The sequence below is a fragment of the Callorhinus ursinus genome, unplaced genomic scaffold, assembly GCF_003265705.2.
Source record: "Callorhinus ursinus isolate GAN/ISIS: 27379988/994484 unplaced genomic scaffold, GSC_fseal_2.0 scaffold19, whole genome shotgun sequence".
NCBI classification, from domain to species: domain Eukaryota; kingdom Metazoa; phylum Chordata; class Mammalia; order Carnivora; family Otariidae; genus Callorhinus; species Callorhinus ursinus.
Genome location: NW_027397081.1, coordinates 8,351,230 through 8,487,303, shown reverse-complemented (window position 1 = coordinate 8,487,303; position 136,074 = coordinate 8,351,230). Strand labels below are relative to the sequence as shown.

The window sequence follows — 136,074 nt, the reverse complement described above, 5'->3', positions numbered from 1 at the left end:
AGAAAGAAAGAAAGAAAGAAAGAAAGAAAGAAAGAAAGAAAGAAAGAGAAAGAAAGAAAGAAAGAAAGAAAGAAAGAAAGAAAGAAAGAAAGAAAGAAAGAAAGAAAGAAAGAAAGGAAGAAGGAAAGAAGGAAAGAAAGAAAGAAAGAGAGAAAGACAGACTGGTGAGGTTGTGATTGGGATTGCCTAAATTTGTAGATCAATTTGCAGATAATTGGCATCTTAAAACATTGCATATTCCAATCCATGCACATGGTATATCTCTCCATATATTTAAATCTCTTAAAATTTTTCTAAGTAAGGTTCTGTAGTTTTCAGGGTGCAAGTCCTATATATGTTTTTAAAATTTATTCTTAAGTATTTCATGTTTTTTATGTTATCATAAAATAAATTATATTTTAAAATTTCATTCTCTAATTACTAGTATATACAAATACAATTAATATTTGTGGATCGACCTTATATCCTACAGTTTTGCTAAACTAATTTATTGGTTATAGTAGCTATTTTTTTCTTATAGGTTTCTTAGGAGCTTCTATATAGATATTCATGTCTGAACAGAGTTTTTACTTCTTTCTCTCCAGTGTGTTTGGATTATTTCTTTATTTTGCATTGGTTAGGACCTCAGTAAATGTTGAATAGAAGTGGTGAGAGGCAACACACTTACCTTATTCCCAATCTTAGGGGCGCCTGGGTGGCTCAGTCATTAAGCGTCTGTCTTTGGCTCAGGTCATGATCCCAGGGTCCTGGGATGGAGCCCTGCAGCATCGGGCTCCCTGCTCGGCAGGAAGCCTGCTTCTCCCTCTCCCACTCCCCCTGCTTGTGTTCCTTCTCTCGCTGTGTCTCTCTCTGTCAGACCTTATTCCCAATCTTAGAAACCATTCAGTATTTACTATTATGTATGATATTAGTTGTAGGTTTTTAATGGATGCCCTTTGATTGAGGAAAGATTGAGGAAAGATTGAAGAAATACCTTTTCATTTCTAGTTTTCTGAGTTTTAAAAAAATCACAACAGTGCTGAATTTGTCATATGACTTTTTTTGATCCTTCTGTCAATATGGTGAATTACATGGATAGGTTTCTTTGAAATTTAAATTAACCTTGTATCCTTGGAATAAATCTCACTAGACCACAATGTAACATTTTTTTAGTAAAAGTTTTCATCTTTATATATATTTTTAAAGATTTTATTTATTCATTTGACAGAGAGAGAGATAGTGAGAGCAGGAACACAAGCAGGGGGAGTGGGAGAGGGAGAAGCAGACTCCCCGCCGAGTAGGGAGTCCGATGCGGGGCTCGATTCCAGGACCCTGGGATCATGACCTAAGCAGAAGGCAGATGCCCAACAACTGAGCCACCCAAGCGCCCCAAATTTTCATTTATATTTGTGAGGGCTATTGGCCTGTTATTTTCATGCACTGTATTTATCAGGTTTTGATATCAAGTTATGCTAACCTCACATGAATTGGGAAGTGTTTTCTTTCCATAATCTATTATAGTTTGTGTAAGATTGTTGTTCATTGTTTCCTGAAATGTTTGATACAACTTACCAGTGAAATTACCTGGGCCTATAGCTTTCTTTGTGGGAATGTTTTTTATGCCATATTTAATTATGGTTTCTCAACCCTGGCACTATTGACATTCTTGACTAGATAATTCTTCATTGTGGGAGGCTGTTTGATGCTTTACAGGATGGTTAGGGCCAAACCTGCCATCTATCCATTAGATGCTAATAGCTCTCCCTCACCTAGTTGTGACACCAAAAATGTCTCTAGATATTGCCAAATATCCCCTAGGGAATAAAATCACTCCTTGGTTGAGAATTATATTTGATCTATATTTTAAAGATATATCCTAAGGTCATTGAGTTTTCTTTTAATCCCTTTTAAATATATGTATTTAAATCTATAAACTTCCCTTTAACACTACCTTAGCTGTGTTTTGCAAATTTTTATATATTGCATTTTCATACAATTAAATTAGGGATATTTTCTAATTCTCCTTGTGATTTCTTCTTTGACCCATCGGTATGTGGATATGTTTTGTTTGCTTTCCATGTATTTTGGCATTTTCCAGATATCATAATATTACTGGTTTGCAATTTAATCCTATTGTGAGAGAATATATTCTGTAAGATTGCAATCTTTTCAAATGTATTAAGACTTGTTTTATGGACCATCATTTGGTCTTTCTTGGTGAACATACCATGTCCTCTTGGGAAAAAAATCAAATTCTGTAATTGTTGGATGTAGTATTCAATACATGTTAATTCAGTCAAGGTGGCTGATAGTATTGTTTAGGTCTTCTATGTATTTACTGGCTATTTTTGTCTAGTTATTCTATAAGTTGCTGAAAGAGGGGGTGTTGAAATCTCTATGACCGTGAGTTTATTCATTTCTCTATTTAGTCCTGTTGACTTTTGCTTTGTGTATTTTGAATTTCTGTTATTAGGCACGTACACATTTATAGTTGTCATGCCTTCTTTATAAATAGATTCTTTTATCATTATAAAATATCCCTCTTTGTCTCTGGTCATACTGTTTGTTTTGAAGTCTACTTTATTTGATGTTAATATAGCCACTTCAGCCTCCTTGTGCTTACTGTTTGCTCAGTATTGCTGTTCCTTTGTAAGTAGAAATAATACTATAATATTTTATATTTATACGGCATTATTTATGAACGGATTCAGTTTCTACGTTCTCCTTTGACCTCCACGGCAATCTTTCAGGAAAATGATGCTCTTATCTGCATTTTACTGAAATGAAAGTGAGTCTGCAGGAATTAAGTGACTTTCCCAAGAGCACAGTGTTAGTGAGTAGAAACACAGCCTGGCTCCTGTCTTGCTCCAATGCCTGGCTCTTGACCACTATGATATGTTTTTCTTCGTAGATGAAGTGGAAGAAGGATTGGAGGAATCCAGTGTGGCATGCCAAGCGATAAGTGAGGGCAAATGTAGGATGCCTATATGGAGAAAGTTGTCCATTTTCTAACATCTAAAGACGTGGATGCTCACAGTTCCTCTCCAAGGCTCCAGGTTGACTCTAAAGAAAAAGTTTTTGGTTATAAAGGCTGTGAGACATTGTCACCATAGGGTGAATGGCATCATTAAGATCTCTGAGCCTCAGAGGGGGGTGGGGCTGTGAGCATCGCTGTCACATGATGCATTTGAGGAGCATTTGCTATGTGTTTCCATTTTGTTATATGTAGTACAGTTTGGCCTGGAGATAGAGGGATGGATCAGATGCTCTCTGCTCGGCCACCTGCCCTAAGATTCCATGACTCCTTCTTATGGAAGCCATAGGAAAAGCTGAGGTCTCAAGCTGCCACTCATATGGGGGAGACTGACCTTCTCTGAAGGAGCCTTTCCTTGCTTCTCACCTGGCAGTCTAAGCCACAGGTGGCCAAGCTGTTGGTCCTCCTGGGGCTTGTCTGCTCCAGCTGGACCCAGGAGCTCAGCTATGCAAATACCAATCACGAGCTTGAATTTGTGCCGACCTCACCTTTTGCTTCGAAATCTCCAATGCCCACATGCCTACCCGAAGGAAATCTGTCTACGGAATTTGGACAATTGTTTGTTTGGTGGTTGTTTGTCTTTTGGGACAAGTGGTAAATTTTATAACTCATAAACATAAGCTTGTGATTTTATTAAATATTCCTAGCTTTACAGTGATTTCTGTAACAAAAAATGCACTTTGCCTTTGTTTGCCTCCCAGTCCACTTCACTCTGATCACTTGCTGTTCTTAAAATAAACTGTAGACCTTTCTGCTTCTGTGTCCTTGACATGCCCTTTCTCTCCTGTTAACTTGCCTCCAATGCCCAGTTCCAAAACCCCCTTCTCTGAGAACCCCCCACCACCTCGTCAGTCAGAGTAAATGACTCTGAGCCCCTTGTAGGAATCCTCCCACCTTCAGTGAGCCCCAAGGATCCCCTGGAGGAAAAGCATTCCCCTTCAAGAGGTACGGGAAGGCAGAGTTTGGGCTTCAATGCAGCAACAGGGCAAACCCGCAAACCCACTGGATGAGTTGTGTGCCGGTTACACCCGTCTTGAGTGGTTCCCCCTCTGCTTATCAGCTTGTCAAGTCCTGGGAAACTCTGCATTGATCAGTGGTGTCTCTTTTCAACCTGGAGCTGGATGGAAAGGGTTAAGCAGTTAGGCAAGTCCCCTGTGGCTTGGTCATTTCTGGAGAATCCTGGCACAAGTCATTTGCATAATGCAGACTTACCTCCTGGGTGATGCGGGTGTGCTGCAATCCCAATGCAAACGATCTCGGCTGTATTAACGTCCGAGGCTTAGGGGGCTGATTGGACCATTGCTGACAGCCCTGGTAGGAGATCACTCTCGCCCTTTCCAGCCCCGGGGACATTAAGTACAGATGGAACTTCCTATGTCGGGTGTGAGATTGGTGCTGGTGGCGACTCTCACCTCCTCCTCACCACATGGGGTTAGGGGTTGGTCAGGAGTTTGGGGCAGAGAGAGCTGGGGGGCTCTTCGGTCTAGCCCCATGACTCCTCCATTTGTGGGCTTCATCCTGGCCACACAGATGCTCAAGGTCATCTTCTCCCCTGGTCCCACAAGGCTTGTTGTTCATTAATAAACACTCGCACAGTGCTTACTATGTTCTAGGCTCTGCTCTAAGTACTTCACGGGTATTAACTCATTTCATACGACAGTGACCGCCGCAGTCCTGCTCTGGAGTTTGTGGCTGGCTGAAAGCATGGCTATGAGGTCGGACGGATCTAGTTTCAAATCCTGATTCTATCACTTAGTAGCCATGTGACCAAGGGCAAGTTGCTTGGTGCCTCTCTGCCCCAGCTTCTCCATCTATAAAATGGGTTCTCAAAGGATTGCCGTGAAGATTAGATGAGATAACATAACTCACAGCACTTAGCCTGGGGCCTGGTGTCTTGAGGGATCGGTGGCACTGAGAATGAGAAAGGAAACCTGATCTCTCAGAGACCCCTTTCTGTGGCCCGTGGGATCGCCCAAACACTCTCCTCCGAACAGAGGACCATCTTCAGTGTTCTAGGGACATGTGTCCCCTCTCTCTCGCTGAACTCTGAACTCCATCCTTAGGCGATCTGCTGCCTGTGGAGGGTGGAATGGAGTGTGGGACGGCAGTGAATCAGAGCTCCTACCGGAAGAGTCTCTCAGGATGCTGAGTGAACTGAAAACTCAGTCCTGTCATTTGTGCTTCTGATCAGATTCACTTCTGGGCTGGGGGGTGGGGTGGTTGAGGGGGAGAGAGAACCCTCTGGCTCACCCCTGCAGAGCAGAGCCCCTGCTTGGGGGAGTTACAAGAGCCCACCCTCCTTATCTGTAGGGAGCTCTGCCATCAGAAGCCTCCTTATGAGGGAGAGCCTAATGACTTCTGTCAACAAGGAGACCTAGGGCATAGGATCACCCTCTCCCCATCTCCTGGGGGAATCATTGTATGCTAATCTTGCCCCTTCAGCGGGCTGGGTAGGGGAGAGACAGGGGTCCTAAGCAGGGGCCTGGGATGTTCCTAGGGAAGACAACGACAAAGAGGCCTGGGTCCTGGATGGCACAACCTTTGCCCCCTCAAAACTGCACTTCACACCAGTCCTTCCTTTGGGTCTGGCGCTCTTAGCCTCCCTCAGACCCAGCAGGCCCCTGGCCCCTGGGTGGGGAGGGCCTGGATGGTCAGCAGCCTCAGGTACAGGGGACAGGGATCCTGCATGCCAGGCCCTTCACACCCCATCCCCCAAGGTCACCTGCCAGGAGAAAGTTAATGAGTGATTTATTAAGTCCCGCAGGTGGCATTCCTGCTATTCACCTCCCAAACCCAGATAGCTGAAGGAGACTTTTATTTAGGGTTTAACAGTCAGAAAACTGATTTTGCCAAGGAGTATGCATTTGGATTTTATGTATTTTAGAGCAGTTTCTTTGCAGAGATGACTCATGAAAGACTTCTTGGTGTGTAGCATGGGAGGTAAATTCCGCCCTGCGCAGCTCCTTGGGGACCAGGTCTCCACTGAATCAAGATAAGGCAGGTAGACTATTACTAATATTTAATCAGGGCACACAGGATTCGGCTCTGTAAAGCAACACTAAGGACCTGTGTTTGTAAACTCTGGCTAAGTGCCAAGGAGAGTCCCTCCCTTACTTTAAGGGCAAGATTACGGAGTTGTTTTACCCAAAGTCAGTCACTGCAATTGACATGGAGATGTTGTGCTGTGTAGCAACCCCTTCCCCGGAGGACTCCATCCTTAACGGTGTGTATCTGTGCTGGGCTGGGCTGGACAGAGCTTGGGGCTCTAGCCCTTCCTTTCTGTGAAAGGTCCCTCCCATCCTCCTAATTGGACCTCCCCCCTCCGCCCCCTGCCCCCACCATTATTAGCCTGGTCTGCTCTGTCCACCTTCCCTGCTCAGCCAGCCTCTGGGCAGGGTCAACTGAGTGGCCTTACAGGAGGCATTTCTCCTCCTTTCTATCTCCAAATGACTTATTCTAGGGATTTGGGTCTCCCTGGGGGGACCTCCTGCCCTGAGAGCTGAGGGGCTCAGCCATGCCAGGGATGGGACTGTCGATGAGTCCTGGGTCCCGGGACCTGCTTCCATAAACATCCTCTGATCCCAGCAGACAAAAGCTATCAGTCCCGTTCTCCATCCAACTCCCCTGTTGGCTATCACTTGCCCTTCTGTGTCTTCACTCCTGGTGCGTGCGTGCGTGTGTGTGTGTGTGTGTGTGTGTGTGTGTGTGTGTGTGTATTGGGGAGGGGGTTGCAGCATGAGCTCTCCAGAGCTCCCTGATAGAAATCCTGCAGTTGTGTTGGGATATCCACGACTCCCCAGCAGATCTCTGCCAGCTCCGTGGCATAAATCACAATTCCTCACAGGTCTTTAGGAACAACATGAGCTGCCGATACTGATTGATCACATATGTTCTAGGCATAAAGTGCTCTTTCCATTGCCTCATATAATTACTCATCACTACATCTTCTGAGCTCAGTGCTATTATCAACGTCATTTTATAGATGAGGCTAACGAGACACAGAGAGATTAAGTCAACTTATCTAAGGTCACACGGCTATTTAGTGGCCAAGTCAGCATGGAGGCCAAAATTTGTCTGAGTCTACGCTGCATCCTTTAACACCATATGCTACTGTTCCTCTAATGTAACTAAATAAAACAACTGTATTTGCGATTTACTATAATTACACAAGTAGCTCACGAAATACATAATTCTTGTGAACAAATGAAAACTGCTCAGATGAGGCTGGAATCCCATTCAATCGACATCCCCTATATTTTGTCACTTTCCCCCACTCAAGTGGTAATTATTCTCAGTTTGGCTCATAAAATTTCAGGGCTTTTCCTAGCTCACATTCACGTAAGTATGTGCACAGAAATCACCAGCATTGCTGAGTACTAGTCAATACATGGAATTGTGCTCATAACCATCATTTTGGAAACTCCTTCACTTCACAATGCCTTGACCCTCTTTCCAGGTAAGAATAGCAGATTCATTCATTCCTGTCTGCCACTGCCTAGAATTTCCTATTATGGGTACACACCTTCGTTGTCTGGTTTCTGTGTTGTCTGCTTGTCATTCCACAGTTGGTGAACGTTTAAGTTGTTATTGAATTTCCGTCATTGTGATGTTTTTACCAACGTCGTCGGACATGGCTCCTTGTGTGCTTTTGTCGAGCGTTTTTCTACAGCAGACGAAGTAGAACTGCTGGGTGCCAGAGCATGCAAATTTAAAACTTTAGTAGATACTGACAAATGATTCTCCAAAGTGGTTGCACCAATAAATAACTTTTTAACAATCGTTATGCATCTGTTGGGGTCAAGTACCCTCTCTCCAGGAGGACAGTGCAAGAGAAAATGGGCTTTAGTGCAAGAGAGCACCCACAGGCAGCAGGCAGTGAGTGGTCTGCAATGTGGCTTTGCAGCCTGATAGCTGGGCAGAGAACAGCCCCTCTGAGTCTCAGTGTTCACATCTGCAAAATGGAGCCAACAATCTCACTAGCTCAGAGGGCTGTTGTGAGGATTAATTGAGATATATGAAAAGCTCATAGCATACGGCCATGTACATAGGAAGAATCGATGACAATGATCATTAGCTACATGGGAAGGAAATGATGACCAGAGGCACTCAGAGCTCTCTTTCCTGGAAAATCTTTAAGCATAGCAAGCTCACACCCGGACTGGACCCACACGCCATCTCCTGGAAGCAGAAGACTGGATGATAGGGTATGAATGAGCAGCCAATTCCAGAGCAGAGCTATAAGTCGCAAGCCATGACCTCAACCTTGACAGGTCAGCCGAGGAGAGGTGGAAGGCCATATAGCCTGTACATTCATCATCTTTTTATGCAAACTACACATTTACAAGAAATGCTCTTGTGCTTTTGAGCTGTCAACTTTTTGCCTTTGAAATATCTTGACTTTTTAACCCTAACTTCTTTCACATTTTGTATGGCAAATGTGCAGGATTCTAGGCCATCAGGGAATGCCAGTAAAGTAGTAATGCTTTCATTTGATGGGTTTCATTTTCCTATCAGCATGGCACAGTCTTGGCTCTGACCTTCACTTGATAGGAATGACTTTGAGAAAATGGTGCAACCGCTTTAAGTCCTTTGTAAAAATTGGATGACAAAAATGTCTATAAGAAAAGCTAGTGCTTATGGAGCACTTAAAATGTGCCAGATGTGGTGCTTATTAATCACCTTCTGTGTGTTATTGGCCTATTACCTAATTTAACGCTCACAATAAGTAGAAGTAGGTGGTGGTCCTGGAAGCAAATCTGGGTTGAAATCCACAAGCAGTGTAGCCTTGGGAAAGTGACCTAGTGTCTCTGTGACTCAGGAAGTTTTGTTGAGAAGGGTAATGGACTGATATACAAGACTCCAGAAACAGCCCATGGGATCTCGGTGTGAGAGCCCCTCCCCGCCAACCATGATGCCCCCACCAGGTATCACCCTGGTGGTTGGGCTGAAAGCCAGGGAGATAAAGGCCTTTGTGACAACCTAGGTAAATATAACCATGAGAGCAATAACTGACCCCAAGTGTCAGGGCTGGGCCAGCTCTCCTGAGGAGTGGCCTCTTGAGCTTGGTAGATGGTACCAGTGTTGGCAGTCCTCAGCTTGAGAGGAAGCAGAAGGGCTCATACATTCCAGAGGGAGGCAGGGTGGGGGCAGGATTTATTTTAAGGAATTGACTCACGTGATGAAGGGAGCTGGCAAATCCAAAATCTGCAGTGTGGGCCAGCAGGCTGAAGACCAGGGAAGGGCTGATGAGAGTGGAAACTGAGGCACAGAGGGGAGAAGTAACTTGCGCAAGGGCAAGTGGCAGTGAAAAGAGGAGGCAGAATTTGGACCCAAGGAAACTTTTCTTCAGAACCTATGCCCCTAACTGCTATTGTCTGTGGCCTTGGTACGATGAGGCTATTACTGTATCTGTTCCCCTGTTGAAGTTTTGAGAGTTTAAGAAAAGGTCTGTAATGTGCACAGTGGCTGGCAAAGAAGAGACACTCAATAGTTGCTAATTCTGTTCTCTTTGTTCTCTTCTGTCATTAAAAACGAGGCACATGGCCACAGACAGCCTGGTTGCTATTACCATTTGACCCCGATCCCTCCGTACCCAGGACTGGATTTCAAGCCAGAGGGGCACGTGCTGTGTGTGTGTTCATGAAGTCCGGTGGCTGGTGGCTGTGGGGGTGCTGGGCTGGCCCCCTGCATGCCTCTGTGTTGCCAAGCCAGACTAGGGCCAAGCCCTGGACAGGCCAGGAGCCTGGAGGGGTGGGGGGCTGACCTGGAAAGCCCAGGGCCCTGCAGCCAGCGGGCAGAGAGGGGTCGGGTGGCTCTGAGGGCCTTTCTGGGTCTGCCCTTTGTCCTGGACTGAGGCCTTGGCATGAACCCAGCCCATCTCTGCTGCCAGATCCCAAGCGCTGTCATGAGGATGGGGAACCAGTCAGACAATGATCCCCGAGGCCACCTCACCTGACCTTCTGCCCCAGTTATCGTTCCATCTGACTTACAACCCAGGAGGAAGCAATCGAGCTGCCAGGCTGCGGTATGTGCAGATGATGCTCCCACTCACGTCTGCAGGCTGCTGACACTGGCCCCTGTGGGGTAAGTGACCAAGTGCGAGGAGGTAAGCTTTGGGGCCAGCAGCCCTGAGTGCAAATCCTGACTCCATTTACTAACTAACTTCGTGACGCTGGTCAAATCACTTCTTTAAGACTCAGTTTCTTCATCTATAAAACGGGGGTAATATTACAGGCCTCTGAGCTGCTGATTGGTTCAGTTAAATGTGCTCCTATATGTCAAAGGTCTTGATCTAGAATAAGAGCTCTTTTCCTCTTGTCTCTCCTTGGAATCACTCCTTGTTTAATGAAGACGTTGGTCCTGCAGCTACCTTCTCTGACAATCTGCCGTCTTCCTTGAGCCTACAAGCATTGAGGAAGGTGCAGAGCCTCTTCAGCTGGCCCCGTGCTTGGAGCTTGGGCATAGAGTGACTGACAAAGCCAGGCCAGGGTCCCCGTCCAGCACTCTGGAGAGGGGAGGCCAGACTTGGCTGAGACCCAGACAGTGGTGACAGTCCCCCTGCAAGGAAAGCACCCCAAACCCGTTGGGGTGGATGAATTCTTGTGCATTTCAGTTCTATCTCCTGGGAACATGTCCTGGCTGGCTCTGATTGATTTATTTTGGCTTTCAAGTTAGAGCACACGAATTTCTGAATTTCAAAGCCCTCTAGCCAATATGCAAATGGTTTTAACTTGAGGTGTAACAGACAGGTGGAATTAACACCCCAAAGCCAGCAGTTCCTTGGCAGTTCCTGCCGTAAAGCTGATCACTAAAATGCAAGATTATTTTTTCCTGTAGAAATCGTTTGGGTCTCTTCCATCCTCTGGTCCTTTTAGGTGTTAAAGAGGAAAACAAAGAGAAAATTCTAAGTAGAAGGATATTTCCCCCCCTGCTTTTGGATGTGACACATTGTTTTCTGTGCGTGGGTTTAGCACGAGTAGGGTTGGGGTCTGTTGTTTGGATGACAGTTGGGTCGATCTTGGATCCGAGAAGAAGAGGCCAGGCAACTCTGGGGCTCCCCCCAGAACTCATTTTGGTCTTTCCGTTGGTCTCTTTTCCCTTTCATTCCTAGTGGGCTTTTTTGTGGGACGCTCTGGCCCAACAGAATAGGCCCTAAGTAATTTTAATTAAGATCATGGTTAAGAGCCTGAGCTGTAGAGTTGGACAGATGTGGATTCACATCCTGATTTTTCCCTCCTCACGTCCTCGTGACTCTGGGCACTTCATTTAAAACGTCCCTAACCTGCAGGTAACTCGGTTACCTGTAGAACGGAAATACGAAGAGCACCTGTTTCCTTTTGCCAGGATGAAATTCCCATCCCACAGTACAGCCGTACTTACAGGCTCTGTTCGATGTGTTACCAACAAACAGCAACCTTGGTGGGTCAGAGGGTGGGCACAGACGTAAGAGAAAGGTTGGTCTTGGTTGTCTTTTGTTCTGTTTTGTTTTGTTTGGCTCTCAGGCGATCTGGGAGCGACAAGACTACCCATGATCAGAGAAAGATGACAGATCCCAGCCAGTGTGTGGAGGAATGGTAAGGCGATGAGAGGAATGGAAATGCAGGGAAAAGTTCCCTGTGAAAAAGTGCCTCTCGTTTACTGAGAACTTACTATGTGCCAGAGCCCTGGGAGGTGAACGTGTTTACTCCTGTTTTATTCACAAAAGGGCACGGAGGCTCAGAGGCAAGAAATGACCCGTCCAAGGGCATACAGCCAGCAGTGGCTGGTTGGCATTGGAGTCTGTACCATGGAGGGTGGACTTGAGCTGACCTCAGAGGAAGGGTAGGGTTCAGAGAGGCGGAGGCTTGGTTTGCTGCCTTATGGGCTGTGGAAGTGTGCCTCACTAGGAAGCCTTTAAGAGTGCTGTCTAGGGCACGAGGAGGCCCCCTTGAGACCCACCGCTGGGCTTGTCATGCCTGGCAGGCTGTGGGCATCAGTGCCAACCAGTCCAGGCAGGTGGAGACCACAGATGACTTTTGCCTTGCCACAGCCCAGCGGTGAAACCTGACACATGCCCTGGGTGTGCAAGGTGCCAGGCATTTGCCTTCTTATCGGGCTGGGCACATTCCATGGCCAAGTGGCCACCTGGGTTGCCTCGATCAGGGTAGATCCACTTGGAGCTGTGTACACATTTGCATTGCTGCCCATCCTTCAAGTTTTGCATTTTTGAGAATTTGGCCTGGCTGCAGGGGGGTGTGGGCTGTGCTTGGGGTGATGCCCTGGTGGCTGCTTGCTCTTTAGCGCTGACCAGGCTTAGGGCATCCTGGGACAAGCCTGGTCCTGGTGTAAGGGGACCTGGATTTGAATCCTGCCCATCTTTCTTGGTTGTATGTCTTGGGCAGCTCACCTCAACTCTCTAGGCCTCTTCTTCCTTACCATAAAATGGGAATGATAAAAGTCATTCACATTTAGTTTCACTTTGAGTATCAAATATTATAGAGCCTGACCTAGCTTGCAAGGCGCTCCATAAAATTAATAATCACCATTTTCGATGGTTTCAGCTGCTTCTGGAATAGTGAGAGTTCTGAGCTCCAGAATAGTACTCAAAGAGGAGTGCACAGGAATGAGTACAAGAGTGTGTTGGGGGGCTTGATGCTATCCGTCTTGTTCACACTTGGAGGAACCCCAGCTCCAAATCCAGAGCTGCCTGAGGGAATGTGTGCCGAGTTTGAACAGGTGGAAATCCTGTGCTTCACCAGATTGCTCAGACAGGCTGTGTGATTGTGACGCAGCTTTGCCCTTGAGAGATCACCGCTGGGCTGACATGGGGCTTGAGGAGGGGATTAGCTCACACATAAGACCCAGCTGGGAACCATAGCAATCATCAAGTGCGGGCGCCAGCAGGTGAGTCTTGCCCGTCCTATCCAGGGCTTAGTGGAGAGAGAACACGGTATGTGTCGGACACCCTGCTTTTAACTGCAGCTTGCCACCGTGTGATCTTGGGCAAGTTCCTTCCCCTCTCTTTGACCCTTGCTCACGCTACGAGGCCTGCGTCCCTTGACCCCTCCTTTCCCCTTGGCATTTACAAGAGCCCTGTTAGGTTGGCATTATTACAATTATTATTATGGTAAGCAAACAAGCTCAGACCTCTTAAGGGACTCGCCCGAGATCACTTGTAGGAAACCCAGAGTGAGAACGAGGTGTCGTGCTGGGATCGAGCGTCCTGTGTTGCAAACCTCAGCCAGGACCCCTGGGACCCTCACGAAGACGTTCTGGGCCAGTGGAGACCCTGAGCCCGTCCTTTGGCTTCCTAATCACTGTGTTTTTCCAAACTGAATTCCTGTTCTCTGGTGATACCAGCTAGATATTTGCATAGTATATCTCTGAGAACAATCTCAGGCCAAAACTCTGACATTTTATGAGAAGCTGACTAATTATATGAGGCACCATTGGTCTGCTGCCATGGAGCAGAGAGGGTAGATTGACGATTTCAGAGGGTTGTAAAAATTCTCTGGACAGTTATTGCCAAAAAAGCTCTCAATGGACTGCATGGTGTTTTTATGGAGACATTTTTTGGGAGGGTGGGTCTGGCTTGAGGGAGAGTCTCTAAAGAATAGTCTTCATTGGCGTGGGGTTTTGACTTTGAACAGTTCAGCCTGAAATCAACTTTATTCTCAAACACCCCGGTTGACCAGCCTGTAGCTCCAAAGCCCTAATCAGGTGCACACAACACAGGGTTGGGTGGGAGAGGGGAAGGTAGTTCTGGTTCATTCGTGGTTCTCCTCTGAGTTTCAGAAAGTGGACTGACCCCTTCAACATAGTAGTCCAGTGGATCATACAAGAATTTCTATTTTTCTCCAGCAAATGTAGGAAAAAGTGTGGCTGGAGGAACTGTGGCTTCCGTAGATGCAACCCTAGCACTGTTTCTCCCTTTGGCCTTGCACTTGTCCCCAGAAGCACGTGGAAGCTGATGCGATGAGGTATGCCAGAGAGCAGGAAGGGCTGCCTAGTGGACTGCACTGGGCCAAGAGGGGCAGATTTCTGCAGTCAGGCCTCATGGAGGTCCGAGACCTCCGCTTAATCTTCCCTTGCCCAGCTGCCAGCCCGGGCAGTCCCTGCACCCCTCTGCAAGAGGACATCGGAGAGAGAGAGAGAGAGAGAGAGAGAGAGGCAGGGAACGGTGACATGAGTCAGGCCCAGAGCTGGAAACACTGGTTTGAATGGTCCTTTTGGAGACATCCAACGGGGGCTCAGGAGCTGGCTGACTCTTCGTTCCCAACCCTCCACCCCCGACGGGGGGTGCCATTCCCCTGAGCTTCACAGGCTGAAGTAGAAGGAATAGAGGACAAAAAGAATTTCTCAAAGCCTCCCTTTAAGGAAAAGTAGCCCATCAGAAGGTACAAAGTTCCAGTTATAAAAGAAATAAGTCCTGGGGATGCCATGCATAGCATGGCGAGTCTGGTTAACAATACGCCAGTGCATATTTGGAAAGTTGCCAAGAGAGTAAGTAGCTCTTAAAAGTTCTCACCCCAAGAAAAAAATTTCTTTGGTAACTCTGTGTGCTGTGGATATTAACTAGACTTAGTGTGGTGATCGTTTTGCAATGTATACAAACATTGAATCATTGCCTTGTACACCTGAAACGAATATATGTTATACATCAATTACACCTCAATAAAAAAAGAAATGCAGCAGCTCAGTCCCCACCTCAAACCTATTTAATCAACAATCAGTTTTAACAAGATTCCCCCTCAGGTGATTCATATGCTCATTAAAATTTAAGAAAAAAAGAAAAAGAAAGAAAAAAGTAAAGGTGACCCAGTCTGCCCTTCCCAGCGCAAGCTGCCAAAACACATCAAATCCCTTTGAGTGAGCCGCGGTCCCCCCAACCCGCGGTGTCGGGTCCCCTACTGCGCGGCCCCTCTTCCTTGCTCACGCAGTGGCCAGTCGGTTCCTTTCGCTGGGGGAGTCAGGGTGCAGTGGACGCTCAGCATCCCCATGCCCGTTCTTTCTGTTCAGTCCGTATTTGGGACCCGTTCTTGGATAGACTTCTTACTTTTTTTCTTCTTCCCGGCCCTTCCCTCATCCGTTCTCTTTCTCTCTCTCCTTTCCTTCCTTCGCCTTCCTCTGCCTCCTCAATTTCCTTTTTTTCTAGCTTCTCGGTCCCCAACTTTCCGCCTTTCTAGACAGTGATTGTGGTCCCTACCCCTGACAGTCTTGCCTCCTTAACAAAAGTGTGAGCTCCCCGAGGCTAGGGACCATGTCCCGAACTTGCACCCCATCTGGCATATGCAGAGCCTCTCAAGAAGTATGTGTCAGCCTCGTTCTCAGTGAGGCTGTGCCCTTCCTGGCCTGGGCGGGTGCTGCAGAGACGAAGGCAGGGGCGCCCCTTCCCGCCCCGCCCTGGGCTGCCCTCCTTGGCGGTGGTTCTAGCTCCCACTGGGACACTTTCCATGGCTGATGGTTGCTCGTCTCTGCCTGGATGGCTTGTCCTGTCTTCTACAGCCCGCTGCTCTCTCCGCAGCTGCTTCTCTCCACTGCACCCCCTTCCAGAAGCAAACGAGCGAGTCTAGAGCTCCCCTTGACTGCATTTATTTCCCGAATGGCAGCAAGAATTCTTCGTGGCTGCTGGAAAAACTAAACGAGTCGAGCCTTAAGTTTCTGATTCAGCCTGTCTGAAAAAATAACACAAACAAACAACGTAAAAAAATGAATCTGCTGAGCTCTATCCGTAAGATTTTATTCCACACAAACATCTATCATTAGCCACATGTTCAGGGCGAGATCTTGGCTTTTCGTCAGTATGGACTGTGACCACAATGCAAGAGATGCAGGAGGGCGAGGGCTCAAGAAGTCTCCACAAAAGAGCTTCGTTGAAGCCTCCAGGTTAAAGAGTTCACGCCAACGGTGCCCTTGGCACGAGCCAGGCACCGGGCTAGCTGTTCTGTGCGCATCCTCACTGAGTCCTCAAACAACTGTAGGAGGCAAGCAAGCATTCTTGTTATGCCCATTTTACACAGGAGAAGACTGAGGCTTAAGAAAGGGTAAGTAGTTTGGCGAAGCTTACGTGCCTCCGGATTCAAGCCTGGGATGACTCTGGTGGGTGGCTGGGCGATCCCATGCTCTTAGCCCCTTTATTATACTACCTCTGAAAGGAAAGACATAGTGTCAAAGTTTAGAAAGTTTTCCGGAAATTGGGCCCTGCAGTGAGACAATCCAGCTTGGAATGCACTCTCAGGCACATAGATCATCACAAGAGGATTATGAGGTCTGCCTTCATTTTATGTGTGTGGGTCCCTTAGCCCAGCCCTGTTCCCTTCTGCACACCATTACGGCTGTTTGTGTAGTGGCCACTGGGCAAACGAGCATCTGGGTCCCTTGCCATTCAGAGTGTGGTCAAGAAACCAGAAGGACCAGCATCACCCGGGAGCTCGTTAGAGACGTGGGAGCCCACGCCCCACCCCAGACCTGCCCGATCAGAGCCACCACTCTAATGACAGCCCTGGGTGACTTCTTGTGCACGTGGCGGGGTGACAAGTGCCCGGTCTTGGCTGGTGTGGCCTGAGTAGCTGGATTTTTCTCAAGAGCAGAGAGCAAAGATAACTGACTCACAATTCGGTCCATCCGCTTTTCTATAGGAATGTAACTTTTTGTTATTAAAGAATATTTCATCCATAATGATAGAACTGATAATGAGGACTCACTGGTAAGAACTGGCCAGTTAAAAACACCTCCTTCAAATGGTGAAGTTTAGCTGAAACCAAATACCTGGGCACACTCCAAGTACCTCATCCACTGAGCATCCCCTGTTTTCAGTCTTAGATTTCAGTTACTTCCCTGGAAAGGTCCTTGAGAAGAGCTCAATAAGCATTTAGCCACCTGCATGCACTCATTATGGGAAAGAACAAAGACAGCTAGCTCTTATTAAATACTTCTCCTTGAGTCTGTGGCACTTGTAATTCTATTATTATTATTATTTTTTTTTTGCTTGGCACTTCCATTATTGCATCTCTTCTGATTTATTTTATAGAAGAGAATTTCACACAGCGTTGTGAGGTTTTGTTGACAGGGCCTGTGTCTTAATCGCCTTTCCGCCCGTAGAATGCCTGGGGCAGCGTCTTATACACAGTAGCTGCACAATAAATGTCTTTGGAATGTGGAAGAGCAACTCCAGGCTCTTCCCAAGAATGCTTCCTAAAGGATTTTTCTTTAGGACATTTAAAATAACAGCTCCATGGCATCATTTGAAACAGAGCTATACCGGAGCAGTTTCCTCGTAGAGGCCACGGTAATCTGATCAAAGTCTCTGAGTTACTCTTCCATTCTGCACGATTCCCATTCAGCATTTTGTTGTCAGAGTCAATGATATCTTCATTCTGCTGAGGGACAATGCTGAACATTGATGAAGAGGGGTCAGCAGTGTGAACTCCCACTCAGGAGAATCCTGCTCTAGAAACATCTAGGACCTTCCCTAAGGGAATGAAGACATAAGCTATGGGATTAGACAGATTATGTTTGAATTATGGTCTTCTCACTTATTGACTTGGGCATTTGACTCAAACTCTGGATTTCAGTTTTCTTGTCTATAAAATGGAATAACAATACCCAGCCCATTGGTTGATGATGGGGGCCAATGTCAGGTAGGTGGTCTGGCAGATACAAAATAACTGGGGAGCTCCATCCATAGTGGTGACCCACTGATGTCAGAAGAAACATGATTTGCTCCTAAAGTGCAGAGAAAATATAAAAACCAGGTAGCCATGGAAGTCTTTCCCAAAGGATTGAATATGACTCTTCTTAGACATCTGTGCCCTTGATGATGCTCTCAGAATCCCCATTCCCTCCGAGACAGAATGGCCCTTGTGTCTGCGTCTTGGAGGATTTGGAAAGGTCTTGGAGGATCTGGTCATGCCGTGTCACCAGACTGCCTGGGATGATGCCTGGTGTGACCTCCTTGTGATCAAGAAAAATAGCTTTCCACCAGTTGTCCCCAGGACAAAAACCAGTTTTGAAGAGGTTTTCTGAATGAATAGGTTTTACTCCAATGATTTGTGTGCTTTGGTCACTAAATTGTAGCCCAGAGAGGTTAAGGTCCTTGTCCAACAGTACAGAGCAAATAAGGGGTGGTACCGGGAATCAAACCCAGGTCAGTCTGGCTCCAGGGCTCTGAAGTCTGCTTTGTGTGGAGACATTGGGGTCAATGTCTGGGAAGCTGGACTCCTACTCCTCCCCTTTGGGCTGCAGGAAGGGGATGCACCCTTCCCCCCACGGTGGAATGGGAGGGAAGACAGAGGCTCAGGCTCCACGTGGCCAACCAGATCGGAAGGTTCAGTTACATCCTGCGCAGATGGCCTCCTCCAGCTCATCATGGACTGGCTGAGAGACAGGCTACTCATGGATAGTCTGGCTCTTCAAACCCAGCTCCGAGGGGCAGCTTCTGGGACCGAAAAGCAGTCCCAGGGGCTCTCAGAGGAGACCCGGGGTCCAGAGCTCCAGGGTTGACATCTGCCATGCCCATCGCTGGAGACCCTTCAACCCTCCGACCCCTGCGGCTGCCCTGGGCTTGGACTCCAGTTCAAGCGCAAATGGAGTCCTGGCTGTGTTTGTTTCAGGGAAAGGGTGGTGTGCGGAAAGATTTACTGAGATGAGAAGGTGCTCAGGCTGAGAGGGCCCCACACCGGGGGCACGGGGGCTGTTTCCCATGCTCCCCCCGAATGTGCTGCCCTGGACATGGAGAGCGGTTTGAGGCTCACCATGTGGGGGCAGGCTGTGGGTGAAGGAGGAAACATCTCTGCCTTACTCAGGCCTAAAAGCATGTAAAATGAAGACACCAAATCCCGCAGAAAGTAGGCAAGCTCTCTTACCTGCCCGGCTCAGTGCCTCAAGTGGAGGTGAGAAGAGAGGGAGAGCATGGCGGGAGGTGATTTTAAATCTGGCTGTGTGTTCCCAAACATGCAAAGTCCCTTTGCAGCATGAAGAAAGCAGAAGGAACCACACAGAGAGAAAGTCAAGGAATTTCCACGTGATGCCAGTTCTGTGATCCCTCCAGGTCAGAATCCGTAAATAATAATAATGAACATGGGGGGATGTTTACTATTGTCCAAGACCCATGCTTTCGAGGAATTTTAAAACAATTGTCTTTCAATAACCTGATGAGGTTGGAAGAGCTACCAAAGGTTGTGTGTTGTGTTTGTCCCGTAAAGTGACCTCAAAAAGGAGGCACATGCCCCTTTATCCCTTGCTCCAACCCTTAGAGGATCAGCTCTTTTTCAGTAGCACATTGTTGACTTGTAACAAGCATATGTACAGTAAAGATCTTTGGACTGAGAAAGTTCACTGCCTTCCCTGCTGAAAGACGGCGGTGTCCTTGGACAAGTCACTTTGCTACTCTGGACTCAATTTCCTTGTCTGTAGGAATGCGGGTTTGACTGGACAAAACCACTGGTGCTCAACCCTGGCTATGCATTAAGATCTTCTGGGGCAGGGGAGTTTAAAAATATACTAATGCTTATTCATAGACACCTCCACACACCAACAACACATAAATGCATGCTTGTAAAAAAAAATGAGATCCATCGTCTAGTTAGCTTTGTACTAATGTCACCTTCCTGATTTTGATATTATACCATAGTTATTTGAGATGTCAGTCACCACTGAAGGAAGCTGGATAAAGGCTAGGCATTATTTTTGTAATTTCCTGTAATTTCAAAATAAAGAGTTAAAAAAAAAATCCTAATGCCCAGATCACCCCAGAGATTGTGATTCATTGGTGTGGGGCTTGGACGTCAGCATTTTTCCGACCTCCTCAGGTGACTGTAATATGCCTCCAGGGTTGAGAACGATGGAACTAGGTGATCTCTGGGTCCCTTTCCAGCCCTAAAATATTACCGGCCAAAATAATCTCAACCCCTATCGAAACTATTTAAATGTTCAACTTGTAGGAGTAATTTTTTTTAAAGTGTATTACTTGCTATGTAAAAAGTTTCTTTTATTTGTCCTAAAGTTACCCCTTATTTGAGGGACCCGAGCTCTTTCCTTTTTTACTTTCAAGCATCGCCCTCCTCTGGCTGTATCTTGGAGTGGCGTGGCTCCTGATGCCCTTCCCGGGATCCCTGCCCCGGGTGGGGCCACCAGCACTGGCTGTAGACCACTTCCGGTTTGCCCTGGACCACACGTCCCTTCAGACGGGTGCCACCAGCACTGCTCAGTTCTCAGCAGAGAAGGGCGAACGCTTCCCTCTAAAGTGCCTTCACTTTATTCTCCGTACTTCCGCCCAAAGCTCTGCTGGGAACCAGATGTTTCCGAACAGCTGGGGTTACCCATAGAGTTATAATGTGGCAGGGGGAATATTCAACGATGCAGAATGGGGCTGTGCTCTCACAGTCTGAAAAAAAAGGGCCCCCTAACCTGACCTCCCACAGGGAGCCCACTTGAGGATACTCCCCAATTCTTAGTCCTCCGATGGGTCCTCCTTTCAGAGAATGCCTCCTTCTTTTTACAACCACGGTGAAATTCTAGCTCCCCTTTAGGGTGACTGTCACGTTCCCACAAACTGATCTCTCCCTTGGAGTCATCGCTCCCCCTCATCAGGGCAATGTGAGGACTTGGGTAACCACAGCAATGCTCTGTTTGAAATCTGGCTTATTCAACCTAGAATTGCACAGTAGGGGTGGGAGGTGGTGGCTTCGGAGCTGGGACACCCCAAGTCCCGTCCTGACAGGTTAAGGGCAGATGTCTCCTCTTTCCTGCCGATTATCCAGATGAAAATGAATAGTGCTTTCTCTCTCTCTTTCTCTCTCTCTCTCTCTCTCTCACACACACACACACACACACATTTCCACATTTCCCAAGAACCAACAGCATGATCTCTAGCCATATTAAGCAAGAAAAACTATTTTCTGAGTGGATGCTGATTCCTGCCCTCAACGAGTTTGATGCTTTATTATTACGCAGAGCTGTGCCCTCAGGTTTCTTCATCGTCCAGCCCCTACATCTTGCCCAGAGACAAGAAATGGGGCCATTTAAGCTACCTTTTAAAGCACAAATTCACATGGCTCTGAATGGCCCACTCTCTGGCCACACTACAATCCAGCTCCCAAGACCTAGAGCCACCATGCAGACCAGTCTCGCGCAGGCAGGTCATCTCCACACCATCTGTAAGAGGCAGGGAGAAAGTCTAAGAGTCAATTACTTTTTTGAGCAGCCCTGCCAGGGGTTGTGCTACAGGTTACTTAGGGTTTGAGGATTTGGAAATGATGGTTAGTCCACATTTATTTTAATCTATATTATTCACAATTTTCATTGGCTTTGATTCCAGACTGAATAATGATTTCTTAAAAGATTTTATTTCTTTATTTGAGAGAGAGAGAGCACAAGCCGGGGGAGAGGCAGAGGGAGAAGCAGGCTCCCAAGGAGCAGGGAGCCTGATGCGGGGCTCGATCCCAGGACCCTGAGATCGTGACCTGAGCCGAAGGCAGACGCTTAACCAACTGATCCACCCAGGCATTCCTGAAGAATGATTTTTAAAAAAAGTTTTTTATCAAAAGGTAGCACCCCTCTTCCCTCCCTCCTTACCCCCACCCAAGTCCATCGCAGGTCCTTGCTCCCTGATGTCCACTTGTGGCTCAGGCCAGCAGCCAGGATGTCACCACTCTGGGCCATTGCTTGAGGTCATCATTTCTAGATGCTTACTACCTTCAACTTTGTCTCATCTCTCAGGCTCCAAGGGTTGACCCCCTAATTTAAATTTCCCAAGAATTTGAAAAATTAGTCCATGCCCATCGTAACTGAAGCTCTTCCAGTTTTAAATTTTTGAAATCACATTTTCTTTTACCCTTTGACTGCATTTTGAAGGTACTGAATCAGTCATGCGCATAGTAAGTGCTTAATTAATATTTTGTTTTTGGGGGATGCCCGGGTGGCTCAGTCGTTCGAGTGTCTGCCTTCGGCTCAGGTCATGATCTCAGGATCCTGGACTGAGTCCTGCATTGGGCTCCCTGCTCAGCGGGGAGCCTGCTTCTCCCTCTGCTTCTGCCGCTCCCCCTGCTTGTGCTCTCTCTCTCTCTCTCTGACAAATAAATACATAAAATTAAAAAAAATATTTTGTTTTATTAATCCAGTGGTTCTGAATAACAAAATTATTCATTCATTGAAACTCCCATTTATAATTTTATTAAATGCCTCTGAGGTTTGAGGAGATGGGTACAGATGTGCATGCAAAAGATCCAATTCCAAATAGATAATTCCTCCAGGTATAATGCATGGAAAGTATACTAACGGCTGCGGGACGTTCAAACCACCTGAGCTGGAGAACTCAGCCTGCTTACAGGGTGTGTCACCTTGGGCAGGTTATTCCAGCTCTCCAAGCTGCACTTTCATTGTTGATTAAAAAAAACAAAAAAACAAAAACAACAAGGACAGTAATAGTATCTCTCTTGTGTTGTTGTTTGAGGATTAAATGAGATAAATGCCCGCAGCCCTGGGCCATGGGAAGAGCTTAGTCCATATAAGCTGTTATTGTGCTGCTAGATCCTAGAGTAGAACGATTCAGACGTGGAATATGTGAGTGCTTTTCCCGGGTAGACAGAGGCACTTCTCTCTCAAAATCAACTTAGGTCCATTTAAAAAATGCAGGTGCCTGGCTCCTAGGGCTGACTTACTGAATCATGCTTTCTGACAGCGAGGCACAGGCGTCTGGATTGCCTGCAGCTTCCCGGCTGTATGCTGATGAGAGGCCCTCCAGCTTGTCCCAGTGCTGAGGGCAGATGTTCTCCCTGGGGCTGTAGGGCTCGGGAGCTGCTCTGTGAGAGCTGCAGCGCTTGAGACACCGGGTGCGCAGTGTTCATTTACTTCCTCGTGTGCGGGGCCACCCGTTGGCCCCAATATCTGGAAAGATCTTAAAGCATCGTGAACTCTCTTAGCCCGTGTGTCACATTCTTTTTTTGAATCTTTTTCCAAACTAGATTTAGGCAAACACTAAGGGACATAGGAAGCAAGAAGAAGAAGCAAGGAGCAAGCGCTCTGTTAGAGCTGCAAGAGATCTGATTTGGAAGGCAGAGGATAGAAGTGGAGAATGAAAAGAAAGAAAGAAAGAAAGAAAGAAAGAAGAATGGCAACAGGAAAAAGATATTTTTGTGTCAACCCCTGATCATCTCCGGCTTCTCTGCTCTTTGCCCCGTGGGGACAGCCGGGGTGGGGTGGGGCGCATGGCATGCAGGGGGCTTCCTTCTGGCCGTACAGGTATTTGTCCGTGACACGTCAGTTTCAATTTAGTTGGAAACTATTAAAAATTTAGTTTTATTGGCATCTCAGAAAGGCAGTGATTGTTCTATTTCCCTGGCACAGCTATTCCATGAGGCAGGTTGCAACTTGTTCTGTTTGCCCGAGCCTTAGTGGAGTCCCCAGGGAGGTGACAATTAGGCATGTCATTTTGAAAGCCTATCTGCTTCCGGATAGAACAAGGTTCACTGAGGTGGGTGGTTGGTCTGTCAGCTTCTCTCTCTCGGTCCCCAGAGTGGGGGCTTCAGCTCTTGTGCTTGGCACCTTCGTATCTGTGGACAATCGGCCCTTCTGGGGAGCTCTGACTAGCTGTGTGGGGGACACACCCGTGTTTGTAGGAGGAAGTCAGAGTTTAATGGGGGATGATTTCACAGGTTCCACAGAGCAGTCTTCCACAGACGATGGCTCAAACTTCTCACCACCAGGGAGTGAGTACAAAGCACAGCTCTGGTGTTCCTCAGACCCAAGCCTGGGTACTCACTGATTGGGCAACATCGGGCGGGTGACTTGACTTCTCTGAGTCTCAGACTCCTGATTTTGTCATCAACATTGTTGCGGAGGTTGAGTGAGAGGAAGGAGTGAGAAAACCCGAAAGGCAACTCTGGCGCACGGGGAGGGCTCGGAAAATGGTAGCCGTGGCCAGGACCAATGGTACCAGTATTTTTTTTTTTTTAAGATTTTATTTATTTATTTGAGAGAGAGAGAATGAGAGAGAGCACGAGAGAGAAGAGGGTCAGAGGGAGAAGCAGACTCCCCGCCGAGCAGGGAGCCCGATGCGGGACTCGATCCCGGGACTCCAGGATCATGACCTGAGCCGAAGGCAGTCGCTTAACCACCTGAGCCACCCAGGCGCCCCCAAATGGTACCAGTATTGCCACCATTGTGCAGAACGTTGGGACATGGAAAACGCCCCCCGGACAGAAGGATTCACTGCAGGGATTAGGTCCTGTGTTTTAATGCCCTCGACAAACAGGGTTGAACAGTATAGTCCGGCATAGGTAGCTTAAGTTAACTCCTCTTCCCCTGAAGGATGGTTGGGCTTGTTCAAATACATTAATCAGAGGCAGTAAACTCTGAAATTCAGTCATAAACAACACGGTCAATTGTCTCAACCAATTTGTAAAAAAACGAGTGATGCAATGCATGTTTAAGGACTGACGGCAGAAATTCAGAAATCTAAGGTAACAACGAATTCCAAACCTTGTGGTCCATCAACAGCATGGCAGCTCTCAAGAGAAAAAAAGATCAAGTATTTGCCCAGAAGGTTTACAAAACAACACTTTGGACGTGAAAAAGAATGATCTATGGGTTAATATTGCTGTAGGCAAGATGTGCCTTTTGGTCATACTAACATTTCGTTGACTAGTGTTAGATATGAGAAGCTAATGATTCATAAAATGTCTTTCTCTGATGTGGCTCCAAGATGCACACCCTCATTTGGAGGTGAGGCTGCTCCTCCTCATCAGCCATCAGAACTGTGTCTACCCTCCATCCCTATGGGAGCCAAGGCATCTTGCCGAATTAAAATAATTTAAAATTCATGGATAAATGAGATTAAACTATTGAAAAGTAATTGGTGATCTCCAGAATTAACTGGTGTTATTCAAAGCAATTGGAAACTATCATCAGAAAATTAAAAAAAAGCCAATGTTTAAAAATACAAAATTTATTAGTTAAAAAATTAGAATTTGTTCGTTACATAGAAAAGTAAAACAACTGAACAGTCCCTATAACAATTTTAACTGTGAGCATACAAAGTAGGAGTGGCACAATGACCAGGTCTGAAAGACTCCATATTAATGCCTAAGTGAGCATCAGAACATCGGAAATCCGACATGGGAACCGGGCTTTGTGATATTTTGTTAACAGGCTGCATATTTCGAGTTGTCATTTGGTGTGGCCGAAAGACAGAGATATCACGCCGTGTTCCAAATTAATGTAATTGCCATTAACTATAGCAGATGTCCCAGTCTGTTCCCCTCTTATAGAACTCGCTGGCTGTGGCCGCTGAGGGGGCCAAGTTCACATAGTCTGTGCCGGGATAGGAAAAATACTCTGCTGCTCTGAGGGTGTCCAAGTGTTCTGCCTCACACGATGCACAGTAGCAGACTGAGGTGCTGGCTGAGGAGAAGCAGTCGTACTGGGTGTACGAGGGCAAATGTGAGTAGGAGTCGTCTTCTGAGGGATAGCCACAGTTTCTGGTGTCCAGAGAAGGCGGAGAATTGTAATTCTCCGGAGCACACGAAGGTAGCTGAGCCAGCGGGTAACTGTAGTCTAAGGAACTCGACGGAGTGGAGGAATCCGAAGGCGATCCTGGGGTCTAGAGAAAACCGAGGAACAAAGAGCTTGATCATTTAGACAGGATTAAAAAAGCTGAGTAGAGAGGATTTATTAACTCAGAGTAAGAACATGAGGGCAGGACTACAACACAACAAAACACCCAGCCCAACCCAGGTCTGCAGAAGTAATTTTATTTGCTGACTGCATGATTTGACACTTTATCTTTGCCTTTTTCTTCCCCAACAATAAGTTGCCTTGCTTTACTGGCTTCCTTTGTTATAACCATATTTTAGAGGATGCTTTGTTCTTAAACCACAAAATCCCATTGTGCTTCAAGTCACCTGCACGCCAGATCTTGCTGTGGGCCACAATATAAGCAGCAGGTGGCACCTTGGATGTTCCTCCACACCTTAACCAGGGAGAACAAAGTGAACCGTACACAGGTACAACTGGCATCTTCAGTGAGCCGGTGTCTGGGAGACTCCAAGACATGCAACTACTCTTAAAGTCACCGAAGTCTCGTCCCAGAGGATAAAGGTACCTTCTGCTTCTTTCTGCTTTCTCTTAAGCAGGCCTACAATTATGACTGAGAAAGCCTTCTTTGGAAGCCAGAAGGGAGCTTGATAACTGGGGTCCGGTGTGCATATTCTCTGGAGTTAATTTCCTATACTCTGAAAATTTAGTCTGATACCCACATAGACTTTTTGACAAACCAAAAGAAAAATATGTACATTAAAAAAAAAACACACACACACAACTTCTTTTTACAGTTTAAAAAACTATATGAGTATCTAAAAAACATCGCAAACAACTGGTGTCTACTAATGGAAATCTTACTCCATTTTAAATGATACCATATTTGCAAACATGTGAGGGTCATCAAGAAGAGAGAATCCAAATTCTCTGAAGTATGAGGGCTTCTTCTTTACCAGCCATCTCAGACCCAAATGAGTTCTTGTGCCTACGCCAGACCCAAACAACTGGTTAGTGGGGCCAGTTCAGGGTCAAAATGAAACAAAAACCCCTTATCGTAATGACAGTTTGGTACTGTGTAGACGCAGCCTAACGCCATTTTCCAGAACTCAAAAATCCAAGGACCACTGTTTAAATCAATGATTTTCAATTCACAGCTGTCTTCACTCCAGTTTAAAAACATTAAATGAATATTGCCGGGAAACCTCTTTTTATTGCCACACGCCACTTTACTTGGGCGTAGCTGCCTTGGGAAATCATAATCACGTGTGTACCCAAAGGTTTGCCCCCCACGTGTGGTTACTCTGACCCCCACTGAGTTTTAAATGGCTCTCTGCTGTTTCCTGGATGACTTCCTGGTTGATAGTGTGTGTGTCATTTCTTAGGAGATGATGCAAACCCTCTTACAAAGCATTACTACCCCAGAGTAGGCAACAATCAGGTTTTGTAAAGAACTGAGAGAAATTACCAGGCTCTGGTTAAAGCAGAAAGGGGCAGCTTGGAAGCTGTCAGGGAAATAGTGTGGAGTGCTCTGCGTGGAATTGAGCGAAGGGTCCAGGTGTGTCTCTGTCTGAAGGTAGGAATCAAAGATCTGGTCGAGGCAGCTTGTATTTTCTTCACAAGAAACACAACTGGAAAATTCTTGGGGTTGAAAATAATTGGACATGGAAGAAACCGGTTCAGACTCAAAATACAGCCCTAGAAGAGAAGGGGAAAAAGACAGACTTTTTGTTTGTTTGTTTGTTTAAAAATTGCACTTACGACTTTGAATAGGATTCTGTATTCTGAATCTTTTACCATGTCTAGGGGAGAAGGGCGGCTTAAGCAGTTCTAGAAAAGTAAACAGGCAGGCAATTTGCGCGTTTTTTGTTGCCCTAGTGAATTCGAGTCCCAGTGGATCGAATCTGGTTAATAATGTGGAAAGTGGCTGTAAATACGGCCAGGGCACAAATAAAAGAATGACAATCCAACCTGTGTCCAACTATCACAGCCAAATAATGGCTCAAGGCTCTACTTTCTTGGACTATAAGGCATCAACATCCCATCTGCGGTTCAAGTAAACCTCGCCTCTCAGAAGTAACGTACAACACTATGTGAAGCTTCAGGAAAACTTCTGAGGCCATGGGAAACAAGTCTCTTGATTTAGGCTTATTGCTTTCCTAAACTTTTCATGCTTACTCAAGTAACTTAAATTTTGAGGAGGAATACAAAGAGCAACACAAATGATAAAAATAGAAACCAAGAATGTAAAGTGAATCAGTGGTACTTGCTATAAATTTCAAAAAGCAAAAATGTTTCCTTAGGAAACATGTTCACACGCTAATGGAATTAAAATAAATTGTTAGCTACCAACCAAGCGTAATTCTGAAAACACGACTCCTCTTCCATTTTATTATTAATAGGCTCAATTTCTGACTGCTAGCCTTAAATGCTCAGAGAAGACAGGTTTAGAGTATATCTATCAGAGGACAATAGAACACTGGATTTTTTGAAGTCTCAAGGTTCCTTAAGGTTAAATGGAAGAGCTACCATAAGCACAGTTTCCCTTGTATGTGAGCTCCGGAAACACCTAGCTACTGGCTGGCATAGGTAATAAGTTATTCGAATTGGGCTGAGAAAACTTGCAGTTGCTTGAGTGGCTCCCCGGGGAGAGAGAGAGGAAGGGGAGGGAAGCCCCTGTCGGTGGCTAGACACTAAATCAACAATAGCAAAGGCATTATTCGAGAACCCGAGGGCGTCCTATAGTCCATCTAACAGTACATTAAAAAGGAGAGCAAGTTTCTGAAAGCAATTCTGATCTGTTAGCCGAGTTTAGTGACTTGGCGATGAGGAACCGGAATAAATGTGAAGAACCAACTCTCGGGACAGAATAGGAAGCAGCAAATAGACGTCTCAGAGAAGAAGGCAAAAATGTGCCCTTGTTACCTTGCTGGGCTTGCATCTGGAGTCACTATGCCTGGTTCACTTTCTGATTGGTTGGATTCCAATTAAACGGTGGTGTCTATCTTAACCCCCGAATCAAGCACTGAGAGGCTTTCGAGGTGGACTTTTGAAAGAGGTTTTGAGGGAACAGTGACGCTGGTTGTACTGACCTGCAGAAGATGGTGGGACTGGGTCTGCAAGGCGGACGCCGTTGCCCCCAGGCAGCTGCCAAAGGAAGAACATGACCACAGAGCTCATGAACTCAAGTGCTTCCCGGGGAAAGCGAAGCCATTTTCACACGAACTTTGGTGCCTTCTGCTCTAAGGTAAGCCAGACTCTTTTCTTCTAAAAAAACGTGGCTGTCGTTACATACACCCAATGTTCTATTTTATTTAGATTCAGTTTTTATGTTTGCCTGGGTTTTTCCCCCCCAATATCAGATTTTTCCACTTAAATTTTAAACTTAAATTTAGATAAAAAATGAATGTAAACTATTTGTATATTACAGAGAAATGGAATAGTTTGGGAATACCCAGTAAACAGCTTTTCTATTAAACAATTTAATTTAAAATTAGTAAGAGCTAAACTTATTTAATCCCAACCCTCTGTGATTTAGTCTATCATTTTCTTCAAAATTTTGATATTCTCTTTGGCTGCTTAGCCTTAGGATTTGTTCTCCCAAAAGGACATAATTCCTAACTTTGCTAATTCTGGGTAGCTGAACATAGGCACACGTGCTTACTAGCTATGAAATATTACAACAGAAAATATCTTCTTAGAACTGCAGTCAGTGAGCTGAAGCCTCTACATTCTAGGTAACGCTCAGAAGTAGTTCGACTCTGTGTGAGTTGCTTTTTCCACTACTCTGTCTGAATACTTGAGATTTAGGGAAATTTATGAGATTATCCCTTTGAACTATTTAAAGTAAAGCAGACTGTATCTTCCAATTGAACTGATAATTGTACTGAGTAATTTCGGATTTTTTTTTTCAAGGTTTCAGATGGTGCCTTTAAAGTTTAAAGGGACCAGCACTGCTCTGTGATCCGTGCTGGGAAGCCAAGCTCGCCACACCTCTCTTGGATCACAGCCTACACTTCACTCCCATAAGCGCGCCGCGGGGGAGCGGGGGGGGGGGGGGGGGAGACTGCCCTGTCCACCGCTGCTGAAACAGGGCCGTGATGGTAAGTCTGAAAATGATCCATGCCGTAATGTCACGAACCAGGAAGCTGGAATCCTTCACCAGCTCTTTATGCAAATATTTGGCTGCAGCTTGAGCTGAAGGACTTGGAAGGAATGGGTTATTAAAAAATCTGCTTCATGGCAGAGCTCCCATTAACCCCGTTGCTCCCCGGGGAATGGTCTGTTTGTCTGCCTACCCACATTATCTCCCTCAGGTATGTTTACAGTCTCCTGCTCGATATTATCTCTAGTCATGGGTTTACTTTCTACTTCACTCCAAGAATACAAAGAAAGGCACCTTTCTCTTAGGTTTCAAAAGGGCACAAAAATCCACAATCTACAATTTATAAAAGCACATCAAGGCTGTTTTAAAAAAATAATGGTTAAAAAGGGTAAAGTAAATCTTTTCATAGATATGAACTCAAGTTTCCCTTTCTCCTAAAGGTAAAAGAATTGCGTGTACGTGTGTGTGTGTGTGTGTGTTGTGTGTGTGTGTAAGGCTGTTTGCAAACTGATCTGGCTGCAATAAGTTTTTTGATCAAATTTAAAAATCTGGCATGCACACATTTCTCCTGGCACTGTCTGTCACCTGACATTTGCCTCGATCTATAACTTCCATTCATGATTGCCTTCTTAAGATTTCAAATGGTGGGTACTACTCTGTATAACAAATTAAGATAAATACCTTCCTGCTTTGTATATTTGATAGAATTAACTCTCTCTTTGCCTTGAGGCTTCCCAGAGGCGTCCTTTGACCATTGAAGGAATTGGGAGATCATCTCTGCTAAACCAAAGGGTCTCTACCAAGAAGCAGGCATACACTGTCCCCTGACAGCCCCCATCCTTGCCTGCTAAGTATACCCTCACGGCTTTCCTAGAATTCCAGATCCTTCTGACGGTTCTGAGTGAGGGGCTTTACATCTGGCTCTCATGATTAAATCATCTGTGTGTTACTTCTCTGTGCCTGTGAGGGCTCGGGCTGATATAATCTTCCAGGAAGCCAAGAAGAGCAGGCCTTGCTCTTGCATGTCCCTGCGAGGTATTGGTTCAGAAGTACTGCTTTATTATTTCTTGGGGGTGTTGGTGGTGGGGGGTCAGAATTCAGAAAAACTTAGATAAATCACATAGCTCCAGCAAACGGATACTGGTCAGATACACAAGTGAAATGTTTTACCCTTTGCTTTCATTCTCGCAGTTAGCTAACGGGAACAGTGGCCGAATCAACCTGTAAGAGGCCAACAGCAATAAAATCATCGTGCCCAAATGGGACTTCTCCAGGTGCACTGAAGCAGAATTCTACCATGTACCAAAGCTCCTTAATGAAAGATTATACTTTCTTGGGAACATCCTGCTGATATTTTCCCCCCCATCGGAGGCATTTCCCAGTTCCCTTGTTCCTGGTTTTATTAATTTTATAACCATCTCTGAACTGAAAGAATTGACAGTTGAGATTACCAGACTTCTGCTCAGCACAGCTGGATCTGCAGAAGGATGAATTTAGGGAGCCAATAGGTGGGAATGTTTTTATTTTTTGTTTTTGTTGTTGTTGTTTTTTACATGAAGAGTAAGAAGACCTTAGTCCTGTTTTTAGCTCTGCCTTTAGTAAATGTAAGACTCTGAACTTCAGCTGGAATAGAAGCATGCAGATCCTGATCTATTTACCTCACTGGGTTGTTATAAGAACTAAATGAAATAATGAGTGTGTAAAAGTGCTGTCTTTTAACCACTGTGAAAACCCTCTGCAAATGGAAGGAAGCTTTATCGTGTTAGCTAAAATTCTGTACATGGCAGTACTAACTTCTCCAATGAATGTAAAATTTGTGCTGTACAAGTGGAATCACAGCAAGCTTACACCTGAACTTGAAACTCTGAGCAAACGGAGCCAATGGACATTACTGGGTAGCTGGCTTTCAATTCTTGGTTGTAATTTTATTTTAGTTGCTTTTCACAAATAATGATAATGACAGCTATCATTTATTGAGCACTTGCTAAATGGAAAGCACTCTTCTAAGTGCTTTATATGCCATAACTCATTTAACCCTCATAAAATCCTATTGTCTCCAGCTTAAAGATGCGGACACAGGTGATGAACCCGAGTAATTGCTCCAGGATCTGCACGTACCACAGAGGAGCTCAGATCTGAACCCAATCCACTGGTTCTAGAACCTGTGCTCATCTCTCCTATATCATTTGCCTCTTCCCACAAAGGCCCATTACAGGAAGTCGTGCATTGCACACAAATAGCACCAAGCTCAAAAACCATTGGGGGGAGGATGCCAATAAGCTGGAGACAGGACCAATCCTAACACTGGCAATATGGGCTCATCTGTCACATCCCACATCCACACGAGCAACCCACAAGCAATTGTATGATCAAGGGCTTTCAGCAATGAAATTACCCGCTGTTGGAGGAGAACCCCACCTAGTTTATTTGGTTCTGCTGCTGCCCTGAACACTCCTGGCAGTACTATCTGCTTTAGAAAGTATATAAAGTGGCAGGGTACCCTTATGACTGCCCACCTCACTTCCTGATAACTGGGAACTGCTTAGGCTTCATATGAAGGAGGTGGTTCTACACCCTGAGCTGTCTCTTCTGCAGTCACATGGCCCATTTCTGCTGGGAACTTTCTATGCCTGGTGATTGGCAGATAAATGACCTCAGAGGCTGGGCTTCATAAGAATGAGAAGCAGGGGGCATTTCCACAGAGATTCGCTCCTTGAAGGGCTCGCTAAAACGAAATGAGTTTCTGGGAGAGGTTTTCTTTGCACGTGTGAGGGCACACACATTGTCTTCTTACCAGAATAACAACCTGCTTACTTGCTGGTTGCTCCTCTCCCTGCACCAGGCCAACAAGCCCTTTATACTCAACTATGATGAGTGAGGGATGAGCTCCCCCCAAATCCTGAGCCCCACACATGCTCTAGCTGTCCTTTGTGGCTTCCTGTGGTGAGCTGGGAAGAAGCGGGGCACAAAAGTTATAAAGACAGCTGAGGATGGCCAGGTCTGGGGACGGAGACTGAGCTTAGTGTGGCCTCCTAGCCCTTTCCAGGTGCAGGGTTAGATGACACCCAAGGCAAGGTGGGGAGCAAGGGAAGGGTTGATGCTTACGGTTCCCCCTGAGGCTGCCTGGTGTGCCCTTCTCTGCTGCAGCAGCTCCTTCACCGTTATCTTCACCCGGACACCTTGATACACCTTCGGTTTCTCTGGGGAAAGGCAATCCGAGTCAGTGGTCAAGTGGGAAGTTTGGATGTCAGACTGGGATGTGGGGGGTCCTCATTATAGGCTATGAGGCTGGAAGCCAGGTTTCTAAGTTTGAAGAATGCGAAGAGGAACCCCAAATTTCTCCAACTTGAAAGGATGAGGAGAAGCTGGGCAGGTTTCAGGGCCCTAGTGGGAACAGAACTTATGGAAATCCGTGGGGCCACCCATCCCAGGCCGGGCCCTATCCCTAGACCAATAGCACACAGGTTTTTCGGCTCAGGAATGTGGAGAGCAGCCTAGGGACACTCACCACCTTGGCTAAATTAGGGGAACCCCGGGCTCTGGGCCCAGCCTTCCGCCTGGGAGAGGGTATTATGGGCCTGGACGGGGCCCAGGGCCAAAGCAGGGGTGCCTTCTCTGATCTGGAGCGGCTGACTTAGGCCACCCCACCGTGATGCTCCCACCCGTGTGGAAGCTCTGGGTCCTTATCTTCTCCAGCAGGCCAAGCTTGGCTTCTGGGGAGGCTCTAACCTCTACGTGCCCTTGGTCTGGAAGCCAGCCCCGGGACAAGCGGGGGCAGGGGTGGGGGGGGGTGTCGGAGAGCCCTGTCCTCCGGCCGCTGAGGTACTTGCCAGATCGACCACAGGAAAGGGACCAGTCCCAGGGCACACCCTCCCTCCCGAATTTTTCTTCTGTCCTGTCTCCCTCGCCCCTTTCTCCGCCTTTCCCGCTCTCCATCTTTCCCTCCTCCCTCCTTCGGCCCCCGCTCCTGCTCTCCCTTCTTCCCGTCGCTCCCCACCCCTTCCCTTTCTGGTGCGGGCGTCTCTCGGCGGCGCACGGAGCCTCGGGCCACGCCGAGCGGGGCTCCCGGCGACCGTGCAGCCGGCGGGGAGGCCGCCCTCGGGGCTGGCGGGGCCCGGCCGGACTGCCCGGCTCGCGGGGAGGCCGAGCGGCGCCCAGGGTCGGCGGGGCGGGAGTCCGGGCGCGCCGGGAGTGGGGCGGCCGCGGCCCCGGGCCGGCCCGGCGGAGCCGCCGTGAGTAGGTGAGACTCTGCGGGCTTGTTGGGCCACGCGGGGCCCGGCTGGGCGGGCGAGCTTTCGCGATCGGAGGTGGCCGCGGGAGCGCCGGCCACTCGCGCCCTGACCTCGACCCTGGAGGCAGCGCCGCGGCGATCGCGTGGGGAGGGGCCGGGCCCCGCGGCTCCCGGCGGCGGCCGCGCGGACTGCCGGGCGCCTGACTACAGTGCGGGGCCGCCAGCGCCGCGCCTGGCCACTGCGGTGACCGCAGCCGGACCGCAGGGAGCCCGCGCGCCGGGTCCGGGGAGCTAGGGGTCTCCCCGGAAAGGAGGCTGCGCTGTTCGCCGCCCAGACCCAGGGAACCCCGCGCCTGGCCCGCAAGGCCTGGGCTCTGCGCCCTCGCGGCGGTCCAGTCTCGCCCACCCGCGCTCCCCGAGCGGCTCGCAGCTCGGTGGGCAGCGGGTGCGGACCCGGGGCCGCAGAGGGGCTGCCACCGCCCACCCCTGTGCGGCGGGCGGCTCGCGCGGCTCGGGTCCCAGGCTCACCGTGAGCCTCTGGCTCCCCCCGTCGCCGCTTCTGGGCACGCAGAGCCCGCGCCGCGAAGTCCCAGGGTCACAGCCGTGGCCGAGTGGAAGGGCGGGTGGGAGATCGGGGTACGCGGACGTCCACAGCGGCCAAGCCGGCCTCTGGGCCTCTGCCCTGGGGAGTAGGCGCCGAGTGGGGAGCGGCCACAGCGTGGCCCGTGCCCTCGCGGGATCCCCGGCTCATACTTGCATGCCCTGACTTTTTGTGCCTCTCTGTTCTCTGCAGGCAAAGCTGTGGAAACACGCCGGGATCGCAAGGCCCGTGGCTCGCGTGACCCGACCCCAGGAGAAGCAGCCCAGTTACCCGACATGGTGGTCAGCAGCAGCTGGGGCGCTGGCTGGATGCTGAAGCTCCAGGGACTCGGCACCTCACAGGCCTCCTGTGCAGGGAGAGAAGCAGAGATGCAACATTTTTAAAGTTTCACAAAGCATCCAGCTGCACCCAGGTTCCTGGAGCAGGAGACAAACAGAATTAATGTTTTATACCTTCGGGTATAGGTTTGAGTTTTTTCCCCCTCATGCCAAGTATTTAAAACCTCTAGAAACCCATGATTTGACAATCAATGATTGCGCGATACTTTCAATTTGAATATTCAAAGGCTTAACAAAATGGACTATCTTCTGCAGAAATCCTGCACACAGGCACCCCACAGACAGTCCAAAGAAACAGGGAGTGAGACCCCTTTGGGTGCTGGGTCTTGCTTTTATTGTATTTTAAACATTTTGCCCACCTTTCCACAGACAGAGCAGGAGTCCTCAAAGATGCTCTGTATTTCTGCCTCAAAAGCAGCTCGGGGAGCCCCGAGTGACTTAGGGGGCCCTTCATGACCACCTGAGCCAGGCTGGCCCACCAGACTGATTCCTGTATCCCTAGTCTCCATTTTGAGGGAAAATCTCAGGTTTTGGGGATTGAGCATGGCAGCCAGTGGGTATGACCTAGCAGCGAGTCACTCTGGCCCAGGTTGCAGGCCGCAGGCCTGGCAGAGGCCTCAGCTCTGTGCCTCATCTCCTTCTGGCCACCAGCGGCTTCCTTGCCTTTGGTCAGCTCTCCGTCTGGGCCCCAGACACTGTGGTTTCAAGACAGAATGCCTGCCCATTAAGACCCTTTGCTCCTCCACCAGGAGCTGGGGATGTGTGTGGGGCCTCACCCCCCAAGATTTTCTGAGGCTGGTGTCTCTTGTACTGTGAAGTCCCTCTCCTCTCTCTCTGTCTTGAGGCATCCCTGCCCTTTTTACTGCAGGAGTATGTGTTGAGAAATGATGATTAGCTTGGTTCCTGCTCATTTTAGCTTAAAGGACACGGATTTGTGTTCAGGCTTTCACAATTTGGGAAATTCTTGATGCCAGGCTGCTAGGCTGGTGCAAGCCTGATCCCCTCCCAAACGATAGAACTGTGGTGGGTTATGTTCTCCACGCACTTTCCGGGCCTCTTCCATGTGATTTGGAAGCTCAGGGAAACAGGAGTGCTCCCGAGAGGAAGTGAGAGCCGGGCCAGATCCCCTTCTAGCCCCTGAGGGAAGAGGGTGGCCTCAGAAGACAGAGAAGCGGGATGGGGTTCCCTCTGTGAATAAGCCAAGACATTCCCAGGATGCCAGGCCAGGCAGTGGTTACGGGCCTCTGTTCCCTGAGTTCTCTGAAATGCCAAGAGTGGAGCTGAGCCCCATAGGCCACCAGAAAAATAATCTGAATTCCCTTGAGTGGGTCCATGGCAGGGTAGGACGTACCCAGATGGGGGCATGGGGGTCTCTGAGGTGACAAGGCACCAGAGTCTGGGATGGGGAGGAGCTGCTTGGCAGGGCATCTGGGCTGGGAGCAGTTGAGATGGCACCTGGCCCTGGAGGGCAGGACGGGGTGTGTTTGTCTCTAGCCCAGCTGGAATCTGTCAGCCTCTGCAGTGTCTTTCCACGGAGGCCTCTGAGCCTGTGTCCTGAGTTTCCCCGATGGGCGTCAGGCCTGAGCACCAGGCCTGTGAGGAGGGGAAGGACAGTGGGACTTCACAGAGCCCCTGTTTCCTCTCTCCCTGCCCTGGCCCCGTCTGGGCACCGCTCCTGCTGACGGAATGGTGAACAACACTGTGGGCGTAGGGAGGGTCTCTTGTCCTCGAAGCTTCGTCCAGTACTTCTTTTCTCTTGTGTCTTCCTCCTTTTGGTTTTCCACTTCTTTTTTGTTTGCTTTTAAAATCTTTCTTTTGGACTTTCTATTTGCTTTTTTCCAAGTTCCTTCCTTCCTTCCTTTCTTTTTTTATTTTTTTTTTCTTTTTCTCTCTTTTCTTTCTTTCTTTCTTTTTTCTTTTTTCTTTTTCTTTCTTTCCTTCCTTCCTTCCTTCCTTCCTTCCTTCCTTCCTTCCTTCCTTCCTTCCTTCCTTCCTCCCTTTCTTTCCTTTCCTTTCCTTTCCTTTCTTTCTTCCTCTCTCACTTCCTGTCACTGCCTTCTTCCATTTCTTGCCCGCATTGCTTCTTTCTCCCTGGCCCCCTGAGGGTGTCAGTTTCCCTCTCTTCTGGGGTGCTTTCTCATTTTCCCAGGCTTCCTCTCCTTGCTAACCTCTTCGTTTGCTGGGAGACGGACAGCGGTGCTAGGAGGCCACTGAGTTCCCTTGGTAACATCACTGAAGCTGAGGCTGATGTTTGGCTACATGGTATTTGCAGAAGCAGGAGGGGGACTGTGAGAGATGAGGTTCTTCGAAGTCACAAGGTCTGTAGAGACAGCAAAGAACTCTGTCCCTTCCTTGAGAAGCCTCTGCCTGAACCACGGCAGCAGTTCTGGGGACTTCTGTGTTGCCCCTGCTGTTGAGATGGATGTTCCAGGGCTGTCACTGGCCTGCAACTTCAGAAAACTGGATTTCCTCAGACCTCAGCCCCATTTTGAGAAATTACCCCAATATGAAGAAGTTTGGGTTCCTATAATTTGTTTCAATAATTGCAAAACCACAGCACAGGTATTTAAGGTACAGTCATCATGCTTGTGGTTGTGGGTGCAAAGGAGAGTCCTTTCTAAAAAGTCCCGTGAATCTTTCCTACAGATCTGCACATGTCATGAGGCCTGGAGCATCCAGGTCTACCCCGAGACCCCATAGAGTTGGACGGTCCTCACGGGAGACTTTTTTCTAAAAGGTGTCATTTACCGAGTGTTTATTGGATATCAGGCACTGTTTTGTACAGCCTCCTTTTTTCTAAAAGGTGTCATTTACTGAGTGTTTATTGGATATCAGGCATTGTATTGTACAGCCTCCCCGTCTCACAGACGAGGCTCAGAGAGGTAAGCAACATGCCCAAGATTCTTAAGCACATAAATGGCAGGATTGCGTCTCAAACTTTGGTAAATCTGATGCAAAAGCTCTTGCTCTTAACTATCAATGTTGTCTTCCTGATCCTTTATAACAGGGGCTTTCAAACTTTTCTGGCTTCAACCCACAATAATAAATCCATTTTACCTGTTCACAGACTATGTAACAACATTTACATGTTTATTTAACAAATTTCTCATGAAGCAAAGTACACCTATGTATATGAGGCATTCTGACATTTCCGCTCCTATCTTTTCCATCTCATTCTATTTGTGAAAAATGTATGCTGGTTGGGAGCCATGAAGACAATTTGCTGACCCACGAATGAGTTGTGACCAGCACTGGAAAAATTCTCTCTGTGAGACAGGCAAACACACTTGTCAACACTGTGCACGTGAAAGTATTTTGATGTGCTGTTTGTGCTCCTGTCAGGGTGTGTGAGGAGACCAGCATACTGACTTGAACATATTCTGTAAAGACTGGGGACACCAGAACCCCAAAGGGGAGACCGGCTGGAGGAGAAGGTGAGCTGCTCACTAAGTTAGTTACAGTTTGTGCTTCTCAGGCTAGGGACTCTTCCCTCCTGCTGAGGGCATTGTCCCCTCCAGGGTGTCTGCCCTGAAATCCTGATAATCATTCTGGTGGTTTAATAAAAGACTGGGAAAAAAAATGTTGTGAGCTTTCAACAGGCTTTAACAGGCTCACTTGCTTAAAAATATAGCACAGGGTCCTGATGTTTGGATGTTGAAAGGGACCTTTGTGGTGTTGAGAGAGACTTAGAGTCTTTTCCCAACATTCCTGCTGGTGGTCAGCCAGCCTCTGTCTCCCTCCACCACTTGGCTGAGCTCCTGGCCCATGGGGCCATGCGTGGAGGAAATGGGAGCTCTGTCTTTGTAAGGGAGCCCATTCCACCATTTAAATATAATGATCATCGATTGAGCCAAAATCCAATGAGATATTAATTGTGCACCAACTACGTACCGGCATGATATCAAGCACCAGGAACACAAAGATAAATAAATCCTGTTTTTTGCCATCAGCTGCATGTTAAATTACAGAGGGAGTGGGATACCTGTTCTCCCACTTCCATTCCACTGTTTCTCCACTATGGGTTTGTCTGGTTCATTCGCTGATTCATTCTTTTAACGGCATATACTGATCACCTACTCTGGCCAGGCCCAGTGCTGAGCCCGAAGAAGACATGCCCAGCCCTGCCCCCTGCCCCAGGGCATTTCTTTTTGAGGCTTATTATCTGTAGTTCCTCTAATTTTTCACATACTATAGTTTTTCAGGTCTCTGAGCCACTGAACTCAGAAACCCTCTAGTTTGTCACTGACCTTCTTAGAGTCCCTGAGTACCCAGAATAATGGGAATAGAATACATTTATTTTGAAAGTTTTAAATGGAATATTTAACTGAATTTTTTTGGCAGGTTTCCATATGCAAACGACACTGCAGAGCATTATATTTTTTCCCCCAAAGTAGGAGATTTCATGAATATGAAAAGAGTTTTGGTATAAGGAAAAAGGGGGAGTTTATTCCCTCCAAATTTGACTACAGCTCTAAAAATCTCTTTATTAATGCAAAGTTCCTTTGTCATTTTGACTTTGGGACACTGTTACCAAACCTTGTGGGAAATATCAAGTTCCAAAAACATGGCAGAAACCAGTCCTTCCTGGGCCCAGAGTGAATGTTTGGTCCATATGAAAATGATCAGGAAGACTCACAGATGGAGGTTGTTTAATGATTTGTGGTAACTCAGTCTCTTCCCATAAACCATATCCAAAGTTTTAACTTTTTCTCAAGAGGCTTCTTTAGGGAATAAGCATTTTATAATTTATCATTTAAGTAAGGAAAATGCTGTCAGATACTGCTTGAGAAGTTTACCTTTTACTTAAAACATTTTTATTATGCAATATTTGAGACGTACAAAAACATATAAAGATGACTGTGATAAAAGCCTATGAATATATTACCAAGGTTAAGAAAGAAGAAAAATTGAGTGATCTTTCATTTATGACTAAATTAATTTACTAAGCATTAAACTTTTGGATTATTCCACTCAAGATATTTCGTTAGGAAGAAGGTCCGTAGGGATATTTATCAGTTTTCCTAATGCAAAAAGCTAATTCTTTTTTTTAAAATTTTTTATTGTTATGTTAATCACCATACATTACATCATTAGTTTTGGATGTAGTGTTCCATGATTCATTGTTTGTGCATAACACCCAGTGCGCCACGCAGAACGTGCCCTTTTTAATACCCGTCACCAGGCTAACCCATCCCCCTACCCTCCTCCCCTCTAGAACCCTCAGTTTGTTTCTCAGAGTCCATCATCTCTCCCTCCGATTTCCCCCCCTTCATTCTTCCCCTCCTGCTATCTTCTTCTTCTTCTTTTTTTTTTTTTTAACATATATTGCATTATTTGTTTCAGAGGTGCAGATCTAAAAAGCTAATTCTTGAATATTATTTGTTTTGTCCACATTTTCTTCCCTTTGGAACTTGTAAAGATTTTTTACTGTCCACCTCTTTTGGCCTATAATATACCAACAATGAGAGTGCATATTGCAAACCCACACATCTTATTTATCAGAGGCTAAGAGGAGAGGACATTTCTGTATCAAAGATCAAAGATAACATGGTGTCATCATTTACAGATAATATTAGAAGATTTTCTTATTATTTATTTAGCCTGATCTTTAGGGATTCTTGTTCCATATCTATTTATCATATTTGTTTTAATCACACCAGAGATAACACCCAGCTTTGAACAACTTTTATTTATGAGATTTCCTAGCAACATATTATAGTACATGTAGATATTAAATGAATATATAAACATTTTTCTGTGCTAGGTCAAAGTTCAGTAGGATTCCTTCTTGGAGACATTTAAAAATACTAAGCCAATCATCTTAAATATATTACCCACTACTACTATCAAAATTTGCACAGACTATGGCTAATGTGAAATACTAAACACAGTAGGGTTTTCTTACACGTCAGTCTCAGAGAGATGTTGCCCCTAGAGTCAGGGTCTAAAGAGTTAATCATTTTTGTGGCATAATTTTAGTTCAATTTAACAAAGATTTTACTGAGCACCTATAACATGCTGGGCACTAAGCCCGATGCTGGAGACACACATCTGAGCCATTCGTGAGTCCTCGCTTGATGAGTTTGGTCAGAGACTCACTCTTTAGCTAGAGTGGATGATTTTGCATTTAGGCTCTCTAGGGTCAGTCCTTATTGAATATGGTCTGTAAAGGAACAGTGTAATGTTTTGAAAAGAAAGGAAACTTGAGACAGAACCCAAAGATAGAACCTAAAGAAAGTATGATTTTGGCGTGTGGTTGGTAGAATCACTATAATGTTAAGGTGATTTAAACCTTGGATCCATCAATAGTCATTTCAGCTTTTTAAGTGTTACCGATGTTTTATTTCTTGTGAATGTATTATTGAGATTTACATATTTAAAAAAGGAGCACAAAGATACGACTAATACTTATTTTTTAAAGATTTTATTTATTTTTGCTAGCGAGAGGGAGAGAGAGAGAGAGAGAAGTCGGGGTGGGAGGAGAGATCGTGAGAGCACAGGACAAGCGGGGGGAGGGGCAGAGGGAGAAGCAGACCCCCCGCCGAGCAGGGAGCCCGATGTGGGGCTCGATCCCAGGACCCTGGGATCACGACCTGAGCCGAAGGCAGACGCTTAACTGACTGAGCCACCCAGGTGCTCAACTAGTAATACATATATATGTATATGTGTGTGGGTACATCCCTACGTATGTACATGTGTATTTTCTACTGGGATTTGGAATTCTTTTCCCTTTGTGGAATTTCTGGTAGAGAATTCTAGTACTTTAGACTACTAGAGTATTTCCTCCCCTACCACAAAAATACCATTATATTCTATTATTAACCGAGGTGTAGCAAGTCACACTGCTCATTTAAGAGCCTTTATAAAACAAACGAGGTAAAGATGTGGTTTTCTTTCATTCTTTGGGGTTTGCATAACATTATAAGAGGAACACAAACACTCCCAACTACATGCTGTTAATGTCTGTTTCCAGTGATTTCAGGGAGGATTGTGTATACTGCAGTTTTCACAGGGGCACATTCACTTTCTGGTTCTTCTTGACAGTATTATCTAGCCAGCTTGCTTGGGTAATTTGAACTTGCCATCATCGTCTCTGCTTACCTTGAACCTTAAAGGACCTAAAGGAGATAGTGTTTTGAACCTGAGTTCTCTAATTTTCCCTGCTTTCCCCAGGAAAGTTATGAGCCTGAGGATAGCAGGTTTAAGGAAGGAAAGGGAAAGGAGGATGCGCATCTTTTTTTCTGATGCTGGCATTATGCATTATTATGACCAGATGCACTAAGTCCCCGGTGTGCAGAGGGACAGAGAGCATACTTGAGTGGGAGAGAAATAGGATTTATTTCCATGTCACAATTTTGTAGCTTGGTTTCACTTTGTGACAAAGTGTTGTCAATTCCCAGAACAATAAGCCTGAACCAAATTGAAATATATGTAATAATATAGAAACACATTGTCAAGCTAACTAGAATTCCTAAAAATCATCCCTACCGCTTGGAATTACTAACACCACTCCCCATGCCTCTGTCCCCTTTAGACCAGGTAGCTGAAATGGACACTAGATGCAGTGTGGGCCCGTGTATGTCTCCTTTCTTGTAAATCACTTTTGTGAAGCACGGTGAAAGGGCTTGGATGCTTTAAGAAGAATGTGGATTGCACTGCACTCCCTGCATTTACCTCTGTTCTGAGGTCTGGTTGCTGAGCTCTCCTTACCTGAGAGCCAGCACGTCCTTAGGTTGTGAGAAGATGAACATAATCCGTGAGAAGATAAGCACAAACTAAGGGAAATGAGCATGTCTAACATTTAGCATTATAACCAAACAGAAGTTAAAGCTATGTGGACACATATTGATGGTCTACACGCCAGTACTGTGTTGTATGCTACTTTGTAACAATGGTCAACAGCAGATGACTGGAATTATTTTGAAATGTATACAACCAATTTAGAAAAATGGCTTTTGGGACCCAGATCTCTTCTTTCGGATGCAGGGACCTGGATGACAGATGGCTCTGCCAAAGATCCCGGGACCGGGACTGAGGTCTCAAGTCTCACTGGACTTAAGAAAGAGCAGTTTTCTTGCCCACAGTGGAAGTTGCCCCTTTCCAGTGAAGAGCTAATACGGAGCGAAGTAAAGATCAGGCTGTGACAAGGTGTGGTGAGAGGGAGGAAGTAGGGCAGGGGGCCCGGGAGAGGCAGCCCAGCGTCTGGGGACCATCAGTTTACCTCCACTGGGGAGTGCTCTCCCAGGAGCCTCTGTATCCAAGCATTTCTGTGGGCACTCCACAAATTGGGAGTGTATTTGCTTCACCAGAAAATATCCATGAAGGCACAGGCAAGGAGGAGTATCAAATTAGTCACTTCTAAGTGTTAATTAATGTCCTTATTTGATCTTTCTGGGCTCCTACCTAGCTGAGGTAGAGCATGGGACACTCTAACAGAGGATGTGATGGAAGCTGTATTGAGTGGCTTTAGACAACCAGGTGGAAAATGAGAGCAATGGGCCCCCAGGAGATGGAAGGAAAAGGCATTGGGTCAAAAGGGACCAGACGGGTCAGGAAAATGTAACATGGGAACATAGAAAGGAAAGTGGCAGGAAAATAGTAGAGGGGGTGGGGTGGGACCTGTGGGCCTCGACTCATGCTCTGCAAAAGTCAAGGTCTGTGTGAGGCTTTTATGATAGGCTTGGCCTGGAGCCAGGCCCACTTCTTGGTGGGAGTTACTTTGTGAACTCAACTGGCAAAGGAAATCTATGCGGGATCAAACTTACATGAGACAGAGAGAGGCTTCAGATGTCAGTTTCTTCCTTTCTATGGTAAGAGCTGTACGTTTCGGACCAATGAGCCACCAGCCAGGTTTTCCTTCAAATGGGATGTGTTGTGTGTCATGCTGGTTGCATGACACCTGGCCATGTGTCCTTCTCCAAAGCCCCTGTACTTCTTGGTGTTTTGTAGTCTGTTGTTTCTTGCCAACAGCCCAGTTTTGCTCTCAGCATTTTCCTTATTTATTCTTATTTGATTATAGAACGCCCATTTTACTAATCCACTCTGATGACTGTAGGTTTTTCCATCAGAAACAATGTCTGGTTTGATTAAGGCTACCATGGATCAAAGAAAGTTTTGGGCCCACATTGGTTTTTGGATTAGACTCATTTTTGGACATCCTAGACTTTAGGGCAGAGTCAAAGCTATGTATTTATGAAGCCATAGTCTCCTGACCTCATCCTATTTTAAAGACATAAAGCATTTATATGTGGTGCTATATTTGTTACTGGGCTATATTTGAAATGGTTTACAAGTCACTAAGGAGAGAAACGTATATAATACTTTCCCCTTTTTAAAAAAATTTTTAAAAAAGACTATTTATTTATTTAGAAAGGGGGGTGGGGCAGAGGAAGAGGGAGAGAGAGAATCCCAAGCAGATTCTGCGCTGAGCACGGGGCTTGATTCCACAACCCCGAGATCATGACCTGAGCCAAAATCAAGTCGGATGCTCAAATGACTGAGCCCCCCCAGATGCCCCAGTACTTTCCTCTTTAAAAATCACATGGTATAAAATGAGTTTTGCTTTATGTGCCCTAATCTGTATTATATCCTATGCTTTCTCTCTTATTACAGAACACACTTAGTTCATAACTAAGAAAAACTGAACAGGGAAATCAGTATATTTCATGATCTGCACAAACTTTTTTAATGTAATTTAAGAAAAATATGAGCACTAAAAATATTTCAAAGATAACAGAAATTCAGAAATGTAATGGGTTACTAAAGTTCCGACAACACATGAGTCTCTGGTGTGTCACTACAATATAGTCCCTGATATCCTGAATTAACATCACGTTGTATTTCAGTGGGGTTGTGGGAGGGAGGAGTACAAGTAAATGCCACGGTCCATTTACAAAGGGTGGTGCGATGGCCTATTCTGCAAATCCAGGTCTGAATGAGCTGGAAACACCCTGAAAACAATCTGTCAAATACCGAACCCAGCTCAAAGAAAAGCACGGCAGGCATCCTGTGGTGCGCCCCTCAGTAAGCTCTGCGGCATTCATACGACCCCCACGCCATGCTCCCGTCTTCTTTGGTCCATGAAGAAGGGTCCTGAAGGCCAGCGGTGTCTGCCCCCTCACCTGGGGAGAGGGGCACCACCTTGTGTGGTAGGTCGTTGGACATCGTCATGAAAGGGGTGAAAGGATAAGGGGGTGGCGTGGGGTACCCCGACACGTGGTACAGATCCTCCAGTGCATGCAGTGAGTAGGACTGAGCCCCAGCCAGGGGGCCCCCCCAGCTCGAGCTCCTGTGCGGGGCGGTGCTCCCTGACTCCAGCTGGGAGAGGCAACCCGTGTTGGGTGGCAGGGTCTGCAGGGTGTCAGTGGGCACGGGGTCGGCCTGGCTGAGACCGTCGGGCGCCGTTTGCTCCCACGAGTCCCTCTGAGGAGAATGGAAAGGTGACTGGGGTTAGTCATCAGAGGATACTCTGATGTGGACAGATTTCCTCACCAGCACTGGCTGCCGGTGGACACAGCTTCGAGAGTGGACTCTGTGCCCTCCCTCTGCTGTTCCCTCTGCTGTGCCTCCTCACCAGGCACCTGTTCCCTCTGGTGTTTGACACTGGCAGTGAGAGTTTAAGTTCCTTTCTAACTCTAGCATTCAATTCCCTAGATATATTACAATCCCTTTCCCTAGAAAACAACATTAAATAAGTAAAATGAGGGAACAACAGAATGTTGTTCAATGCTGTACAAATGTACAGCATTTTACCATTTCCAATGTACCATGTCTTGCATTCCTTCTGAGCTTCACAATACACGGGGTCCTAAAATGCCCTGTCCACACTGGGGACGTCAGCTCCGGCTACTTCTGAAAGGAGCAGGTCTCTAAACTACATGATGGGCTTCTCCCCTCCCTGAGCCAAGAGGTAGGAGCTTCCAGGGGCTTGGAGCTGGGAAGATTTGGGTTCAGTCCCTGGCTGCGCCACTTACTACCTTCCTGACGCTGAGTACCTCACTTTGTTCATCTGTAAAATGGGGCTTTAACAAGTATATCCTGAGTTGTTGCAAGTGTTAAATGACCAAAGGCACACAGAAGTTCCTGGCTGGAGTAGTTACTCCATAATGTTAATTCCCACCCCCCTCTACGCCCCCATAGTCGAAAGTCCCATCTTTAGAGATTCATTCCTTTGTATTTGAAGGCTTTACAGTTTTCTGTAAGATGGGTGTTGTATTCTTCAGATCTTTATGAACTCACCTCTTTGTTAGGATGGAGGGAGAACAAGATTCTATAGGGTAGAAATATTGTGGGGAGGGGCGTTGTGGGGACTGGGAGGGAGGAAGGAGTGATGTGCCTGCTCTGACAGATTACAGCCTAGTCTGTGGGTATGGGACCTCAGTGCTCTTTCCTTGGGTGCCGGAGGAACCATCTGGCAAAATCAGCAGAGTACTAACAAAATGGATATAGACCCTGCCGTATAGTCGTCCCCTCCCAAGCCCCTGGACAGACCCTCTCGCGGTCAGAGTTGGCGTGGATCTTTGAGGGAGGCCCCCTTGGAGCGTGTCCTGGCGGAGCAGCCGCAGGGGTGCGCAGGGAGAGCCAGATCTGGCTTCCACCTGGTTGCCAGGTGCACAGACTCGCCAGATGCGTGCACGCCCAGACTTCACCTTGCTCCCTAACCGTGAACCACCTGCATACTCACAAGCACAAAGTGCGTCGTGGGGTCCCCAGGGAAAGGTGGTGGCAGGAGCGGCGGCAGGGGTGAGGCGCTGAGCAGAGAGCTGGTGCTGGGGGTCAGGCCCGGGGGCCGGTGGTCTCCATGGGGGTCTGGGAAGTAGGAATCCAGGAGGCCCGGGTGGCTCTGTCCTGCGGGGGCCTCGCAGGCAAAGGGCTTGGCCGCAGGGCCCGAGGTGCAGACGTCACTTGAGAACTGTTTAGTGTTGTGGAAGTCTGAGTCTGAGAGGAACGATCTTCTGACCCCATAGTAACCTGACATTACTGGTGAACCTGTTGCCAAAGGGAAAACAAATGGGCAAAACTGTCCCCATGGGAAGTCTGGGTGTATCTGTGGCAGCCGAGACTCTCCACGTGGGAAACGGTCTTTCTAACGCAGGCCGGATACCAAGGAAAATATTTAAATAGATAGGTCTTGAAAAGCATTAAATATTGCTGCATTGCCTCTTTTAACTGGTCCAGCCCAAATAACTAGTATGTTTAACCTTCACTCTGCCTTTGGAGATGAGTTCATTTGAGATGGTGCAGTAACTCTTCTCATTCACTCACTCAACATACATTATGCACTCTCTGTGTTCCAATTACTGCCCTAGGAAAAGTTTGGGCGTAAAGAGAAAAGAAAAGAAATCCCTCACCCATTTACATTCTAACAAATGAAGTGTCTTTGCCCCAGTGTCTGAGCTCTGTCTCCATATACATAGAACGGCTAACAACAGGCCGTTTCTGGGCATGGTATCTGAGATTCAGTATCTCTAGCCACAGTGATACTATAACCCCACCCCAAATCAGAGGCAGGTTGTATGCCTCTCCTATTTCTTTGTATACTGACCTTCTAACGTATGTTTCATACCTAGTAGGCATCAAGAAATGGCTCGCTTGCTTTGGGATGATAGAGCTACTGTGCCACCACGTCAGAGGACTACCAAAAAAAAAAAAATGTTTTCTGGCTTTCTCATGCTGCCCTCTTGTGTCCATGCAGAGTCCCTGACTCAGTTCACCTGGGCCCTGGGAGAGTTTGGGAAGAGAATACCTCGTACAGAAAGGTTCCCTTGGTGAAAACAGGGGGAAAAGCTGAAGCTAAGAAGAATCTCATTTAAGGCAAGGCCAGGGAAATTGTCCCATAAGGAAAGAGAGGTGTTTCCTACAGCCTTTCAGATCCAGTAGCTCAGCTGTAGCAGGAAACACATTATCATTTAGAACATGTTGAGGGACATAGACTCAAGCTCCGTAAAATGGATGGTTCAATTATTCCAGCTGGTGGTGGATGTGGTCCAATTAGCTAAGACCCACACTCTGTGAGGTCACGAAAAGGCTGAGCCGGGAGGAGGGCGCAGGCGCTTGTCTTTCATTACCTTCCGCCAACCAGAGTGCGCCACTTGCGGTCTCTGTCCCAGTCCACTCTGCTTACTTGTCCACAGGGACAGAAGCCCATTCTCCTTTGTTATTATGACACAGTCACACATTACTCCACCTACATGGCACTTTGGCCCTTGCCACATGGTGTAGCCCTTTCTATTAAGCTCACTACTCCCTCACCTGAGTTACAATCCTCTTTCTAATCCACCTGCCAACTCCATGGGGCAGAGCTTATGTCTTATACATTTGCTGTAAATCCCGTAGTATAATACTGTGTTCAACAATTACATGTAAATTTATTCATTCATTCAGAGGAAATCAGAACTCCCTGTAGAAACTTACAGCAAATTCTACTCACTCTACTTTCATCTTAAATTCTATAGCCCCAAACTTCTAATCTGCTCATGAATTTGAAAGCTGCGGTTAGGGGTTTCATCATAAGCATACTTCCATAGACGAAAAAAATGTGTGCAAGTGTAAATTAATACCAGTAGATAAAATTCTGTTTCATGCCATGAGTTATATCCACGGGAGTCATTAAGGCTGAGAATGAGGAATAGGTGAACAAGGCTTCCAGGATCTCATGTCTTCGCTTCCAATTTCCAAGTAAAAACAACCACCAAGGAAAAAAACCTGTGCTCTCTTATGCATATATTTTTCTCCTTAAGAAGGGGAAGGATAATTTGAGATAGTAAGAAAAGCTGCAAAAATGTCCTTCTATAGAAGGGAGCAGATGTAACCAGATTCCAGTGATAGTAAACATGATTGGAAAACACAACAAGACGTTCAGGTATGTGAGATCTCTTATTGCTGTCATTCCTCTTCTCGTCCAGCTCTGAAGCTTACTAAAATTATTGAGAAAGCCTAAGCCACTTCTGAGTTTGGGATCTGAAAGGAGTGTGTGTGTGTGTGTGTGTGTGTGTGTGTGCGCGCGCGCGTGCGCGTGCATGAGCACGTGCATGTGGATGGGAGTCCGCAACCCTATTACTAAGAATGAGAATGCCCCTTTCCCATCTCCACAGGAGGATTTAATGAGACATATGTATTGAAATGAAGACCAGATGCTTATCAAAGTGCCTGACCTATAGAGAGAACCCAATAAATGGTAGTTCCTCCATCTGCCCACCAGTCTCTCTCCTTCTGTTGTAAAGCAGGTGCATAATCTATCAGAATTTTAGACTTTTTAAAATTGTATCAAGGGCCTAATTGCTATTGTTTCTGCTCAGTAAGCTTCTCCTTGGCAAGGGATGGAAAGGCTGCCCTCAAGACAGAATGAACTCTGAGTTCAGGAATGACTGAATTAAGTGTGTCTTCACTGATTTTATATTTTAAAAAATACCTAGATTGAAAAAGTAAAATTTCTACAGTGCTGTAAGGCAGTTATAAAGAATGGAAGCCCCAGTGCCTGACTTGAATGCAAAAGGGAATTAATCAACTGCTCGTTGAACTCAAGTACTCACCTGGCATCTGAGCAAATGGAGACTGGGGGTTGCTGACACCGCTCTGGAAGGCAAAGATAGTGCAATGTTTTCTTTAGTTGCAAGTTTGAATTAAAAAAAAAAAGATTAGGGATACATTTTACAAGCTTTATTTTCTGATACTAAGAAACATTATTTGGGGGTTAAACTAGGAGGGCAACCAAGATTAAGAATTCAAGTATCAGGGGGTGCCTGATACTCGGTTGAGCATCCAACTCTTGATTTCCACTCAGGTCATGATCTCAGGCACTCATTGGGAGGGGGTTCTGCTGGAGATTCTCCCTCTCTGTCTGCCCCTCCCCTTGCTCGCATGCTTGATCTCTCTCTCTTTCAAATAAATAAAGAAATCTTTAAAAAAAATCAAGTATCAGAGAACCAAGTTGTATGAGAGATGAAAGAAACGAAAGTTAGATTCTGGTAAACATGCCAAAAAGCACAGGCTAGATGAAATGGAATAATCTGTCTTTTGTTTTGTATTGCTTGTGGTAATATCAAATATAGATCCAAGTGATTTATATACATACAGGACCTTTGGAGATATTACTAGTTACATTAAGATGAGGTCATACTGAATTGGGGTGGACTCTAAATCCAACATGACTGGTGTCCTTCTAAGAAGAGGAGAGAGACACACAGAGACACAGACGCAGAGGGGAGAAGGCTATGTGAAGACAGCGGCAGAAGTTTGAGTGATAGGACCTCAGGTTAGGAACCGCAACCACCGGCAGCTGGAAGAGGCAGGGAGGTATGCTCCCCTAGAGCCTTCAGAGGGAACCGGCCCTGCTGACACCTTGATTTTGGACTTCTAGTCTCCAGACAGTGAGACAATGCATTTCCATCACTTTAAGCGCCCCGCCCCCCATTTGTGGCACTTTGTTACTGTAGCCCTAGGAAACTAATATATTACTGACGATGAAGCAGACAATGCAGTGTAGTATGAGAAGTGACGTGGTCGGGGAAAGACCGAGTGAGGGGGGCACCTAAGCTGGTATTAGGGATGGGGTGGGGAACACATCCTTGTTGCCGAAGCTAACCTCTGGAGGAAGGGTATCCAGGTGTGCTGAGTCCTAAAATATACAATTGCAAATCCTGGCTCCCCCCTGCCTGGAACAAAGTTATTTAGGAAAAAATAGCTGTTGCAAAAGTTAAGAGTCCTGAACATCTAGTTCTTTGGATCTGAGCTCCTGTCCCTCGCAGCGCTATAGATTCTCAAAAGTTGGAAGAGATTTTATAGAGAGCCCCGTGCAACCACCCACTCAATGCCAAAATCCTGTCCATATTACTAACACTGGGTGCAGTTAGCCTCTAGGGCTGCAGAACCCAATACCCTCTCAGAAAGCCCATTTCTTCTCTGGGCACTTCTGACTGTCACAAAGCAGGCAGAAAAGAATCACTTTCTTCTTTCTCATCTTTTTGGTCCATACACAATAGGGTTTAACCCTTTTTCCATATATGGCCCTTCAAATATTTGAAGAGAACCCATTATTTCCCCAACTGTCTTCATCAGTTTGGGCTGCCATGCCAGATACTATAGACTGGGTGGTTTAAACAAGAAACATTTCTCCCGGTGCTGGAGGCGGAAGGGTGCCCGCAAGGTTGGGGTCTTGGGGACCCTCTGCCTGCTTTGCACATGGCTGGCTTCTCTCTGTCTTTATGTAGCAGAAAGAGAGATCATCTCTCTCATGTGTCTCTCCTATGAGGGCACTAATCTCATTCACAAAGGCTCTACCCTCACAACCAAATTAGCTCTCAAACACCAAATACCAAATACCATCCTGTTGGGGCTTAGGGCTTTAACATATAAATTCTGAGGGGACACAAACATTCAGTTCATAGCACCAAACTGGCATTTAATCTTCTCCAGGCAAAATATCCTCCAACCATGGGGCACCTGGGCGGCACAGTCGGTTAAGCGTCCAACTCTTGATCTCAGCTCAGGTGTTGATCTCAAGGTTGTGAGTTTAAGCTCCACACTGGGCTCCATGCTGGACGTGGAACCTACTTTTAAAAAAATCGGGGTGCCTGGGTGGCTCAGTTGCTTAAACGTCTGCCTTCGGTTCAGGTCATGATCCCAGGGTCCTGGGATCGAGCCCCACATCGGGATCCCTGCTCAGTGGGGATTCTGCCTCTCCCTATCCTGCCCCCCTGCTTGTGTTCCCTCTCTCGCTGTGTCTCTCTCTGTCAAATAAATAAATAAAATCTCAAAAAAAAAAAAATCCTCTAACCACTCAGAAGGAGCACAGGGTCTCTGAGTGAAGACTCTGGAACTAGAGTGTAAGTGTTTGAATCCCAGCTCTGTGATCTTGGGCACATGAGATTAATGATCTCCTATATGCCGAGTGCTTTGAATAGTTCCTGCCATAGAGCAAGCAGGAAATAAACGTTAGCTCTAATCACTCAGATGCATCTTTATGCCCCTTCAAATCTATGGCATATTCCTCTAAACTGTTCTGATTTATGTGTCTTGTTGTTTAGGAAGTTAACACTTTTAAGTGGCAGAAGGGAAGCCCCGGCAGGCAGGCTCAGAGGTGGGTGTAGATCAAGGTGCCCTACATCTTATATGGGAAGGAAAGGAGGTGATGATTAAATACAAAGCACTTGGGTTGGGGCACATTTCCCCATGTTGCCAGGGTCCATCTTCCCCAGCTCTGTCTGGCTGGGTGCCTACACCCTCTGGCTTCTGCCTGGGCAACCTTCCGTGTACATGCACAGTGTGTGAATGCTGCTGGGGGGGAGGGGGCGCACGTCCTGTTGCTCTTCTCCCCCCTGCTCTCCCTGCTGTGGCCGAGGCTGGGCCCGGCCGGAGGCTTCCGTGAGATGCTGGCACACGCCCCACCCCGTGGACAGAAGTATCAGCACCCTAGCCTCCCCTCGGCGCCCGCCAGCCTTACCTCTGTCGGCTGGAATGGTTCTGCTTCCACTCTTCCCCCAGGCCAGGAGAAAGCTCAGTCCATGCTGACCTGGTCCCTACAGCTTCCAGCATCTCTGCCGTGAAGGCTCTCCCCTGGTTCTCCTCTGCCACCAGCAGTCCCTGGATGGAATCTTCTTATTAATCCTGCTTCTTCTGCCCAGGCTTCCTTATCACTGTAGGACCGCCAGCGCTACACCTGCCCCTACTGAGCTCTACCACCCGAAGACCCCACAGTGGTTTCACAACTGGAAGTCTAGTTGATTTTGTCCACTATTTGATGAAAAGAAGCCTCTTGTGTTCATTTCTCCTACACAGTGTTGCCTTCTACCTGCAGTGGAAATTGCAACTCTGGTTTCATTGTTGATGGTTACCCATAACATTTTACCTTGCATATTTAACAAAGACTACAAACAATATCTGAAAACTCCTACTGACAAAATCCTTAGAACTCTCACTACATCTCTCCTAATCTACGTGAGTATTCTCTCGTATTTTAGCTTGTTCCTTTCTATTACATCTTCTCAAATTAGACATCATAATTGTCATCATTTTATTAAGTAAACCTGTATTAGATTTACTTATATGTTCACCATTTTCTTTGCTTACTTTGCTTCGAGACTTTTCTTTTTAGATTCATTTTCCATCTTCTTAAAGTAATCCTTCAGAAAATTCCTTTCCTGGAGGTGATGTTGGTGGTAAAATGTTTGTTTTCATTTATCTGAAAATATCATGTCTTTTTCTCTTGTACTTGAAAGATAATATTTTTAGGTTCACAATTGTAACCTTATAGTTATCCTCTCTCAGCATTTCAAAGATATCACCTCACTGTCTTTCGGCTTCCATGATTGCTGTTGACCCTGCAGTTATACTTTGGACAATTTTTCTTTCCTTTCTGCTTTTAAAAAAATTTATTATGGAAGTATAGTTGACACACAATGTTATTATTAGTTTCAGATGTACAACATGGTGATTTGTCAATTCTATACATTACTCAGTGCTCAACCGTGGTAAGTGTAGTCACCATCTGTCACCATACAACGTTACTACAATATTATTGACTATGTGTCCTGCACTGTACTTTTCATCCCTATGACATTTATTTTGTAACTGGAAGTTTGTACCTCTTAATCCCCTTCACCCATTTTACCCATCCTCCGCATGGCAACCACCAGTTTGTTCTCTGTACTTAAGAGTCTATTTGTTACTCACTTAGCATTATACCCTCTAGCTCCATCCATGTTGTTGCAAATGGCAAGATTTTATTCTCTTCTATGGCTGAGTAATAGTCCACTGTGTGTGTGTGTGTGTGTGTGTGTATATATATATATATATATATATATATACACACACAACATCTTCTTTATCCATTCATCTATTGAAGGACACTTGGGCTGCTTTCATAAGTTGGCTCTTGTAAATAATGCCGCCATAAACAGAGTAGTGCATATGTGTCTTTGAACTAGTGTTTTTGTATTCTCTGGGTAAATACCCATTCATGGAATTACTGGATCATAGCGTAGGTCTATTTTTAATTCTTTGAGGAACCTCCATACTGTCTTCCGCAATGGCTGCACCAGCTTGCATTCTTCCCACCAATGGTGCATGAGGGTTCCTTTCTCTCCACATCCTTGCCAATACGTGTTGTTTCTTATGTTTTTCATTGTAGCCATTCTGATAGGTGTGAGGTGGTATCTCATTGTGGTTTTGATTTACATTTCTCTGATGATGAACGATGTTGAGCATCTTTTCATGTGTCTATTGGCCATCAGTATATCTTCTTTGGAAAAAAAAATCTATTCAGTTCTTCTGCCCATTTTTAAAATCTCTGCTTTTAATTTTTTTAAAAGATTTTATTTATTCATTTGACCGAGAGAGAGAGAGCACAAGCAAGGGAAGCAGCAGGCAGAGGGAGAGGGAAAAGCAGGCTCCCTGCTCAGCAGGTAGCCAGATGCAGGGCTCGATCCCAGGACCCTGGGACCATGACTTGAGCTGAAGGCAGATAACCGACCGAGCCACCTAGGTGCCCCTAAATCTTTGCTTTTTAATATACTCCCTTTGTCTTCAAGTTTCTTCAAATTAACCTCATTTTACCTCTGGAAAATTTTCAACTGTCCTCTCTTTAAATGTTGCCTTGTCTGTATCATCCCCATTTTCTCCCTCTAGGACTCAGTTTAGATGTATGTTAAACCTTTTACCTTTATCCTCTATACCCCAAACCTCCCATTATTTTTCTCTATATCCATGACTCTCTGTTCTGTATTTTGCTATAAATTGCTATAGACTTCTTCAGATCTACATCCAGTCCACTAATTCACTTTACCAGTGATTTTAGTGATACCACTTTACCACAGATAAAGTGATACCACTTTACCACTAATTCACCACCAGTCCACTTCAACCGTAGTTAATTTGTTGTTTTACTAATACACTGCATTTTAAAAGTTATCAATGAATACATATTTTTTCATTTCTATAAATTCCATCTGATTTTTTAAAAATCTGCTTGGTAATTTTTGATAGTCTCTAGTTCACTGTTTTCTATTTATTGAGTTACTGTATATTTTGTATTTGGTAATTCTAATATCTAAAAGTTCTAGGAATTTAAATTTATTGTTTATTGTTTATGCTGACTCTCACTCATGGTGGTTTGCTTCCTTATGCATTTGGTGATCTTTGGTTAAAGCTTATATCTGGTTAACCTTAATCTGTAAAATCTGGGGTCCTAATTTGAGACTGCTTTCCTCCAGAAGATTTATGTTTGTATTTCTAGGGAGTCAGCTCCCTTCCAGGTTCCCCAGGTTAATCCTGGAGTCCCAAGTTCAGCTCCCCAAACTTGGCAACCATTCAAGGACCAGTTCATGCATAAAGCTGATTTGGACACCTGTTCTCAGGGGAACTTGCTTTTTGGTGTGATCACCTCATCATTCAATGGCTTAATTTCTGATCAAACTTTTCCCCAGCCTCCCATGCCAACACTCCTCCTCCCATATCCCTCCGCTTTGGAGATTTCCCTTACTTCCTGCCAGGTCAACATCTTATTAAAAGGTGTTTTATGCAGGACCCAGTTTTGTTTTGGGTGAGATCACCCCACCTCCAGACCATCTAGTCTGACCAAAACAATTGAATAGCTAAATATTGCAACTAGATGTAGATACCTTTCTATTTTTGCACAGCATAAAAGATTTTATTTTCCCATAATTTTCAAATTCTCTCAGAGATTTAAATTATAATAGAAGTAATTCATAAACCCATACCTGTCATTTCATAAGCAAACTGTTAACCACACACCCAAATGTGTTATACGTATTATCTTATTTAACCACAATCCCCAAAGATAGGTGATATTATTCTCATCTTAATGATGCGGGACTGAAGAACAAAGAAATAACCCATGTTACTTAACAGGTAGAACCAGTGGTGATGGTGGTGGGTGGGATCTAAGAAGGACCTGTGGAATTTCAGAGCCCATTTCTTAACTAAAGCACCATGCTGCCTCCCCAGCATTCTAATATCTCAGAAATAAAAAGAGGAAAATATCATACGAGGTTTAAAATTTTTTTTAGTATCCAAGAGACATAGGGACATCCAGAGAGGGCATGTAATTTTCCCAAAGCTCACAAAGAAGACTTAATGAGATTGATACTTTCCTGTCTGACGCATATATATATATATATACTTAGTCCTTCAGTGGATATACTATTTTGGGGGGGAGTCAGCTTTATTAAGGTACAATTTTCATATAATATAATTCCCAAATTTTAAACACACAATTTGATAACTTTTGACAAATTTTGACAGACTCCTGTGACCCACTACTATAATCATGACATAACAGATTTCCATCAAATTAATTATTTTATAGCTCTAATGAATGCTGCCCTCTCTATGGTGGCCTGGGGGAAATACTTAGGGGGGTAAATATAAAAGGCAGTGATAAGCGCCATCAGTTTGCCTCTCACAGAACAGAGAATTGAGTTCTAAAGGCCCTGGGGAAGGACTGGGGAGGACTTCACTGGACAGATTTCAGAGCTGGTGCTTATTCCTCCATCTCATTCTCAAATTTTATAGGTTAAGAAAGAACAGCCTAAAATATGAGTCTTCAGCATGTCACTAGTTGTTGCACATATGAAGGGAAAACTCACATTCCTTTCTACCTTGTTCAAAATATTGTGTTCACACAGTTGCCTCTTATCATATGAATCCTCCAGGAATAGTACTGAAATTGATATTGAAGAGCCCACAACTTTTGACCAAGCAAGATGGTATATAATTTTTATTTTGCATACTGCAAACAACAGGATCTTGCAATGCCAGGTAGCCAAATTCAGAGGTTTATATTTGAATGAAATTTGCCAGTCTGCAACTTCCTGCAGCTAACATCGCAGCCTCACAGCTGCCCCAAAAGCCCCTCCATGAAAATGAGTTAATTTGAACTAATGGGTCACTGAGGTAATAAAGTGATAAGATTAGGAGTTTCACCTTGAGTACATTTATCATCATTTTTATGACCCTATAATATTTTAGGTGCCAACCTAGTTAAAGAAATATATTGAAATGTACTAAGGAAAAGATCTCCGACTAGTGTAAGATTTTTCACACTGGTATATAATTTATTTTTAAATTCGAATGACATAGTTTAGAAAGCGTCTGTTTAATTTTTGCTACTTATGCTAAAATAATAATAATCATAGCCCCTTATGAATAGCTGGGCTCCCTTTTAAAGGAATTCATAGCACTTTATATATTTAATATCTCACTGTCATCACACCTATGGTTGAGAGACGGGTCAAGCTGGTGATACTATACTGAACATTCTAAAACCATGTTTGTTGGTTTGTTTTGGATTTATATATTTATTTATTGATTTGCGAGAGAGAGAGAGAGAGAGAGAGAGAGAATGAGCAGGAGGGAGAGAAAGAAAGAATCTGAAGCAGACTCCACGCTGAGTGCAGAGCCTGCTGCGGGGCTGGATCCCATGAGTGCGAGATCATGACCTGAGCCAAAACAAAGAGGCAGATGTTTAACCAACTGAAATACCCAGGCACTCCTAAACCCATGTTTTAAGATCTGAATTTAGACCCACCAGAAGTCATATGATTTTCTTCCAACTTTGAAATGAATGTAAAGTTAATGCTGGATGTAACACAGTGAGTCTTTAAATGGTTATCCATGTTAGGCTGGAATACCTTCCTCTTACAGAAGAAAATGGGCATAGAGAATCAGATGCCTTTGTTCACGTTAAAGCATGTAGCAGAAACAGGGGCATTCTGACTGGTGTGAAATCTTACACCGTGAGTGAACTATGCCAAACCCATTCTAATTTTATTCGTTTTGTAGTTTAAGGCAGGTTTTGATTTATGGGCCACTTATCTGAGCTACATAGCAATTTAACCATAAATAAGAAAAATAGTCCATGATGAATAGAAACTGCAGTTGGAAGCATCTATCTATCATGTGTCAGGTGCTTTGTATGAGGTTATCTTATTATAAACTAGATATTAAGATCTCAGGTTTACAAACAAGGAAACCAAGCATCAGAGAAGTTAAGTAATGTGCCCGAGATTGCCCATCTAGTAAATTCCAGAACTAGATTTAAACCCAGAGTCTCTGATTCCCAAATTTCTGCTCCATCAAGCTCTCAATGACGTAACAAGCAAGTTCTCTGCACCTACTCTTCCATCAAACCAGACATTTCCCGGGCACCTCTGATGCATGAGGCACTGTGCTGAGTGTTGCAAGTGTGAGACAAAATGCCACTCCAGAGCTTAGACTGGGATCCACTTAGGGAGACAAGCCATTTGTGGTAGATTAACTATGACCATAGTTGCTTTGCAGCCTCTCTCACCAAGAAGTGGAGTCTGTCCCTCTACCCCTTGTGTCTAGGATGGTTTTGTAACTTGCTCTAACAGAATGTAACAGAAATGATGTTGTGTGTACTTCAGAGTCTAGGCCTCAAGAAGATTTGCAGCATTCACCTTCTGCTGCTTGAAATACTGCCTTATGATCTTTTAAGGAAGTCAGTCTCAACTCCTGGAGGATGAGTGTGGAAGTGAATTCCAGTGCTCCTTCTGATGGCCAGTACCAACTGCCAGACATGTGACGGAGGCCATCTTGGACTCCCAGCATGGATGAACCTCGAGCTAAGGGCAACTGCATGACTGAGCCCCAGGGAAACCAGCAGAGGAACATCTAGCCAGCCCACAGAATTGTGAGAAATAATAGATAATAGTTATCACCTTCTAAGGTTAGGGTGGGTTCTGTCGCAACATGTAACTGATGCAGACATACCCAGGAGAAAGTCACTCATGGTGCAGAGCTCATGGATTACGGTGCAGGCTCGATCATATAATGTGGAGGTGGGGTGGAGGTGAATTGCTGCCTGGGGGGAAGGCGACTGAACACATTATACAGTGGGAGATATTGGAGTCCATGCACCTAGTTTCCAAGTGCATGGCCCATGCTCTATACACTCTGGAAGTCAGACAAGGGGGAAACTGAGGTACAGAGGATTTGAAATGGACACTGAAGGATGAGGGGAGGCAGACAGGAGAAAGGAGGCTCCCAGGTGCCAGGAATTTTGTGAGCCAAGCACAGAAGTGGGAAAGCACAACTCTCTTCGAGAAATAATGAGCAAGTTTGTTTGTCAGGAGCAAGAGTTTCACTTAGTTGATCACATAAAAATGTATTGCGTGCCTACTATGCATCAAGATTGTGGCGGTTTCCAGAAATAAAACGAGGAATAAGGCATGGGTTCTGTTCTTGGGGAGCACACAGTTTTATAGGGAAGAGAGTTGCATAACTGTATAAACAGGGGTAAGAGGACTGGCATTTCATGAGTACTTATTTGATGCCAGATTTCATGTCAGGCTCTTGGCGCCTGACACCTCTTGGTGCGTTTCATCCTTTTTATTAAGGATGTATGTTTATGTGCTTTATTTACTCTGCACTGTGCTAAATGAATATCATTGCATCCTCACTATTAACTAATGAAATAGATTGTTGTAAGTTATTATCTCCAGACTATAGATTGGGAAACTAATTAGACAGTATAAAGGACTTGTCCAAGGTCACAAAGCTAGTAAGTGACAGAGCCTGATTTAGTACAGGTAGGGGGTGGGGGTGAGTTGCTGCCTTCTTGGGGGAAGGCGGCTGAACACACTATATTGTGGGAGAGATCTGAGTCTGGTTTTGAAGGATGAGAGGAAATCAGGAAGCAGATAGGAGACTGGGCCATTATATTTGAGGAGAAAAGCAAAGGCTCGAATGTGCAGCCGGCATGTCCCCGACATGGAAATGTGTGCAGAAAGAGTGCAGACAGAAGGCTGAAGAGAAGCTGGAGGAGGATGTCGGAGCCAAGTTATAAAGGGTTTTTATGAGCCATGCTGAGGAGCTTAGACTTTGCCCAGTAGCAGGCAATGGTCTTTTAGAAGCTCCTTAGCCGTGTGGACATAGTGGTATTGGCATTCCAGCAAATTTAACCTGGTGCTGAAAATGGTGGGTCAGGAACGGATGATGGGTGAGTCTATGCGCTATTGCAACTGAACGGAGATCCAGGGATGAGGGGGTCTGATGGGCTCTCATAGGGGCGGAATGTCAGGATGTCAGCAGGTAACATTTATGTCAAACTGGATGTGGCTTTTAGAGACTGCCAAGGGCTGATACTCGCCATGTGAGTGCTGCTGAGGGCTCCTGGCCACCTGTCCAGTTGTACCAATTCCCGGGTCTCTTTCTGTCTTTTCTTCTTTATCACCAACTTCCCCGCTGATGCCTGTGGGTAAAGAGGGGGCTGGCACGTCTCCCTCAGACTGCACTATTTACAAAGAAAAACCCCCTACATTCTTAAGTGATTTAATAGTATAATGTATAGGTCCAATAAACATTTGTGAGGAAGGAACATTGACACATCTGTCCTTAAAAACATTTGCCTTTTGTCTACAAAGCCCTAGATCGCAGAGGATTTATCTCACAAAGAAATTGCTCATCTGGTTCTGTGCACTTTGTTTTTGTTATCACCAGCCTCCAGCAAAGTAGGTACTATGCAATTGATATAAAATGGAGACATAAAAGGGTTAAATAGTTTGCTTACAGCCTTCAAACGTATAGAGGTGAAACTGAAGACTTAAAGTCTTGTTTAGATTCTCTCGTGGGGGAAGGGAATTTACTAGAACATTATTTTATGCATGTTTGAATAGTGCGTGTAAATATTGAACATAGATTTTGATGTTCATTGACTTGTTAGTACAACAACATAATTTCTTTTTAATAAAATGTCATAGCAAAATTCTGTAAGATTGTATATGAACTCAGTGTCTTGACCCTGGGGACGTAGGACAAGGAGATGAGTAAGCAGGAGAGGTCAGCAGACGTCTACTTTTTACTCTATACCCTTTATTCTGTTTGAAATTTTACCATGCATTCTTTTGTAATTAAAACAGCTCCTTAATAAAAGTTACAAAAACAGAATTTAGGTCATATCTTTATGGTAAATCTCAAAAAAAAAAAGCAAAAACAAAAACTATGATTCCAAGTGTCTTATATTTCTGGTGTACGAACTATTTTATGTCCTTTGGAAAGCTAACACAGTTACAGAATTCCAACTTTCTGACAGTTTATTGACATTCTACCGTTAAAACTCTCCTGCTTGGCATAAAATGATGTCCAGGCTGTCTGTGAGAAAGTGATTTCTGTTGCCTAAGCTACAAAATGAAACACATTTCTTTTTACCCCTGGTGTGCCTTTGGAATGCTGTTTGTATTTATGCAGCTAAGTAAGAACAACAGGAGCCACCAGGCTGCTCGGTGATAGATGGTCCTGTACACTGTGGTTAGCACAGAATATGCAGAAGTTCAGCCCGGGCACATGGACTCTCCATGACTGTTTCACTGCAGAACCTGATGATTTTTGCAAGCTGCGGGAAAAATTCACCACCAGGAAATATTTTAGATTTTATGATATTAAAAAAAAATACAGAACCACTAGAACAGCGGAAAAAATAAGTTGCTTGCAAAAGGTTCGCCTTTATTATTATTATTATTAAAAAATTTCTTCAATTGTGAAAGAGCAGGTGGTTGGGTGGGGAATGTGAAAATCCCTGGCAATGTGGTTCAGTTCTATAAACAAGGCAGGAGAGTGGGCTAATTAAAGTCAGACAATGGGCTATTTTGAAAGGCATAGATAAAGCATTCATTCAAATGAATGCCAAGGACATAATATGTACCTCTGTATTCAAACATGGGCATTTTGAGTTGACAAGGCATTGCCTGCTCAGAAAATTTTTTTTTTTTAATTCTTTCTGGGCTCATAAAGGGGGTTAGCTGGCAACCTTAACAAGGAATATACAAAGCGCTGCAATATAAGAGGAGCAAAAGGTGTGGGGGAGACATTCCTGGGTAGACACTGATTATCTTGAAAATATTACAAATAAGTAGGATCCTTCTGCTGGCAATTCAGAAAAAAAGTAACAAGGGCAAGTGAGATGTACTTATTAAAGAAAAATAATAGTTTTCCTAAGAAGTTTAGCAATCAAAGACAAGAGGAACAGGTACTTCTAAAAAATAAGAAGAAATAAAACACTAGCAAAGCAGGAAGACACACACTGGGTCATCCGATGACCATTTGCTGTGTCCAGGCAACCAGGAAAATCTTACTAAAGCCAAGTTACATTGTAGGATGGGTTCAGTTTATGAGAGTTGACATAAAAAGTAATTTTTATAGTAAATTTTAAGAAATCGGAGAAGAGCATGGGTATTTCTTATAATAGTTGTACAGATATTTTTGCACTCATATGTCTTCAGAGTTTGGGACCACTGCCCAAATCTTATCCTTCTTCTAACCATGGATTCAATTTAACCTACAAGTGCTCTGTTCTTCAATTTGACAAGATAGTCACGGCTGCAATGGCTGGGATTTCTTCCCTGAAAAAGGAAGGCATGGCCAACTCCCTAAATTTAAAGCATGGATAATCAGTTTGCTCAAGAGCCTTCCTTCTTTTAGCCTCTTCATTATTGTAGCACCACCATTAGAATACCAAAGAGAAGTAACACAACCTATAAATTGTCCAACTTTCAGCAGGTTTTGGGGGGTATATCTTGATTAAAATTCGATCTTGATATCAGTAAAGTCTTCCATCTGTCTTTAGCATGGAATGCTAAAAATTGGCTTAGTGTCTAGGAAATGAGATCATTGGTGGTCCACCTCTCTTCATCTTTTCCCAACCTTTCATAAGAAGTTAAGAGCACAAGGCAGTTACTCTCCCTTTCCTTAGTGGCTGTTATATTTATCAGAAATATGCATATGAGTCTTTAGTGTGTGAAATTATGAGAGACTGCTGGACACTGTGGAGACTGGGAGAGCATCTAAGAGGTGGATCACCAGAGACAGCACGTCAACTGAGCTGGTAAACTCTGCTTTTTCCTGGGCTCAGGGATCTGTCTCTTCCAGCCCTTGAAAGGGAGCCAATATCCTCTTTGCCTTCTCAAGTGGGAGAAGTGACATTCTACAACCATTCCCAGGAGTGAGCCAGGCAGTTAGGTAATATTCAAAAAAGAAACCACACTTCATCAAAAGGCATAGCAGGAGAGTAAGTTATGGGCAAGAGGAAATGGTCAGCGAGAAGTGGGTTGGGTGGGGTAGGCCCCAGAGATCTCCGGGAGAGCAGCAGGTAGGTGACCTCACCTAACTGCAAGGTCAGTGTGGTATGCTATGACTCTGGTTCAGGAAATGTTTTCCTCTTTTTATAGAGAGGCCAGGTGCCATGGTGAGCCCAAGAGATCAGGGGTCCAGGAGTGGTGGGGAATGACAGAGAGGAACGACTGTCTGGAAGCAAGTTCTAGGACAGAGCTCGAGATAGGTTCTAGAAGGACATCAAGAACTTTTCATCTCTAGTTCTTTTGAGGATGTCTGGGTATCATAGAAGCAGAGGGTGCTGGTTCTAATTGAGACAGGGTGTGGCATCACCTAAACAATCTATGGAATCACTGCAGGGACAGGTGGGTTGAGAGGGAGCAAAAGTCATGACCGGGACCCAACATCATGCCTGGAATCTGAAGGGTGACAAGAGGACTGAGTGGAGGCCCTGAGACAAAGTGGTTATTCCAGAGCTAGTCCTTCCTTGGACCAGAGATGTAAATTAAGAAGGCAAAACAAAGGCGATCCCACAAACCTGGGTCAAATCTACACTCCAATGCTTTCTACCTGGTATTTATTTTCCTCATCCGAAAAATAGATATGAGTGCCACCCTCTCAAGAGAGTCTGTTGTGCTTCTTGTTGATAAATGGCATATATGGTAAAGTATATAAATGAAAATATTTGTTAAGTCCCTATTTCAGAGCCTAGCAGTAAACTATAACTGTTATTATTAAGAATTCTTATCTATCCCAGAGAGAACTGAGGTGACAGGAGGAGACCCAGGCTTCGAAGTCACCTCCTCGGTTCCACCCATACCAATCTTTGACTAGACATTGAAGTTAGTGTCAGAATATTTGCACTCCACACAATTGGTCTTGTGCTTTATGTGATTTTTTTGTTCCCCATTCCCCTCACAACCGCAATCTGCAAAGTTCTACTTGAACTAGAGGAAAGGCAATTTATCTTTATCAGAACAGAGAGGGGTTCAGCTTGGCCTTGGAACTTGGGGATAGTGTTGTCAGTGAGTGGGACATGTTCTGAGGTCAGGAAAACCTATCAAGCCAAATTGAATATTGAGATGGGAAGAACCTGACCCTCTACTTCTCATCACAAGGACACCGAGGCCCAGTGAGAAAAAAGGAGTTGCCTGTGATCTCTGAGAGCCAGAAGGAGGGGTTGAAACAGACTGAGGAAGGAGCCTTTTTCTTTTGGTGTAGAAGAGATGTCATGGATGTGTTTTTCAAAGCTTCAGAGAAATCAAAGAAATCTTGAGATGCTGTAACATACAGTTGCCAATTGCCTACTTTCTTAAATACTTCACGAGAAATCCAAATGCAAATCGCAGATATGGACATCACCACGTTTACACTCGGTGGTAACTGAAGTGTGCATGTGATTGGTACTGCAAACAGCAGCTGGATATATAACTAAACAAACCTCTAACTAGCAGTCTTGATAGAAAGGCAGACAGTTATTATGGATGGAGCTAGGCAATACACATCTGTCTCACAGTTAGAGTTTCGCCATCTCTCAATAAAGATCAAACACTTTCAATTACTCTAAGCCATAAATGCACTATATGGCACCCATTTACCTTCTGTTACTCCAAATTTTTCCATCAATATATACTATTGTCATACTTCTTTCTGTGTTTACAATGTTTTCCTTCCAGAAATAATTAGGAAATATTATTAACCAAGACACCCAGCTGACAATATGGCTTTATACTATGTGTTCTTGGCATGGAGATTTCAGCAGCTAATTTAAATGTAAGGATTTAGGAAAATACAGAAAGAGAAAATAATTGTAAGTCATTATGACTTGGAAAGCAAACAATCGAGGTTGATGTAAAAGAATCATGACAATGGAAACAGCTAACTTTTGTTCTGTACGTGTATATAATATTTATAAGTCAAGACTGAGATAATCTAAATATATTTCCCACTTGGGCTGTCTCGCCTTGACATTTTCTTCAGTTCAGACCTTCCAAAACAACCTAGAAATCTCCATGTATTTTCCTTCATGTTTATGTAGAATATTAATCTAAATGAAGTTTCCTGTCTATTTCCTTATTGTTCCTCACTTACAGAATTTTGATGAATGGGCAGCATAGCTATTAGTGTGCCCATAAACCAATAAAAGAAACTGAACAGCAGACCCTGATCCCAGGCTCATCGTTATCTCCTCCACACTGCCCTATAAGCCCCCATTCTGCTGATAATTTTTACTCCAGACTGATCTCCGTTTCCTACTTCTTAAGTTAAATTTTTCCCCCTCATGGCAGCTGTTGTGTACTCAGTGATTTTAAACGAATCTTTATGATAGCTTAAGAAAAACTTGATTAGAAAGCTCAAGAGCCTGCAAATCGTTCACTCATTTCAAAGCAAAATGAAAAATTGTGGCTATTAGCCTTACTGCTTCGTCTTATTAGCCCCTTTTTGTTCTATACCATAGATAACTGAGAGTTCACTGAATTTTGTGATGTTATTAGACTTTTTCAATGATTTGCTTCTATGAAACTCAACTGAAATTGTGTAATTGAAAAAAACACAAAAACCTACATCAAAAGTCTAATTATATATATTTTTTGGTACTAGATGTGGGTGAATGGCTCATAGTTTAAATATTCTGATAGAAGATTGAGTAGTGTAGTAAAGAATAACACAGAAAAAACTGTGAAAGAAAGAGAAAAACCATTATTTAAAACCAGATGTCCACAGTAATAGTGTGAAACCACAGGCTCACGGCTAGGATGTACAGAAGTGGTTTTAAGTCCAGTCTTTGGTGAAAATCTCTTTGGTGAAAATCTCTTTTGATTCCTACTGCAAAGATGTGAAAAACATTTCATGGTATCAAAAACAGATGTTCTTGAAGGAAACTGTGGTAAAGATGGATTAACACAGCCTGTGTCAACTTAACAAAGTGCTGTCACAAAGAGTAGAGCACCAATTTGGGCATCAATGGATACTTCCTAATGGATACTTATCCAGAGGGATGTACTTTTCATCATGTATGTGTATTAGCTTCCTAGGTCTGCTGTAACAAATTGCCACAACCTGGGTGGCTAAAAAAACTGAAATATCTATCTGTATGGTTCTGGGAGCCAGAAGCCCAAATCAGCGTGTTGGCAGGGCTGTGCTCTGTGTGGGACTCTAGGGGAGGATCTACCCTTTGTGTCCTTCAGCTTTCAGTGGCTGCCCGCATTCCTTGGCTTGTGTCTGTGTGACTCCAACCTCTGCCTCCCGACCACCCTGCCTCTTACTGTTTCGTGTGTCTTCTCCTCTCTGTGTGTGTGTGTGTGTGTGTGTGTGTGTCTTTCTCAAACCCTCTCTCATGAGGATGCATGTAATCGCATTCAGGGTAATGCAGGGCAGTATCTACTTGGATAATCTAGAATAGGTGCATCCTCTGAAGATCCTTAGCTGAATCACCTATTTTGCCATAGAAAGGAACATTCACAGGTTCCAAGGTTTTGATGTGGGATCTTTGGGGGGTCCCTCTCTTGGCCTAGCACACTCTATATGACAGAACTGTATGGTAGGGTCTCCAATCTCCTCTAGCTGGCCTCTCATTGGTTATTACCCATGCTGTCTGTGGCAAAGTTTGAATATGCCTAAGGATGGTTTCCCCATCTGAACTTATTCAAGACATTCAACTCACTGTTGCCTGGGGCACTGGCATGAGAAAGAGAAGGTAAGTTCAGTATTATCCATGCAATTAGAACCCCAGGTGCCCACCAGCAACGTGATTCTCCATGATTCCTGCACATCAGGTTGGCCTTGCAACAGGGACAGAAATAGGTCTTCCAAGGATTATGGTGTCTTTCTTGAGATATACAGATCTTCTAGAATAGTGGTTAACAGGTGGACAGTAAAATCATTTTATGGAGATACCTTAAGCCCAAATAACCATATTTTGGGAAAATATGCATTTAATCACCTAAATTTAACAGGGCATTGGAGTTGGATGAGAGTAAGACACTAGTGTTGAGATATCAGATAATATATGTGAACCCGTAGACAAGGCTAAGTTCATGCTGCCTATGCACTTGATGTCTGAGAAGAACTACCATAGTTAGGGCGGGTTTGTACCTTTCTTATCCTAGAAGTTCTTTCCATGTGATATATTTTCCTGTGTTTTGATTTTGTTTGCATGTGCTATGGTCTGAATGTCTGAATCCTTCCAAAATCCATGTTGAAATCCTAATGTCCAATATGATGTTATTAAGATGTAGGGCCTTTGGGAGGTGAGTAGGTCATGAGGGTAGAGCCCTCACGAGTGGTATTAGTGCCCTTATAAAAGAGGCCCCCAGAGAGCTCCTTAGGCCCTTCCTCCAAACGAGGGTACAATCAGAAGTCAGCAGTCTGCAACCCAGAAGAGGGTCCTCACCAGCATCTGGCCATGCTGGCCCCCAGAACTTGGACTTCCAGCTTCCAGAGCTGTGAGAGATAAATGCTTGCTGCTTATAAGCCACCCAGTCTGTGGTATTTCATTACAGCAGCCCAAATGGACTAAGACAGCGTGAATCAGAGATTGCTCTACCCCAGCCCACATAGATCTGTCCCTTTTAAAGGAATATTGAATTGGGAGCCAGAAGACCTACCACCTGCTAACTGTGCAACCTGAAAACCTTCACTTCCTGCCTCTTCTTCTTCTCAACCTTTCCATCTGTAAAATGGGAAACCGTGTAAATATCAATTTCACAGGATTAGTGTGTCCATCCAATGAGACAACACAGGAAATGCACTTTAAACTGTCTTTATGTAAATAGTATTGTGGTCTTCACATCACACGGCTGTGCTGCCTGGTCCTTGTTTTAGTCTAGAGCTTGGTTATGCAGCCTTGTATTTTTTAAATGTAGAAATCTTTTTCTTTTCCACCAGGTTATTTGGTGTTTAATGGCACAGATTATATATTATGTGTTTCTTGTCTCCACTTTCACTCTAACACTGTCAGTGTCACTGGGCCAACAGTAATAGCTCAACAAACTGTGATCTGGGTAGAGATGAGAACATTGGCCGTGTGAGCCTTGAACCCCTGCTCTTTGCTCTACAGTCAAGTTCTCAAACTCTGATGTGCAAAGGAATCACCCAAGGAGCAGGTTAAAAATTGACCATTCCCTGGCTCCAGTTCAAAATCTCTACGTTAATAGATACGGGACAGAGACCAGCAATCTGCACTTTAGAATAAAATCAAACAATATGGCTTATTATGAATTATGTTTATATTGTTACATCTCTGAAAGAGTGAAACATCAAAAAATAATGAAAACAGATTATGTGATAGTCATAGATCTTAAGCAAAAAATGTTAGGTAATTTTTCAAAGAAGAATACAGTTACATCCACCATTTGGAAATACTATGCTTTTTTGTCTTTTTCTGTAATTCTGTCTGGCATTGTGCCATATCATTGTATGTAGGTATTGATGATGATGCCAAGGGGTGAATTAGAGCCTCATTCACACTGGGCAGATACAGTATCTGTTCCTTGACTATGTCTTTAATCTGTGATTCCTGCCTTCCCCATTGACAGTATGACTGGAACGTCCATTAGATCTCACAATTCTGGCTGTAGCTGTGACCAATCCACATTACTTCCACAAAGCCATGGTTCATTTGGAATAGACTCTGAATTCCCTCTCTCAGGTGCCTGGGTGGCTCCGTCAGTTAAGCATATGCCTTGGGCTCAGATCATGATCTCAAGGTCCTGGGATCGAGTCCTGCATGGGGCTCCCTGCTCAGCGGGGAGTCTGCTTCACCTTCTCCCTCTGCCCCTCCCCCTCCCTGCTCATTCTCACTCTCAAATAAATAAAATCTTAAAAAGATAAAATTGAATCCCCCCTCCCCCCATCTTCCCTCCTTTCTCTCCCTCAAGAGACTAAATTGGTATGGATATTTGTAACGCACACCCCCATGACTCTGAGTGGACACTGAGAAACACTGCACTAGGAACAGATAAGGAGCCAATTACTCTGATTTTATTTTTATCAACTAAGCTCCATTTGCTGAACTAGAAGAGAGGAGGTGCTTTAAAATAAAGGAAGACAGAAGATGTGCAATAAAAGTTCTTGGATGGGAGGAAATAGAATCTGGAGTTGGTTCACTTGAAACATGTCCCAGCAGTTTGATCGAGGAGAGGTGCTGAATGCTGAGCCCACGTTCTGAGCAGCGCCCCCCCACCTCCCGCCGCCGCCAAGAACAAATGTCCGTGGTGCGCCAGCCCCGGTAAAGGTGCTGTACATGGTTCCCACATTTGCTCTTGTGTCCTGCACCCAGCAATGCACGAGGGACGCCTGACATTCATGTCGCTACATGTTACCAATAGACTAAGCGATCACAAACCCATCTTGGTTGCCAACTGCCACTCTCACTCTAGACTTGCTTTTGGAGATCTGGGTGCAAGGACTGAAACATTTTAAGCACAGGGTGGAGCTATTTATGAAGACACGGAGGGCAGATAGAAGACATCATCAACTGGGATGCTTCAATACGATTTTGCATGCTACAGAGAGGCGTTTTCTAAACCATCTCTACCAGATTTAGAATTAACATGTCGATGACCATTAACATCAGACCCGTGAAGTGAGACCTGGTGTCTAGAGAAGGGAGAAAGGAACAACTAACCTTAAAAGGGGACCTAGGCTTGCAAAGGCTTCAGAATGAATTAAATCGAGACTTACATTAAACCTTGAGTTACTTGTCTGCCGGGACCGTTTTTCAGCCAGTAGATCTTTGACCGTGTGCTTGACTCGCACGCCTTGATACACGCGTCTGCTGTAGTCTCCTGGGACTTAAGCAAATGGAAGCAAGGATCAAAGGTGGATGGAGTGATAGGTTAACCTCCCTGGGGGATGTATTCAAGGGCTGGTCATTGTGATGCTGTTTGCTCAATAGAATGACAGGCTTCTTGAATTTGAAGTGACTTCAATAGAAGTCACTTAGTCTTTTCTTTGATAGAAATTCATCCAAGCTCTGCTTACATGGAAAAAAAAAAAACCCCCACTATCCCACCTTCTACACAACAGCTCTTCAGAATGTCATCTTTTTTTGTACCCCAGTTTGTCAAGGTTTATTCCCGGAAGGCTTACAAATTATGCTTCAGTCGAAAGATCAGGAATCGGATGCACCTTGGAATAATGCTTCTTACTACCTGATGCAAACGTTAGATTTGCATGATTCAGTTTGAGGAGGGACAGCATTCCTGCCATATCATATTCCTACCTGATGTGGGTGAGCTGGTCAACCGGACCGCTTTAAGATTATGTTCCTAAGAAGAAAGCCATCTGTTTCTGTTCACTGCACAATTAAATTAAGCAGTTTTTATTATTGAAAATACTGGAGAGTATTTTTTCCCATTTTTCAACATGGAGAGTTGCTGCTTTGAAACTAGGCCAAGGATAAGGGAAGAGTCTAATGAATGTTTCTCATTCATTTAACAAATATTGAGCACTTACCGAACCTATTAGTATGCTTGGTAATTTACCTGTATTATTTCATTTGATCCATTTTACGAATGAAGAGACTGAGGTCTGGGGCTAACTAAATTATTTGCCAAAGTCTCGTAGCTGCCAATAAGCAATGGAGCTGGGATCCAGACTTAGGTTAGATCGTAGCTCTAACAACTGGGAACATTTGCTATTTTCACCGCGAGGAAACTAGAGATAACAGACTATAGAGAAAAATGTTTCCCCAAGGTTCCGAAATTGGCAACCCTGCTCCTTGGGATAGTGAGCTCCTTGTCACAGAGGACGGTCAAGCAACGACAGGAGAAACTTCTGTTTGGACAATTACAGAAGTATTCGAGCACTGAATCGTAGCCGAACTGCAGGAACTAGAAGATATTTTCTACCTCTGAAATCACTGTTCTGTAGTAGGTTGGGATAGTTTCAATTCATTTTAACTGAGCTGTTGCTGGCTTGCTTACTAGCGATTTCAGCTGGTATAGAATTCAGCATTGGTGCCCATGGCAGAAGGTACTCACATGTATATGCACGGGCATATCACTAAAAAAATTCTCTAATCTGGTGAAATTTGTGGATAGTCTGGGATATATTTGACTTCTGAGTCAAATCTCATTACAAAGAGAATAAAAGGCAGGAAGAAAAGAAAGAAGCACAACCCAAACCGGAGGCCAAGGGGCACATCTGATGGAGGAGGCTGCTGGCCCAGTGGGCAGGGCCTACATGACCATGTGTCCTCTGCTCACGGATGGAGGACGATCACAACCTCCTAGCCCCAGCTTCCTTGTCCGTAAAATCTCACTGCAGCGTTTTCTAAGATGGGCATGTGAAGATACGCCAAACTACCAAGTTTTACACAAAATGCCTGGACAAAATGAAGGAGGGGGGAAAAAATCTAGGTTCCAAGGCAATGTATTATTTAGTTCATATAAAGCCACACAGAAGTCTGATTTCAGCAAAATAAAGTTATTTGAATGGTCCTTTGGGTCTAAGTTGGACAGGATCTAATTCTGGTCTATATATCTTTTAACTAAAGAGGCTTGAAGTACTTCTTTCAAATCAGCCTCCAGTTTAAAGCTTGAGGACTTTGTTTGTTCCAAAGGAATCTAGGTGCTGCTTCTAGAATATATGTGATACTTTCATTTTTGGAAAAACCTAAGGCCACATTTACTCATCAATGATTTATCAAAGTATTTTCTATGTGTCAGGCACCATGTCAGAATTGGGGATATGAAAGAATTTGATATCTAGTGGGAGGAGAGAGAAACTTAGAAGATAATTTTAATGCAAAGGTGCTAAGTGCAACAACAAAATTATGCCTAGGATATTCTGAAAAACACAGTGTCAATTCCTTGTGAGGGTGGGGAGGGACTGGGGAGCGCAGAGGGGAACCCAAGCTGAAGGCAGGGTAAAGTGGACAAGAATATTCCAGGCGTCAAGCACCTCAGGGGCAAAGTCCTGGAGGCAGGAACAGATCCAGGTGTGTGAGGGAGGAAGTAAGGCTGGAAGAGGAAACAAATAAGCTCAGTCATGAAGTTTCTGGTGGGTAACGGAGTTTGGACTTCATCCTGTGGGCAATGAGTCTTGGAAGCTTTTAAGCAAGGGAGCAGTATGGTTAGATTTGCATTTTAGATAGACTTTTCTGGCAGCTGTTTAGAGGGTGGATTTAAGAATCACAAAGCCACAGGGAGATCAGTCAGGAGGGTTCTAGAAGAAGTCAAGCAAGAGATAATAGGCTCGTTTTTGTTTTTGTTTTGTTTGTTTTTTAGAGAGGGAGGGAAGGGAGATGAGGGAGAAGGAGAGAGAGAATCTTAAGCAGACTCCACGCTGAGCACAGAGCCCAACTTGGGGCTCAGTCTCATGACCTTGAGATCATGACCTGAGCTGAAATCAAGAGTCAAACACTTAACCAACTGACCAACTGAACCCCCCTGCCAAGAGACAATGGGTTCTGAGTAGTGGTAGATAGGAGGGCAAGGAGCAGACATTTGAAAATTATTTCCAGGTGGGAGGGAAAGAAGAGTGAAGATTCAAGGGTGATTCTCGAGTTTTCCCCATGGGATCGGTCTAGGTACATAAGTTCTGGAGCCATCATGATGTGGTGGTAATGAAACCAGGAAAGAGGATGGAATTCCCCGGGGGAGGGTTCGAAAGGTAGCGTCACGTGATGGCACACTTAAGAACAATACTGTGTGTCCGGCACACCGGGATATGCCAGCCAGGCTGCTACGGCGGCCCCAGAGGATCGACCTCTTGGGAACTCCTATAATGCCAACTCCCGACACACTAGTTGGGGAAGCTCTGGAGTAGAGATGGACGTTACAGATGAAAGCCTGGGGGAAGGTCCAGATTTGAAGTGTTGTCAGAGGAGGAAGAGAGAAATGAAGAAGATAACATAGAAGAAATAGTTGGAGAAGAACCAGGCAAAACCAGCGGAATAAGGCATCCACAGAATTCAGGGGAAGAGATTTCAAGAAAGAAGGGAAAAGTATGAAAGGCAGGAGAGAATGGTCCAGGAAGATGAGGACAGGAAAGCATTCACTGCTTTCCATCCAGTGCGTGATGTCAACCTTAGCAAGAGAAGCTCTGGAAGTATAGCTAGAAGCCAGATCATCATGTCAAGGGCCAAGACAGGGATGGACATTTCTTCTTGATGTTTGAATGAGAAAAGGAAGCAGGTGTTGGATGATAACTGGAGGGAGCTATAGGGTCAAGGAGAGGTTTGCTTATATTTTTATATCTGTATATTTATGGATGGCAGAGATTTGAGGGTAGTTGAACAGGTCAGAGGAAGGGATTAAAGATTCAGGAAAAGGGGAGAGATTGATGAAAGGAGGCTGAAGAGGAAGCAAGAAGTTGCGGGCAAGGGCATAAGTTGGCTCTCAGTCCCTGAGACTGGGATGAAGACAGACTGGAGAGTGGTGGTGGCCAGGTGGCCTGGTCCGTGGCTGAGATAGCTGTTGTATGCCGGGAAGCAGCCTGGAGGAGGAGAGTGACTCAAGCACTAACAGTACAAGACAGGGGGCAAAGCCAGAGAGGTCGAAGTGAGAAGGCACCCCAGTGATCCTTACAGTGTGATCCCTGGGCCAGCAGCAACCGGCATTGCTAGGAACTTGCTAGACATGCACAGTCTCACGCCCTACTCCGGATGTACTGAATCAGAATCTTTAGGGCTGGGGCTAGCAAGCCATGGTTTAATAAGCCCTCCAGGTGATTCTAATGTTTTCTGAAGTTCGAGAACCTCAGGTATACATAACAGGGAGGAGTTTATAGGGTTCCTCTTCAGGTGGGGGCCAACTCTAATCTGGGTATTCCTGGCTGAGAGAAAAGGGGACCATCTGGTGATTGATGGTGGGCATGGATGCAGGTCTGAGAAAGAGAAAGGGCTGGGAACTGAAAAGGTCCAGCCTGGATCCTTGCCTGTCTGCAGTCGGTCTTGGCTTCACTTTTTCCTGCAGGGCTTTTGGGTTGATGATTTCAATCTGATTCATCAATTTGTGCTTTATGTGTATGCCAAAAAGCCTAGAAGAAATATACCTAGTTTATATAAGTTTAACAAAGAACCACATGGTAATTAATAGAGGGATAATGTTCATGAGATGGCAAATAACCAGATCAAAACTTCTGAAGTTTTGTCATAAACAATCAGTTTTATGTACCAGTTGGCACCGACTTGGTACAAAGTATGGGCCAAATGCCACAGGGGATGCAAAATAAGTTGAGAACATATAGCAGATGTCCTCAAAGAGATCCTATTTTAGGGAGAGAAATGAGATATTCACGTGTGAAAGGGGAGGGGAGGAGAAGAGCACACTTTGGGTGGTCGGTGACAGTTTTGTGGGAAGAGACAGGGTTCAGGTTGGACTCAGAAGGATGTGGATGGGTTAGGAGCAGGGACAAAGGTTTTGCAGGCATCAGGCATGGTGTGAACAAACACAGAGGTGGGAGGAGCAAGGCACATGCCGAAAGGGAAGGAACTAGCCTAATGGGAGTTAATGGGCTTAAATGCCGTCTCCATGTACATGAATTTCAAATAGATATCCTATAGCCCGGACTTTAGACTTGGATATCCATCTTCACTCCGATGTCCAGGAGACATTGCAAACTCCGCAGGTCCAAACCTGAACTCCATTCTCCCTCTGCATTTGCTTTATCTGGAAATGTCTCTTTTCTCAGTTGGTGGCATCTCTACCTTTCTAGGTGCTCGGTCCCAAAGCTTTAGGCATCATCTTGCGCTCTTCTCTTTTTGCCCTGCTTTGCAAACTGTCCTTTAGGAATTCATGATGGGGCTACCTACAAAATAGATCCAGAAGTTGCTGAATTTCCTCTCTCTCCACTGCTTGTATCCGGGCTCAATCTCGGGTCATCTGTCATGTAGATTACTGCAACAGCCTTCAGTACCTTTCACCCTAGACCTGGTCTGTTATCAGCCCAGGAGTCAGACAAGAAAGCACAATTGTGTCACTTCTCCTCTCAGAGCAATACAATGGCTCCCCATTTCACTCAGAGTAAAACCAAAGTCCCTAAAATGGCTCGATGGAACCTTGTCCCATGATACCGCTGATCTCATCTCCTAATTCTCTCCCCTTGCTCACTGTACTCCCGCCAGTCTCTGAATGCACCAAGCACACTGCTTTTGCCTTAGGACCTTTGCATTGGCTGTCCACTCCATCTGGATTATTCTTCCCCCAGTTATTCACATGGCTAGATGCCCTTGTCCCCTTCACATCTTGGCTCAAATGTCATCTTTTCAATGAGGACATATTTAAGGTCGCATCTTTCCCATAAAACATTCCTAGTCCCCCTCACCCCATTTTACTTTTTCTTTCTATGTAGCACGTGTCACTTTATAATGACCTATATAATTTCCTTATTTATTAAGTTTATTGCTTGCTGTCTGTCTGCTCCTTGCTGAAACATAGGCTCTACGAGGGTGGGGATATTTGCTTGTTTTTACTCATTGAAACATCTCACGTGTCAATGCCTAGAATGGTACCTGGCGGATAGTAAGTTTTCGTAATTATTTGTCGAAAGCGTCCTTTTGCAGGGGCAGTTGAGATTAATGGACATGCTGAAGGTCTTGAAAACCAGAGTGTAAAAAATTATGATTTATGTTGTAGGTGGTGGAAACCACTAAACCTTTTGAACAGGAGAGTATTGTGACTTTGTCATTTTGAGAGAAGATTTAGAATACCGGTTTGGAAGGTTAATCTGAGGATGGAGCCCTAGAATGGGTTGGGGATGAGGAAGCAGAGAGAATGGGATAAGGTAAAACAGAGGCTAACCAGAAAGAGTGGAAATGATGAGGAAAGCACAGATTTAAGAGAACTTTCAAAAGAAAACACACAGACACACACGTACACATACATACACACAATAAAAATGACCACCAGGACTAAGGAAAAAACAAACAAACAAGAAGACAGGGAAGAGAGTCAGTTTTCATGGGGAAATAAGAATTCAGTTTCGAACATGTGGACTTTTAGGTTGTAGGGGCATTATCAGACTCAAATAGCCTACAGACAAGCTGGGGGCTCTGACCAGCACTTCTAAGAAACACCTTTAAAACTATATTAATTAGAACTACAAAAATAAAGTTCTCTAAGGAAAACTTTGTAGCAATAGAAGAGTAGACATCCAAGCATGGAGCCTTGGAAGCCGCTACAGTTCTGATGCCCAGGGGAAGGCAGGGGACAGAGAAGGTGGGAGCGGGGACGAGAGATCAGAAATGTAACGTACCAGAGTGTTAACATCAAGGAAACACATAGCATAGAGAAAGGAATAATCAGTGTTGTCAAGAATCTGGCACCTCGTGGGACGCCTAAGTGACTCAGTCGGTTTAGCATCTGCCTTCAGGTCAGGTCATGATCCCAGGGTCCTGGAATCGAGCCCCGCATTGGGCTCCCTGCTCAGTGGGGAGCCTGCTTCTCCTTCTGCCCCTCCCCCGCTCTGCTCATATTCTCTCTCTCTCTCTCTCTCTCTCTCTCTCGCTGTTGCTCTATCTCAAATAAATAAAGAAAATCTTAGGAAAAAAAAGAATCTGGCACCTCATACATGCTCGATAAATACTTGTGGAGTAAATAAAATGTCTTACAGGAAAATGAAGGCACAGAAAGACCATAGGGTTTGGAAAGGTAGAGATATTCAGAATGGGGGACACAGCATTTTCGTAAGAGGGGTGGATGAAATCTTTTCTCTAGGGCTTCATGGGGGTGTGGGTGGTAGGCAGATGGGGACAGAGGGGCACGAACCCTGCTCTGAAGCGGTGCTACAAAAAAGCAAATACTTACATTTGACACAGCACCAAAAACGAATTCAAATACGTTTTAATTAAGCAATGGAACCCGGTACAATTTCTTTAAACTATCACCTGGAGTATTCTTCGTGTTTCGAGAATTCTGAAAGTTCTTTAACCTGTCCTTTTTAGAGAGGAGTTAAAAATTCTACCAGTATTCCTTCTCCCAAACATTTCTTTCCCCCGGTGCGCTATTTAAAGAATCCACACCTGCATAAACCAGGAGATGCTTAAGAGTTTTTATTCAAATACTCTAGATACAAACTTGCATTCAGATCAGTTGTTGAGAAAACAAAGACTTGTGTTTCCCGAGAGAAAGCACAAGCAAATTTATTAAGAAGAATCAACTTATCCTTTAGAATTTGGAAAAAAATTTTGTACTGCTGTACTGTGGTTATGTACACTCAGCAAACTGTCTCAGCCATGTCTTCTTACTGCTGTTTATTTTGATAAATAATTTGGCCTATAGTATACTTAATAGTGCTGTTGCTTTATTGTTTTTGAAAATTAAACATTTTTCTCCATCAAAACAAACACATATATTCTGAAATAGAATATTTAAAATGCAGGCTATTCGTAAACTGTTTTTAGTTATTAAATATCAATACATTTATGACGTTTATTTGAAGCACTTTCTTATTTTACTATTTTTGATGACACTCTCTGGAATACATTTCCTTGCATTCTCTAAGCAGGCGCTTGCTATCTAAGGTAAGGGAATGGAGAGAGCTTGAAATAAAAAAAGAATAGAATAGAAAACCATCCCATTGCTTTAGGAAGGAGCAATACATATCTTGAGTCACATCATTTTGACAACGGAAAAATTAAGACAATAGATGATGTCTCTCTGAATTGTAGTCCCTCCTGGTATGGATTGGCACATTCCCCCTCAAGACAGATTAGAAGGAAAATCCTGAACGATGGATTATTCATGGGCAGTGTCCATGTCTGTTCCATGTCTCCGCCTGTCAGGGAAGGGCCAAGAACGAGGTCCCGGACGGTCCGGTGTCAATGCAGTGTGTTGGCTCAGCCTCCAGCTCACGTGCCCCTCTCTGGCCCACTGGCCAGCTCAGCCTGCCTTGCTGAGCATGAGAAGGGGACACAGATACCCACGTAGGAATACAAAGTCCTAGCTCTACACCCACTAGAGGCTTGGTGTTCGTGGTTCCATTGCTGATCTGGGGGGCAGATGTCATACTAGTTTCACTATGGGAAGCCTCCAGGAGAATACAAGGAAAGGCAAGTTCCACGACTGATAATAAAATGTGCAAATATTAATTACTCAGCAGAAAATAACATACACTATTTATGAAAGCTTCAACTGGAAAGAGAGACTGAACTTTTTTTAAGAGAGGCCAACTTAGTTAAGGTGTTAGGATTCTGCAGGAGTTTGCTTCGCCCACACTGCAGGCACCCACGGCCCCCTCCCCAGGCACCCAAACCCACCTCCTGCCCGAAGTCTCCCAGGTGGATGCAAACCTCAGCACTCTGTCAGTTGCCCGTTCCAGCCTGCAGTTCACAGGTGCTCTTATGTGACAGCTCTATCATCTTATTTTTTGAGATCAGACTTTGAAGAGCTGGAGCATTTTAAAAAATATTAATTTTTCTTTCAAGGTACTTTACAAGGCATTTTTGAAATATTCAGTCATTATTTATTAACACTGAAAATTCTAATTTTTTTCATCTCAGATTTGTTCCTGAACAGGTGGGTTTTACTCTAGGTTGACACTAAAATCTGTATCCTCCGAGCGAACAAATTGGGAAAGATCTGTAGACAGTTTGACAGCTCAGGCTCTTCCCTATCACATGCACGTGGCATGTCCTTCATTCTTAGACTAAGAACCTAAAACAAGATGCATGAATAAAAGATACTTCAAGTTCTATATAAAAGTGGATTCTTCTGCACGTTCCTTATAATTGAGAGCTTACCAGAAGTTGTTCCATTTAACACAACATTTCACTATCATGGAAAGGAATGCTGCAATACCTAAGTCTCCGTTTTATAAAAATAACGTTCAGTAGAGTTGATCTTTCAAAATAAGTACCTGCCTAAACTCTAGGCAGCAAAGGTAAACCTAACAATTAGTGCAATTCAATGCAACTAGAATTATGAAAACATTACCAAGAATTCTAAATTGTCAGTCTCTGGTCTGTGTTTTTATAGTTTTATATGTTCTAGCCAGAGTTTAGGGGTATTTCTTCTTGTCCTTTGCTTCACGTTATGACTTTGTGATGTCAAAAATAAACATTAGGACTATTAAAGTTTTTTTTTTTTTTTTTAAAGATTGTAATAATTGACATTGACTCACCACTTTCCATTCTGGATGGTTCTGGTGAATTTCCTTCTTAGCAGCAATGCCGGATATCTGGTCAATATCGTGTGCTCCTTGATAAGGGATCTCTGGCAAGGTAAGCCTGATCCTGATGGGAAAGGCTTCTGTATATGGTAGTGATGCTTCTGAGATGACTTGCTTTAGATTTGATTACATGCAAATCCTTTGGTGTCTGTTTCTCTACAATTTGCATCCCCAATGTAGATTATATATAAGGTACTTTTTTCTTCCCCAAGAAGATTTTTATTTAGTAACAACGAGTTTCCATTAGGAACAGACTCCCTTAAAAGTTTATTATGGAAACAAGGAATCCATTATTTGTTTTGTGAATAGCAGTGGCATTTTCTATTTCTTTAATTTAGAGCTAGGTTTTAAAAAATAGTGCATATGAAAAAGCTCCTACGTCCTGGTACGAAATATGGGTTCTATGCCTGTAATACGCAGACTGTGGGTAGATAATTTTTAAAAACGAGGCATCTTTCAGATATAGATAGAATTTCTAGGAAGAAAAAAATCAAAATGAATACAAATGAATACATTTTAATACAATTGGATAGCCTTCTTAGTATATATAAAACAAATATATGATCTAAACCAGAGGCTGCTAAACCTGGCAGTACCTCAGAATTAGCAGTGGACCTGGTAAAAATACCTATGCCTGGCCCCATCCAATTCTAATTCAGAAGCTTCTGAAATACTGGGGGGCCTGGGTGTCTCAGTCAGTGGAGCATCTGACTCTTGGTTTCAGCTCAGGTCATGATCTCAGGGTCGTGAGATTCAGCCGCATGTCAGGCTCTGAGCTGGGCAGGGAGCCTACTTAAGATTCTCCCTCTCGTAAGATGAAATCAGAGAGGAAGAAAAACCATAAAAGACTCTTAACCATAGGAAAGAAACCGAGGGTTGATGGAAGGGAGGAGGTGGGGGGATGGGGTAATTGGGTGACGGACATTAAGAAGGACACTTGATGGAATGAGCACTGGATGTTATATGCAACTGATGAATCACTGAATTCTACCTCAGAAACTATTACGCTATATGTTAGGTTAAATTGATTTCAAATGAAAGATTCTCCCTCTCCCTCTGCCCCTCCTTCCTTTAAAAAATTATAAAAAAAAACAACAAACTTACTATTTAAAAAAAAACAGTCTTTTTTGAGGAATACTCAGTGTCAGGAACTCCTTTAGAGAAAAAAACAAAAACAAAAACAAAGAACCCCAAACAGCCAAATTTTAGGTACTTTCTGACATTTCCCTTATTCATCTTCAAGGACCCACAGTTGCTGCTTAACCTAATTTTGGTTCTGTCTCCTAGTCCTGAATAGCGTTAGTTTGGTCTGGATTGGTATGAGACTTGGAATTTCAGGGCTTGAAATAGGTATCATCTGGCAGTCCTCCACCCTGGCTCCGTGTCACATGCTCTTACCCCATTTCAGATCCGCGGGATCTGAACGTCCCCAGGGGTCCTGAATACTGACTCAGGAGGTCTGCAAAGCCTAAACCAATTTCAGAAACTATTAACCTTTTTGCCTTTTACTCTCTCATTCTTTCGTGAATGTACAGAAGAGTTTTCTAGAGGCTACGTGACATGTGATATATGAATGGAGGAGCAGATGCAAGAGAGTCTAGCTGTTTTCTGTGAAGCCAGACATTCAGGAGAGATTTGCCAAATCATAAAATAGTGCTACTCTTCTCAATAAATTTGTTTGTTTGTTTGGGAAGCATAGTTATTTTTAATTAAAAGGTTTTTTTTTTAACATCAACATGTAATGGTTCATTATTGTTATTTTAAATGAATAGTAAATATCTTTTCTTAATTCTTAGTTTTAATTTCCAATATAAAATATATATATGTGGATATAAGTCATATTTTAAAAAAGCAGTGTCCTCAACATTAGGGTCCTCAATAATTTATAAGAGAGTAAAAGGGTTCCGAGACCACATGGTTTGAGACCTGATCCTCTGGAAGAACATCTGTAGTATAAATGGGTTTCTAGAGTGTTCTAATGCACAGATTTGAAAACTTTGTATCTGCACTTCTCTAATGGAGAGAATACACCTCTTATGGTCTCCACATTTCTAAAGAAAACCAAAAAGACAAAATTTGTCTCAATTTCGCAGTTTCCAGCACCTGTTTCCTTCACCCCTGTCAGTGAATGAGACAAAAAGCCATTAGCTACACTGATCCTATAACCCCGTGATCTGTATTCTTTTTCAAGCAAGGGTCATCCCAATTATTCTTTCTTACTCCTCTAGCTGAATAGCTCTATTGTAAAATAAAATAAACATCCTTAAGTGAAATTTACTGTTTCTGCAATAAATTCCCCAAGCATGTTGATTCTCGTCCACATTGCACTGGAAGATTTTAGACCTTTCGAGTAGGATGGAACCATTTTAAAACATGGATATGACACGCACTGCTGATAGAGCCGAACCTGCTTCGCACAGCATTTGAGGCCCCCTATGATCTGGGCCCACCCCACCTTCCATTATGTCTATCACTTCTTCCCTCCACACAGTCTTTATCCCAGCGTACTGTGGGGTCCTCGCCACCTGCCTCAGAATCACCTGCAATGCTTAGAAAGTGGAGACTCTCCTAGATTTGCTGAGTTGGAATATCTGATGATCGTGCTGGGCAATCTGCATGTTAAGTGAGCTCCCTGCCCCCATGTGATTCTTACTAAATATTGAAGGTTGGCGGCCCCCGCTCTCCCTATAAATGTTGGTTTTCAAGTAAGTCATCAACGTTCCCATCTGCCTACCTTTGTTTATAGTATTCCGTTAAATTGAAGCACCCTTCCTTCACTTTGTGTGGTTGAAATTCTACAAATTTTTCAAGATTCACAGCCAAGGCTACCTTTACCAAGATGGATTTAATGGCCCATTTCATGGTGCTTCTCGCTTGAATCTCTCTAATGGCACTGATTTTATGTGCTCTCTATGCCGGTCAGTGGTTTGCACACTCGTCCTTCATCCCCGACCAGGTTGTCTTTCTCTTCTTCTCAATATTCCCACAGCACTTGGCTGTGTATACGGTGAGTGGTCGCCACAGTAGGGCGCTGCCACAGGGGGTCGCCGGCCACGCAGAACCCGGTTGTAGAATCCATCAGAAACAACAGTTTCTGGGTACAAGCAGCAAGAAAGAGAAAGCATATCAGAGGAGATCCCGTTACTCTGTCTGGTAAAGAAATGACACCACGAGTATACCTCTCTCTTTCCACGAGTTGAACACACCACTGGAGTTTGTAACCATTTCCCTGTAGGCTGGTCCTGTATCCAAAACTCAAAGACACCATGATTTTCTATCTCTAGAAAATCTTATTATCTTTTCTATCATTAGAAAATCTTATATCTATCTAAGCAAAGTTAATGTAGAAATGTCCAGAATCCTGCAGAGGCATTTCGGATATTAGATGTCACTGGAAAAGCTGGAATGCATTCATTTGCAACAGATACTTGCTTCGGCTTTAAAACACCCTTTATTTGGTAGGCTTGCTGTATTTGCATACAACTCCAGAATTGTTTACATAGAATTAAATACACTTTAAAAAAAGATCCCAGAAAGGTTGTTTTCTTATCCCAAGGAAAAGAGAGTTTGCAGATTTGAGTGGATGGTTGTTGCTGGAAGGGTGTGGCGGTAAGTTTTGTCTGTGTTTGCTTCAGTTGTTGGTGGGTTCAGAAATATGGCATGCCAGAGACAAGTTGCTGGGTCAGAGAGAGGTCTGATGATGGTCTGGGGCAGCCTGTTAAGAGGGTGAAACAAGGGTATGTTTTGGCAGAATAAACACAAATCCACATAGCACAGGCACGATTAGTATTTGTCTCCTTTATCTTGTATTGGGAACACCCCTCAGATATTCCAACCACAGTATTTCTGTATCAGCTTTTTTATTCACTCCAGGGCTGGGCACCGGCTGTGTGGTTGGGTAGCTCCTGACAACTTGGCAGGGACTTCACTGATAAATTTGCTATAAGGTAGTTATGGTGGGTGAGGGTGTACATGGCAGGTGCGAGGGACCCTGGAGCAGGCATGCCAAAATGGGGACCAAGGCACCCTCTGTTTCTGCCCACCTTGCCTTTATTCCAGGACTTCCTACTTTTCTGGCTTATCCTTGAGGGATCCCCCAACTGAGGGATGGTTGAAGAGAGCAGGTGATTCAGTGGTTGAGCTCCCTTGGCATAATGCATAGGGGCCCAGGGGCTCCTTTATTACAGGGATGCATGAGCAGAAGGGGGAGGCTTCTACTGGGAGACTGAGGAATATGTGCAGCAACACACGCCTCTTAAATGGAGAGATGAATGGGCACGTGACACGACACGATACGAAATACACATTTGGTCTCTGCGCTGGGTTCTTGACACAGAGATGCTGCAACCTTTGTAATTTCCTGAATGACAGGTGTGCTAGGAGCATTTTGCTTTTTCTGATATTGGTGTTTGACTCCAGTTCCTGGCCCAGAGCTGCTAAATCCCTTGGAATTTCCTGGATGACAGGAACATCTTTTGCTCTATCAAGGTGATGCTTCGTCACCTGCGTAGCCTCGGGATGGGGGCTGGTCACCAGGAAGACCAAGCCATGATGAGAAGCTTGGAACTTTCAGCTCCGCACTCCATCCTCTGGGGAGGGGAGAGGGACCAGAGACTGAGTTAATATCGATCTTGCCTACATAATGAAGTCTCCATGAAAACCCCTAAATTATGTGGTCCAGAAAGCTGAAGGGTTGGTGAACACATCAAGATGCCTGGAAGGCAACCTCAGTTGCATCATTTGTAATAAATCAGGAATAGCAAGTGAACTGTTTCCCTGGGTTCTATGAACGCTTCTAGCAAATTATCGAATCCAAGGAAAGGGGTCATGGGAATTCCTGATGGATAGCCTGCTAGTCAGAAGTACAGGTGAGAGCCTATGGCTTGTAATTGGCATCTGAAGTTGTGGGGGGCAGTCTAATGGGACAGAGCCCTCAGTCTGCGGGCTCTGTACTAACTCTGGGTAGTCAGTGTCAACATGGAGTTAAATTGTAGGATGCCCGGTTGGCATCTGCTGCGAATTGGAGAATTGCTTGGTGGGTGAAAACCCACATATTTGGTGTCACGAGTATTGTGAGTAGAGAAAGGAGAAGCATTTCTTTCTTTTAGGCATGAATAAGCACCTGCCCAGTGGGACCAGGGGGCTTCTCACATGCAGACAGACGTTCCTTTTCTGCCCACACCTGGCCCAGGTGTGGCACCTGGTGTGGCTCAGGGTGGCCATGTCTGCTGCTGTGGCTTGAATGCCCCTTTCTGGGTTCTGCTTCGTGAGGGGTTTGTAGTGATCCCGATGAAGACTGAGCAGAGAGGAGGGGCCTTGGCCATCGTAGTTACTGAGTAAGGGTGCAGATGGCTCGAAGTAGACCTGACATACAGAGGAGGACAGGGAAGGTGCCAGATACGGCCACTCTAAGCCAGCTGGATTGTCTTTTAGGGAGATCTGCCTGGGGTGTGTAACGAGGGGACCCGGCCACTCATCATCCAGTCCTTCTGCACGTGGCTAGTTTCATGGCCGTAGCTTTCCCTTCAAATCTGAAAATAACTGTTTTGCAAATACTCTGGCCTTGGGCATATGGAAGCTTAGTGGTGGATGATAGACCGTTTCCACCGGAGGGACATGGAACAGGCAGCTTGTATTCCTCAGTTTGCATGGCAGAAAATGCAGGCCTGGGCCTGCTGGGTCAGAGAAAAATGATTCAGTCGATCCTGGTGTTTTGCTGGAGGCATGCTGGAGCATGAGGGGTCTGGAGGCTGCACCCCAGGGGGGCTACTTTGGCAGCAGGACAGGCTTCCGGGGGAGGCTGAGCCACAGTCACGGGAGAGGGTGAATGAGATGATCTGAGAGGCCTTCGGGCATGCAGTTATGTTGTTTCTCAGGCTGTGCCATCCTGTGCCATCCACTAGACCGCCCAGGAAGCACGAGGTTGCTGAAAGTATCTCTTCGGGGCAGGGGAGGGGGATGGGCTTATTTGCTGAGCGGCGCACGGGGCCGGAAGAGGGTTCTTGGACTCTGAGCCTTACAGTTAAAGAAATCAGTCAGTTCCCTGAGCCATTCCAGAATCCATTAGAGGCGGTTTTAGGGATTGGGGAAAAAACTGAATGAGCTGGTATATTGGTGCTAAAGGTGAATTCCTACCCGTGGGAAGGTAGGTGAGCCCACTTGGGGATTCTTGCTTCCTGGCAGGAGCTGTGCCTGAGCACACTTGCAGGACGAGCTGAGGGGACCTGATAAACCGCCGTAACAAATAGCTTCTCGTCAGATACAGCCTGGTCTGCAATGATGAGAAGGTCTCTGAATTTATTTGGACCAAGGGTCGTATCTCCCTGAAGCTAAGCACCAGTGACTGTAAGACACAGCATGATTTTGTGTGTCACTGACACTGTGTGTTCAACCAGTTGTCAAATCTTGTCAGTCCCGCCTCCTCTGTGGGTTCCCTTCACTACCCTTCTCTGTACCTCTAGCCTGCTCCAGCCTGTGTTTTCTCCTCCCTGGCTGTTGTGCTGGTTTTTTGGGTGTTTCTCCATCTCCAGCCTCCCGCTTCACTCCACCTATTTCAACCAACCTCAGAGCTATGATCATTCATCCCCCAACCTCAAGTCCCAAAAGATACCCGATAGCCCACCAGATGCAGGACAGGTTCCTCATCTGGTCCTCTGCAGGGGGCTCCGCCCTCCCCCTTGGAATCCTGTTGGGCTCAGACATTAAACTCTTTTTTTTTAAACGGTAGTTCTCAAGGTTTTTTTTTTTTTTAAGATTTTATTTATTTATTTGACAGAGAGAGACATAGTGAGAGAGGAAACACAAGCAGGGGGAGTGGGAGAGGGAGAAGCAGGCTTCCCGCTGAGAGGGGAGACCAATGCAGGACTCGATCCCAGGACTCCCGGACCATGACCTGAGCCGAAGGCAGATGCTTAACGGCTGAGCCACCCAGGCGCCCCTCAGACCTTAAACTCTTCTGCTCACCGCTTCCTGGTTTTCCCACATTTCATTACTTTCAAGCTTTGTCTCCCCCTGTTCTCTCCCCTGGTAACATTTTGTTCCCTCTTCTTTATCTCTTGAAATTTTGTAAGTCTTTCAAATCTCATCTCCTGTATGACTTCTTCAGTGAAGGCTTTCCCATTGCCCTGATTGGAAAGTGATTCCTCCCTTTTATCCCTACAGACTCTATTGTGCTTGTTTCTCTTTTCTGAACATACTTCTTCATTGACTTGCTTCATCCCCTCATTAGATCGCGAGTTCTGAGAAGGCTCAGAGGGTGACTCCTGCAGAATGTAACCCAGCACCTTTTAAATAGCAAGTGCTCAAATATTTATTGAATATATGAGAATCCTCCAAAATGTGGGGAAGAAAATGTGGGGAAGAAATAAATTAGTCCTCAGATGACTGTGTGCGGTGAACGGCTTGCTATCTTTCTGACCTGTAGCATGAAGGAGAAGTGAACTTCATTTTTAAGCCACTGGAATTCAAGGTCTTTTCTACAGCAGTTTAGCCGTTCACACAAATCCAGTGGGGAACATACACAAGTCGGTGACGCCATTGACCTCTACAGAGCAAGGTTCTTCCATTCGCTGATCTCAGGGCATGCAAACCAGCTCTGTATGACAGAGAGATGACAGTCTCGGGGTGACTCCTCTTGTTGGAACGAGTTCAGGGGGCTCTTCAGTGGTCTCAGCCTTTGCAGTAGGGAGAGACGGTGGTCTGGCAGCCGTGGGAAGGATCAGATGGAGATTGCAGAGGCTCTTGACGGGACAACCCTGACCAATAAGGCCACGTGACCACTGGTGAGACTAAGCCCTGAGCTCAGTGTGAAACAAGAGGTGAAGAAGCCACACTTCATCCAAAGATAGAACCAACATGGAAAAACGAAAATAAAGGTGAGCCAAAATAGACGAGCGAGAACAGAGTCCGGGGAGCCTGGAGCTTCAGGAACTCGAGCAGAGAGACTAACAGGAAGGTGAAGGGGTGGACGGATGCCAGTCCAGCTGTGCCGAGGAGCAAGAACTCTTGAGGCTCAAATAGGAGAAATATCCTCTGCCTTGGTCTGAGTCCTGGGCTCGCAGGGGCTGGGGTGCCTGAGAGTAGGTATATATAATAAAGCCCAGGGACTGAAAAGAACATTTGGCGGCTCTTTCTGAGAAAATGTACCAGAACCTTGGTTCCTGCAGAGTCAAGAGTCTATTACACCAAGCACAATGCTAACCTAAACGGATTTGGGACCAATCTGTGTAGATGGACCATCGTTGAACCTGGCATTGACGCACACTGCATTCGGCTGCTTCCTGAATCTACTTTGGTCTGTGCAGACCTCTCCTGTCTGATCCTTTGCTTGCTTGGAATTTCTCCATCCCCCTAGGTTTCTAGGGGTAGGGTGGGGGGAGCCCAGTCAGCAGCCTGGTTTCCTGGGGCTGGGCCCTACCACTCTGCATCGGTTTCACCAGTAAACAGCATCATCTGTACCAGGCACCAAAGCACGAACGTTGCCCAGCGTTCTAGAAGCTGTACTTACATCCTGCTCCCTCAGACTGGACCTCCTAGATGTCCCTTCTTTCCTACAGCTCTCCGTCATCACGTGCCTGATCTTGACTATAGCTCTGCTGGGGGCGTTGACCTGACTTGCCAACCCCTCCCCTGCAGGAGCGTCTTGGCGGCCACGCTCCCGCTTGATCTGGTCTCCTTGGACTGCTCCTTAACCTGTGCGAAATAAGGGACAAGGGATGGACACCCACTAACTCCTGAAACAGCAAGGAAGGAGGGCTCCCCCCTGCAATAGTGCCCTCTGCTCCCCCCCGCCCCGTGACTCAGAGGTTTCTGCACAAACTCAGCAGAAACTGTTCTTTGAGAAGAAAGAACCTTCTCTTTCCCATTTCCCTTTCTTTGCCGGCTCCTTCGTCGTCACTGACTTCTCTATTGAGTCTCACCCAGATGCTGAAATACAGCCCACAGATATCCAGGGGGGCCCACAGTCCTGGGGTGAGATCTTAGGAGACACAGTTTTCCAGTTTGGTGGACAGTAAGCGGCTGGCGTCTGGGGTTCAGGTCTCCTGGATTCTAGCTCTTGCTTTGTTCTCAATATGCTGGGTAAACCCTTACACAGGCTGGCAGAAAAAAATGCCTTTTAATGATGTGTGGCTATGGGCTACAGGGAATGCAGAAAGTCTTTGAGCGGGGGCAGTTTTTGCTTTCCAGTTCCCTTTTCCTGCCTCGGACAGATCACCGCTGCCCTCTTTGCTGGGGTTCTCCAGGGACAGCCTTTGGGGGTATTTTCAGTTTAAGCCACTAGGTGGTGCCTCAACCCTATCAGTCACTCACCAAAGGGCTGGCCCTGACAGCTGGGTTTGTGAGGGAGGATTTTTGGGGGTGGACGGGTGGGGAATTGCAGTGAGATGGAAGGAATGTTACTCTTTTCTTCCTGAAAACCCGGGAAGTGAACCTAAATATTCCTTCCATGACTGCCTGTGAAGAAGGAGGCCATTTCCCCAACTTCTCGGTCTTTTCCTCTGACGCATTCCACCTGCCCTTTGCTGCTAATTGGAGTAGGAAATAGCACATTCAGGAGGAGCCTTTTTCTTTGGGTGGTCCTGGGGTGGGAACTCTTTTCTTGTTCATGAGAGACTGCAAAGCCAAGTGGTTAAGAGCACAGGGTCTAGATTATTGGATCAGATTTAAAACTGACTCCACTTATAAATTATGTAAACATGGGCAAGTCACATAATTTCTCCCTGCCTCAGTTTGCTCATCTATAAAATGGGGATAAAGAAAGTGACCTGCCTCAGGATTGTTACATTGTGGCAGGTAGCTTTTACTTATTAACACGGTCCAGGTTAGATACTAGATCAAACCAAGCAAACTTTAGCTTTTGGTAGGTTCAATCTGCCATCTTGCTGGCTCTGGTGAGACAATATCTTTTCTAGTCTTCTCTCTTAGAGCTTTGGTATGCCCTCCTGCGCGCAGGACTGGGAGAGCCCTACATCTGACCACAGGGTTTGTAGAAGACAGTGAGCCTGCTCCTCCGGTCTTGAGCTTCTTCTGGTTGTCCGTACTGTTGGAGGCAGAGTGTCCAGACCATACGCCCCTGCTCCAACGCAAGGCTGGCCCCCACCCCTGTCAGCCAGCCCTGGGCACTTCTCTTTGTAACTATCATGTATGTAGGTTGATATTTTTTCTTTACATTTTTGGGTCCTTTGCAAGGTTTAAAGCTTTTGAAGTCAGTTTGTTTTAAAAACATTTATTCAGTGGCTCTTTCGGCCAGATACTGGTTAGTATGTTTCCTATCTGCTGGGGCACCGTCCCTGGAGTGTGTATCTTCCAGCAGCCTGGGCGGAGGAGCCAGCCCTCTGCTCCTAGGGAACAAAGTTCATCGTCAGTGCATTGGGTGACTGTGGGGCTGTGGAGCTGGGGAGGGAGAGAGCAGCCCTCCCACACGCTAGCCCTTTCTTTTCTATATCGGGCTGTGAAATAAAACCCACAGCTCCTCAGGGGTCTACTCTGAAAATCATGTAGGGAATATCCTATCCTCTATTGATAACAATTCTCCTTCCCTCAGACTTACCTGAATTGTCTGTGTTCTATGTTCTTCAGATTTGTCCTCCAATTGGTGGCTTATCGACTGAATGTGGGGGTGAAGTGAGGACTGGAGGATGAGGGGGGACCGAACTCTCCACGGGCTCAGGAATTTCGAGCACGGCCTCCCTCAGTTATCAAGGAGGCACCGGGGGGTCCTGAAGCCTTAAGGGTCTCTTCCCTGTCACCAAGCAGCTGTTTGGCCTCTTCAGCTGGGCAAACAGTCCTTCCTTCCTGACTGGCTCAAAAGACAATGAACTTTTTGGATAGGAGAAGATTTCTGTGCCCACACGAAAAAGATGCACCGCCCCTCTCATCCCTGACAGCCAGATTTGTGCCTTGGATTCTGTGGTGAAAATATTGTCTTTATTTTTTATTTTTTTTTAAAGATTTTATTTATTTATTCATGAGAGAAAGAGAGAGAGAGAGAGAGAGAGGCAGAGGGAGAAGCAGGCTCCCAAGGAGCAGGGAGCCCGATGCGGGACTCGATCCCAGGACCCCAGGATCACAACCCGAGCCGAAGGCAGACGCTTAACCATCTGAGCCACCCAGGCGCCCCTGTCTTTATTTTTTAAAAGCTGGTGCATTTTCCTGCTAAAGGCTGCTGAAGGCTGTTGAGTGATCTTTTTGCTGATACTCCCAAATAGGAGCTGGAGCCCACAGCTGAAAACCACAGGTGAGAATTATCTGCCACTGTGGAGAGAGCCGCCCACTCGTGGAGGCTGGAAGCCACTTCCTCTAGGCTTATTAGCAAGTAATGAATAGTCCCTCTATCACCAGCCACCTGCCCCCCACCGCCCACCCCCTCCCACATCTACACAAAAAAACTAAGGAGTAAAGAAGGAGGAGAGAAAAGAAGCCATAGCTGTGCAGTGTTTGTGTTGAGAAGTCATTTCCTCTCTGGCCCCTGGGCAAGGAAGGAATGAGTTATATGCCACTCCCCTCCTCAAGCCAGTGACAGGGAGGCTCCAAGGAAATTACCTGTAGAAGCTGGAGAAGGGGAGGTGGGCATCCTGGTCTCCAAGGGGGTGACTTGCTGATGTGCGCCGGCCGGTCCCATCTGATCTCACCCGAACACAGGAAAGAGGACTAGGAGATGGGAGGGTTGAGACGTATGGCCATGGTGAGGACACCCTGGAAGGTAGGTGGGCTTGCATCACTTAAAAGAGCTGCCCCTGCGAGGGGTCCATGGCGCTGTGGCAGTCTTCGGCCCTCTGCAGGTGCAAGCTGCGGGTGGCAGGGGTGGCGTGGGGGCAAGAAGGGGAGGGGTGGAAGAGATGGAGCCAGGGTTGGGTCTCCTGAGTCAGAGAAGCCAGAGATCCCACATGGGCTGTTTGAAGAGCAGGTGTTTGAACACCAACCACATGCGGGGTGTCTACAGCTGGTTAATATCACCCTGAGAAAAGGAGCCGCCCTTGGGGAGAGGAACCACAGAGAGCAGTTAAAGGAGAGACCCCTCTCTCTGCCTCCTTGCTGCCAGCATACTGGAGAGACCAAGCCTTGAAGGGTAGGGGAAGGCGGCTCAGCGCTTCCCAGGCCCTCACCCTCTCTCAGCTCCTCGGGTCTCAGGTTAAAACCATGCTGATGGGAGGAGATGTCACATGCAAATCCAGTTTGAGGTTAGAGTTTCGACTGGACTGAGTTTTAATAATAGAAAAATAACCAGAAAAGTTTTGAAATCTGCCTAGCATGTCACTAAGGAATGCAAAGGGCAGATTTGACTGAGGTTGCTTGAAGGCAGTGATTAGAGAAAAATAAAACTACATCATGCTCATATACCACTGAGATGAGACAAAGTAATATACTAATTACAAGCCATTTACAAATGATTTGTCCTAAAAGAGATATAGGCATCTCTAAAAGAACTATAAAGTATAAATTGGAGAAGCTTTTATTAGCGGGAAATGACAAAAGTTCCTGTTGTAAGACACAAATGTTTCCTAACAACAATATCTTAATCGAAAGCAAATTATAAAAGGCCACTTGGTTGCGGAGGGCAAGACAGCCCCCAGGTCTTAATAGATTTCCACGCACTTTGAGGTAAGTGTTGAGGGTTAAGATTAAGGATTATTGATTGTGTGTCAACTGTACTACAATTTAAAAAAAGGATTATTGGCCTAAACTTCTCTTGCTAGCCTTCTTAGAGTAGGCTCAGAGTCCACCTAGCATTCTAAAACTCATGTCAATTAAACATTCCTCAGAGCAGGCTTACCTTATCAGAACATCTCGAGCTATTCTAGAATCTACATCCATTTGTATTGATTCAGTCCAAATGCTCAGTGTCTAGGAGCTTCAGTTCATTCTTTTAGGATGAAAAATGCACCTACCTGGTGTTGGTCACCACTTTTGCCTGGACACTAGACACACCTTCTCTCAGCCTTTGAGACTCTCCTTGCCTGGTCATTGGCCATCGATTGTGACCTAAGTTCTGCTCGACTAAGATTCCCCTTCTCATTGCCCCTGACCATGACCTCGACTGAGCCTAACTTATTAAAACCTCTTGTTTGGCCAAGACCTTTGCTCTGCCTATTAAGCTCTGCTGTCCGCCTTGGTGAAACATTTTCAAACTGTGTCACTTTTTGTTTTAAAACAATTTTGCTGTTTAAGAACACAACATGGGAGGTAACTAAGGACAGCACAACTTTGCGAAGAGGAAAGGATACTAGTCGGAAAGCATTTATGGCAGGGCTATCTCTCACAGTATTAAATCTGTTTTCTGACCTAAGTTCGGTGTATCTTTCTCCCTCTGCTCTTCACTGGTGCCCTGGGGGCTGTCCTCCCTCCCCAGCCCACACAGAAGCAGAAACAAAGCCTTAAAGGAGCCTCCGGCCTAATTCAGCGAGAGGAGACTCCCCTGCATGCTTATATTTAGCTGGAGTTTCCAACCCCAAAGGCCAAGTAAGCCTGGAGGCAGGGGAGAGGGAAGAGGAGGTGGAGGGACTAGGCCGATTAGAGTGTTAGAAGTGTTTGAAGTGGGGAGGGGAAGAAACCCGGACTCGGTGAGCATTAGGGCTGGAGCGAGTGGAGTGGCTGGTCCTTGTCACCCACGAGTCCACCCACTGCTTATTCACAACCTGTGGCCCTACAGTCCTGGATCCTTGCAAGCCTTCCAACAGAAGGTGAAGAATTTGGGACACCTTGTGAGAGAAGGGGCTATAAAGGGGAAACTTCATCCTCCACCGGGGAGGAACTATGGGGAGGAACTATTTAGAACCCGTTGGATCTCCTTTTAACCCAAGGAAACCATGGCCACGGTCCCACTGTTACATACTTCAGGATGAGCTGAGCTGGTTTGCTAGCTTGTGGGTAAAAATGATGCATTTCAGCTGAGTTTTAAGTTCTGTGTCTGCTAATTCTAGAGGGGCTAAACTCTCAATTAAAAATGTTAATTTTACAGATGATATTTTACAGATAATATTTTACCTGGGTCTTATGACAGTTTTTTGGATGCTCACTTTGCTCTGAATGAGACATTGGTCATCCCATTGACCTTCAGCGTTGACTGTCTGATCCGGGTCTTTCTGTACCATAGTTGTATTAGCCAATGCCAGCTTTTCGAGTAATCAATCTGTGATTTAGCTGGAAACTCAGAAATTCAAGTTCTGGCTTCAAATTATGTGTTCCAATGACAGACTCAGGCTTGACTCCTTTTGCAGAATTAAGTATACACAGATATATCATCGACAAGTCAGCTACCAGTATTTATTGGGTCAGTTCTGGGATAGAAAGGACATTTCTTCATGCGAGAATGTGTTTGTGTACGTATATATGTTACAAAGTAGTAGAAGACGTGATTACAGCCCTTGAGAAGCTTGTACAGTTGACCCTTGAACAACACGGGGTTAGAGGCATTGACCCCTGCACAGTAGAGAATCTGGTATAACTTTTGACTCCCCCCAAATTTAACCACTAATCACCTACTGTGGACCAGAAGCCTTACCTATAACAAAAATATTTAATTAACACATATTTTGTTATATGTATTACATATGATATTTTTACAATAAGCGAAGCTACAGAAAAGAAAATGTTAAGAAAATCATAAGGAGAATAGATTTATAACACCGTACCATAAAAAACCTGCATGTTAAGTGGATACTCGCAGTTCAAACGTGGGTTGCTCAAGGGTCAACCATAATCTGGCTAATGTAACACATAAAGTTAGTAGGTCTATGTTTAGAATTATCTATGGATAAATATTTCTTGGCCCCTGATTAAGTGCTTATATAAATTTATAGCAGGACGTTAATACCAAAGTTTCAACTAAGGTATTAAGATACAAGATATACTGTTTACCAAAATGAGATGTGAGAAAAAAATATATAACTGGAGTCATGCAGAATGTAGCCCTTTCGAACTGCCTTCTTTCACTTAGCAATATGCATTTAAGATTCATCCATGTCTTTTTGTGTCTTGATAGCTCATTTCTTCTTATCATTGAATAATATTCCATTGTATGGATGTTGCAAAGTTTGTTTGTCCATTTACCTATTGAAGGACATCTTGGTTAATTCCAGTTTGTGACAATTATAAATAAAGCTGCTAGACATTTGTGTGCAGATCTTTGTGTAGACATAAATTTCTCAAATCAGTTGGGTAAATACCTAAGAGTGTATGAAAAAAACTATATTTAACTTTCTAAGAAACTGCCAAACTGTCTTCCCATGTGACTGTACAATTTTGCATTCTCACCAACAATGAATGAATGTTGTTATTGTTCTGCATCCTTGCCAGCAATTGGCATTATCAGTTTTTTTGGATTTTAGCCATTTTAATAGATGTATGGTTATATCTCATCATTTTAATTTGCAATTTCCTAATAACAAAGAGTGTTGAACATCTTCTTATACGCCTATTTGCTCTCCATATGTCTTCTTTGGTGAGGTGTCTGCTCAGACATTTTGCCCATTTTTTACTTGGATTGTTTGTTTTCTTATTGTTGAATTTTAAGAATTTTTTTTTTCTATTTTGAACACAAGTTCTTTATTGGATAGTGTTTTGCAGAGATTGTTTTCCACAATCTGTGGCTTCTCTTTTCATTCTCTTAAAAGCATCTTTCTCAGAGCAAAAGTTTTTAGGTTTAGTAAATTCCAACTTATCGTCAATTTCTTCCTTCGTGGATTTTTGCTTTGGATGTAGTATTTAAAAATTCATTGCCGAACTCAGGATCATCTAGATTTTCTACTATGTTTTCTTCCAGAAATCCCATGTTTTGCATTTTACATTTAGGTCTATTCTTGAGTCAATTTTTGTAAAAGATATAAGGTCTGTGTCTAGGTCTGCGTGTGTGTGCGCACATGTGAGTTGGTGTGCGTGTGTGTGTGTGTGAGCATGAGTGTGTGTGTGTGTGTGTGTACATCTAATTGTACCAGTGCCATTTGTTGAAAAAACTATCCTTTTTCCATTGAGCTGCTGCTTGTATTTCGAAGATCAGTTGACTGCATTTGTTTGGGTCTATTTCTGGACTTGCTGTTCTGTTCTGCTCTGTATGTTCCTGTTCTTTCACTAGCACCATGCTGTTTTGATTATTGTAACTTTTTGTTTTTTAGGTAGAATCCACAGTACCTGTTCTTAGTAGGGACTACATGAGTATAAGGTACATGTGTAAGAGTGGAGATTGAAGTATTGGTTAATGTCCTGACCTGGACTCTTAATTTTTGAAATTTGACTGTATTTTGTTAAAGTGACTATGGCAGTGTCTGCTACCTTAGAATGAATAGAAAACTCAGGAGACTTGCTGAGTTTTTATCTAGTGCAGGGGCAAAGCTTCATTCACTGAATAGTTTCAAAGGGCATTGGGGAGACAAAAATAAAGCTGAGTTTCAATGAAATCCCACTCAATGGGCCTATTCAACACGTGTGTCTAACACATAACTACGTTAGAACTCATATAGCATTTAGTTATTTCATGCACTCGGGTTAGCATGGGTCAAATCATGTACCCTCAAACATTGTAACTATATCCAACAAGTCAATACTTGAAATGTATCATCAAGTGTAAAAAAAATTATAAATGTTAATTCTATTTTCCGGTGCCACATTTAGGAAGGAATTATGTTGTATTTCCGTTTCTTAATATTTTATAGATATAACCCAAATACAATGTGAGTAATTCCAAATAACGTCTCTGTTTTGTTTTCTTTAAAAGTATACACTTTAGGTTTCCTTATTAACATTACAGCCTATTAATTACCAGCCATTCCTCAGGGCTTGCAATTTTCCCAAACCATGGGCCTAACACCACATCTATTATGTCAAGTACTTTTTAAGGTATTTTCTATCTCTTATCTCACTTTAATATCAGAGACAAAATGATAATGTGCATTATCCCAGATGGATGACAATCAGCAAATTAGGAAGGGGGGATAAGAAGCACATTATCTAACTGTGGTTAGAGGGTCTCATTGTTGGTATTCTTGGGAGATGCTTATGTAGTCTCCGTGGCTGCCTCGAATCCCCTTGTCTAGGGCCAGCAATGTCAGCTGAGAAGTTCTCAAACTGACCAACAACATTAAATAGTTCAGAAATTATTAAGCACTTGCTTAGTAACCTGATTATTTTACAATTTTTCCATGTTTGCATTTCAAAAAAGAAAGATATTGTTGGAATTCACCTCTTTGTGGAATAAACCAGTTTATCTGAGAATGACTAGTTAACCTGGATCAGGGGTTGGTTAACTTTTTCTCTAACTGTTTCAGGCTTTCTGGGCCAGACAGTCTGCCTCAACTACTCAACTCTGTCACTATGGCATGAAAGCAGTCATAGGATCTATGAACTAATGAAGGGAGTTCCAATAAAACTTTATTTATAAAACTGCCAGCATTTGCCCGGCAAGCTGTCCTTTGCCGACCTCTGGCTTGGAGAATAGCATGTCCACTTCAAACTTTCTCTTCGTTTGTAGGTAAGTGGAATTAAGTAAATGCTAGTAGGCAACTTATAACATCTAGCATGGAGTAGTAATTACAATGGATGCTTTCGCTATTGGTCTGTCAGGAGTCCTTTTAGAAAACATCCCAGGTTACCAGAATTTTGTCTGAAAAATTTTAAGAATAAGAAAGAACTAATATCAAATGCCATCTTGTGTGTTCAGGGATGGAATCAAAACAAAGGCAAATTCCATAATGGTGCTAATGAGCCATTGGCATGGGTTCACCTGACTGGCAACATTGGCCCTGTGCTTAGCAATGCCTCGCCATTCCAGAAGGAGCCTCCAGTGACCTGCTTATCTGGGGCATCGCAGAGGAGCGAGAAACAGACACACATGCACCCAGCCTTACACACTTCCCTCAGAGGAAAGACTCTACCCTGTCAGGAATGGCATCTTTGTTCTTATTTTAGAATAAATTACCTAATTTCTTAGTCCCAGATGGATGACAATCAGCAAATTAGGAAGGGGGGATAAGAAGCCATTGCTGGAAGCTGACAATCTTCGAGAAAAGGAGGGCATGAGCTTAAAACAGACACGACAACTCAAACCCGCAGCCTAGTAGTCATTTACCGCTGGGATAAACCGTCCTTACACACAAATTACTGCTATTGATTTTGGCGACGATAATTATGAAATATGGACAAGATCAGTCAGGAGCATTGTGGGAATAAAGGGGTATTGATATCTGTGTGTTTGTGAATAGATGTGACTCAAGCTCAGGAAAGCTGACTGAAGTAATGGTTTCAATGCATATGAACAAGAGCAATTTTCTGGAGAAAACAGTAACCAATTGTTGAACATCCCCAAGGACCGCTACCACATATATTTCTGGGTGACAAAGGTGGACAAGGGGCCTCTGGGATTATCTGACAAAATGGGATTAGGAGCCTAACTGATCTTGACCCCAGGTCAACATGAAAACCTTAAGCATATTCTGTCACTGTCTTAAGAAAGAGGAGAAAAAAATCCACATGTGTAACAGCTTTCTAAAAGTGATTTCAATCCAAGTGGTTAAAATTATTAATAAAAAAAAGTCTTGGCACTTAAAGGCGTAAAATTATTTGAAACACTTCATTTCACAATGATGTTGAATAAATAAAGCATTGCTCTCCTTAAGTAAGGCCAGGTGTAGAAACAAATTACTTTTTTTTTTTTTTTTTTTGCGCTGAACCCTTTTGGAGATTTGTACTTGCATAAGATTGTTTCCATATAGTAAGTACAAAGTGTGGTGGGGGTCTGACTGCTATTTGGCAATTGTGATCAATATTAAATACCCAAGAATAAGTGATTCCTCACGTGAATTAATTTCATGCAGATTTTAAGCTTAGATGTCTAGCACCAATACAATTAACTGAATAACGGCCAAACATCTTTCTTTCTTCCTCTGTGGAAAGCATTTATATTGCTGAAGGATTACTTGAAACTCTTAAATCATCTAAGGTTTCCAATCTTGTTGCCAAGAGGAATTGACTGAACACTTCTTTTCGCTTAAACAATTTGCTTATTACTCAGGTTAAACTGTTTCATGTTTCTCTCCTTCTTTTTAATATAACGAATAAAATATAATAGATATAGATGAAGATCCACTTGTATGCTTCTCCAGCCAAACTACCCTGTTTCTTACCCCAGAGATAACCTCCATCCAAATTTGTGTGTTGATTGTTTTGTATGTGTATTTCAATTGCTATGTACTATTCCAGTGTATGAATACGCCAAGTTAATCCTCCATCCATCTGTTGATGGCACTTGGGTTGTCATACTGGTATAAACAATAATGAAATCAACTTTGCAATGTTTGTTTCCATGCACATGTATCTAGAAGCACTATTTCTGGGTTTGTTTCTCTCCAACCTGGCTTTTATTACAAAATGGCTCTCTACTACACCAATGTACGGTCTCCTCAGTATGTGAGGATTCTCCTGTAGCCACATCTTCAACACACTCAATAGTATCAGGCTTATAACGTCATAAACGTTGCCAATCCCACAGTGTTGAAACTGATGGGTTTTGTTCGCATTTGCATGACTATTAGTCACATTGAACAGCTTGCCATATATTCTTGCCTCCTTCCTGTGTTAAAGCCCGTATGGGGCAACAGAGAATGATAATGAGTTGGGGGGCGGGGCAGCAAAGGTTTCCATGGCTAGGAGTCGAAGTTTTCAAAAAATGAGGGAAGTGATTACAAGTTGAGGAGATGTCAGCAGTGAGGAGAGGGAAAGAGTGTCAAGAACCTCTGAGGATCAAGAATATGGGAACCGTGGTTTGAGAGGTGGCACTGGGGACCCAAAGACTCCTACCAGAAGAATGTGGGGCTACTTCCAGAGGGCTAAGAGGGCAGGAAGCCAGCGAGTTTCAATAGGACACAGCCAGGTTTTCTTTTAAGGCAAGAAAAGAAGTAGAAGCCACAGGGGAGTTTGCTGATTGATGATTGGAAGGTCCAAGGACCTGGCTGAAGGATTTGGTTAGAATTAATCATGGAACAGGATGGAGATGAGATTTGGGGGACAATGGGTATGAGGCATGGCAGGATTAGCCCTGACATTCTTTCAGAGGAGCGTAGAAGCCTATGTAGTGGGATGGTCCTCCCCTGATGGTAGGACAGCTCCTGGGGAGAGTGACTACGCTTGTTGCTCTTACTCATGTGTGGGCCCTGAGAACTTAACATGGTGCCTTTGTCTGAGCCAGCACTTCCTATGCTTCCTGTCTGCTAAGAGACCCAGTTATCCGCACCCAGAGCCTACAGCCAGAAGCACTTGATAATCTCTGCTTCTACAGTAGGGTTCACAAAAGGAGTTCGGAATTTAGAAATAAAATTCACTAAGGAGCTCCCCCAAAAAGGATTTAAAAATATTTCTGTTTTAGCTGTATAAATATGAATTATTTTGTTTTCAGTTCAGTCTTTATCAGAAACTTCACAAGAAAATATTTTTATTATGTAAACATGGCTTTCCACTGGGATTACATTCTATGCAAACATCAGTTCTGAGTGACTCAGAGATTGTTTGTCTTCAAATACTGCATAAAGGGGAGTGTGTTTACTTTATGCACATTTATCCACAATTGAAGGGCTATATTTGGGGAACATTTGTTACTAGGAGTACTCGATGTTTATAAAAAAAAATCAAATTTTATACATTTTACCAAAATCTGGTGCTAGTGAAAAAAAATAAGGTTTCTGCTGTTGTGCTGTGTCAAATTTGTAACAGCAAAGCAATTACAGGCATTTGAAAAATAGCCAAATCATAAACCTTCTAAATCAATATAGTACTCGTAATTTCTTGGTAATTAGTGGAGACTTCCAATTTGCCAAGAGTCAGCAGTGACTTTAGACAAGGAGTTAAGGCTGGAACCCCTTTGGCCCAGTGCCCCACATCACATCAGGTGATGGGAAGGCACATCCTGCTCCCACATTTTGCCTGTCACCATGTGGCCTCTTGTCTTGAGTGTCTCCTACCTTTACACATTTCTTGTAACTGCATCTATTTAAATACTTAAATGTGTATTTAAATATTTAAATATTTATTTAAATATTTAAATATTCAAAGGTTTGGTTTAATAAAAACTATTGTAAGAAATTAGAGAACCATCATTTGAGGACAGTAGGGTCTTAGTCTAATTAATCTTCAGTTCTACCCTTTAATTTTCCTAAATTTCTACCATGAAATTCTTTTTCATTTACAATGTTTCAAAGAAATGATATTTTTCCACTGGAGTAAACATGCATCTAGCTCACACTTTTGGGTCAAGTTGGTCAGTATGCAAGGCCTTGAGACTGAGCCAGAGACAAAGTGGCATGCTTTTTGAAGGCTCCAATTGCTAACACTCATTCATTCAACAAACATTCAGTAGATGCCAACTCTGTGCCAGCACTGTAGAAATGCTGGGTATACAGCAGGGGATACAACTCTCAAGAATGCCTGCTTTCAAGCTTAAGTTCTGTACCGAAATGTATCTGTGCAGAGAACCTGCTTCCTGGTCTTCTCACTGTGCCCAAATGGTTCCAGCTGTCTTCTCTGGTCAAAGTCTGACACCAAGGAGCAAGAAATACTTTCACTTTATTTACCTTGAGAGGCCTGGCACCAACAGAATGTCAATCCTTGAAGCACCCTTGGTGAGCACCTCAAGAGGAAATCCCAGTTTCAGTTAGAGAGAGGAGTAATGGTTTCTTAGGGCTGCCACAACAAAACACAGTTGACCTTGAACAACATGGGGGGAGGGGCACTGACCCCCCCCATGCAGTCGAAAATATGCGGCTAACTCTTGACCTTCCCCACAACTTAACTACTAATAGCCTACTGTTGACCAGAAGACTTACTGATAATACAAACAGTAGATTAACACATACTTTATTGTTATATGTATTATATACTGTATTCTTACAATAAAGTAAGCTAAAGAAAATGTTATTAAGAAAACCATAAAGAAGAGAAAATACATTTATAGTACTATCTTATAGTTACTGAAAATCATCCATGTATAAGTGGATCCACACAGATGAAACATGTGTAGCTCAAGGGTCAACTGTACTACGAACACAGCGGCTTAAAACAACAGAAATTTACTCCCTCTAGGTTCTGGAGGCGAGAAGTCTGAAATGAAGGTGTCAGCAAGGCCATGATCCCCCTGAAGGCTCCAAAAGAATCCTCCTGGCCTCTTTTGGCTTCTGGTGGTTGTGGGCAATCTTTGGCATTCCCAGGCTCATGGCACCATAACTCTAGTCTCTGCCTCCAACTTCATATGGCTTTCTCTGTGTATCCTCTGTGTCTTCAAACCTCTCTCTCCTTATAAGGGCCACCCTAATCCAGTATGACCTCATCTTCATATAATTATATTTGCAGAGACCCTATTTCCAAATAAGGTCACATTCACATATAGGGGGGTTCAGACTACAACATATCTTTTGGGAGAACACAGTTCAACCCACAATAGAAGGGAATGGAAGAGACATTGTAAAATGGGGCTGAGGGAAGAGATGAGCTTGTTTATAGTAGGGTGAGGGCTTCATAGAATTAAGCAGAAAGGATTAAGCACAGGATCTGCGAGGGATGACTAGTCAGAAGGCAGGAAGTGAGGAGGGAGTGTTGTAGCAGCGAGATGCCCATAAAGCAGGGCTTGCAAACTTGGATAGTTGGAGGAAAGGTCAGCTACTGTCAGGGAGGAAGACAGCCTAGATGGGGAGTAAAAGGAATGGACTGGACAGCATGTGCTCATTTTGAAGGAGCCTCACTGTGCCGCTCCAGCTGGCTGTCATCGCAAGAGACTGGGAAGCAGTGTTACCAAATTGTCCCATTTTCTAAAAAAAAAAAACCAACCAAACCAGTATACCAAGATTATGTGGCATCTCCTGAATTTTAAATGATGGCAGCTACTTGACAATGTTAATGCATAGTATGGACTACAAGTCCCTATGCAGGCTGGACTGATACCACGATGGTCAAGGATCATGTGAAGGGGGTGGGGTGGGGGCAGGACATAGGGGACAGGCAGGCAGGACAAAAATGTAACAGGCAGCTCTGGGTTCTCGTGGGCATGCTGCCTCTCTCCCTGACTCCATGGTAAACTGATGGTCTGCAGAGGCTCAGCCCTGGGCAGTAAGGATTACGTGATGGCTTCTGCTGAGTAGGCTGCGGGAATTAGCTGCCTTCTCTGCTAGAGGCTGTTATGGCCCCGGCCTTCCAAAACCTTACTGGTCATTTGAGTGGACATGACGATTGTACCCAAGATGGAAGGTTTACTGTGTAAACCACCTGGGTAGCCAGAGCCTTTAAGGCTGAGAGGGTAGATCCACAGAGGAGGTGGCAACAGGGTGCTCCAGCATAGAGACAAAGCGGGATGGCACGTGCCGGGGAGTGAGGAGCGCACAGTGCCCACCAGATGTCCAGACATAACAGCAAGGTCTCTGGGTGCTCCAGATTCACTCACTTCCTCGCTCTGTGCCCCAAGAGGCTAACCTCCTTGGATTGCCTCAACTAAGCTCCTTTGTCCTTTGGCATCTGGCCAGGTTCTGTCAGCGAGAGCACCAGTAATGCATAACAGAGAACTGAGGTTGAGGGAAAAGAAGATCAAAGTACTTATTCCCGGGGGCGCCTGCGTGGCTCAGTCCATGAAGCGTCTGCCTTGGACTCAGGTCATGGGCCCCGGGTCCTGGGATCGAGTCCCCGCATCGGGCTCCCTGCTCCGCGGGAGGCCTGCTTCTCCCTCTATCTGCTGCTTTCCCTGCTTGTGCTCTCTTTCTCTGACAAACAAACGAATAAAATCTTTCTTAAAAAGGCATTTATTCCCCTAAGAGCCCTCATTGCTGGACCGTGGCTTGGCAGTGGCTCGACCAGAGTCAAGACTGCTGTTGCCCTGGGCAGCCCTCGTCTTCAGCTGTAGGTCTGACTGAATTTCTGGAAAAGCTTGTTCTCCTTGCCTGGTCAGGCCTAGGGGTGGTGGCAGCTCTCTGCTATTGCTGGTTCCAAGGTGCTTGGCTGATCCCGGTGTCCTTGACCCTGTGACCTTCTCTGGGGATAGTCCCTTCATTAAAGTTTCCTCAATTATCCTGTTTGAGTGTGCCATCTGCTTCCTGCTGGGAAAGCCGATAAATAAAAACGCAGCACACACACAGACATGTATATTATATCACATATGTGTCATCTCTCTCTCTCTCTCTCTCTCTCTCTCTATCACATTCTTTGACCTTAAGATGTCTTTCATTAGGTTTAATGTTTAGCATTGTAAGAACAACAAAAACCTCCAAAAGAGCTCCAAAGTAGAAGGTTCCCCAACTGACTCTTTTTGCCATCAACCGAAGTAACAGGGGATCCTCCTAGAATTCTACTCCCTTGATCTGTGCCTTTACATTTCACTTCTCCAGCAGCCTGCTGGCCCCCGGGGGTCTTCAGTGCCATAGCTCATTCACACTCAACCACTTAGAATGCAAAAACTAACTCTTAAGACGACCCAGGATAAAAGGATATAAAGGTACGAAGTGTAAAGATCTGTAATCAGATCTTTAACGGTGCCTGTGGTTTTAAATCTGATTCACCTTTAGTATGTTCACCAGATGAAAACTGGATTATTGTCTTCACTGTTTTCAGGTCTGAATAATCAAGGCCTCGCCCCCAAGTTTACCCTGGTTCCAAATCAAAGCTGTGGTCTCCACAGCCCTCTGAGCAGTCAGGGGCCTGTGCTTCCATGAAATCCTTCCTGGTCCCAGAGCACTGGATGACTTGCTCTTACCTTGGTAGCAGGACAGCTCTGAGGGCCTTCTTGGTTCTCCCTGTCTGCCCCTCTCCATCTTTCTCTCATTCTCTTTTGATTTTTTATTTCTTGGCTTTCTGATTTCTATTTCTCTAGAGCTCAAAATTTTCTCTTCAAATCACAGGTTTTTTTCTCCCCTTTTTTTTTGCAGCTTCTAAAAATGGTTTTCCTTCCATTTTCTTTTTAAAAATTTCATTTTAATTCCAATATAGCTAACATACAGTGTTAAATTAGTTCCAGGTGTACAATATGGTGATGCAACAGTTCTGTGCACTACCCAGCATCCAGTGTACTCTTCATCCCCATCACCCATTTCACCTTCCCTCACCCGCCTCCGCTGGTCACCATCAGTTTGTTCTCTATAGTTAAGAGTCTGTTTCTTGGTTTGTCTCTCTTTTTTCCTTTGTTTGTTTGTTTCTTAAATTCCATATATGGGTGAAATCATATGGTATTGGTCTTTCTCTGACTGACTTATTTCGCTTAGCATTATACTCTCTAGCTCCAACCATGTTGTTGCAATTGGCAAGATTTCATTCTTTTTTATGGCTGAATAATATTCCACTACACACACACACACACACACACACACACACACACACACACACACACACCCCACATCTTCTTTATCCATTCATCTGACAATGAACACTTGGGCTGCTTCCATAATTTGGCTATTGTAAATCATGCTGCAATAAACATAGGGGTGGCATATCTTTTCCAAGTAGTGTTTTCATATTCTTTGTCTATACCACCCAAAGCAATCTACAGATTTAATGCAATCCCTATCAAAATATCAATAGCACTTTTCACAGAACAAGAACAATCCTAAAACTTGTATGGATTCACAAAAGACCCTGAATAGCCAAAGCAATCTTGAAAAAGAAAAACAAAACTTGAGATATCACAATTCCAGATTTCAAGTTATACTACAGAGCTGTAGTAATCAAAACAGTGTGTTACTGGAAAAAAAAATAGACACATAGATAATGGAACAGAAAAGAGAGCCTGGAAATAAACCCATCCTTATATGGTCAAACTAATCTTTGACAATGGAGGCAAGAATACACTGTAGGGAAAAGAGAGTCTCTTCAACAAATGGTGGAAAAACTGGACAGCTACCTGCAAAAGAATGAAACTGGACCACTTTCTTACACCATACACAAAAATAAACTCAAAATGGATTAAGGGTCTAAATGTGAGACATGAAACCATAAAGATCCTAGAAGAGAGCACAGGCATTAATTTCTTTGACATCGGCTGTAATAACATTTTTTTCTAGATATGTCTCTGGAGGCATGGGAAACAAAAGCAAAAATAAACTATCAGGACCACATCAAAGTAAAAAGCTTCTGCACAGCAAAGGAAACCATTAACAAAACTAAAAGGCAACCTACTAAATGGGAGAAGATATTTGCAAATGACATATTTGATAAAGGGTCAGTATCCAAAATGTATAAAGAATTTATACAACTCAACACCAAAACCCTCCAAATAATTCAACTAAAAAATGGGCCGAATACTTGAATAGACATTTTTCCAAAGAAGACAGCCAGATGGCCAACAGACACATGAAAAAGATGCTCAACATCACTCATCATCAGGAAAATGAACAAAACCACAATGAGATAGCACCTCACACCTGTCAGAATGACTAGTATCAAAAACACAAGCAACAACAAGTGTTGATGAGGATGTGAAGAAAAAGGAACCCTCTTGCACTGTTGGTGGGAATGCAAACTGGTACAGCCACTGTGGAAATCAGTATGAAGATTCCTTAAAAAATTAAAAATAGAACGATGATAGGGTCCAGTAATCACACTACTGGTATTTACCCAAAGAATATGAAAACACTAATTCAAAAGAATAGATGCATCCTTACGTTTTCCTTCCCCTTTCAACACAGCCCTCGTTGGGACCAACCTCCAAACTAGTGGACTGTACCCAGCATGACCAGGGACTATGTCGGCATTCCTTAGTGCAAACACTGGCGTATAAACGGGCAGACATGCAATCCAGATTATATTCCCATTGCTTTGGCCTCAGCTGGGTTGGTCTCTCTTGAATTATACATCCAGGAAACTGGATGCTGTGAAAGGGAACTGTGCTGGCCTGTAGCTAAGTGTGATGTGATTTCTATAAAGTCAGTTGTCTCCTCTGGGTCTCAGTTTCCTTATCTGTATAATGGAAGGAACCAGAGAAGTATTTTTAGCAGTGTGCACTCTTGTCAAACAAAATGCTATATGTAAAATAGGTCTATATATTTTTACATTCACATTTATAATATTTACACATTATAAAGTCAGTCAATGTCAATGACATTAAAAGACAATTTAAATTGGTGGCGAATGGATGAGGGATGCAAGCTCAGATGAGCCTCATTTCTAGCAGATGCAAGTCTGGGGTTGCAGAACCTGCCCAGCACTCTCCGCAGAGTCCTAGTGTTCTGAGAACACAGTTTGATGGCTCCTGGGCTGGGAGATCTCCGAGACCTCACTGCCCAGAGTGGGACATGGATAGGAACATCAGCGTCACCTGGGAACTTGTCAGAAATGCAGAATTTTGGCCTCACTCCAGACCTACTGAGTCAGAATCTGCACCTCAACAAGATCCTCAAGTGATTTATTTGCCCATTAAAATTTGAGAACTAATTTGGAACACTTTCTCAAACATGGCTGCATGGTGGAATCAACCATGCTTCTCAAACCTTAAGTCTTCTAAAAACTTATGAGGTCTTTTCCAGCTCTGAAGTCCCATGATTTTAACATCTAGCCTCCTGAATTAGGGATGGAATATGATATTTTTGTTAAAGACACAACTAGTTTGATCATTTAGTCCTGGACAGTTTGGGTTTTTAATTTTTTTTTAAGCCAGAGGTTGACAAGTAAACTAGATAGTCAGGGAAGTCTATGTTTTAGAACTGTGTGAACCACCTTTATTAGCTTTATTCTATATCTAGGTAATTTCCAGGACACATTAAAAAATGACATCTTGAGGCCATGAAAAGATGCTCAACATCACTCATCATCAGGGAAATGCAAACCAAAACTACAATGAGATATATCACATCACCCCTGTCAGAATGGCTAGCGTACAAAAGGCAAGAAACAACAAATGTTGGTGAGGATATGGAGGAAAGGGAACCCCCATGTAGGCTGTTGCTGAGAATGTAAATCGGTGCAGCCACTGTGGAAAACAGCCATAAAAAGAATGAAATCTTGCCATTTGCAACAAGGATGGACCTAGAGGGTATTATGCGACGTAAAATAAGTCAGAAGGAGAAATATAAATACCATATGATTTCACTTATATGTGGAATTGAAAAAAAAAATAAATGAAGGAACAAAACAGAAACAGATTCATAGATACAGGGAACAAACTGGGGTGGGGGATGGGCGAAATAGGGGAAGGGGATTAAGAGTTACAAAGTTCCAGGTATAAAATAAATAAGTCACAGAGAGGTGAAGTACAGCATAGGGAATTTAGTCAATAATATTGCAATAACTTTGTATGGTGACATATGGTAACCACACTTATGGTGGTGAGCATTTCATAATATACATTAATATCGAACCACCATGTTGTACACCTGAAACTAATAGAATACTGTATGTATTCAAATAAAACCACCAAACTCATTCAACTGTACAGTTGATTCATGCATTGCACTATATGTAAATCATATCTCAATAAAACAGTTATCTAAAAATAATGACATCTTGGTAACTTTACAGAATGTACCAAGGAGACATCCTCAGTATAAAAGTGTTTTCCCAAAAGTGTTTTCCCTGGTGGGGTGAGGGAATAGCCCTGAGTAACCACATCTTAGACTTCTTGCTTTTGTTTTTATTCTTATTAGCTATCTCAAAACAGCCATCAGACCTCAACGTACTTTATTTCCACATATACTTCCCCTAACAGTGATGCCTCTTGGAGGAGGTCACAGGTGATGATGAGCTGGGATGTACATATTTCATTGCACCTGTGAAAGCTGGTCTCTTCTGTCAATCAGGGGAAGCATCTGCAATTGGCAGTCTTTTTGACATCTGAAAAGTTCTTGCTCTTTTTTATTTCCTTATAATTTCTGCCATAAACTCTACTGCAATACAGATGCAGCCTATGAATTTCATAACACTGAAAGCCCCACTTCCCCACATTCTTTCCATTTGTAGAGATTGTATGTATAAAAAAGCTGAGCAGGAAGTGTGATGACTGATGAAAACAGCTATTTTTGCCTAAGCCAGAAAGCTCTTGCCAGTAGGATGGCTGTTGGCAAGAAAAATGCACTTTTCTCTAGGGATGTCGCTGACACAGTTGGTGTAAGCTGTTGGACATCTTAGGAGGCAGCACATAGACTCCACCTGAATAAAAGGAACCAAGGTCTATCTATCAGGTTCAAGGCTACTGGACAGTAGACTTTCCAATTTTGAATCTTTCGATCTTAAATATCAAATGGGTGAATAAAAATATAAGGATCCAACTACAAAATGGAGTCTACCACATTCGATAGAATGAGAAATGCAGCGACTGGCCTTTCATTTGAAAGAAATTTTGTCTTGCTGTTTGGGACATCAGATCTGTCTTTATTATGATGTTCCAAACACACTGTCCTTCACTGAGGAGGGAGTCAATTCCCAACTGCTTGTTGGATGACAAACTGGTCGTGATCTTGTATAAACCAAGGCCAGAAGATTAAAAAAAAAAAAAAAGTATAACTACCTTGAGAAACCCAAAACACTGTGTGTGACAGCAAATCAAATGAAATCGACATTAAGGTTTTGGTGATACCATGGAATGTTTGTCAGCATGAATTTAGAAAAAGCCCCAACTATCAGTGAACTTTCTTCTATTCACCTGAGAACATTTGCATATTCAAGAACTAGTGTGGTAAAATTTCTGATTTTTTTTCTTCTCAGAATTGTACTCAGTACCCAAATCCTGGGTGTTTCCTTTTGCTGGGTGAACGAGATCCACAGAGCTACAGTCTAAGGGGTTGTATTTATATTTACAAAAATAATTAGGCTAAGATCAGAGGGAAAATGTGGGTCCTTTCTACTCCTCAGGGGCTGAACGCAGAGCCCCTTGTCTCCATAGGAAGAGCAGGATACAAAGCTTGCCCAGGAGGCTTGGGGCACTTCAAGGGTTGAAACAGCTGGAGCTGTTTGTCCATCAAAGGAAAGTGTAACCAAAACATAAGGGAAGAGGTATTTTTCAAGATGGGAGATGACTCTAGCTGAGAATGACCACTCATCTTCAGTTTAAACTTCTATGGATTCCTGTTGAGGGGCAGACTTTTGAATAATAAGATAACTGATCTAAACCATCTGTCTTAAAAACACTCTGCTCGTCTGAAGAGACTACATTATGCTCTCTATTAGGGAGGTTGAAGCTGTACCCAAAGCCAGATTCATGGCTGGTTACAAATCTATCTGAAAGCTTTAGGATCCCCCCAAGACACCCTATTTTCAGAGGAGTTGCCTAAAATGAGCATGCTATATAATATTAGGAATAACAATCACTTATTGAGTGTTTACTATGTGCCAGGTACAACATTTATGATGTTCTCTCTCTTTTTATTTGATGTTTTCTCTTCTTATGCATTGTCCAATTCTTTCTTCTTTTTTATCAGAGAGAGGGAGGAGAAGCGGGAGAGGGAGAGAGTCTTAAGCAGGATCCACGATCCGCACAGAGCCCGACGCAGGCTCCATCTCACAACCCTGAGATCATGACCTGACCCTAAGTCAAGAGTCTGACACTTAACCCACTGAGCCACCCAGGTGCCCCAGCATTGTCCATTTCTTTATCTCTCTAATGAAAACCTGAGCCACCAATTACACTTCCTTCTACCTCTCTTTTGGCATCCACACGGACTTTACTTCTGATCAAATCTTAGCTCCTTGACATCAGAGCCTATATACAGGGCACTGCCCTTGGAATACTAAGGCAGGTAACACAGATAAATCCTTTGTGCCTCACAGAACTTAGAGTCTGTCTTGCAGCACTCAGCTCCTCGTGTGGCTCAAATTTGCTGAGTAGAGGAGTATATATTTATACAGATGACACACATTTGCTCAGATAACAGCAACCTGATGCTGAGTTGATGAAGACAGTTATATTCATAGTATATTTGAATCACAGTCCTCACCACAAAAATCACTTGCTCCTCACGTCACAGTCCATGAGGGGAGACTCACAGTTTTATCGGGGATGTTTTTGAGTTCATGGTGTATCATTGCCACTCCATTATGACTGACTTTCTAGTCCCCATGGTCAACACCGCCTGTCTCATGTGATTTTTACTCTCACTGATTTTGGTGTTCTAGATGTTGTCTCCTCCAGTTATTGCCATCATGATGTAAAGAATAAGTCTCCTGTCATCATTGATGTTCAGAGCCCTGTTCCTGGAGCCATGCACACAAATTCATTATTCATCCCTAGGCTGTTGAGCTCTTGTATTTGACTTGCTCTTGGTGTATTCCACCCCACTTCTCACTGTTAGATGTGTACCTTTGTTTCATACTAAAAATGGACAATCTTCTTGCTGTGGTGTTCCAATTCCCCTCCTTTCAGCGTGAGTTCATCTAGTATACCACCCATATTTTTTTTTGTTAGAGGTAGTCATTATTCCTCCTATTTAGAATTTTTGACTCTGAGGACCTGATGTTAGCACCAATCCATCTAATTATCCTGAGCTCACTGGACTCCTTCCTGGGCTGACATTTGCCTGGCATCACAGTGGAGCTTTCGCTCTGTGACATTCTCTACACACACACACACACACACACACACACACACACACAAATTCTAAGTCTCTATCAAATGTCATCTGTAATAAGCTAATGTTGAAATCAACTCAAACAATTGAGAATCCAAACACCCCACCCACCCCCCACTTCAAGAGAGAATCACTATTGAGAATCACTATCTAAGGTACCAATTTTCTCATGTAATTTCCAAATCCAATGGGCATTTTCTCCCCCCCAGTCCTTGTCCTACTTGTTTTACTTGACTGGTAGCATTTCACACTTCTGACCAGTTCCTTCCTGAACTTGTTCATCTTTTAGCTTTCGAGGTACTACTCTCTCCTGGTTGTCTTCCAACCATTCTGGTATTCCCTCCCAGTATCCACACTTTTTGTGCATTTCTTAAATGCTGGTCCTCCTTAGGGTTCCATATTTGACTATCTTTTTTTCTTATGCTATATACCCTATTTGATTAGTGTTTTGGGTTAATCTCATTACTCCCAGGGCTTCAAACTTCCATCTTTATGCCAGTATCTATATTGGTATATTATATTAATTTGTATCTCCAGATCTTTCTCTTGAGTGCCAGACCTGAACTTCAAAGTGCCTAGTAGACATGTTCACTTAGGTGCCGTGAGCATCTAAAACTGAGCTTGTTTTCATGTCATTTATCTTTCTCCTATATTGCTTACTAAAGGATGTCATCTCTATTCTAGTTGCTCAAGCCAGAAGCCAGAAGCTTTAGAGTCATCTTAGACTTACTCCTCCCTCTCATCACCTTCAAAATCTCAAAATTCAAATACTGTTGAGTGTATCCAACTTCTCACAACTGGTCCCTCTTCTCTATCCTCGAAGCCTCTTCTTGCCATTTCTCAAAGGTGGTTCCCAAAATTGCCTTTCATCTGTCCTCCATATATGTGGTCACTTTTGTTCTTATCCCTCTTCTCTGCTCCAATCAGAGTTCTCTTTCTCCGATGCAGATCTGATGATGACTCCATCCTGCTTAACATTCTTCCATGCCTCCTTACTGACAATCAGACAAAGGTTGAACCTCTTGGACCTGATCCACTAAGACCTTTCCCCATCTCTAGCTCCTCATGCCATCCCTCCCACACAGGCTCTGCCCCACTCATGCCAAAACTGCTTCTGCTTCCTGAATAGTCCCTTCTTGCACATGAGATCACGTCCTCAAATTTCCCTAAAAACTGTGTGGACTGAAGTGTAACCCAAGGTGATAGGTGTGGTCATTATCAGAGTGGGACCTTGTGAGTATGCCAGCCTAGCAAAAGGAAGGATAAGCTAGAGCAGGTTGTGTAACTTGGGCGTGAACCTTGAACATGCTCACTCCTTGTAGAAGCAGAGAGAGTCTTTTCTAGGAGAGAGGGGAGTCTCTAGGATGATGAAGATGTGAAGTAGTCTGTGGGGAGTCAGAAGCAGAGAAGACAGAGTTCTTGAGAAAAAAGGCAGATAATCTGTGACTCGGGCTTACATGAGGCAGGGGTCAGCTTATAAAATCTTGAAAGTGAGAGCAGCCCCAAGATGATGACCCCCTAGGGGCTAACAGATCCTTACAGCAGAGCTTAATACCAGAAAATCTTATGTTCAGTTCTGGGTTTACTGAGCCAGGATTTCGCCAATAAACAGAACAGTTTCAACCTGAATTTGAGGGGTGGATCTGGGATTCAGTCAAAGAAGAAACTATTTTCTGACAAATAAGGGGTATGACTAATAATAATAACACTTAGAATTTTTGAGTATTTATTCAGTACTAAGCATGGTTCTAAGGGCTTTATATCTACTCATTTTATCTTTACAAAACATGAAATAGGTACTATTGGTAGCCCCTTTTTATGAATGAGAAAGTTGAGGCACAGAAAAGTTAAAACAATTGCCTAAAGTCACAGCCTTATGTGGTAGAGTCAGGATTAGAACCTAGAACTCTGCCCCTGAGCCTCTTCTCTTAAGCATCTTGGACCAGGATGCATGAATGAAACCAGGAGGAAGCACTTGGAGCAATGAAAGAACCCATGACACAGAGAGGATTTGTGACTGCTCACTTATAATTTTCAGACACACACATGCACACATGTATGCTTTTGCACACACACACATGCATATACACATGTGCATGCACACACATGTATGCACACATGCATGCTCATGCACACGCATGCAACATACCTACGCACACATATGTATGCACACACATGCTCATGTACACATGTATGCATAATTCACACACGTGTGCACATATGCATGCTCATACACACACCTATGCATATACATGCTCATGTGCCAACATGTAAGCACACACACACTCGTGCACATACATGCAGGCACACACATGCTCATGTACATACATACACATACACATGCTCCTGGGCACACGTGTATGCACACATGCATGCTCCTGTACACATGCTCCTGGGCACACGTGTATGCACACATGCATGCTCCTGTACACATGCTCCTGGGCACACGCGTATGCACACATGCATGCTCCTGTACACACACACACACAGATGGTAAAGGGCACACCAGGATATTGCCTTTGAAGAAACCCTCTCATTTCCAGTAACAACATCCTGATGTTACCCTGGCAAGCCAAAATAGGAATAATGTGTCGTGATGATGTTGTTGTTTTTATATTTTTTCTCATCTATAGATTTTTTTTTAGCTTAAAGCTAAATATAGATTAAAAATGAGAATTCTGAAATGTAATTTTGGTCATAACTATTTATGATACACTTTCAGACCATTAAAAGCCATCTTTAAAATACAAAACAAATGGAAGAATTTGGTCTGATGATGTACAGAGTTACATTAAAGACAGTCCAGAGGCTCTTCAGTCTGAACTAGAAATTAATACGACTTTTATCTATTACCCCCTGAGGTGATCTGGAACTCCCGATCTCATACTATTTCAATAGCAACAGTGTGAGAAGTTGGGACATCTGGGGTCTGGCTTCTGGTCTTGTCTGTGGTCACAACTTGTTTAAAGATGACACTTGGAGAGGTACTAACCTATGTACACCCATGTGGGGATTGTTCGGTACTATGACTTCTGCGTCTTTCCAAAATTTGTATGTTGAAAGCTACCCCCCAGTGTGATTGTATTAGGGGATGGGGCCTTTGGGAGGTGATTAGGTGATGAGAATGGAGCACTCCTGAAGGGGATTAGTGAGCTTATAAAAGAGACCTCAGAGAGGTCTGTCAACTCCATGTGAGGATACAGGAGGCAGATGGCCATCTATGAACCAGGCAGTGGGCCCTCACCAGACACTGAATCTGCCGGCACCTTGGTCTTGGATTTCTCAGCTTCCAGAACTGTGAGAAATAATTGTTTATTGTTTAAGCCGCCCAGTCTATAATATTCCTGTTACTGCAGGCTGAACAGACTAAGACAACTGCCAAAAATCAGAATGCCACGCGGGTCAGCTTAAGCACGTGTGAACATCACTGAAAAGGTACAGGAGTAGCTCCCTGAATCTAGGGTAACAAGTACAGCCAGCCTCCCTCCCTCCCCAACCGCTTACGGGTGGTAGGCTCTCACGTCTCAGCCTACATCACTGTTCTCTGTTTTTGCAAAATGGCTCTTTCTTCTTTGCATATATGTGACCTGACTCTAGCTTTTATATCACTTGAGGTTCGTGTTGGGGGTCTGACCTGACTCTGAATCCCAGAATCGTGGAAAAGAATCTGATGCTTGGGTTCGATGTCCACTCATGGTCAGTTGGCTGTGGCTGAGCATGGGGCCAACGGGCCTGGCCGCCCACTCAGTAGGGCTGTTGGTGTGGACTCCGAGAAAGGGATGGGAGGAATTAATTTAAGATGACTCATAGATTTCTAAAATTTTAAAATTCTAAAATAATTTAGAAACGATTTAGACACCTATCATACAGCAGAAAGAAGTCTTTTTTGCATCTGTTACTTGAATGCCCCAAGTCTTCAGAGTAGGTTTGTATGAACGGGATCATACTAACATTAAGGCCTGAATACTGAAGCACAGAAAGTTCAAACCAGTGCCACAAGTCACAGCACTGCATGGGAGAGTCAAGATTAGAACCCGGAACCCTGCCGCTGAGCCTGTTCTCTTAGGAGTCTTGGACCAGGAGCCTGGCAAGAACAGAACAAGGAGGAAGAGTCTGGACCAAAGAAAGAACCAAGGGAGCAGAGAGGATTTGGGATTGCTTACTTACAACTTTCACACACACACACACACACACACACACTCTCAGTCTGAGTCTTTGCTGATGTTAAAATCCTTCTCTCATGTATTTCTGGGGATCCCCAGGGGGTGTCTTACCAGCACCCATGTGTCCAGGTCACTCTTACTTAACTCTGCCACACCCATCAGAGCCACTGTGACTCCAGCTGGTTTTGTTCATTCTGCATAGACTTCTGTCCCAGTTAGGCCCAGATCCTGCTGGTTCATCCTGGCCACTAGTGCTGTCGACCACGCATGACATGGGGCAAGAACTGTCTTGTATTTCCTCGGGGCAGGATGGGCTCCCATGTTGCAGGGTTTGGGGTCATGGGTCTTCCCATTCCCCTCTTAGGTACCCTTCTCCCCAGGGCCAGGGCCACCATGCTGCTAGGACGGCGGGTTCAGAAGGGGTCAAGATTCAGCCACCACCTGACCGTGACCTGTCAGATCTTGTTGCTGATCTGCTCTGCCTGTCAATTTTTTTTCAATTCCTCCTTCTACCATGCTCTCCATTTCATCTTAGATGTTGGTCCTTCATGAACAGCTGAGATGTGAACAGCTGAACTCCAGTCCTGGAGTTTATTACGATTTACTACTACTACCATTTACTACAGTGAGACTGCTAGTTTCCATGTGAACTAGCGACTGCAAATAGATTTATGGGGTGTGTATGTGTGCACCGTTTGTCACTAACTCCACGAGACTGACTCGTACCTCTCTCTCAGTGGAGACTCCAGATACCCATAACTTGCCAGATGTTGTCTCGGGGACGTGTGAGACCTCTAGCTTCCCTGTGGGCTGTGCACAGGTCTTTCAAGCAGACCACAGTCCTGAACTGGTGCTTGAGAGGGTGCCAGTATCCTGTAGGCATGGGGTTCTTTATTTGGATTTGTGGACCCCCTAGGAGTCCGTGAGTGAGTACCAGGAATCTGTGATTGATAGTCTCTAAACACTCATGCACTGAGAATATATTTGATTGTAATATTGCTCACAAAACAAAGTTTGGATCAGAGGTCCATGATATTCCCAAGTATTTGAACACAAATGTTCATTGTTGTCTCTCATTCATTATAGTGATGGCTGTTATTAATGACTACAAGATGCTATTTATTTTTTAACTCATTTTATCTTAATATACAAATGGGATTGTGTATAGTGGTAATCAGGATTTCCTCCCTTTTGCTAATAGGCAAGGTGGTGCAGTAGACTAAAATTCTTACTCCTGATTAACTGATTGTGTAATCATGGGTCATTTAATTTGTCTGGGCCCCATTTTCCTTCATTAGAAAATGAGATTAGACTAGATTATCCTTAAATTTTGAGGTACTAATATAATGTGGCTTTTTACATTTTTGGGGGGGATAAAATAGTACATAAATAATATCAGGGAAAAATTTTAAAAGATATATTAATTCTAATCTAGTCCTCAAAGTAGCTTTGAATCCATGGTCTTATTTTCTAGAGCCTTCTTCAATATAGTGTAATCTATTCAACTAATGTGGTAATAGCATCTATTAAAAATACATTGAATATTGGTGGCTTCTTAACCACAGGTAATATCTACTCATAGAAAATTTTCGTTCTTTTTTTCTTTTAGTGTTCCATTTAATTGGTTAAGTCAAGGATCATAAAATAGATCTTCACAATTTATTAGTAGACTCTAAATCATTTCAAACAGATTTTTACTTTCTTCATACCTGTTTACTTAAGTGTAAACACAGAAAATACTTGATATTCCTTTTTTTTAAAAATACTTTATATTCCTGCTTTCAAATTAGCAGTTGGAGTTCATACTATTCTTAGATTTATACAAACCAGATTTTAAAAAGAATTACAAATTAAGGAGTTTGTCCTTAGAGTTTATAAAGTACAAACCTTATTTCAAATTAATATAGTCAGTTGTCCCTGTTTTTTAATAAAATTCCTCTCTGAGGTGGACTTATTCATGAAACCATTTGCACGCCCTCACTCCTAAGCCCCAGATGGTGGGCTCCGCAGTAGTTAGTTATGCTTCTTTCTTTAGGAAGTAGAGAGGTTTGCTTGACAAAACCAGCCAACGGTGGTGATGGCTGGAGCTGGGCATTCAGTCTCTGTTTCAAGTATGTCTTTGTGGATGACATCTAGGGTTGGAAGGGGGGCGGGGTCTTGACCACACCTAGAGCAGCCCAAGCAGCTGTTCTCAGTTCCCACAGCTTGGAGACAATGTTTCCCAAACTTCCTGATGGAAGAATAACGGGAGATGCTTAGAAGACAGATGGGTTCCCCAGGCTACCATCTTGGAGGTTCTGATTCCATAGAGATGGGTTGGGTCCCGGGAATTTGTGTTATTAATTAATCAAGTAATTTTTTTTCCTCAAGAAGCCCAGGCAAACAAGTCACTTTGAAGCAGCTCCCTTCTTCCTTTTTTTAAATTCCTATTAAATTTCTCTAAAATCACAACATTACCACTTGATTACTGCCATCAGCGATGCTCTCACTTTCTGAATGGTTGCCTGGGTTGCTGCTCTCACATCCACCATTCATTTTACACACATCACCAGCTTATTCTTCCGGAAATTCAGCTCTCGTCACTATTTTCCTGCTCAAAGAACACTGCCCGGCTGCCTGTAGAATTACAGCCAGATTCCTCAGCCTGGACCTTAAGGACCTCTATCAATTGGTCCTGACCTGTCTTTTCATTCTCTCTTGCCAAGTTCCTGACTTTTTAATGTCCTGTTCTCTCTGCTCATCTATGTTTGTCCATACCTTATCTATCCTTCAGGGGCCAGCTCAAAAGTTACCTCCTTTCTGAGGTGGGACCTCATCTTATCAGTCAGAGAATAAGAATATATTGACTGCTAATAACCGTATGTAGGGCATTGTGCTGAACTGCTTTGTAGATTGTTTCATTTATTTTTTATATTTTTTTAAAAAAGATTTTATTTATTTGAGAGAGAGAGCACAAGCGGGGTGGGGGGCGGCAGGCAAAGGGAGAAGCATCCCCCCTCTCCACCGAGCAAGGAGCCCGATGCGGGAATCGATCCCAGGATCCTGGGATCATGACCTGAGCCGAAGGCAGACGCTTCACCAACTGAACCACGCAGGCGCCCCGGATTGTCTTTTTTTAACTCTTGAAATGATTTAGAAGAGAAACTCCCCTCCTCTGGACCTCATCCCCACAGTACAGTAGCTCTTCATGTTTTGGATTTCATGTTTGCGAATTTGCCGGCTCACTTTTATTTCTAATCCCATAACCAATACTCGTAGCTCTTTCTGGGTCTTTCTTGGACATGTTCAGAGTGGTGAAAAATTCAAGCCACTGGACACACACACCTCCCAGCTGAGGTCAAGCAAGGCAAAGTCTGCCTTCTTGTTCCAGCTTTGATACTATAAACAAGTGTCCTTTTCTCAGCCTATTCAGTGCCATGCAATTTTTTGCATTTTTGTGCTTTTCTCATTAGTAACTTCTTTGTTTGAAAATGGCCCTAAGAAGAGTGCTGAAGTGCTGCCCGGGGTTCCTAAGTGCTCAGGGCTGTGAGGTACCTGACAGAGACCATACAGGTGTTAGCTAAGCTTCGTTCAGGTGAGAGCAGTAGCGTGTCACCTGTGAGTTCAATACTAATGAATCAACAATACGGTCCATCCAGAAAAAAATGGGGACATTCACTGATCTGTACATGAGGCTGCCCCAGAAAGTACTACAGGAACATTCTTAGTGTGTGATGAAGTTATGGAAAAGAAGGAAAAGCAGATCAATTTGTGGATTCATGAGGTGAAGACCTTACGAAAAGCATGGTGGGCTGCACTGGGGGGACACTGAAAACCAGAGACGGTATGGTCACATTACCCAGGGTCAGGCCTTTATACCCTCCTTGTTGGGGTCCTCTCAGCTGCTCCACATGTCCCAAAAGGCAATATGTCAAGGATAATGTTAAGCTTGCAGGCAAGGCAGGTTCTGCAGATCCAGAGGCTATAGAACAATTAAGAAAATACATGCTAAGTATTATACAGGAAAAGGGAAATGCGGAAGAGCAGGTTTCCGGTGCTGCTGAGCCCCGCTTGTTTCACAAGAAAGTTGGCAAACAAACCTATATAAGGCAAATGTGTTTCAGGTGATAAACATGTGACCTGTAGCTTGCGGGAAGCTAATCCTATTTCCCCTAGGAGCCATAGATGGTTCAGTATTTGCTAACTTGGTGTCCACAGCGACTTTATAGAGAACATCACTGCTGCAAATAGTGAGAATTGGCTGTCCTTTATTTTTAACTTTCTTGATAAAATATATTACTTTCTCCCTTGTATTATAGATATTATACTGTGTACCGCCCCCCTCCCCTCAGCCCCCACCCCCAGTACTATTTCAGAAACTCCTCAGGGGTAGGATCCAGTCCTCCTTCCAGCAACAGTGGTGGAGGGTCTGGTATGAGATGATCAGAGGCAGCAGATGAGACTGCATCCCTGCCCTTGGGTAGCTTGCAGTCCAGGGGGAGAGAGAGACAATCAGACCCCAGGGATTCAGAAAGGCACAGAGGCCAGATGTGATTCATTAAGGGATTGCACCTAATTCACAGTCTCAGCCTCAAATGAAGGGATCTGCCATTTAAATTTCTTTTAATGTATGCTCCACCATTGAGTAAATCTTTGCCTCTTGAAAATGATTCTCTATCTCTGTCTCTGTCTCTGTTTCTATGTCTAATGTCTATTTCTTTAACTTCTTGAAGACCCATAATCGTTACTGCGTGGTTTTGGTAACTCACAAGACATAGGTTTACATTTTCTACTACCACCGACAAGAGAATCACAGTTCTTAGGTCTCAAAGAGGAGAACTGTACAGGTTCTGTCTTGCAAAGCTGCCGGCTCACGAAATGAGCAGGCAGCCCTGACTTGGGCAGAGCCCGCGAGGCTGTGGCTCCGCAGCCAGAGAGCCGGCCGTGCCCTGTATCTCAGATAGCAAGGCTCGGAGGCGAAATCCACATGCAGGGGCTGCGCACAGCGGAACAAGCAGGGTCCCAACATGCCTGGGTTAGAGGCTGCAGGGCTCCTCATTCCAGCAGGTCTTGGCTTTCCTACACCAGGTTTGTGGTTTGGATCAAGACTTTATGGTCAAATAACAAATGAATCACTTTCTTCCCTTTCCCTCTTTTGGCAAGAATTGAAAATAATTAGTGATCTATTCAACAATTCCAAATACTTCTGCTAGTCTCTTTGGAAGAAGACTTTAATATATTTGCTAGAAGAATCTGGCTGATGTCCAAGGAAGGCTGCACTTCTAAGCCATTTCTTTAAAGGAGGCAATTGTGCAGAAACATCAATTTTAGGGGCAAAAGGGAATGAAAATGAAATGGAACCTGGGTTTGCCTTTAGGATCTTTCTTCTCAGCTTCTTTGTATGGATTTTAGACTTATCTACCCAGGCCTCCGACCTGATTCCCAGACCTACCAGATTCTTCATTTCTGTGAGCCTTGCATTCTCCTTATCTCCAGGCTGCTAGACAGTTCCTCTGTGGCTGCATCAGTGAAAAAAACCCATCAATTAGGTGCCCACTCTGCTCCACTGTTGTGGTGTATGCTTCAAAGTTGAATATGACCTGGGCCCTGACCTGGAGGAATTTATTGTCTAGCAGGGAAAAGATACATAAAGTGATTGCAATGCTTTGTGAGGAATAGAGACATCTCTAAAATAGCAGAGTGGGTGAACGCTTCACCCCACTTGGAGGAGAATCTCAGGCTGCCCACAAATGCTCCTTCTCCTGGGCTTTGGATCGTCTCTCAGTAATCTCTTTCTCTCTCTTCCTGGTTCTCTTCAGCTTTGGCTCTTGGAAAGGGCCCTTCACTTCTGCTCCATTTCTCTCTGTCCCCCATTGGCCTCTCTGAAGTACATTCCAAAGCCATATGTCAAACTGACTCTTCCCTTTTGTGAAGATGGCCCTTTTCTCCCATTGCTCTAGGCTAGGATTGAGGCTTACTCCTACTTGGGACCTCATTTGTTACAAATCTGTTTGTTTCCCACATATAATCTCATCTTCCCAAGAGGATTTATCATCTCTTGAGGCAAGACTATGCCAGTTACTTCCGTAATATATCTCTCATAAAAACCAACATAGTTTTGAGGCTATAGAATCTGCTCCACAATAATTTTTGAAATTTGGTTTTGTCAGTATGGCCTCAGGATTCACATACACATTCAGACATAAAGAATCCAGTGAAAGCCAGTAATACAGAGAGGGGGTGTCTAGGGAGATTTTCCAACCAGAAATGATTTTGTTTGTGTATTTCAAGCCTTATTATTTTTCATTTGATCCTGTAAAAATATCTCTTGAGTTTTAGAAAATAAACTGTCTAATTTCACATCCCTGGTGGTTTGCATACTGCAACCATTTTCAGCAGACCTTCAAAACTGATGCAGACTTCATCATACATGGACACGGAAGACGGGGGTGGGAACTTTTCCTAACCTTCAATATTCTAAGTTAGGATCTTCAAAGATGGAGGAAGGCTCTCCAAGTTCAAAATGTTGATGCATTTTGTCCGACTTTGGCCTCTGGGGAAGAGGTAGGATTCACATAATCTTTCAAAAATATTTCCCTACGTTTGGTGCCTTCTGGGCTCAGGCCTCTCATTATTCTGTTCAAGCGTTCCTGTGACCTGCCAATTATCTAAAGGCTTTTTTCTCTACCCTATAGAGTTACCCCCTTTCCTTCTGTTTCTTCCAACCCTCTGCGTGTGTGAGCTGCTCTCTGATTTTTCACCTATTCATCAGCACCCTATAAGGGTATGGGACAAGTCATATTAAAATTAGAGCTATTTGATTTTTTTTTTCATGGTTGTAATGAAAGGTTTGGTGAAGAAAGGGATTAAAATTACTGCTTTCAATACTGTGTTCCCTGTTGGTAATTCCGAAAGCATATGGATCATGCATTTTGTTCTCCCAGTAAGAGAGAAAAAGTTTCTTTAGTAGGTAATTCTTAATTTTTTTTTTCTGTGAGTAAGGTCCCTTAATAGAATATGAGATGGTTCATTACCCATGTTTTATATATTTCTCTATTGTTGGATTCCCTTCTCAACTCAACCATGATGTTCTTTTTTATTTTTTTCCTTAACTTAATTCTCTGCTGTGAAAACTGCCCAGGATCTCCTAAAACAGTGTCGTAAACATGGCCTCACCCTCCCCTGTTTTCACCTGGAAAGCAAGGAGTGTTCTTTATGGAGCCAAACCCAATGTGTCACTGCTGTTCTAGGCGTCACGTCCTTCACTTTCTCTGGCAGTTATTTTAAGAGTAAAATCAACTTTGTTACAGAATAAGGAAGCGTTTTCTAAAGTGTTCCTGGGTATTCTAGTTCTGTAAAAATGCTTCACAATAAAAGGTTCTGTGGTCCTATAAGTTTGGACACATGACATACATACTCATTCCATCCCCTTTTGGGAGATTTCCAATGCACATATTGGCATATATTAAATATATTAAAACCTCAGAGAAATCCTGCCTCTGACAAACCCGTTTACTCTTGTCTCCTTGTCATTTCCCAAATGTATTTGATCACCAAGCCCCTTGCATTCATGAAGCACAAAGTTGGTAAAACCTACTTTGGGAGATACTGTAAAAGGAATTAGGAGCTTGATAAGCCTGGATAAATCACAGGTACGCAGTGGCGGATTCCTGTATCTGGCCTACTAGGTCCCATTTGTTGTATCAGGGAAATGCAAGCTTCATGGGGGCAAGGACTTTTATCAGTGTTTAGCAGTTCACTTCTGAATCTCCATGCTCCGGCATGTATTTGCACTCAGTAACCATTTGCTAACTGGGAGAACACCTGCATCTCTGGACCACAACGGACGGATACCAGGACCTTCTTAGCTTAGTCTCAGGGGAGTGGGGTGGCCCTCGTTCCAGCCTGAAACTGCACTTTTACCAACTGCCTGAATTCTATAGAATTCAATTCTATAATTTTTCTTCTCCTCATTTTAACATTCAGAACGTCCTGAATTCTTTGTCTTTAGCAGTCATGTGCCCCACATTTATCCTATTCATAGCTCCCCATATATTTTGACAAGTCTTTCTGTGTATTTGGGGGAAATGCCTTTGTTATGAGTCTTGCCTCCTAATGTAGAAGTCAATACTCAAATCTCCAGGCTTTTTTTTTTTTTTTGCAGGAAGATGCATGACAACCATGAGCAGAATGTTGTGGGGAATAGGCTTTGTTTCAGACCAAGTGGTGCCGCTGAGGTCAGCTTCAGTGCAGAAACAGGAGCACTGGTGGGGCCTTCAATCAAGTGGCGTGGATTGCTCTGGGGTGGCCGGGAAAGACCAGCCACTGCCTCACCAGGCCAATTCTGCAGGGAGGTCTGAGCCTTGTTCCTGGAAGCTTAGCCATGGGCCTGGTTTTCCAGGACCCAGAATTAAACTCATTCCAATATGCTTAAATACCCCTACTAAACATGATATCCATCCTATAATTCTGCAAGTCTCAAATTCCCATTTCAGAAGACTTTTTCTTTTTCTTTTTTTTTAATTTAAAATTTATTTTAAATTTTTTAAAATTTAAAAATATTTTAAATATTTAAAAAAATTTTAATTCCAGTGTAGTTAACATACAGTGTTCTATTAGTTGCAGGTGTATAATATAATTATTCAACAATTCTGTGCATTACTCAGTGCTCATCATGGTAAGTGTATTCTTAATCCCCATCACCTATTTCACCGTCCCTACGCCGACCTCCCCTTTGACGAGCATCCGTTTGTTCTCTATAGTTAAGAGTGTTTCTCGGTGTCTCTCTCTCTTTCCTTTATTCATTTGTTTTGTTTCTTAAATTCCACATATGAGTGAAATCAATATGGTATTTGCCTTTCTCTGACTTATTCTGCTTAGCATTATACTCTTTAGATCCAACCATGTTGTTGCAAATGGCAAGATTTAATTCTTTCTTATGGCTGAATAAAATATATATATATCACTTCTTCCTTGTCCATTCCTCTACCAGTGGATACTTGGGCTGCCTCCATATTTTGGCAATTGTAAATCATGCTGCCATAAACATAGGGATGCATCTATCCTTTTGCGTTAGTGGTTTTTTATTCTTTGGGTAAATACCCAGTAGTTTGATTATTGGATTGTAGGGTAGTTCTATTTTTAATTTTTTGAGGAATCTCCACACTGTTTCCCACAGTGGCTGCACCAATTCACATTCCCACACAACAGTGCATGCGGGCTCCCTTTTCTCCACATCCATGCCAACACTTGTTTTTTCTTGAGTTTTTGATTTTAGCCATTCTGACAAGTGTGAGGTGATACCTCATTGTGGTTTTGATTTGCATTTCCCTGATGGTAAGTGATGATGAGCATCTTTTCATGTGTCTGTTGGCCATCTGTATGTCTTCTTAGAAGATTTTTTCCCTTATTGCTAAAGATTTCTATACTTTATAGCTGCCTACACCATTTTTTAAAAAATTTTACTTACCTCCTTTAATTAATTAAACACACACAAATATTCCTCCTTCACCTCTTTGTCCTGCCTGTCTTTTGGGTTTTGATCACACTGTGTGTATGACTCTCCCCTTCCAAAGGCCAACGTCTACAATGATTTACTTTTTATACTGGGTCTTTTTGTTTTTAATTTGGGTAACTGAGACGCTGAAGGATTCTTAGTCCCTCGTAAATGATTTCTTTCTATGCCTCTCTTATACTCCAGAGATTCTTTTTCACTGAAGTGGTCATGCTTAGGAACTATAGATTTTATTTCCCCTTAGTTGGAATCATCTAATTTAAATTTTAAATAATTTAGTTTAATATTCCAACCATTATATCTGCCAAACACATTTGGGAAGGGAATAGGGAGACAAGATTAGGTTTGGCTGCTAGTAAGAAAGATCCAAAGTAAAAGTAATTAAAATAAATCAGAGATGTACTTTTTCTCTAACAAGAGAAGTCTAGAAGTAGGGTAGTAGGGTACTAAGTATGGTGACTCCATGGTCCCTGAGGGCCCAGTCTCCTCCTGCTTTCTGTTCTACTGCCCTTAGTAAATGGCTTTCATTTTCAGGGCAAACTGCTGCTCACAAGATGGCTGAATAGCTATAGCTTTTCCATCCTGCCTCCCATTTGAATCAATCCCCTTTCCGAGAAACCACATGCAGTGACTTACACCCATATCTTATCAACCACTTCCATCTATAAGGGATGCTTAGAAATGTAGTTCTATAGTTGGGCAAATTGCCATACCCAATGATGGAGGGCTCTGTTTTTATTCAAAGGAAGAGGAAGGGAATACATACTAGGAAAACAACTAACAGTCTCTGCTTTGAAGATTTTTTAAAAAAAATTTACTGTTTTTTTGTTGTTATTTTTTGTTTTTTAAATTTTTATTGCTGTTTTACAAAAGATGCTGTTGACTATAAATCCGATGTAAAAATATTGTGAAGATTTCTCACAAAACATGTTTTATAGGAAATAATCATGGCTCAATTCTTTGCATTTGGAGGAATGTTCAGAAATTTGTGTGGTCTCATGGGTCAGAAAGTGGGCACAAATTACGGGCATTTACAGCCACTGTGAGAAATGTTGTCCTCCAGGATATAAGCCAAGCTTACTTTGTTAGCATAACTTCTGATATGCATTTAAAAGAAAGCACAAGATGCAAGACATGTTCCAAATGAAGCATTTTAATAATGCTCCATCATAATTAATTCTTGAGAGCCAGATTCACAATTCAAGGCATTTTGAGCTTTTATAAAAGATTTACAACTTTGAACACAAAACAGAGTCAGCTCTCTCTAGGCTCACTTAAAAACCAAATCATAACCACCATCACGGAAAATAGTTTTGTTATTTCTTCTTGTTCCTGGGTAGATAATGGGAGGTTGGGTCAGAGTGATCCAAGTCAGAGAAGGGTCTGCTCAGGGTAAAGACACATGATGCAGAGAAGAAATTGTCTATGCTGATGTCGTCTTGGATAAGGTATGTTAGCATGAGCTTTCTTTTGTCATTTTTAAAGTGACAGGTTTAAAGCTCAAGACCAAAATCCAGTGCTTCCTAACACTTCTGTGATGTGATTACCTTTTTTTTTTTTTTTTTAATTCTGCTTACTTGCAATCCACCAAAAGTCAGCTTCAAATCATTCATAGTTCCAGATATCCAAGGGTCAGAAGACTGAGTCATTTTTTCAGGGTTATTTATTCGGACAAATAACAAAGAATCCAGACTTTGCCAAATACTGTACAAATCTTGCCTTTTCTCCTCCTTCCTCCCACATAGCTCATCCTTGTAACAAACAACTGGTTCTGCTCAGCCGGTGTGATATATCTGTAACCACCCTTCCCTTCCCTTCCTCCTGTGGCTTGCTGCTGTGTAAGAGGAGGATGCGGTGATGCCAGATGCTTTATAAGCCGCTGAGAAGAACTCATCGGGGCGTGACTCTGTGCCCCATCTTAGAGAAGTGGACACACAGTAGCCCTGTACTGTGGGAGGATGCAAGCTTCCAATGAGACCAGCGATGATCAGATGGATTAGTGCTGGGGGCACCAATGTGTGCCTGGAGCTGAGTTAGCACAGGGGAGGCTGGGTTCAGCCGTGACCTCCTGTCTTCCCAAAATGGTTCTGCAACAGGGACCACAGGAGCTTTTTCTCTGGTTTGATGGTCAGATGCTTCATCAGCCCAGTCTTTCCCGCCACTCTTGCAGGTATTCAAAGAACATCCTGGGTGCTGGAGAAGCAAAACATTCTTTCAGCACTGGCGAATTTTCCATTCAAACCCAGCCAAGGCTCCACTGAAGGGGAGAAGTACCCACTTCTCCAAGCTGTCAGCCTTAGTGTGGTGAAGCCGCTCCTCCGTGTAGTTTGGAGGCTTCTCAGCGACGGGAGAGCTGCAGGAGCGGCGGGGATGGGAAGGCAGCAAGGACAAGGGGCAGGAGACCCATGGTGTATCCTGTGCTCCTGCCCAAAAAGGAAAGGATGGAGTAGGAGATGCGGCTCCAACTCTGGGTGGGTATGAAGCAGGCTTATGACCGTGGCCGCCGCCCCTCCCCGGTCTGACAGATCAGACTCCGTGTGCTTCACGGATCAGCTTTGCCGAAGTCTATTCAAGTTATTTCATTGTTTTATCATTTTCCTAATTTGCAAAGAAACAGATACAATAAAAATATAAACAATGGGTGCCATCAAGCACTTTAAAAGGAAAAAAGCCATTCCCCAGACAGTTTAATGAGGAACATAAAAGAGCAGCCAAAGGTTTATAGTATGTATTTTTTTTCCAAAATTTTACTTGAAGTCATGTAATGAATATGTGAAGCTAAAGTGGTGATTATTTTGTTTTGCATTAAAATTAATTTGTCTATTTATTCAAACTCTAAATTATACAGGAGAAAAACTGTGGCTCTTAAATCATCCTCCAATTTTGGAGAGAAGTTTTTACTGTTTATTCATGGAGCACTTTCAGCAGGGCACCCACGGTCTTTTCAACTATTGAAATAAAGTAACGTGCAAGATGAAGCCGACTAGCAACTCCGAGCTTCAGTTCTGGTTCTGGCCTCTTGTTTTTGTCTTCTTGAGCTTAGATGCTGACTTAGTACCATGTAGGGATGGAGAAACTTGACATGAGGAGCAGGATCAGACATCTGGAGGCCCAAGATCCTTAAAATGCCAAGTATTTCCGAATGTGGAAGATCAGGAAGAAGTTTACAGTGTGGGATGACGGATCACAAGGGCTTGAAAGCTCTGATAAAATGACAATGACAAAGGTTAAAACTCTGTTTTTCCTTTTCAGAGCACAGATTATGAGGTTCCTAGGAACAACGATCTGCTTCTTTTCCTAAAATCCTTTAGTGTAGCATTTTTCTGAGTAAGTCACTGTTATTCTTACATTTTCATTTTTCTCTTGGCTTGCTTGGCACCTGCCTTTGTCAGTAACGTTGACATGATCTGTTTTTCTCTCTGCGTGTGTGTTTTATGTATACACAGCTTCTCTAGAAGTTTATATATATAGAAGTTACAGGGAAGAGGTAGAAGCAACAAAATCCTCATTTAAGCCAGAATCTGGAAAACTAAAAAGACAACTGTCAAGGAGGAAGAGGAATCTCTGGTACACAGTAGGTGCCCAATAAATGGTTCTTGAATGGGTGAATAAGGGAAACTCCTCCTTCATTAAAAGACTGTTGCTATTTCAGAGAATTACATAGGTGAAAAAAATTATGTCATACAGTAGCTACATAATGTTATTTTTTTTAAAAAAGATTTCATGTATTTATTTGAGAGAGAGAGAGCGGAGGGGCAGAGGGAGAAGCAGACTCCCTGTTGAGCAGGGAGCCCTACACAGGGCTCGATCCCAGGACCCTGGGATCATGACCTGAGCCGAAGGCAGACGCTTAACTCACTGAGCCACCGAGGCACCCCTATAATGGCACTCTTAGAATATCCTTGGGAAATGAGTAGGTCAGGTGTTGTTACCCCCATGGGCTGATGCAACTTGGTGTTTGAAGAGATTTGCTCAGAACTGGTAAGTGGCAAGCCTGAGCCACGGCCCCAGTGAGGTGATTCTAGATTCTGTGTGTTTTGTTACTTTTGATTTCTGCTCTCTGTGGCGCACGCGTGCGTGTGTGTGTGTGTGTGTGTGTGTGTATACACGGAGAAGTACCCCAGTCTTCTGCAATGGCTATGTCTATGGTCTGAATGTTTATGCTTTCCCAGAATTCATATGCTGAAAAGCTAATGCCCAAGCGGAGGACAGTGGGAGGTGAGCCTTTGGGAGGTGACCAGCTCATGAGGGCAGAACCCTCCCGGATAAGACAAGATGGGTGTCTGAATAAAAGACGCTGCAGAGAGCTCCCTTGCCCTTCTGCCCTGTGAGGGTACAAGAAGTCTGTGACCCAGAACGGGGCCCCCCCCGCCAGCCATGCTGGCTCCCCGATCCGGACTTCCAGCCTCCAGAAGTACGAGAACAAAGTTGTTGCTGTTCATAAGCCGCCCGGTCTGCGGTGCGTTGTCCCGGCGCCGGCAGCGCCGAGCGGTGCGCTCGTCAGTGTGGGCCGGGAGATCATTCAAGTTACCTCTGTTCCCGGTTTTCAGCTTCATCTTCACCCCTCACTTTGTAATGTCCATTCTGTGTCACATTACTCGTTCTAGAATAGTGACTGAAAAACAAACTCTTTGAAAGGAGAAAGGGGAATAAAAAAGGAAAGATGATAAAGCTCTATTGCAAAGCTGCGGGTCCACTGCCTTTGTGTCGGAGAATTTCGTCAGCTAGAACATCCATCTCCATTGTCTGTCCTTTTACACATGTGCGACACACTTCAGAAGGGCATGAGTGAGTTGAATGAAAACAAACATTCCGCTGCCACATCTCCCTCCCGCTCAGCGATGGGCTCTCGATTCTTCCCGTGGAAATGACCAGTGGAGCCGAGAGCAGGCAGGACCAAGAGGCAGCAAGGAGTTTCTTGGCAGAAGCAGAGATTCAAAGAACGAAAACAAACTCACACAGCAGGGTGATGTTGTTCCTGGACTTTGGAGAAAACAGCGGAGACGAAGAGGTCTGGGTTTGACCAGGGAGAGCCTCTTTCTGAGCGTGACCTTTTCCTTCAGCATGCAACCTTTGGAGACAATAGAGCATAATCCCCGTTTTCAAACAATGACTCCCCTTCCCCCTTTGTTGTCACATGTTTGTGTAAGACTTCAGATCTGCAGATATATTATACTCCTAACATTTTCTGCCATCCAGGAGTTGACCGCAGGGAGAATATAGGAACATTTTTTGTTTATGTCATGTACTGTGCCTGAGAGCCATTTGTGCTTTGGAGATAGCTCAGCAGTATGTCCGTTTCTGCCTGCGATTGTTGCCCAACGAAGTGCTCACTGCCTTGGGAGCTCCTGAGCCTGAGGAGAAGGACTGCAGAGAGCTGCTAAGCCCATTTCTGGGACCTGGTATGTAGAAGGGTTGCCTGAACTCCCGGGGGCCCGTATGAACAGGCTCGATCCGGAGATCTGGCCTTACTTGTGCCAGGGAGGAAGAAATAAGCTTGAGAAACCCCCTCAGCCACAGCCCTCTCTCAGGGAGGCAGCCAAAGGTACTTCCTGTCAGCAGGTTACTTTGCTTTCCTTCATGGTGCCCTGACGACAACAGATTGAACAAGACAATGCACACACTAATCTAACAAGGGCAACCACATACACCAGATAAACAAGGTCTCATGACCTCTGAGGTAGCCAGGCTCCTTCATGAATATCGGTAGGGATCTTCTCTTTAAGAGTTTTAATACCACACACACACACACACACACACACACACACACACACACACACACACAGGACAGTGAAACAGAGGGGGTAGGAGAGGAGCAGGAAGACACAGACACTGAGTCAAAGGCTGCAAAACCCTTGAAGTAGGGAAAGAGGGAGACTCTGATAAGATAACCTAGTCACCAGAGCTGCCACGGGATTTTTTCTGGATTGCATTTTTCTTCAGGGGCTGTGCTGAGGTATAGTTCACATGCAATAAATGACATACATTTAATGTGTAAAATTTGATAGGTTTTGACACATGTATGCACCTGTGAAATCATCATCACAGTCAACATAATAAACATACCCATTTCCCCCAGAAGTGTCCTCTTGCCCCTTGGGAATTCTTGCCTCTTGCCCTTCCCTGTCCTCTCTCACTTTCCCTAGCCAAATCACCCGCTTTGTGCCAGGCATTTTCCAGGATTTTATATTAGTGCAACCATATGGTGCATGCCCTTCTTGTCTCTCATCTGTCATGCAGCATAATTTTGAGGTTCATTCATGTTGTTGCATGTATCAATAGTTATTCCCTTTTACTATTGAGAAGTGTACCATTATATGAACACTTTTGTTTTTTTCAAAAAATCCATTCACTTGTCGATGTAATTTAGATCACTCCCAATTCTCTGCTATTACAAATAAAACTGCTATGAACATTTGTATACAAGTCTGTGTATGAATATGTGCAACTTTTCATATGCTTATTTGCCATTTATATATCTTAATATTCCATGGGTCAAAGCAGAAATAAAAGGAAAAGACAGTATTTTGAATTGAATAAAAATGAAACTACAACATATTACAATTTGTGGGATGCTGCTAAACTGTTACTTTGAGGGAAATTCATAGCACTAAACACCTATAAGAGAAAAGAAGATGTTTCTTAAATTTGTGGCCTCAGCCTACACATTACAAAACTTGGGCGAAGAAAAGCAAATGAAATCTAAAATATGGAAAAGAAAGGAAGTAATAAAGAGCAGAGCAGAAATCAGTGAAGTTGAAAACAGAAAAGCAATAGAGAAAATCAAGGAAAGCAAAAGTTAGTTCTTTGAAAAAGATCAAATATAACCGATGAAGCTCAAACCACATTGATCCGGAATGAAAAGGAGAAAGCATGAATTACCAATATCGGGAATGAGAGAGGTGTCATCAGTAAGAATTCTACAGATATTAAAAAGATAATGAAGGAATATTATGAATACGTTATGCCAATAAATTTGACAACTTAAACGAAAAGGACCAACTTCATGAAAGATACAAACTATCAGAATTTATTCAAGAACAAAGAGGTAACCCAAACAAATTGTATCTACTCAAGAAATGAAATTTGAGGTTAAAAACTGTCCTGCACACATATCCAAAATCCGGGCTCAAATGGCTTCACTGATCATAGAGCTGAGGGTCCATTTCTGGGCTCTCTATTCTGTTCCATTGATCTATGTGTCTGTTTTTGTGCCAGTACCATACTGTCTTGATGATGACAGCTTTGTAATAGAGCTGGAAGTCTGGAATTATGATGCCGCCAGCTTTGCTTTTCTTTTTCAATATTCCTCTGGCTATTCGGGGTCTTTTCTGGTTCCATACAAGTTTTAGGATTATTTGCAATTCTCTATAAAATCTTCAAGAAATTGAAAGGAAGGAAATATTTCCCAATTCATTCTATGAGGCTAGCCTTACTCTGGTGTAAGCTAAAACATTTTAAGACAAAGCATGAACATCACAAGAAAAGAAGAATGCATAGTTGAAAAATTCCTTAACAAAATTTTATAAAATCGAATCCAACAATATACATAAAAAATAATACATCATGACCAAGTGAGCTTATCACAAGAATGCCAGGTTGATAATTCTTCTGAAAATCAATCAATATAATTCACCATGATAGACTGGGGGAAAAAAAAGAGAAAAGAAAAGAAAAAGAAAAACTGTCTATCTTAATAGATGCAAAAAAGAAATGTCTGACAAAATTTAACATTCATTCTTCATAAAAACTCTCAGCCACTTAGGACTAGAGGACAACTTTCTCAATTTGATCAAGGGCATCTGGAGCTAACATCATATTTAATGGTGAAATGTTGAATAATTTTCCTCTAAAATAAGGAACAAAACAGGGATGTCTGCTCTCACCACTTCTATTCAACATTGCACTGAAGGTTCTAGACATGTAATACAGCAAAGAAAAGATATAAAAGGCATGCAGCCTGTAAAGGGAGAAATAAAACTGTCTGTATTCATAGGTACTTGATCATTTATATGGAAAAATCTTAGGAATCTACAAAAAGGCACTAGAACTTATAAGTGAATGCCTGATATAAGATCAATATACAAAAACCAATTGCATTTCTTTACACTAACAATGAGCAATCAGAAACAGAAAAAAACCCTACCATTTACAATCATATCAAAATAGGAAATATTTAGAGATAAATATAAAGACATAAATCTAGTAGGTAACATGCAAGACCTGTAACTGAAAACCAAGTAACATTTCTTAGAGAAATGAAAAACTTAAATACATGAAGATATATGAATGCGACATATGTGTGTGTGTATGTGTGTGTGTGTGTATCATATTCATAAACTGGCAGACTCAATGTTGTTAAGATGTCAATTCTACCCAAATTGATTTATAGATTCGAAGTTATCCCAATCAAAATCCCAGCAGAATTTTTGTAGATTTTGATTTTAAAATTCATTTTGAAATGCAATGAACCTAGAATAGCCAAATGACTTTGAAAGGACAAAAGGAAAGTTGGAAGACTTACAGTACTGACTTCAAGATTTATTATAAAGCTACAGTATCTAAGATATTGTGGTAATAGTGTAAAGATAACAATTTTCAAGGTGTGTGCACCTAATAACAAGCTACAAAACAAAATGACAGTAATGCTGATAAAACTTAAAGGAAAAATAGACAAATCTACAACTGTATTTGGAGATTTGAACATTCTTTCAGTAACTGATAAAAAATGTAGACAGAAAATCAGAAAGGGGGCGCCTGGGTGGCTCAGTTGGTTAAGCGACTGCCTTCGGCTCAGGTCATGATCCTGGAGTCCCGGGATCGAGTCCCGCATCCGGCTCCCTGCTCAGCGGGGAGTCTGCTTCTCCCTCTGACCCTCTTCCCTCTCATGCTCTCACTCATTCTCTCTCTCTCAAATAAATAAATAAAATCTTAAAAAAAAGAAAATCAGAAACGATATAAAAGAGAACAGAAGAATATAAATGAACAACTTGACCTAATTAACCTTTATAGAATACTATCTGTAAAAACTACACAATACTCATTCTCAAATACATATGGAACAATGGAACATTCACCAATATAGACTGTATGTTGGGCCATACAATGTGCCTCAGTAAATTTTAAAAAGAAAGAAAGAGAGAAATCCTACAGACTATAATAGAATTAAATTAGAAATTAGCAACAGAGCTATCTAATTTATTAAAAGAACTCTCATTTATTTGGAAATTAATCAACACACTTCTAGATAACCTGTGGACAAAAGAAGAAACCAGAAAGAAAATTAGAAGATATTTTGAACTAAATATGAATGAAAACAGAACATATAAAAAACTTGTGGGATGCCTCTAAAGCAGGGCTTAAGGGAAGTTTAAAGCTTTAGTATTTATACCAGAAAAGAAGAAATGATGAATTTTTCATTTTAAGAAGCTAGGAAAAGAAGAGCAAATTAAACCAAAGCAGAAGAAATAATAAAGACATGAGACATAATCAATTAAGACTGAAAATTTATGATAGAGAAAGCCAATGAAGCTAAAAATTGGTTCTTTGACAAGTTCGGTGAATGAGAAACACCAAGACTTATCAAGTAAAAAAGAGAGAAAGTGCAATTTACCAAAATAAGGAATTAAGAAACGAAACTTCTCCAGACTTTCAAAATTCAAATGCCTATAGACATTCAAAGGATAAAAAGGGAATATAATGTACAAATTTATGCTAGTAAATTCAACAACTTCAATAAAACAAACAAATTTCTTGAAAGATATAAATTAACAAAACTGACACAAGAAGAAATAGTAAATCTGAATAGACTTATATTTATGAAAAATATTGAATTCATAATTTAAAATCCGTTCTCTATGGAAAGCCCAGCTGGTTACGTGGGTGAGTTCTACTCAACATTTAAGGAAAAATAATACCAATCCTAAACAATTTTTTTCAAGAAATAGAGGAGGAGATAATACTTCCCAATTTATTTTATGAGACCAGAATTACCTTGGCACCAAAACTAATGACATCACAGGCAAACTACAAACCAATCTCCCTCATGAATATATATATATATATATATATATATGCACAAACCTTATCAAGTAACTAGCAAATTTAGTTAAGTGACATAAAAAAAGTTAATACCTCACCGTCAACTGATATTTATTTCATAAATATAAGATTGGTTCAAGATTTGAAAATCAGCATCAGTTACTGTAACTTATCAGATTAGAAAAATAAAGGACAAAAATCACACAATCGCCATAGAGATAAAAATATTTGTCAAAATATAACACCCATTTAAGAAAAAACCTCAGCAGCCTGCAAGTAAAAAGAAACTTTTTTTTCAGTCTGATAAACGGCATCTACAAAAAACCTACAGCTAACTTCTTCTTAGTGGTAAAATCTGAAAAATTTCCCCCTAAGATTAGAAATAAAGCAGAGATGCTCACTCTCACTATTTCTACTTGACATTGAGTGAAAAAGGATGAAAAAAGTGTCTTTGTTCATAGACAACATGTTATATACATAGACAGCCCTAGAGAGTCTATATAAAACCACTAGAACAAGTAAGTGAGGTCAGTAAGGTTGTAGGATTCAAAATCAATATACAAAAAGTAATTGCATTTCTATATACCGGCAATAAACTTCTTTAAAATAAATTCAATATAATTTAGAACAGCATGTAAAAGTAACAAAATATGTGTAAAATCTATATACTGACAAAACACAAAAATACAAAAATATTTCTGAGAGACATTAATGGGGATCTAAATTACATGAAGAGTTATACCACAATCATGGATTGGAAGACTCAATATTGCTGAGATGATGACTCTCCTCAAATTAATCTACACATTCAATATGATTCCAGTCAAGACCCAGTAGGCTTTGTGTGTGTGTGTGGGTGTGTGTGTGTGTGTGTGTGTAGAAATTGGCATGTCATTTCTAAAATTTATCTAGAGATTCAAAGAATGTAGAATAGCTAATATAATCTTTAAAAAGAAGAGCTGTACAATGAAGCTACATTATATACACACCGTGTGCTATGGGTGTAAAGACACACAGCTCAGTAAGAGTTCAGAAATAAAGCGACACCTTCAGAGTATGGTACCAAAGCAATTCAATGACAAAATGAAAGGCTTTTAACAAACAATGCTGGAACCACTGGCTATCCATATAAGAGGTGACCTCCAACCTACATCTCACACTATACACAAAAATGAATTAGAGATGGCTAATATATCTGAATGTGAAAGGGGGTAAAAATCAGCTCTTGGAGAGTAAAAAAAAATCTTGGATATTACAACAGTTTGTGGCCCTCCAAAGGGTCATAGTACAAGGACAGATATACATTATATCTGTGGATATTAACACATTTCATGTTAGGGGACTAGGCTGATCAGAAAGAGAATATCTAAAAAGACTCCTGTGGAAATACTGTTGGTATGAATTGTGTCTCTCAAAAGCTTAGGCTGAAGTCATAACCCCTGGTACCTTCAAAGTGATCTTGTATGGAAATAGGGTCTTTGCAGATATAATTAAGAAGCAAAATGAGGTCACACGGGAGTAGGGTAGGTCCCTAACACGATGACACAATATGACTAGTGTCCTTATAAGAAGAAGGGAAGAGACATAGAGACAGACACACAGGGGAGAAGGCCATGTGAAGACAGAGAAGAGACTGCAGTCAAGTGTTACAAGCCAAGGAACGCCACGGATTTGTGGCAAACCATCAGAAGCTAGCCAGAGCCACGGAAGGATTCTCCCCTAGGGCTGTCAAAGAGAGCAAGGCTCTGCCAACACCTTGATTTTGGACTTCTAGCCTCCAGAACTGCAAAACACTAAATTTCTTTAATTTTTTTTAAAGATTTTATTTATTCATTTGAGACACAGAGATTCAGAGAGAGAGAGAGAGCATGAGCAGAGG

General features: G+C 43.8%; 1 protein-coding gene and 1 long non-coding RNA gene across 5 annotated transcripts; one reads left to right on the top strand and one right to left on the bottom strand.

The window, feature by feature from the left end:
• Positions 1 to 24,959: 24,959 nt before the first annotated feature.
• On the bottom strand, positions 24,960 to 90,645 carry POU2AF2 (POU class 2 homeobox associating factor 2). 4 transcript variants are annotated; one of them, XM_025893349.2, is made up of 7 exons: positions 90,538 to 90,645; positions 69,565 to 69,674; positions 34,730 to 34,805; positions 32,733 to 32,827; positions 28,615 to 28,669; positions 26,991 to 27,220; positions 24,960 to 25,589 (listed from the first exon to the last, which is right to left on the bottom strand). In XM_025893349.2, exons 1-7 carry the CDS (start codon positions 90,614 to 90,616, stop codon positions 25,218 to 25,220), a joined length of 1,017 nt encoding a protein of 338 aa, XP_025749134.2. In that variant the 5' UTR covers positions 90,617 to 90,645; the 3' UTR covers positions 24,960 to 25,217. The 4 variants fall into 4 exon arrangements, with proteins under 4 accessions (XP_025749134.2, XP_073759817.1, XP_073759818.1 ...); XM_073903716.1 differs by lacking the exon at positions 90,538 to 90,645 and adding an exon at positions 78,949 to 79,065; XM_073903717.1 differs by lacking the exons at positions 24,960 to 25,589; positions 26,991 to 27,220; positions 28,615 to 28,669; positions 32,733 to 32,827; positions 34,730 to 34,805 and adding exons at positions 44,477 to 45,219; positions 46,481 to 46,785; positions 49,329 to 49,371.
• Positions 28,633 to 32,635, top strand: LOC141374530 (uncharacterized). Its single transcript, XR_012381477.1, has 3 exons — positions 28,633 to 28,769; positions 29,438 to 29,625; positions 30,819 to 32,635. It is a non-coding gene; the product is annotated as an uncharacterized lncRNA (long non-coding RNA).
• Positions 90,646 to 136,074: the final 45,429 nt, after the last annotated feature.

Excerpts from the sequence above, each read along its gene's own strand:
- POU2AF2 (XM_025893349.2), bottom strand. The coding sequence starts at position 90,616 with ATGGGACCGGCCGGCGCACATCAGCAAGTCACCCCCTTGGAGACCAGG. Across the intron at positions 34,806-69,564 it reads CAAGTAACTCAAGGTTTAAT|GAGGCCTGTGAGGTGCCGAG; the intron begins GTAAGTCTCGAT and ends CTCCCTGCACAG. Across the intron at positions 32,828-34,729 it reads GCTGCTGACCACCATGTCGG|AGAAACCGAAGGTGTATCAA; the intron begins GTAACTGGGCTG and ends GCCTTTCCCCAG.